This window comes from Notechis scutatus, chromosome 4 (assembly GCF_049901735.1).
Source record: "Notechis scutatus isolate UNSWTSFEM ecotype Mainland chromosome 4, rNotScu1.2, whole genome shotgun sequence".
In the NCBI taxonomy this organism is placed as follows: domain Eukaryota; kingdom Metazoa; phylum Chordata; class Lepidosauria; order Squamata; family Elapidae; genus Notechis; species Notechis scutatus.
The window spans coordinates 160,179,312-160,323,113 of NC_142012.1; the positions used below are offsets into that span (position 1 = coordinate 160,179,312).

The 143,802-nt window shown below is 42.3% G+C and overlaps 6 protein-coding genes across 6 annotated transcripts; all 6 read right to left on the reverse strand.

Annotated features, from left to right (window-relative positions):
* Positions 1-1,107: 1,107 nt before the first annotated feature.
* On the reverse strand, positions 1,108-15,262 carry LOC113422712 (fetuin-B-like). The gene is made up of 7 exons (XM_026683834.2): positions 14,997-15,262; positions 13,121-13,231; positions 12,038-12,125; positions 9,660-9,826; positions 6,907-7,020; positions 4,278-4,367; positions 1,108-2,818 (listed from the first exon to the last, which is right to left on the reverse strand). Exons 1-7 carry the CDS (start codon positions 15,201-15,203, stop codon positions 2,342-2,344), a joined length of 1,254 nt encoding a protein of 417 aa, XP_026539619.2. The 5' UTR covers positions 15,204-15,262; the 3' UTR covers positions 1,108-2,341.
* An 11,035-nt stretch (positions 15,263-26,297) lies between these two features.
* LOC148130979 (fetuin-B-like) lies at positions 26,298-33,403 on the reverse strand. Its single transcript, XM_087965426.1, has 7 exons — positions 33,135-33,403; positions 32,517-32,627; positions 31,003-31,090; positions 29,362-29,516; positions 28,757-28,870; positions 27,344-27,433; positions 26,298-26,811 (listed from the first exon to the last, which is right to left on the reverse strand). The coding sequence occupies exons 1-7, from the start codon at positions 33,339-33,341 to the stop codon at positions 26,800-26,802; spliced, it is 777 nt and encodes a 258-aa protein (XP_087821552.1). The 5' UTR covers positions 33,342-33,403; the 3' UTR covers positions 26,298-26,799.
* Positions 33,404-36,337: 2,934 nt separating this feature from the next.
* On the reverse strand, positions 36,338-44,853 carry LOC113422711 (fetuin-B-like). The gene is made up of 7 exons (XM_026683831.2): positions 44,604-44,853; positions 43,993-44,103; positions 42,479-42,566; positions 40,838-40,992; positions 40,233-40,346; positions 38,855-38,944; positions 36,338-36,807 (listed from the first exon to the last, which is right to left on the reverse strand). The coding sequence occupies exons 1-7, from the start codon at positions 44,808-44,810 to the stop codon at positions 36,475-36,477; spliced, it is 1,098 nt and encodes a 365-aa protein (XP_026539616.1). The 5' UTR covers positions 44,811-44,853; the 3' UTR covers positions 36,338-36,474.
* Positions 44,854-54,027: 9,174 nt separating this feature from the next.
* On the reverse strand, positions 54,028-64,252 carry LOC113427809 (fetuin-B-like). Its single transcript, XM_026690350.2, has 7 exons — positions 64,046-64,252; positions 62,326-62,436; positions 61,229-61,316; positions 59,761-59,927; positions 58,310-58,423; positions 55,031-55,120; positions 54,028-54,195 (listed from the first exon to the last, which is right to left on the reverse strand). The coding sequence occupies exons 1-7, from the start codon at positions 64,250-64,252 to the stop codon at positions 54,028-54,030; spliced, it is 945 nt and encodes a 314-aa protein (XP_026546135.2).
* A 25,041-nt stretch (positions 64,253-89,293) lies between these two features.
* Positions 89,294-100,636, reverse strand: LOC113429551 (fetuin-B-like). Its single transcript, XM_087965424.1, has 7 exons — positions 100,306-100,636; positions 99,143-99,250; positions 98,540-98,627; positions 94,846-95,012; positions 94,233-94,346; positions 90,479-90,568; positions 89,294-89,814 (listed from the first exon to the last, which is right to left on the reverse strand). Exons 1-7 carry the CDS (start codon positions 100,510-100,512, stop codon positions 89,503-89,505), a joined length of 1,086 nt encoding a protein of 361 aa, XP_087821550.1. The 5' UTR covers positions 100,513-100,636; the 3' UTR covers positions 89,294-89,502.
* Positions 100,637-103,096: 2,460 nt separating this feature from the next.
* On the reverse strand, positions 103,097-115,720 carry LOC113429553 (fetuin-B-like). The gene is made up of 7 exons (XM_087965419.1): positions 115,453-115,720; positions 110,108-110,218; positions 108,109-108,196; positions 106,554-106,726; positions 105,948-106,061; positions 104,288-104,377; positions 103,097-103,770 (listed from the first exon to the last, which is right to left on the reverse strand). The coding sequence occupies exons 1-7, from the start codon at positions 115,651-115,653 to the stop codon at positions 103,321-103,323; spliced, it is 1,227 nt and encodes a 408-aa protein (XP_087821545.1). The 5' UTR covers positions 115,654-115,720; the 3' UTR covers positions 103,097-103,320.
* Between the last annotated feature and the right edge of the window lie 28,082 nt (positions 115,721-143,802).

The window sequence follows — 143,802 nt, forward strand, 5'->3', positions numbered from 1 at the left end:
TAAGTGAACTGTTGTAAGTCAAGGACTACTGGTATACAGAATTCTGTGCTATTTGAACAAACCACGAGACAGTCCAAAGTATAAACTTGCTTTAGGCATCTGTTTTTTTCCATGTAAAATTGCCAATTATCTTGCCAATAATTGACAAAGTCACCGCCTTCTCTTAGAATTAAAGACCCACTTTTGGGCTTCCTGGTGGGACATTAGAGGAGGGGTGTCAAACTCGATTTCATTGAGGGCCGCATCAGGGTTGTGCTGGACCTCGGGGGGGGGGGCATGGTGGGTGTGGCCGGGGTGGGTGTGACCAGCTCGATGTCACTCATGTCATGGGCGCCTGTGGTGGCCCAAGCATTCTGCCAGTGAAAATGGGCTCCCAAGACAGTTTCCTGCAACCCTCTGCCAGTGAAAATGGAGCATGGGAGGACCAAACACGGCCCTCCTGAAGTCCATTTTTGCTGGCAGAGGCACCATGGGCCAATCCTTCGCTGTTTCCAGGGTGACCTCATGGGCCAGATCTAAGTACCCCACGGGCCGGATCCAGCCCATGGACCTTGAGTTTGACACCCCTGCATTTGAGGCAGAATCTGTACAATGGGTTGCACCATAATGATATTTCTTAGTCTTTAACTACTTGGGTTTTTGAACCATGATTTATGAAGTAGCCTGCTGTGTAAAGGTAAAGGTTCACCTTGCACATACGTGCTAGTCATTTCTGGCTCTAGGGGGTGGTGCTCATCTCCGTTACAAAGCCGAAGAGCCAGCGCTGTCCGAAGATGTCTCCGTGGTCATGTGGCCGGCATGACTAAATGCTGAAGGCACACAGAACGCTGTTACTTTCCCACCAAAGGGGTCCCTATTTTTCTACTTGCATTTTTACATGCTTTCGAACTGCTAGGTTGGCAGAAGCTGGGACAAGTAACAGGAGCTCACTCCGTTATGCGGCGCTAGGGATTTGAACCGCCGAACTGCTGACCTTTCTGATCGACAAGCTCAACGTCTTAATCACTGAGCCACCGCGTCCCTAGTACCCTGTATCCTGCTGTGTACATGCAACCAATTGCTTATTCAGTATCGCATGATTAAATAATCGACCACTTCCCACAATAATGGAATCCAGACAGTATTTTATTCATGAAAATTCTAACAACAATCTGCAATTCTCCTCATGTATAGATCTAGAGTAGTCATGTGCAACTGTTTATTGCTATGTTACATGATCACCAGTGAAAGAGAAATGACGTTGGCTGTAGAAACATAATTTACATCGAGTTTCCTTGATAAACATTTCAGTTTCAATGCATTTTTAAAATTTGTTTCATTTTTGCATGTGCACAGATGTTGCCCATTGATTGACCCATTTCATATAATGTAGCTCATATATTCACTTGAGTTTGAAATCGCCAAGACACAAAGCAGGGCAAAGAAAAATAATCTTTTTATTTGTTTCCCACCTTTATTATTTTTCACAAATAACTCAAGGCGATGAACCTATCCATTTTCCTCTTCCTATTTTTCCCCACAACAACAATCTTGTGAGGAGGTTTGGGGGGAGAGAGAGAGAGAAAGAGAGAGAGAGAGAGAAAGAGAGAGGAAGAGGGAGGGAGGGAGAGGGAGAGAATGAGAATGACTGACTCAAAATCACCCAGTTGGTTTTCAATTCTAGGTAGAACTAGAATTCACAATCTCCTGGAATGAGACATAAATATTTGGGAATAATAACTAGTATAAAATAAGGGAAGGAGTGGGAGGGAGGTTAGTTAGTGGCAAGACCTATGCAATTAAATCAAAATTCCTTTGTTATTTTCAAGTTAATTAAAACTTCTTTTTAGTATGCTACAAAACATTAAGCTAGCAAAAATGGAAACCAAGAGGCTTCTGCTTGCATGGGAAATATCAGCGTTCCAGCAAAACCAGACTCCAATCAAAAACTCTGAGACAGGCATTTCCTCAAAGTTTCTTTTTATTGGAAAAGTCAAACTGGCACATCTGGGAAAACCTGAATCTGAGAGTTCCAGGTTTTCCTTCAATAATTAAAAAAATACAAGTCCATCCCTTGCACCCATCATTCCATCACATGCCCCAATCACCATCCGTCCCAACTTGAGACATCCCTTAGACACTCTTCACCCAGGTGCAGGAATAACATGACCTTGACTGTAAAGAAGAATGCTATTATGTCTAACTACATACGCTCCATGAAATCCCCCCCTCCCAATTTCCCCAAGCGCAAGAATGTGGCAGCTTTGGAAGCTTCTGGTGCTAATATGGCTTCCAAAGCTGACAGGAAGATTTGATGAGATCCTGCTAGATTTCACCATTCAGTTTTTAGTGAAGTTTTGGCCTATGAGGGTGAAGGCAGTTGAAGGCCATTGATCTCTATCGCAAGGTCTCCCGGGCATGATGGTGATTCTGAAAACCCACTGGGGAAGGGAGGAATTGCTGGCCTGGTTGACTGTACTGACTGAGGACTGGCTTCAAACTGAGAAGTCAACCTGGATTTAGAGGTTGGTTTGGGCTCCTGGACTTCTGGTAAGGAATGTAGCGAAATATGCTTGCTTGAAGGAGGATAAATAACCACCCGCCCCAATATTTCGTTTTCGCCTGGTAGTATCTTAGTGACGTTAGCTGAGGGGTGAGGATAGTATGACTCCTGGTCTTCATGCTTATGTCCATGAAGTTTGTGGTGGTGCGGATGGGAGCGTTGATGATGGCGTCTGTTCTTTTCGTGGTGATTTCTGCGTCTTTCACCGTCGTCATGATGTTCCTCCTGCCCAGGTTCAGACCCAGACTGTGGAGTCTGTTCATCTGTAACTGGTGGCTAATAAGACAAAAGATATAGAAAATGGCTTAGGGAGTTATCTATATCGGGGCCCATAAATTGTGCTTACTTATTTTATGAAATATTCAAGACAGTTGGTGTTAATAACTTCTCAGGATTCAGCTGAGGTGAGATCTTTCCAACTGTATGCTCTCATGGTACCCTTAATTCAGAGGTGGTATTCAGCCAGTTCTGACAGGTTCTGGAGAACTGGTAGTGGAAATTTTGAGTAGTTCGGAGAACTGGTAAATACCACCTCTGGTTGACCCCATCCCCATCTATTCACTGCCTCCCAAGCAGGGGTGGGATTCTACCGGTTCGCACCTATGCGCTAGAACTGGTTGTTAACATTCTAAGCAGTTTGGAGAACCGGTTGTTAGAAGAAATTCCTGGCCTAATCCTGTAACGAAGGCAGGAAGGAAACATTCTGGTGTTGCTCACAGAAACTGCCTCTCCGTTAACCCTTATTACATTATTAGCAAGACTAGATTTCCTGTCTCAGGAACTTCTCTGGAGTTTTTTTTCCCCTCCTTTGCTAGTACTTTGCTTGTGTGGAGTGCCGATTCAAAATTACAATGGCACTGAAAAAAGTGACTTATGACCATTTTTCACTCTTATGACTGTTGCAGCATCCCCACAGTCATGAGAGGCCAGGCAAGGAGATGTGAGTGATATTGAGTTGGCCACGCCCAGCCAATAACATGACCACCAAGCCACGCCCACCAACTAAGTCACGCCCACAGAACCGGTTGTTAAAAAATTTGAATCCCACCCCTGCTCCCAAGTCCTAGCTGATCAGAGTGCCAGCTGATCGGCTGGGTCTTCTTTTGTTGCCCTGCACAGGAGAATGGAGCTGGAAAGCAGGTTAGTGGGGTGGGGAAGGAATGGGGAATTTGCAGTATATCCTTCCCCTGGAGTGGGGTGGAAATGGGAATTTTACAATATCCTTCCCCTGCCACGCCCACCAAGCCACGCCCACCAAGCCACACCACACCCACCAAGCCACACCACACCCACCAAGCCACGCCCACAGAATCAGTAGTAAAAAAAATTGAATACTACCTATGAACTTATTTATGCATTTTATATTTTTGAGGGGGGATGTTGTTCAGTTCTTTCTATTTCTATTTGTTTATTTCATTTCATTATTTTATTATTGTATCTTATTTAAGGAGTTATGAAACCACCTCACTTCAGAGGTTTTAGGTAGGAATCCAAAATTGAAATATAATCAAGAGCGTTACAGTAAAAACAACTAACAGTAACGTTGTTAAACCGATCTTCTTCTACCTGCTTAATCCAGCGAGGTCTTAACTAGGGATTTTTTAAAGCTATTATTTAACTGAGAAATCGATTGGTGTGTTGGGTAAAGTTCAGTCAGTGATTTTAAAAAGTAAACCATGTTTAACAAACGGAGAATGAATATTTTTTGCAGATGATAGCTGTCTGAGGAACTTACCAGGTGTGGGAAGAAATGGCATTTTACAGTGACAAATTTCCGATTTTCAATCCGACTGTTTACCACAGAGCCTTTGCATAGGCCTGCCTCCTAAAACAAAAGAGAAATTTTTCATCAAAAAATGAACAAACCAGAGGTGGTATTCAGCAGATTCTGACCAGTTCTGGAGAACCGGTAGCGGAAAGTTTGAGTAGTTTGGAGAACCGGCAAATCCCACCTCTGACTGGAGATTTTACAGTATCCTTCCCCAGCCACACCCACCAAGCCACGCCCACAGAACCAGTAGTAAAACAATTTGAATCTCACCACTGGAACAAACTCAAAAGGTTTAAGTTGTTCAGATGTTTTGAATATGCAGTAGGACAGCAATACATATTGTTCTTCAAATGTTCTGTATCCGTTACTGTCTATGGTCGGCATGCCATTTCTCCTCCTCAAAATACAGTATTTTTTGCACTATAAGACCAGTGGTGGGATTCAATTGTTTTTACTACCGGTTCTGTGGGCGTGGCAGGGGAAGGATACTGTAAAATCTCCAGTCAGAGGTGGGATTTGCTGGTTCTCTGAACTACTGAAAATTTCTGCTACCAGTTCTCCAGAACTGGTCAGAACCTGCTGAATACCACCTCTGTATAAGATGTTCCAGACCATAAGACGCACCTAGCTTTTGGGGAGGAAAACGAGGAAAAAAAAATCTGCCTCTGCCTCCCAGCAATTTGTCTCCTTGCAGCAAACAGCCTGGTCAGTTTCAGCACAGTGGCGCCTGGAACGGGGCGAAAATGGGATGGGCAAAGGCCAAAAATGGGGTGCGCAGAGGTGGCAATAGGTGGCGGCAGCGATTGGCGATCTCTGCAGCCTGTAACAGCTGATTGGTGATATTCCAGGAGACCGATCCAACCACCGATCAGTTGCTTGTGCTAAATCAGGCTGTGCTGAAACTGACCAGGCTGTTTGCTGTTCGCTTCAAGGAGGCAAATTGCTGGGAGGCAGAGACCGAAGGGTGGGGTTTGGCAGGTGGGTGGCGCTTCAGCAACATTAACTCTATAAGACGCACTGACATTTCCACCCACTTTTTTGGCGGGGAAAGTGCATCTTATAGTGCGAAAAATACAGTAACTGTTTTTGTGCTCCAGTTAGAGTGGATGAACCCGGCATGGCAACCCTAAATTTGTGTTGCTATGCTTGTTAGAAACAGAAATTCTTTCTTTTTCTAATTTCTTTTGCCTATAGAAACTGAGCTACATGCCTAGCATAGGGTTTTTCAGTGTGGAATAAAACTGATTCTTAATTTGAAGTGAAGGTACATTTTGTTACTACTCTTGTACTGCCAATGTACATTTCCTGTTCTGTGAGGCTATTCATCAGTTCCTCTCTACTTGTGAACATAGCACAATATTTTGGGAATGCCAAAGTATTCCGTTTCCTTTCAAAGTGGTCTGATCCAACTGTTCTAGGAGTGGTTGAATAGTTTTCCGGAAGACGGAAATATTTTCAGGTGGCACAGAAATGAAACCGTTATTTGAATTATTGTATTCTTATTGATATATAATTTTAGTTCTTGAAGAATTGCCCTGGCAAATTATAATTAACATTATGATTTATAAGTTGGCTTAAAGAATACCAAATGATACTGTATAGATGGAACAGCCTGCTTCCTTGAATCATATGTATTGCATCTCTAGAGATTATCATGCAATGGTTGGACAGCCAGGTTTCTAGAGATGGAATGGGACAATCCGCTATGACCAACTCATCGTGGCCATCTCGCCACAGCCGTTTCACTGCACTCTGCATACTCTGGCCATCTTGCTACGGGCATCTCACTGTGGCCAATTGCCATGTGATAACACACCACGTTCAACTTGCAATGGGACAACTCACGGCAGACAATTCCATGCGGGATAACACGATAACTGTCAATGGAAATAATGTCAAAGAAACAATGGCAGATAACCAGTATCATGTTGAGTTATCCCATGTGGAATTGTCTGCGGTGAGTTGTTCTTGCAGTGAGTTGTCCTGTGGTGAGTTGACAGCAGCAAGATGGCCATGGTGAGTTGGCTACAGCAAGTTGCTCTAGACCAGGGCTGTCAAACTCCCAGCCTGCGAGCTGGATGGTGTCACGTGCTGGCCGGTTTAGCAAAGGGGGAAAAATTCCCAATACGTCATGTGACACCACCATGATAAGGTGAGTTTGATACCTTTTTCTGGATCCTTGAAGGGATGATATGAGAATTCCTTTGCAAGGGGTTCTAACCTTATCATTGTCCATCTCTACCCAATCTAATTTTAGATTTAACAACTTCTACTTATTCTTTGTGGAATTATTTCTGTTTCTTCCATTTCTTTTCAAATAGATTAATTCCAGCTATGTTAATATCTACCTAACAGTTATCCTTCATGTAGAATGGTCGTACTCATACAATATGTTACATCCCAGGCTAACAGAAACTGGTTCCTTACTCACACAAGAAGTTATTTCAAATTAATATGCTTTAGCATGGCATAAGGCGATTACTTAACTCATGCAACCTATAGGATTAGAGGTGGCTTCTCCCAAATTATTCAATTGTTAGATCTGGAAAAGCAATGTACTGACAGACTTTGTACAAGATGTCTGAATACTCACTGCAGTATTGGGTGGGAGCAGAGGACACTTAGTGATGATGGACACCGGCTGGCTTTTGAGACAAGTGGTCTCCTGGATGGTGTACTCCACAAAGTTGGAAGGACCAATAACCCACTGTGAAAAAGTCACAGGTAGAAGTTAGAGCAGGTTCCATGAGAGTTATGGGAATCAAAGTCCAACCTGGCTAAGAGTTATGGGAATTAAAGTCCTACCGATCCATAGAGCATCAAACTGAAGACTGGCATGCTCCAAAAGATCAAGAAAGACATACTAAGTAATTTCAAAGACATCTCCTTTCACCTTGTTCCTCACCTGTATACATTTATACTTATTATCTTGTAAACAATTGGCAAATCAAATAAATAAATAAATAAATAAATAAATCTTGCCAAGTGAAAGCAATTAAGGATCTGAAGATCTGACTCTGCTGTTTGGCCTGGGGATCCAATAGTGGAATACAGGCAATCCTTGATGTACAACCACAATTGAGCCCAAAATTTGGGTTCCTAAGTGAGACAATGGTTAAGCGAATTTTGTCCTAGTTTTACAACTTTTTTTTGCCACAGTTGCTAAGTGAATCACTGTGTCAGACATCCAGAAATCCTTCGTTCCAAAACAGTAAGAGATTATGAGATTATGAGAACCGACATAATCTCAAAGTGCTTTATTAGAAACAAAACATTCTAGCATCGTCCGGTGGAATTTCAGTACTGGAATCCTACCAGCTCATCCCATAAAATTCCACCTACCTCCACCCCCTTTTCTACACCTCATTAATCACAGGAACCAATGATCTGCATTCTCAATTCTCTGCTACGCCACTCTCTGTGACCTTGAACTAATAACTCATAATAATTTTTTTTTTCCTAAGAACTATTCAATACATCACTTCCTTCTCCAGAACTCTATGGCAACAATGAATTCCAGAGTTGACACACTGCAGGGCTTGACAATGTTAAGTTAGTCACATAGTTATTAAGTGAATCTGGCTTCCTCGCTGAGTTTGCTTTTCAGAATGTCGCAAAGAGAGATCACATGACCTTTGGACACTGCAACTGTCATAAACACAAGTCAGTTGCCCAGTGTCCGAATTTTGATCAGGGGACCATGTGTCGGGTTCCATATTCGACTACGCCCACCAGTCATACAAGAATAAAAGACGCTAATCGGAGATCCCTTCCACCTGCGATGAAGTGGATGCGGAATGGGGATTCCCTAGGGCGATGCCTTGCACTGCTACCTGGGAGGCTGAATGGGAATTCCCACATGGCGTGGCTGGGGCGCTCCGCTGTAGTGCGGGGGGAGAGGGATTGATGCATCGGGTGTTACAGGGTGTTCAGGGAAGTAGAGGGGATCGGCGATAAGGAGAATGCAGGAGCGTTTGAGGCTATGGCATGGGAGTACAGCCTAAGTAGCTAATTAGCCATATTAGGAAACGTTGAATACATGGGTAATTAGAATAGGGTGGTCTAGAGGAGGTAGCTGCGATTAGATGGGTGGGGTTATGCTATGAAGAGAGCTGGAAGGCAAACGTCCCAGCGCTAACCTAGATTGGAATTCAAGCCATTATCACCAGATGGGATGTATGTTACTTGTACAAATAAACAACTGCCTACATCAGTATTTCTTGGTTTGTATCTCGGGAATACGAACATCTTGAAGACCAGCTGACACCATGGGGATGCTACAAAGGTCATAAGTGTGAAAAAGGGGTCATCAGTCACTTTTTTTTCAGTGCTGTTGTAACTTTGAACGGCCACTAAATGAACTGTTGTAAGATGAGGACTACACTGTACCACAGTGGAGAGGGCTACTTGACGAATTAGCTGACCTCATCTCCCCTGTGCATTCCTGCTCTCCCCACCCATCTTTTAATTCATATTATTGCCCTTTCCTCATTTTTTTTAAACAAATTTTATTAATTTTAAAGACAAACAAATCATCATTAACCATTACATACTTGAACCTTTTTCCATTATAAATTTTACAAGTCAAATAAAACCTTATTTTATACAATATAATTCTATTTTAAACCATTTCCATATGAGCATACAAATACCTCTTATCCAGTTTCTCTTTACTTCTCTTTACTCTTATTCAATTTCACTATTATTATTTCATCTATTTCTTTCTGACTTGGTTACCATTATTCTCATTCTATATTTCTGCAAGGTTTTATTAATTCTCCCAAAAACATAAACACACAACACACAAACATATAAAAAATCTTTTAGGAAAGTAACTTATTTATTTTTATTGTTTCGTTGCTTTGCTATTGTTATGTTTATATTTTTATTATTATTTTTTCTGTTTTACTGTTGTCAATTGGCTAGAGTAGTCCTACAGCAAGATGGGTGGCATATTCATTTGACAAATAAGCAAGCAAATGAATGACTTACTTCGCCAAAGATATTTTCTGAGAACTCTGAGAACTTTTGCAACTGTCTCCCATCCAAGTATCAGCTCAGCCTTACCCTTCTTAGCTAGTAGTTTTGGTAGTTTTCTGCCCAATAAATAGTATTGAAGAATACCTGTCCTTAGAATTGGGAATTATGACTGGTGGCTAGGTAGACTTGCTTACCAATAAAGCAGCATTTCCTAATCTGGTTTTCTTTGAAGTTTAGGCACTATTACCTCCACAACTCTTTTAGTTTTATTACCAACATATCTGAAGGATGACAGATTGGGAATTGCTACAAGAATTAATCTGTTCCATCCAAACCAAGGATGCAGCTTTGAAGTTTCAGTATTACCTGTGATCTGGCTTTGGTGACATTGAGGATGGTGAAATAATGAACATGGTTGCTTTCAGCATTGAATTTGGCCAGGCTCTCAGCTGCTGTTTCCCAAAATGTGGCTTCAGAAGGATCTCCAGAGGTTGGACAATCAGGGCAGATTTTTGCCATAGCAGCTGAAGAAACTATAGAGAATGATATAGCAAACATTTAGAACAGTGTTTCTAAAACCTTGGCAACTTTAAGGAGGGTGGATTTCAACTCCCAGTCAGCACTTATGTCTAGGAAATTGTGAGAGTTGAAGTTCACCTACCTTAAGGTTGCCAAGGTTTAGAAACACTGAATTAGAAGATTGGTCCAATATAGAATTGGATTTCAGCTCATATATTTAAATGAAAGCACAAATGGAAGTGCAGAGTGTCAAACTTGGAGCCATCTTTAAACATCTGCAGGGTTGCCACTAGGGATGGGCTTCAAAAATTTTAGCAACTGGTTCTCTGCCCGGTTGCTGGGTGGGCATGGCCATGGTGGGCGTGGCCTAATCGGCCTCCTGTACCATGGCAGGGAGACTGTTTTCGCTCTCCCTGGGCTCTGGAAGCTTTCCTCGAGCCTCCGGGAGGGCGAAAACAGCCTCCTCAGGCTCTAGAGGCCCTCTGGAGGCTGGAAATGGGCCCGTTTCCAGCCTTCTGGAGTTTCCAGGAGGCCCATTTTTTGCCGTCCCCAAGCCTCCACACAGGCCCTGCACTTATCTGGCATCCAAAATGGGCCACGTGGGGACTCCTGGGAGAGATGGGGTGGGGTGGGTGGGGCCAGCCAGGGGTGGGATTTGCCAGTTCACCGAACTGGTCATTTAAAAGCCATAAAATTAGCTATGGGTTCACCCAAACTGGGGCGAACTGTTAGCAGCCCACCTCTGGTTGCCACGGCGAAGCTGGATGGAGCTGTGGGAAAGGGAGGGGGGAGTAGCAATAACTGGGGGGATATATAGCCAAAATAACATTCTTTCTTCTGGGAACCAAGGACACACTCGCCAGCACCTGGAGGGGTGAGGATGGGAGATGTCCGGGATGGGGAGAGAGACCTGATTGGGGCATGTGATGGTTGTATGTAATGGGGGGTAGAATTTTGGAGTTTGAACTGGGTGGGGAAAACCCAGGGAATGTTAGAGTCGGGTTTTCACCAGCTGTGCCAATATGACATGCCTAATACATCTATACTTTGAGGACCCCTGCCTTGGAGTTTTGATTTTGTCTGGGCTGTTACTTGGAACCCTGACACAGAGAACTTGGATTTGATTGAAAATTTGAGCCTCTCAGTCTCTTGACCATGTTACTGTATGAGCTTATTGTCTGAATCAGAGGTGGGGACTGATGGACCCTTTATGACTTGTGGACTTCAATTCCCAGAATTCCTGAACCAGCATGGCTGGCTCAGGAATTCTGGGAATTGAAGTCCACAAGTCATGAAAGGAAGGGCCATAGTTCTCCACTCCTGGTCTAAATGGATGATCCAATCTACAGGTGCTTAGCAATTATTCCTCATACTTTCAAAATCTGTGTTTCTTCCTCAAACTTAGGTACATGTAATTGAAAAAATTATATCATACAAAGCCATCTTGGGGAAATTAGAATAAGATATATGAAAACAGGATAATGAACTACAACATGTTATAGTCAACCTGACTCTGGTTATATACAATAGGCCTTTATAGGCTGCCAAGTTGCACAGGGCTTCATGAATTGAACATAAAGTGTAATTTTGGCTTGAACAGAAGATTAAAAAAATCTGAACTCCATTCTTGGATTAATTACAAATATTTGTTTCATTGTTTGAATTTGAGAGAGAATTTCAGTTGCTATTCCCCGATTCATGGTTTAATTTAGGCATTAGAATTAGATGCAAAGAGATAACATATTTATTCTGTCAAGGATTTTTTTCTGTAGATGTGCAACAAATCTGTACTTTATAAAATTACTGCAATATCAGAACAACATGAAGATCATCACATTTTTTTTACTCTGATGGTAAATTTTGCACACCCAAAAATCTGAACAGAAATACACATGTATCAAAGTGCAAAGTGTACAAAATAAAAATGGACAACAATTCATTAGAATTTTAAAAAGTTGTGAGAAACTACACATGCAAAATGCATATGAGCCAGGTGAAAATTTATAGAAAATTAAATTGGGCCAAAGAGCACCTTTGGTTGAGAAGTCGGGCAAACTGAAATTCCAGATATCCTGAAGTCAGAAACAAAGTCTTAAAAATTTAACGTTTGCATCTACTTTTTAAAATACTATAGGAAAATTTGTAAAGCTGCAATTGACAGTTATACGTGCTTGGGTAGATTTTTCTTGCAAAAGTATAGGTAGGAAAATATGGAAAATACATACGTGGGCGTAAAACACAGTCATAACTGTATAGTTGTGAATGATTTGAATTCTTGTTGAAATGAATTATTACTTTGCATTGGCCATAGACCTGGAACAAGAAAAGATAGTTTGTGTTAGTGCCACCCATTTCTTTTACCAATCATTCCATGATACATAATCAAATGCTGTATCTTTTTCACACATTAGACTCAAGTTTACATTCCTTCCAAAATGAGGGGAGTCAAATTTTCTACATTTCTTGTTCTTCATATCCCTACAGTTCCTACATTTCTTCCTGCAATTTTGTCCAGCCCCATTTTTCTACTATGGATCGGAAGCAGCAGCTCACTGCAGGGAATCATTGTATATGTGCCCACATGCTAAGAGGAACCAATGGAAAGAGTAAAGAAGTGGTGAAGGATATTCCAAAGAGACATGTTTATTGTGATGCGATGACAACTCGAGAAAAATACTCCACTCCTCCACTCACAATAGAATTCCCTATGCCTCCAGGATTGAAATTCTGGGCCTGGACAATCTGGAACTGTGCTGCCTACAGTCCGATCTAAGCATAGTTCACGAAATTGTCTGCTATAACATCTTGCCTGTCAATGACTTCTTCAGCTTCAACCACAATAATACACACAGGCAAACAACCGATACAAACTCAAGGTAACCGCTCCAAATTCGATTGCAGAAAATACAACTTCAGCAACAGAGTGGTCAACACCTGGAACGCCTTACCCAGCTCCATTGTTACAACCTCAACCCCATTGTCACAGCTTCAATCTCAAACTGTCTACCATGGACCTTACCCCATTCCTAAGAGGTCCTTACAGTGGGCGTGCATAAATGCACCAGCGTGCCTACTGTCCCTGTCTTACTGTTCCCATTTATCTGTATTTACTTCCTTTGTTCTTGTTTATGTTCATACTTACACTTGTTATCTTGTACATGTTTGACAAACAAACAAATAAAACGAATAAAATAAAGTGGGTAGAGTGACACCCTCAACCTCCTTTGCAAACCAGTTCAAAACCCAGATTTGACTTCCTTCCAATCCCGGTTGGTAGTTTTTAAAAACTAAATAGATCTGTTACTTACTGTTTCATGCGCATCTCTAATTTTGCACTCTTTCCACAATTTTCTGCTCTTGACATGGCATTCAGTTTCTAATACATCCAAGGTGACATAGAAAAGAGAACCACCCATCCACTATGGATAAACAAAGAAAAACTTTTGAAAAGGGAAAACAATGTGTCAGTCGCCATAGGTATATTACCTGGAATTAAATTAACCTTCAAGTCACCATTTAGAAAAAGGCCCACTTTCACTCAGTGTCAGGAAACCAACCACCCTTCTGATGAATCCAGCAATGTCTGGTTAGAAGATGAGCAGGGATGGTCCATGGGATGTGCAGTCAGTCATCTGGCTCTGATTGTAACGGAGATTGATTTCTTCTTCTTCTTTAACTCCCATGTGGAAGAGTTGGGATCATAAACTAAGCTCCTGTAGGGGAAGCTTTAATCCTGCACAACTTGCACACAATCACCCAACTCCAAAATATACATTTATTTTATGAAACACCAAAAGAGATGTTTGGACATCATAAAAAATATCATTATCTTACTTTGTTTTAAAAAATTACAATCTGTAAGATGGTACATTAAAAAAATACCGTCAATCTTCATTTCAAAATATATGAAAGGGGAAGTTTCCAGAAAACTTTTAGAACTTTTATTTAGGTCAAGAAGAAAGGCCTTTCTTTTTTCCTTGGAACTGATAGCTGTCTGTTTACCACTTTTTAACTTTTTCCTATTAATGCTGGCTTGTTTGAATTGAATTTAGAACACCACATCACCATCGCTGCTGAGTATCTTTAAGTGATTAGGCAGGTCACTGATTCTGTACAAGTTGTGGGGATTGGAAGGAAGACACCGAAACATGTTGGAGCTTTGAATGCTGAAACATTTATGGAACAGAGTTGTCCATAGAATCATCAGGCGGTGTTCCAGTATTTGAAGAGTCCCATAAAGAAAAGGGGTCAACTTTATTTTCCATAGCACCAGAAGGCAAGAGAAGAAACCATGGATGGAAATTAATCAAGGAGAGAAGCAACCTAGAATTAAGGAGAAATTTCCTAACAGTGAAAATAATTAATCAGTGGAACAGTTTGCCTTCAGAAGTTGTAGATGCTCCATCACTGGAAGTTTTTAAGAATAGACTGGACAGCTACTTGTTTGAAATGGTATAGGGTCTCTTGCTTGAGTCGGGGGTTGGACTAGAAAACTTCTGAGGTCCCTTTCAACTCTATTCTGTAATTCTGTAACCATTTATTCCAAATTATTTACGCCTGGGGCAAAAGATTTATTTGAAACCTGGGGAATAGCCATTATAGCCACAACTGGTCACATCAGCTTTACTTGAACGATCTAGGGGAGGTACAACCCAGTGGTGGGATTCAATTTTTTTTACTGCCAGTTCTGTGGGCATGGCTTGGTGGGTGTGGCAGGGGAAGGATACTGTAAAATCTCCAGTCAGAGGTGGCATTGGCCGGTTCTTTGAACTATTCAAATTTTCTACTACTGGTTCTCCAGAACTGGTCAGAACCTGCTGAATACCACCACTGGTACAGCCCTGTCTCATTAAAGAAAAGAGGAAATAGTCAGGGATATTAAGATCTGTTATTGAAGATAGTTGATTCATTCAGTATTATGGTAACAATGCACAACAGAGGGTGTAGGACAAATAGTGGCTTCCCCTTCTCTCCATAGACTCAATTTATTAGATCCATCAAATCTAGTTTGGAAGAATCAGGATGACTAGCAGATAAAGGAAAGAATTGGTTGGCAATGAATGGCTGTCTGTTTTTGGTTTTTTTTTACCAGTGCAGATAGCCCTAGTTTAATATAACATCTTTAAAGATGGATGCTATCAAATTGTAGGAAAGAAAATAGTCAATAGAAGAGGGAGATTTTACCTGGAGTATTTCATGGACATCAAAAATGCGCTGGAGGCCAAGAACGTAGCCTTCTTTCCGATGTGCATTGAGTTTGTTTAGAGCCATTTCTGCAGCAACTTTTACCTGCAAAGAATTGCACATTGAGGGAAGAAAGTGAAAAGGTGGAGAAGGAACCACCGAGTGAAGCATCTGAATGCCGATGAAGAAGGAAATCAAAAGAGACATTTTGGAAATGTTTGAAGAATCAGAGAAGACATCAACTGGAGCCAAGCTGGGAGAACAAGGCTAGGAAAGATCTTTACGTTTCTTTATATACTTAAAATCAATAGCTAATATTTGTCTTTTCTATCTCACAGTGACCCTCACCTTTAAACTTCAGCATACACGTAATAAACACCAAGTCAAAGATTATAAGTCTTTGGGTGTGTGGCTCTCATGAAGCAACAACCAAGTTGTTGGATTTGAATCACTACACCAAAAAATTATGGCTGTCTTTGTTTTAAAAATAAAATGTTGGACCCAGTAGAGTTGATTCACCACTGGAACTAAAATACAGGTAGACTAAAATACAGGTAGTCCTCAACGTACATTCACAATTGAGCCTAAAATGCCTGTTACTAAGCGAGACAGTTGTTAAGTGAGTTTTTCCCCATTTTGCGACTTTTCTTGTCACAGTTGTTAAGCAAATCACTGTAGTTTTAAGTTAGTAACATAGTTGTTAAATGAATCTGGCTTCCTCATTGACTTTTGGTCACAAAAGGGGATCACTTGATCCTGGGACACTGCAAATGTCATAAATATGAGTCAATGGCCAAACATTTGAATTTTGATCACATGTCCACAAGGATGCTACAAAGGTTGTAACTGTGAAAAATGGTCATAAGTCACTTATTTCTGTGCTGGTGTCATTTTGAATGGTCACTAAATGAACTGCTGTAAGTTGAGGACTACCTGCAGTCTTTCTGGTTATCTTTATTTATTTTATATTTATATATCCAACATCTTAACCACCCATTTCCTTCACAGAGGAAAATCATGTTAGAACTGTGATCTTTCCCAGAATCCAGACGTTTTAAAAAGAAATGAAGGAGTCTTATTGCGGCTGCAAATGGGCAGAGACCAGACTAAATTCCACTCAGTTGCACTGGACGGGGCCAATGCATTTCTACCAACTGCTTTGATTGAGGTGGGAGAACATTCTCGGGATGACAAATGTCAGCGTTCCAACCAAACTCTGCATCCCAAATTCAGCACTCAGAGACAAAGTCCATCCAAGTAAGAATTTATTAGAGAAGACATATTGGCACCTCTGGGGAAAACCCAAATCTGAATTCCCGCATTTTCCCCTGCTATATTAAACCCACACCCAGCCAGGGGTGGGCTGCTTGGGGGTTCGCAGGGGTTCGGGAGAGCCCCTAGCTAAGATTCTGTGCAGTTTGGAGAACCCCCAAATCCCACTCCTGGCTGGCCACACCCACCCCGCCCTGCCTCTCCCAAGAGTCCCCACACAGCCTATTTTGGATGCGAGGTAAGTGCAGGGCATGTGGGGAGGCTCAGGGAGGGCGAAAAATGGGCCTCCCGGAAGTTTGAGAAGGCCGGAAATGGGCCCGTTTCCAGCTTCCAGAGAGCCTTCAGAGCCCTGGAGGACGTTTTCACTCTCCTGGAGGCTCAAGGAAAAATTCTGGAGCCTGGTGAGGGTAAAACTCCTCCCCCCGCCGTGGTGCAGGAGGCCTACTAGGCCACGCCCACCCAGCAACTGGGCAGAGAACGCTTTGCTAAAATTATTGAAGCCCACCCCTGCGCCCAGCTCCATTACTGATGACCCTCAAGTCACACTGTCCAATCCACCTCCATTCTGAACTCCTGCCAAGTCCAGTCATTCCCCTCCAAACTCCAGCGACTCGACCTTGAGCTTGGGTGAAAGAATGTTGTGGCAGCCATCCTCCCTTCTCACTTCACTCTCATTCCCACAGTTACCCACCCTCCCTTGTGACAGCCCCAAATCTGATTCAAAATGGATTCAGAGCTGACAGACAGGCAGACTGAAGCCCAGAGACCTTGTTTTTCGGTCCTTGGACTGGCCGTGCAAAATGGCCTCCCACAGGAAGTTTGATTTGATTTATTTGATTTGTCAATTGCTTACAAGATAATAGGTATAAGTATCAACATAGTTATGAATACATGAAATGGATACATATAAGAAAAATAAAAGAAACTATAGGACAGGGACAGTAGGCACGTTGGTGCGCTTATGCACGCCCCCTAGAGACCTCTTAGGAAAGGGGTAAGGTCAATAGTAGACAGTCTAAAGTTAACGTTTTTGGGGTTTGGGGAAGAAACCACAGAGTCAGGTAGAATATTTCAGACATTGACCACTATGTTCTGAAGTTGTATTTCCTGCTATCAAGTTTGGTGCGGTTAACCTTGAGTCTGTATCTATTGTGTGCTGTTGTATTGTTATGGTTGAAGCTGAAGTATTCATTGATAGGTAGGACATTGCAATGTATGATTTTATATACTATACTTAGATCGGACCAAAGGCGGTGTAGTTGTAGGTTTTCTAGGTGTAGAATTTTAAGTCTGGTGGCATATGGTATTCTGCAATGAGTAGAGGAGTGGAGAACTCTTCTTCTGAAATATTTCTGGACTTTCTCAACTATGTTAATATCAGATACGTAATATGGGTTCCAGACTGATGAGCTGAATTCGAGTATTGGTCTAGCAAAAGTTTTATATGCTCTAGTTGGTAGTGTGATATTACTGGAGAAAAAGCTACGCAGGATTAGATTAACAACTCTTAATGCCTTTTTGGCTATGCAGTTACAGTGGGCTCTAGCACTTAGATCATTAGAGATGAGTACTCCAAGGTCCATGACAGAGTTTGAATCATCAACAAGGTCTTGACTATTCAGCTTGTATTTTATTTTCTGATTTTTTATTGCCAGAATTAAGCCTTCATGGGAGGGCTCTTGTGACAATATTAGGCAACCAATGGTCAAGTGAGATCTTGGGTCTCCTTCACTGCATATATTCAAGAAAAATGTAGAGGATTTCTTTTTCTGGGATGCCATAAATGGCATTCCTGCACTAAGCCATGAGTTGGACCAGTAGTCTCAATCAGTGTTTTTCCACCTTGGTTGGATGTGTGGATTTCAATGCTCAGGATTCCCCAGCCAACATTCAAATCCTGGTCTAAATAGCTCCTTAGCACCTTGTAATATTGTCTACTTTGCTGTATTTTTACACATCTTATGAAAAGCAAAGAAATGATTGGATTTCTATGTATATGTCAAAAAACTATATGTCAAATAATAATCTACTCTCATAATTCACGTTCCATAGAATGTTGCTGTATTTCTATAGTACTCTCTGTCTCTGTCTCTGTCTCTGTCTCTGTCTCTGTCTCTGTCTATCTATCTATCTATCTATCTATCTATCTATCTATCTATCTATCTATCTATCTATCTATGTATGTATGTATGTATGTATGTATGTATGTATGTATGTATATGTATATGTATATGTATATGTATATGTATATTTGTATATGTATATATGTATATATGTATATGTATATTTGTTTTCATATATATATATATATATATATATATATATATATATGTTTTCTGAGGTTCTCATGGTATTTGTATGTGGATCTTTGGTTATTCGGGTTTTCTCCCGCGTAAGATTCAAAGTATCTAGGCAACGTTTCGGCGAGGTCCCACTCGCCATCTTCAGGCTGGTGCTTTCGGCTTAGTGCCAGTGCAAGCAGTGTGTGACCGGAGCTGCCATCTCTCTATATATACAAGTGGTGGGGGATGGTGTGCTGGGCTGGTTGGCTGTGCTGCAGCCTCTTGATTGTTTGATGGAGTTGATGTTGGTATAATGGGCTGTGTAATGGCCTTTTGTTGTAGAGATATCCTGGATCTTGTGCTGTCATCTCCTGGGTCGTTAGCCTCTTGTGTTTTAACGGCTTGGGTAATGGGTTGTGTGATGGGCTTGTGAGTTCTTTTGTTGTGGTATCCTGGGTCTTGCATTGTAATCTCCTGGGTCGTTTGTGTTTTGATCTCTTTTCGATTAGCCTCCTGTGTAGTAACAGCTTGGGTAATGGGTTGTGTGATGACCTTGTGAGATTTATTGCTGTGGTATCCTTGGTCTTGTGCTGTGATATCCTGGGTCATTTGCTGTGTTGTGACTTCTTGAGTTCTTGAGGTGTAATTTCTTGAGTTTTCTGATGTGATGTCCTGAGCGGGTGGCTGTGATGTAGCATTTTGGGTTTTTAATATGGCTTTGAGTTTGGGGTCTGGGTCTGTGTACGTTTGGCTTCGAGTTCGTGGTCGTGCCACATCTTCATGGTGGGGTCAGTTCGCTTCATGTATGGTTCAGAGGAGTTTGAAGTGGGTAGTGATGCAGCTGCAGTGCGGCTTCTGGTCTGTGGTCGTGTCTCATCTTCTGTGTGGGTGTGAGTCTGATTTTTACGTGGAAGTGTGGTGGTGGCATCTTGTGTGGCCCTCATGGGTGTGGGTCTGGTGTCATTTATCATGTTGGGTACTCGTCTGTTCATGAGGGCGGGTTTCCAAATGGCTGGTAAGCGGGAGGTGTCATCTCTTTTATTCATGCTGTGTGGGCGTTTTCTATCTCTATGGCTTCTCTGATTATTCTGCTGCTGTGGTGTTCAGTTTTGGCGATAGTTCTGGTATTTTTAAGGTCAATCTCATGTCCTGTGGCTTTGAGGTGTTGGACCAGGGAAGAGGTTGGTTCTTCTTTTTGATTGAGTTCTTATGTTCTTCAACGCGTGCACTTATTCTTCTGTTAGTTTGTCCAATGTATGTGGTGAGGCAGGCAGTGCAAGGGATTTCATATACTCCTTGGTTTTCTAACTCGATTTTGTCTTTAGGGTTTCTTAGGATGGTGGATATTTTTCTGTTTGTGCAGAATGCTGTTTTAATCTTGTGTTTTTGGAGGATCTTGCTGATTTTGTCTGTAGTGCCTTTTATATATGGGAGGAGGGCTTTGCCGTTCTCTTGTTCTCTGTCTTGGATTTTGGTTGGGGTTTCTTTTTGGATTAGGTGGGTGATCTTCTTTCTTTGAAATCCATTGGCTGTTAGTACGTTGGTGAGAGTGTTTAGTTCGGTTTTTAGGTGTTGTTCATCAGCTAAGCATTTTGTTCTGGAGATGAGTGTCTCAGCTACGGAATTGATCTGTGCTGGGTGGTGGTGTGAGTGCGTGTAGATAGCGGTTTGTATGTGTTTTCTTTTGGTAGATGGTGTGTCCTAGGGAGCCATTGGGTTTTTTGTATACCAAGACATCTAGGAAGGAAGTTGATTGTTAGCTTCTGTTTCCATGGTGAATTGTATTTTGGGGTGTAGGCTGTTGAGGTGTGTGAGGAAGTTGTTCAGTTTTTCTTTCCCGTGTGGCCAGATTATGAAGGTGTCATCTACGTATCTGAGCCAGAGTTTGGGTTTGTGATCATATTTTTCTAGAGCTTGTGTTTCAAAGTGTTCCATGTAGAGGTTTGCGATGACAGGTGAGAGGGGTGATCCCATGGGTGCTCCTTCTATTTGTTTGTATTTTTGTCCATTGTAGGTGAAGTATGTATTGGATAGACAGTGGTTGGTCAGATCTAGGATGTGCTTGGGGGGTTGTATTTGTTTTGGATGGCTGTCAAGGCTTCTTTTATTGGCACTTGGGTGAAGAGGGATATGACATCGAAGCTAACTAGTAGGTCGCTGGGTTGTAAGTTTTGTTTCTTTATGATCTCGATGAACTGGAATGAGTTTCTTACATGTGAGTTGATGGATTCTGCATAGGGCTGTAGTTGTTTGGCGAGAAATTTGGCTAGGTTTTGTAGAGGTGAGCCTATGGAGCTGACTATTGGTCTAAGTGGAGTTCCTTCTTTGTGTATCTTGGGGAGACCATAAAGCTTAGGGCATCTGGATGATTTCTCTCTGGGTATGATTCTTTGCTGGATTTCTTCACTGATGGGGGAGGCTTTTATTTTGGATCTGGTGGTTTTTTCTAGGTAGGTGGTGGGGTCTGTCTTTAGGGGTTTGTATGTGGGGTCTAGGAGTAGGTTGGTTAACTTGGTTTGGTAGTCAGATGTGTTCATAACCACTGTTGCGTTGCCCTTGTCTGCTGGTAGGATTATTATGCTGGTGTCTTCTTTCATGTTACGTAGTGCAGTTTGTTCTTCTTTGGATAAGTTGCTTTTGGGTGGTTTGCTAGTGCAGAGGATGTTGGTGATTTCGAGTCTGATTCTATTAGCCTCATCAGGGTTGGTTTGGTCAGGCTGGTTTCAACTCCGCATATGATGGTTTCTGTGGGGATGTGTTTGGGAGCAACAGCAAAGTTGAATCCTTTTGAAAGGACCTTGGTTTCGGCTTCGGTGAGGATCTTGTCTGAGATGTTGTGCACTGTTTGTTTCATGTGTGGCGGTGAGGGGGGGAGTTGGTTTCTGGCATTGTTGTAGTTTTCTGAGTTTGTTGGTGTGTGTGTCTGTCTTGAGGGTGGTCTGTGTTTCGGCTCTCCAGACAGCGAGTTGTTTGGATTTGTCCCAAAGTAGGGGTGAATCTTGTTGCTGAGTCTGAGGTGAAGTGTAAGAAGATCTTTGTTGATTTGGTCTAGGAGAAATCTTTTTGTGTGAAGTTCATTTCTAATTAGGGCCAATTCTGTTCTTTTTAGGATGCGTTTGGTGGCTGCTGTGTTGGTGTGGAATTTCAATTGGAAGCTTGTGGGAATTAAATTTTGATCTCGGCAGTTGCATAGGAATGCGAGGTCACATAAAATGGAAGCTCTTTGGACTTCAAGTTTTTCATAAGTCCTGGTCAGATGGTGGGTTTCCTCCCGTAGAGGTGCAATATTTGTTTTCTGAGGTTCGCGGGTATTTGTATGTGGATCTTTGGTTATTCGGGTTTTCTCCGCGTAAGATTCAAAGTATCTAGGCAACGTTCGGCGAGGTCCCACTCGCCATCTTCAGGCTGGTGCTTTCGGCTTAGTGCCAGTGCAAGCAGTGTGTGACCGGAGCTGCCATCTCTCTATATATACAAGTGGTGGGGATGGTGTGCTGGGCTGGTTGGCTGTGCTGCAGCCTCTTGATTGTTTGATGGAGTTGATGTTGGTATAATGGGCTGTGTAATGGCCTTTTGTTGTAGAGATATCCTGGATCTTGTGCTGTCATCTCCTGGGTCGTTAGCCTCTTGTGTTTTAACGGCTTGGGTAATGGGTTGTGTGATGGGCTTGTGAGTTCTTTTGTTGTGGTATCCTGGGTCTTGCATTGTAATCTCCTGGGTCGTTTGTGTTTTGATCTCTTTTGATTAGCCTCCTGTGTAGTAACAGCTTGGGTAATGGGTTGTGTGATGACCTTGTGAGATTTATTGCTGTGGTATCCTTGGTCTTGTGCTGTGATATCCTGGGTCATTTGCTGTGTTGTGACTTCTTGAGTTCTTGAGGTGTAATTTCTTGAGTTTTCTGATGTGATGTCCTGAGCGGGTGGCTGTGATGTAGCATTTTGGGTTTTTAATATGGCTTTGAGTTTGGGGTCTGGGTCTGTGTACGTTTGGCTTCGAGTTCGTGGTCGCCACATCTTCATGGTGGGGGTCAGTTCGCTTCATGTATGGTTCAGAGGAGTTTGAAGTGGGTAGTGATGCAGCTGCAGTGCGGCTTCTGGTCTGTGGTCGTGTCTCATCTTCTGTGTGGGTGTGAGTCTGATTTTACGTGGAAGTGTGGTGGTGGCATCTTGTGTGGCCCTCATGGGTGTGGGTCTGGTGTCATTTATCATGTTGGGTACTCGTCTGTTCATGAGGGCGGGTTTCCAAATGGCTGGTAAGCGGGAGGTGTCATCTCTTTTATTCATGCTGTGTGGGCGTTTTTCTATCTCTATGGCTTCTCTGATTATTCTGCTGCTGTGGTGTTCAGTTTTGGCGATAGTTCTGGTATTTTTAAGGTCAATCTCATGTCCTGTGGCTTTGAGGTGTTGGACCAGGGAAGAGGTTGGTTCTTCTTTTTGATTGAGTTCTTATGTTCTTCAACGCGTGCACTTATTCTTCTGTTAGTTTGTCCAATGTATGTGGTGAGGCAGGCAGTGCAAGGGATTTCATATACTCCTTGGTTTTCTAACTCGATTTTGTCTTTAGGGTTTCTTAGGATGGTGGATATTTTTCTGTTTGTGCAGAATGCTGTTTTAATCTTGTGTTTTGGAGGATCTTGCTGATTTTGTCTGTAGTGCCTTTTATATATGGGAGGAGGGCTTTGCCGTTCTCTTGTTCTCTGTCTTGGATTTTGGTTGGGGTTTCTTTTTGGATTAGGTGGGTGATCTTCTTTCTTTGAAATCCATTGGCTGTTAGTACGTTGGTGAGAGTGTTTAGTTCGGTTTTTAGGTGTTGTTCATCAGCTAAGCATTTTGTTCTGGAGATGAGTGTCTCAGCTACGGAATTGATCTGTGCTGGGTGGTGGTGTGAGAGTGCGTGTAGATAGCGGTTTGTATGTGTTTTCTTTTGGTAGATGGTGTGTCCTAGGGAGCCATTGGGTTTTTGTATACCAAGACATCTAGGAAGGAAGTTGATTGTTAGCTTCTGTTTCCATGGTGAATTGTATTTTTGGGGTGTAGGCTGTTGAGGTGTGTGAGGAAGTTGTTCAGTTTTTCTTTCCCGTGTGGCCAGATTATGAAGGTGTCATCTACGTATCTGAGCCAGAGTTTGGGTTTGTGATCATATTTTCTAGAGCTTGTGTTTCAAAGTGTTCCATGTAGAGGTTTGCGATGACAGGTGAGAGGGGTGATCCCATGGGTGCTCCTTCTATTTGTTTGTATTTTTGTCCATTGTAGGTGAAGTATGTATTGGATAGACAGTGGTTGGTCAGATCTAGGATGTGCTTGGGGGTTGTATTTGTTTTGGATGGCTGTCAAGGCTTCTTTTATTGGCACTTGGGTGAAGAGGATATGACATCGAAGCTAACTAGTAGGTCGCTGGGTTGTAAGTTTTGTTTCTTTATGATCTCGATGAACTGGAATGAGTTTCTTACATGTGAGTTGATGGATTCTGCATAGGGCTGTAGTTGTTTGGCGAGAAATTTGGCTAGGTTTTGTAGAGGTGAGCCTATGGAGCTGACTATTGGTCTAAGTGGAGTTCCTTCTTTGTGTATCTTGGGGAGACCATAAAGCTTAGGGCATCTGGATGATTTCTCTCTGGGTATGATTCTTTGCTGGATTTCTTCACTGATGGGGAGGCTTTTATTTTGGATCTGGTGGTTTTATTTTGGATCTGGCAGCTGCAGATTATTTTGGATCTGGCAGCTTTTATTTTGGATCTGGCAGCTGCATCACTACCCACTTCAAACTCCTCTGAACCATACATGAAGCGAACTGACCCCCACCATGAAGATGTGGCACGACCACGAACTCGAAGCCAAACGTACACAGACCCAGACCCCAAACTCAAAGCCATATTAAAAACCCAAAATGCTACATCACAGCCACCCGCTCAGGACATCACATCAGAAAACTCAAGAAATTACACCTCAAGAACTCAAGAAGTCACAACACAGCAAATGACCCAGGATATCACAGCACAAGACCAAGGATACCACAGCAATAAATCTCACAAGGTCATCACACAACCCATTACCCAAGCTGTTACTACACAGGAGGCTAATCGAAAAGAGATCAAAACACAAACGACCCAGGAGATTACAATGCAAGACCCAGGATACCACAACAAAAGAACTCACAAGCCCATCACACAACCCATTACCCAAGCCGTTAAAACACAAGAGGCTAACGACCCAGGAGATGACAGCACAAGATCCAGGATATCTCTACAACAAAAGGCCATTACACAGCCCATTATACCAACATCAACTCCATCAAACAATCAGAGGCTGCAGCACAGCCAACCAGCCCAGCACACCATCCCCCACCACTTGTATATATAGAGATGGCAGCTCCGGTCACACACTGCTTGCACTGGCACTAAGCGAAAGCACCAGCCTGAAGATGGCGAGTGGGACCTCGCCGGCGTTGCCTAGATACTTTGAATCTTACGTGGGAGAAAACCCGAATAACCAAAGATCACATATATATATATATATATATATATATATATATATATATATATATATATATATATATATGGATCTTTGGTTATTCGGAGTTTTCTCCAGCGTAAGATTGGAAGTATCTAGGCAATGTTTGATGAAGTCTCATTCATCATCTTCCGGCTTGTGTCTTCCTCTCTGTGCTTCTCAGAGTGATGTGAGCTTGCAGCTGCTTCTTCCTTTTAACTGCTAGTGGGGGTGAGTCACACCCCCACTAGCAGTTAAAAGGAAGAAGCAGCTGCAAGCTCACATCACTCTGAGAAGCACAGAGCGGAAGACACAAGCCTGAAGATGATGAATGAGACTTCATCAAAACATTGCCTAGATACTTCCAATCTTACGCGGAGAAAACCTGAATAACCAAAGATCCACATACAAATACCGCGAGAACCTCAGAAAACGATATATATTATTATATATATATTATATATATATATTATATTATTATATTAATATAAATATATATATATATATATATATATATATATATATCCTTCAGCTTTGTTCGGGTATTTTCCCACGTCATAGTAGTGGTGCTTTTAAAGTTGTAGCAACGTTTCAGCAGAATCTCATCTGCCATCATCAGGCTTTTGTATTGTGTTCGTCTGTCTCTTCGCTCACAGATGAACACAATACAAAAACCTGATGATGGCAGATGAGATTCTGCTGAAACGTTGCTACAACTTTAAAAGCACCTGGTGATCTTAATTTTCTGCTCCTTACAATGGGAAAAATACCTGGCATTCTCCCACGGTCTACTGCATAGTTTGTGCATTTGTTTCAAAAGGATAAATGGAAGGAAAAATCTGATTTTGAAATAATCACTACAAAGGTTGTCATGTTGCGTGGTTTCTTTTATTGAATGTTTTTGATATTTCCTTGAGCAGAAAAGTAGTTGCTATTGTTGTCATAAGAAGGAAGGAACGAAGGGAGGGTGGGAGTGAAGGAGAAACATTCCTGAATAAAGTTTTCAGTGTTGTACATTACTCTCTGTTTGGGAAGCTTCAGCCAGTGGTGGTGAAGGTAGTTGAAGACCAGGGATCTGTATTGCAACCTCACCTGGGCATGAAGCTGATTGTGAAAACCCTTTGGGGAAGGGAGGAATGGTTGGTTTGGTCAAACGAGAATTGGCTATCTCTTGTGGAGAAGCAAGACTAGGGCGAGAGCTTGGATTGGGCTCTTGCACTTCTGGCACAGCATGCTCCCTCGAAGGTTCATTGTTGACAACTGTTTCCTTCTGTTTTGTGGATGTTTCTGTGGCATTAACATGAAGATGGTGTAGCTCTTGGTGTTCAGACTGTGATTAGACAAAAGATACCAAAAAGTGGTTCAGGCAATTGACCATTATCTACATTATAGATTGTGTTAACTTATTTCATGAAATGTTCAAGACAGTTGATTCTGCTCTCTAGATGCAACAGAGGGAGACCTCTCCAGCTGTACTTCCTCACAGGTAGAACTTAATTATTGTCAGTCTTGCTAGGAGGATGGATAGGAAACATGTCCAATTCTACTTTGTGGTATGGATATATTAAAAAAAAATCTTGCAAATCTGAAGGTACAAATCACCCATCTCCTTTACAGCCCAAGAAACTAGGGGGGGTAACTTCTGAACTTCTTTCTCCATCCATTATGCAGCTGCTGGCTATCTGTCCTAGTGGTTAATGTGCAGAATTGCAGGGAAATTCTGCCCACAGTCTGGAGTTTGATGCTGACAGGGCTCAAGGTTGATTCAGCCTTCAATCTTTTGGAGGTCGGTAAAATGAGGACCCAGATTGTTGGGGGCAATATGCAAATAATGTTTACATTATAAAGAGAGTGCTATAAATAACTATGGGACAATATATAAGCCTTACATGCTATTGCCATTGCTCTCTTTGTGCCATCTCTTTTCACATACATTTACAATTACCTGTCAACTTCTTTCTCTACTTATTTGTGAGATGGATGTCATTCGATTGTTGCTAATGATTTCATTGTATTACTGTATTTTAAGTTTTATAAACTTCCAGAGGCTTTAGGCAGAATTTTAAGGTCAAAATATAATAAAGATCATTATTAAAATAATGGCATCTCATAAAAATCTTATAAGCAGATTTTCATCTGCCTGCTTAATCAAGTCAGGTCTTAAGTAGTGATTTATTGAGTTATTATTTAACTGAGAAATCTGTTGGTTTGCTGGGTAAAGTCCAGTCAATGTGTTTTAAAATATAAACTATGCTTAACAACACAGGAATAAATATTTTCTGCAGATGATAGCTGTCTTAGGAACTTACCAGATGTGGAAATAATTCGCAATTTGCAGTGACAATGTTGGGACCTTCATTCCAGGTGCCTATCATAGAGCTTTTGCATAGGCCTCTCACCTAGAACAAAGGAGAAAGTTTTCATCAACAAAATCCAAGAAATTTAACCTGCCATGATTTCTAATACGCAGTGGGATAGCACTGGATATGGTTGATCAGATGTTCTGTATCAAAAGACCTTCTCCATTTCTCCCGGTGGTTGACATGGCATTTCTCACCAGAATGACCATTTCTGTTGTCCCATTAAGAGGGGATGGAGCCTCCATGGGAAAGCTGAATTCTTCTGCTATGCTTTTTAGAATTTTAAAATCTTTCTTAGCATAGTAATCAAACCATTCTATGGATTTATTGAAATTGATTTTCTAGAATAGGAAATGCATTTTGGTGTTCCAGATATTAATTTTGGTATTTTAATAATTATATTGCTATAATGATATACTCTTTGATCATTGTAGAATTCTCCTGCAAAATTTTAGAAATTGATAATTAACTTTAGGGTTCATGGGTTTGGCTTGGAAAATAACGAATTACTATGTCTGAATTCAGATACAAACTAACTGAAACAGACTTTTTCCTTCACTTGTTAAGGGCTTATTTAAGGTTGGAGAGCCAATTTTTTGGGATGATAAGATTATTCCAGCTAGGAATAGAGTTTGTTTGGAGAAGAATACCACCAATGCCCATTCCAACACGACTCTAATCCTGCTCTCCATTTCTAGAAGGGTGACATATATCCTTCAGTTGAATGGTAAAAATAATGGTCTGAAAGTAGGTTTAAATATTAGCCTCTTTGGTGACTTCAATGTGCTTCATTATTTATTTGTTTATTAAATTTATATGCCGCCCATCTTAGTGTCCTGAGTGACTGTGATGGCTTACAATAGAATAAAAATATAGGAATAAAACATTAAACCTCCATTGCCCTCATATTTATTCTTTCTATGTTTAGATGGATTTATTATGGCTAATATGATCATTTGCCTCCAAGTTATTCTTCATTTGCTAACTTGCTAAACACATTGATGAATAAAAGAACTAAACAAGAAACTACTCAAGGAGAGAAGCAACCTAGAACTAAGGAGAAATTTTCTGACAATTAGAATAATTAATCAGTAAAATGACTTTTTCCAGAAATTATGGGTGCCGCACCACAGGAGGTTTTTAAGAAGAGTTTGGACAATCATTTGTCTGAAATAGTAATAGTTTCCTGCTTGAGCAGTGGGTTTGACTAGAAGACATCTTCCAAATCTGTTGTTCTGTTCTGTTCTGTTCTGTTCTGTTCTGTTCTGTTCTGATAAGAGCAGTGTAAAATTTGGTTCTTTAGAAGATATGTATTGAACCATGATTTCAATCTAGGTTTTATGCAAGATTGTGAATACTTACTGCAGTTTCAATAGGGAGGAGAGAGCATTGAGTGATGTCAGACACAGGTGGTATTTTAGGACAGGAAGTCTCCTGGATGGTGAATTCTATAGCGTACAAAATTCCATAAACCACCTATAGAAAGTCATAAACATTTAGAGTAGGTCACATTGTCTTCAGGAAATGGTCCCCATAATCTTGGGTGCCCTATCAATCTTTATTTACCTGAAGTCTTACAGAGTCCCCATAATTCTTAGCACTAGGAGAACTGATAGGATGTCAAATGTGGTTATCAAGAAGAGGACACAAATACATTCAGTAATCAAATTGAATGTAGTATTGTAGAAAGATCAGAGCCCCATCTATGTGGGAAATTGGAAGTTCCCAGGGAAGTCCTCTGGCAGAGTAACATTTTCTTTAACCTCAGATTTCTACAGACTTTGAGAATCTGTCTATTCACTTCCTTTGGCAATAATGTAGAAATCAATTGCCCTCTCTTGGAATTATTCCTATTATTTTTCATTTCTACATTTTGCAGAAACCCTGGGTTTCTGTAGCAGTCTCTATAAAAATCAAGGATACAGCGTCAACTTTCTTGCTCAAAAAATACTCCACCTCAACTTTACCTGTGAACTTGCTTTGGTGACCTCAAGAATGGCAAAATAACGATCGTGGTCATTTTCAGCATTGAATTTGGCTAGGCTTTTTCTTGCTATTTCCAGAAATCTGTCTTCAGAAGCACTTTGGCGAACTGGACAGCCAGGGCAGGCAGGACTGGAATCTTTGGGGGAGGGGGGGGAAAGTATTATTTAAAAAGTTGAGACAAGGCATTTGAAATATGAGCGTGTATGTTTAAATGACAAATGAAAGCTGAAAGCTTCTATCAGCTTGAAAATTAAGCATCTCTCACCAAGCTGTATTTAGTCAGGGTCACAGTTGTTTAGCAACCTTGACACAACAGTACAGATCCAGTGAAGCCTGTCTTTGGGAAGGGTACAGATCTAAAGGCAGGAACCAACAGAAGATAATATCTGTAGCATTGGACTGTGGAGTCCTTGGTGCTCTCTCAACTTGGTGGCTTCGCTTGTAAATGGTTTGTTACATAAGACTGTCTCTGCCTCCTTGTGCCAATCAGCATCAGGCCAGAATCTCCAAGAGCAATCTCAGTTCAGATTCTTTTTCCCTTCTGCTTAATTGTGTCTGATTCCTGGAGACTTCCTGGATAAGCCCTGGCAATTTTCTTGTTTTTCAGAAGTGGCTTCCCATTATCTCCTTCCTAGGGCTGAGAGAAAGTGACTGATCCAAGGCCACTATTGGCTTCATGGACAAGGTGGAACTAGAATTCTCATTTTCCCAGTTTCTAGCTGGATGATATAGCCACCCCAGAAACTGGCTATCCATCTGGAATACTTTTTTCTCTTATGATAGAATGAGATTCTGGAACATAATATCATTTGATAATGAATATGCCAAAACTGAAGTAACTTTTATTCTATGATCAATTAACACCTGATGAAGGAGATGCCTCTTTATCTAAAGTCGCAACAACTTCTAGTTTACACAATTCACTTTCTCGCTGACAGTCATGTTGGTAAAACTTGAATCAGGTATTAATTGCTAAGGTTCTCATGTACTGAATTGCAAATGAATCAAAGCAGGTTGTTTTGCAAAACAGACTGAGACATAATCAAATCAGCATTTTTAAAAAACCTAATTAAGAAACTAGAGTATGTAGTAGTTGCTTAGCAATTTCTGCTAATTTCTCAAAGTTCATGCTTCTTCCAAACATTTGTACTCATAAATTTATTATGGAAGGTCGATTTTAGAAAGTTACAATATGACACAAGAAAGAATAATCTATAGTGAGAAATAACTTGTCAAAGTTAATGTACTTTTCAACAACGGCCCTTGTTAAGTTTTAGAAAATAATATCTTATACTAAGAAAAAGGCTGGTAGAAAGTGCACACAGAAAAAAGTGTGCGAAAAATGCATAATTTTGCAACAAAAATATATAGAAAAGGAAATTGGGCCAAATCGTATTTGTGGTTGAGAAAGGGTTGAGGGTATTTGTGGTTGAGAATAAAATGAAATTACAGATGTAGCCTAAGATACCCACACGAATGAAACTGTAAAATTAAATTTTGGGGCTTCTGAATCTACTTTTTAAACTTCGTTGGGGATATCTGTAAAACTGCAATGGCAAGATATATATGCTTGGATAGATATTTTTGCAAATCTACATGCAGCAAACATGGAAAATACATACGAGGTCGTAAAATGCAGTCATTTCTGTACATGAACGAATCATTTGAATGTTTGTTCAATTTAATTATTACTTTGCATTGGCCAAAGACCTAAAACAAGAGAAAGTAGCTTGTATTAGTGCCACCCATTTCTTCTACCAATGATTCCTCTTACACGTAATCAAAAGGTGTATCTTTTCCACATCTTAGGCTCAGAACCACTTTCCTTCCATAATGTTTACTACATATCTACAGCACTTACATTTCTTCCTGTGCTTTTGTACAATCGTCTTTTTTTTTTTTTTTTTGCACTGCAAGAATGTATTAGGAGTTACTAGGAAATGCTCAGAGCCAGAAGACGTAATCTCTATGTCGCCTACGGTGACCTAAGCTTAGTATACAAAATTGTCTGCTACAACATCCTACTTGTCAACGACTACTTCAGCTTCAACCACAATAACACATGGGGAAACGATAGATACAAACTAAAAGTAGCTTCAAACTTGATTGCAGAAAATACAACTTCAGCAGCAGAGTGGTCTATGCCTGTGAACTCACTACCTGACTCTGTAGTTACATCCTCAAACCCCCAAAACTTTAATCTTAAACTGTCTACCATGGACCTCATTCCATTCCTAAGAGGTCTGTAAGGGGGTGTGCATAAACGCACCAGCATGCCTACCATTCCTGTCCTACTGTTCCCATTTATTCATACTCATTTATTATGTATATACTTATACCTGTTTATATGTTATGTTTATATGTTATGTTCATACTTATACTTATTTTCTCATACTTGTTTTATTTGACAAACAAATAAAATAAATAAAAAATAAAAACCTCAATTCCACCTGATCTATTTCTTGCGTTAGGCCAAACTTGAAAGGCCAAAGGCCAAAAGTACGCTCTCGAAAAATTAGTATTCTTTTAGGAGGCTTCAGAGAGATGGCAAAATGTCAGAAAAGGAGAAGAAGAATGCCCACGAGTCCTGAGATTAAAACCTTGAAGGTGATGTGAATGTTTTGTTTGACAAAGGACTGGGGAGGCGGGAGGGGGGCCACCCTTGGTACCAAAAGGGGGGTCATTAAGAAGCAGTCCAAGAACTGCTTCCTCTCCTTTCGGGGTGCAGGCATGGAAAAACCAGTTTAAGTTGCAGAATAAAATATTTTGGAGAACCTTTTGCAGGTGTAAGAGCTGTGGGGCAGCTGGACTGGCCTGCCAAGAGAAATTATGAGTTGTTTTTTGAGTTCCTGCAGTGAGTTGGCGTTGGACCCCTTCGTCTCCCTCCCTTTCCACGCTATGATTCATATGTACAATGCTATTGATTTGAAATGGCAACCAAGTGCAGGGAACTATCATGAACCCAAAGATGCCAAGGGAGAAGCAGTGAAAATGTTCTGAAATGAGATGTTTGTTGCCACATGGCAAATGGGTGAGTGACTCCCTCTGCCTCTTTTGCAAACAAGTTTCAAACCCAGATTTAACTTCTTTCCAAAACCTGCTGATAGTTCTTTAAATAAGGAGACACATTACTTACAGTCTCGTATGGTTCTCTAAACTCGCACTCTTTCCACAGTTTCTTACTCAAGACATGGCATTTGGTTTCCAACACATCCAGAATGAGGAAGAAAACAGAATCACCATCCTGCTACGGACAAAAGAAACTCTTGAAAAGGCAAGGCTTAAAGTGAATTACTTTCAGTACATTAGATGAAAATAAAGTAGCCTTCAAATAAAGCCAGGAGGTTTTACGCCAGACAGTTTGTTACATGCGGCAAAACATTAATTTTAATCCAAGCAAGGGTGAATATCTATTATCATGAAACCTGATCTCAAATGATTACCGTAGAATGTCTTGGACAGATATTACAGATATTAGGGTAGAAATGACCAGGGATAACGAGATCTCTCACAGAATATATATTAGTTGTTTGACTCAGTCCAATGGTAAAGCTGGACTGACTTCGAGTATGTCTTTTTATTAGGGCTACCAAATAAAATTAGGCTATTTCTCTTGGGTGCCATCAAGTGATTTTATAGATCCCCCCCCCCCCCCGCCCTGCTCAAATGCATTAGTGCTACCATGATTGGACACCAGAATGGCTGGTGCTAAATGCAAGGAAAGGAAAAAGGCAATAGAAGGGGGAGATCTTACCTGAGATATTTCATAGGCATCAAAAATGCGTTGCAGGCCAAAAATGTAACCTTCTGTCCGATATTTATTGTGTTTGTTGAGGGCCACTTCTGCAGCAGTCTTTACCTCCAAAGAGTTGCATGATGGGTGATGAAATTGAGTAAGTGGAACAGAAGCCACTGCATGAAACAGCTGTATCCCAATTAAGAATGAAATTAAAAGGGCCATTTTAGAAATTTTTGCAGAATCAGAGAAGAGAGCAACTACAACTAGAGAGCAAGGTTCTGACAGAGCTTTTATACTTTGAAATCAATAGCTAATATTTGTTCTTCTACTGCATGGTGTCCCTTACCTTTGAACTTCAATCTGTGAGGCAATGATTGTATAGTATTTAGCTTGGCAATGGAATGTTCATCTAAGGTTCATCTAATTTCATCTTATTTCATTCTTCAACAAAGTTACTAAATTAGTAGACCAGCAAAATAATGTGGACATAATATATTTAGATTTCAGCAAGGCATTCAACAAAGTAGACTACAACCTACTTCTTAGTTAACTTAGAAAAAAGTGGAATAGATAGTACCACCACTAGATGGACTCGCAACTGGCTGGCAAACCATACTCAACGAGTAGTCCTTAATGGGTCTAAGTCTGCATGGAGGGAAGTAAGCAGTGGGGTGCCACAAGGTTCTTCCATCTTAGGCCCAGTACTCTTCAATATCTTCCTTAACAACTTAGATGAGGGAATAGAAGGGGAACTTACCAAATTTGCAGATGATACTAAGCTGACAGGAATAGCAAACACCCAAGAAGATAGGCTCAAAATCAGAGGTGCTATTCAATCGGTTCGCACCTATTCGGGAGAACCGGTAGCGGTGATTTGGTGTGGGTCGCAGAACTGGTGGAGTCCAGTCATTCCCCTCCAAACTCCAGCGACTCGACCTTGAGCTTGGGTGAAAGAATGTTGTGGCAGCCATCCTCCCTTCTCACTTCACTCTCATTCCCACAGTTACCCACCCTCCCTTGTGACAGCCCCAAATCTGATTCAAAATGGATTCAGAGCTGACAGACAGGCAGACTGAAGCCCAGAGACCTTGTTTTTTGGTCATTGGACAGGCCCTGCAAAATGGCCTCCCACAGGAAGTTTGATTTGATTTATTTGATTTGTCAATCGCTTACAAGATAATAGGTATAAGAAAAATAAAAGAAACTATAGGACAAGGACAGTAGGCAGGTTGGTGCGCTTATGCACGCCCCCTGCAGACCTCTTAGGAAAGGGTTAAGGTCAATAGTAGACAGTCTAAAGTTAACGTTTTTGGGGTTCGGGGAAGAAACCACAGAGTCAGGTAGAATATTTCAGACATTGACCACTCTGTTCTGAAGTTGTATTTCCTGCTATCAAGTTTGGTGCGGTTAACCTTGAGTCTGTATCTATTGTGTGCTCTTGTATTGTTATGGTTGAAGCTGAAGTATTCATTGATAGGTAGGACATTGCAATGTATGATTTTATATACTATATTTAGATCGGACCGAAGGCAGCGTAGTTCTAGGTTTTCTAGGTGTAGAATTTTAAGTCTGGTGGCATAAGGTATTCTGCAATGAGTAGAGGAGTGGAGAACTCTTCTTGTGAAATATTTCTGGACTTTCTCAACTGTGTTAATATCAGATACGTAATATGGGTTCCAGACTGATGAGCTGAATTTGAGTATTGGTCTAGCAAATGTTTTGTATGCTCTAGTTGGTAGTGTGATATTACTGGAGAAAAAGCTACGCAGATTAGATTAACAACTCTTAATGCCTTTTTGGCTATGCAGTTACAGTGGGCTCTAGCACTTAGATCATTAGAGATGAGTACTCCAAGGTCCATGACAGAGTTTGAATCATCAACAAGGTCTTGACTATTCAGCTTGTATTTTATTTTCTGATTTTTTATTGCCAGAATTAAGTCTTCATGGGAGGGCTCTTGTGACAATATTAGGCAACCAATGGTCAAGTGAGATCTTGGGTCTCCTTCACTGCATATATTCAAGAAAAATGTAGAGGATTTCTTTTTCTGGGATGCCATAAATGGCATTCCTGCACTAAGCCATGAGTTGGACCAGTAGTCTCAATCAGTGTTTTTCCACCTTGGTTGGATGTGTGGATTTCAATGCTCAGGATTCCCCAGCCAACATTCAAATCCTGGTCTAAATAGCTCCTTAGCACCTTGTAATATTGTCTACTTTGCTGTATTTTTACACATCTTATGAAAAGCAAAGAAATTTCTATGTATATGTCAAAAAACTATATGTCAAATAATAATCTACTCTCATAATTCACGTTCCATAGAATGTGGCTGTATTTCTATAGTACTCTCTGTCTCTGTCTCTGTCTCTGTCTCTGTCTCTGTCTCTGTCTCTGTCTCTGTCTCTCTCTCTCTCTCTCTCTCTCTATATATATATATATATATGTGTGTGTGTGTGTGTGTGTGTGTGTGTGTGTGTGTGTGCGCGTGCGTATATATATATATATATATATATATATATATATATATATATATATATATATATATATATATATATATATACATACATACATACATACATACATACATACATACATACATATATATATATATATATATATATATATATATATATATATATATATTGGTGTGTGTGTGTTTTCTTAAGTTTTTGCGGGTACTTACATGTATGGTATTCAGCTTTGTTCGGGTATTTTCCCACGTCATTGTAGTTGTGCTTTTAAAGTTGTAGCAACATTTCGGCAGAGAATCTCATCTGCCATCATCAGGCTTCTGTATTGTGTCCATCTGTGAGTCAGGCCCCCACAGTTGTTTCAGTTTTAAATTTGGGGCAGCCTATTAATACCCGGGTACTTACCATGGGTACTTACATGTATGGTATTCAGCTTTGTTCGGGTATTTTCCCACATCATTGTAGTTGTGCTTTTAAAGCTGCCGAAACGTTGCTACAAGTTTAAAAGCACAACTACAATGACGTGGGAAAATACCCAAACAAAGCTGAATACCACACACACACGTGTGTGTGTGTGTGTGTGTGTGTGTGTGAAAATGTTGAAAACTGCTGGTGATCTTAATTTTCTGCTCCTTACAATGGGAAAAATACCTGGCATTCTCCCAGGGTCTTCTGCATAGTTTGTGCATTTGTTTCAAAAGAATAAATAGAAGGAAAAATCTGATTTTGAAATAATCACTACAAAGGTTGTCATGTTGCGTGGTTTCTTTTATTGAATATTTTTGATATTTCCTTGAACAGAAAAGTAGTTGCTGTTTTTGTCATAAGAAGGAAGGAACGAAGGGAGGGTGGGAGGGAAGGAGAAACATTCCTGAATAAAGTTTTCAGTGTTGTACATTACTCTCTGTTTGGGAAGCTTCAGCCAGTGGTGGTGAAGGTAGTTGAAGACCAGGGATCTGTATTGAAACCTCACCTGGGCATGAAGCTGATTGTGAAAACCCTTTGGGGAAGGGAGGAATGGTTGGTTTGGTCAAACGAGAATTGGCTATCTGTTGTGGAGAAGCAAGACTAGGGCGAGAGCTTGGATTGGGCTCCTGCACTTCTGGCACAGCATGCTCACTCGAAGGTTCATTGTTGACAACTGTTTCCTTCTGTTTTGTGGGTGTTTCTGTGGCATTAACATGAAGATGGTGTAGCTCTTGGTATTCAGACCCAGACTGTGATTAGACAAAAGATACCAAAAATGGTTCAGGCAATTGACCATTATCTACATTATAGATTGTGTTAACTTATTTCATGAAATGTTCAAGACAGTTGATTCTGCTCTCTAGATGCAACAGAGGGAGACCTCTCCAGCTGTACTTCCTCACAGGTAGAACTTAATTATTGTCAGTCTTGCTAGGAGGATGGATAGGAAACATGTCCAATTCTACTTTGTTGTATGGATATATTAAAAAAATATCTTGCAAATCTGAAGGTACAAATCACCCATCTCCTTTACAGCCCAAGAAACTAGGGAGGGTAACTTCTGAACTTCTTTCTCCATCCATTATGCAGCTGCTGGCTATCTGTCCTAGTGGTTAATGTGCAGAATTGCAGGGAAATTCTGCCCACAGTCTGGAATTTGATGCTGATAGGGCTTAAGGTTGATTCAGCCTTCAATCTTTTGGAGGTCGGTAAAATGAGGACCCAGATTGTTGGGGGCAATATGCAAATAATGTTTACATTATAAAGAGAGTGCTATAAAGCAGGGGTCCCCAACCACCAGTCCATGGATCACTTTGCACCGGGCCGCAAAGAAAATAAAAATAAAATAAAAATGGCGGCTTTCTTCGCCTTCGGTGAATGCTGCTGGGATCAGGGATCAAGGACACAAATGAAAGAAGGGGAGGGAGGAAGTAACCAAAGCCTGTCCTGCTCTCTGGCTCAGCGGCTTCGGTTTCCTCCCGCCTCGTTCCTCTCTCAGTCGCTCTCTCGCTCCTCCACCAGCCCAGGAAGAAACTGCTTCAAAGAAGCCCGCAGGGTGGCTTTTCCTGTCGGCGCAGCTCCCCCGAAGCGCCCGTTCACCCCCAGCCCGCCGCCAATCAATCCAGGTTCAATCCAGTGCTCCGTTCTGCCTGCCTGCCTGCCTTCGTTTGTTTCGGAGCAGCTTCGGCTGAGAATAATAACTATTCGCCTCTTTTACTCAGCCGAAGCTGCTCCGAAACAAACGAAGGCAGGCAGAACGGAGCACTGGATTGAACGGCAGCGGGCAGGGCGGGGGTGAACGGGCGCTTCGGAGGAGCTGCGCTCCGAAACCACCAGAAACGAAGGCAGGCAGGCAGAACGGAGCACTGGATTGAACCGTGGGTGGCGGGGTGGGGGTGAACGGGCGCTTCGGAAGAGCTGCGCTGACAGGAAAAGCCATCCTGCAGGCTACTTTGAAGCAGTTTCTTCCTGGGCTGGTGGAGGAGCGAGAGAGCGACTGAGAGAGGAACGAGGCAGACACCTGAGGGATGAGGCTGAGGGAGGGAGGGAGACACCTGAGGGATGGGGCTGATGAAGGCAGGGCCGAGAGGGGCTTCTCAGCCATCCTGCAGGGACTATCTGTCGCTCAGGGTTGCAATGAGGAGGCATTGGCGCTCCCTGAACTTGGTGATTTGCTGGCAGACGTTTTATTACCCGACTAGGTAACAACATCAGATGTTACCTAGTCAGATAATGAAACGTCTGCAAGCAAACCACCAAACTCGGACTCCCCCCCCCGGTCCTTGAAAAAGTGTTTCTGCGTGAAACTGGTCCCTGGCACAAAAAAGGTTGGGGACCACTGCTATAAAGAACTATGGGACAATATATAAGCCTTACATGCTATTGCCATTGCTCTCTTTGTGCCATCTCTTTCCACATACATTTACAATTACCTGTCAACTTCTTTCTCTGCTTATTTGTGAGATGGATGTCATTCGATTGTTGCTAATTATTTCATTGTATTACTGTATTTTAAATTTTATAAACTTCCAGAGGCTTTAGGCAGAATTTTAAGGTCAAAATATAATAAAGATCATTATTAAAATAATGGCATCTCATAAAAATCTTATAAGCAGATTTTCATCTGCCTGCTTAATCAAGTCAGGTCTTAAGTAGTGATTTATTGAGTTATTATTTAACTGAGAAATCTGTTGGTTTGCTGGGTGAAGTCCAGTCAATGTGTTTTAAAATATAAACTATGCTTAACAACACAGGAATACATATTTTCTGCAGATGATAGCTGTCTTAGGAACTTACCGGATGTGGAAAGAGTTCACAATTTGCAGTGACAATGTTGGCACCTACATTCCAGGTTTCTATCATAGAGCCTTTGCATAGGCCTCTCACCTAGAACAAAGGAGAAAGTTTTCATCAACAAAATCCAAGAAATTTAACCTGCCATGATTTCTAATATGCAGTGGGATAGCACTGGATATGGTTGATCAGATGTTCTGTATCAAAAGACCTTCTCCATTTCTCCCGGTGGTTGACATGCCATTTCTCACCAGAATGACCATTTCTGTTGTCCCATTAAGAGGGGATGGAGCCTCCATGGGAAAGCTGAATTCTTCTGCTATGCTTTTTAGAATTTTAAAATCTTTCTTAGCATAGTAATCAAACCATTCTATGGATTTATTGAAATTGATTTTCTAGAATAGGAAATGCATTTTGGTGTTCCAGATATTAATTTTGGTATTTTAGTAATTATATTGCTATAATGATATACTCTTTGATCGTTGTAGAATTCTCCTGCAAAATTTTAGAAATTGATAATTAACTTTAGGGTTCATGGGTTTGGCTTGGAAAATAACGAATTACTATGTCTGAATTCAGATACAAACTAACTGAAACAGACTTCTTCCTTCACTTGTTAAGTGCTTATTTAAGGTTGGAGAGCCAATTTTTTGGAATGATAAGATTATTCCAGCTAGGAACCGAGTTTGTTTGGAGCAGAATACCACCAATGCCCATTCCAACACGACTCTAATCCTGCTCTCCATTTCTAGAAGGGTGACATATATCCTTCAGTTGAATGGTAAAAATAATGGTCTGAAAGTAGGTTTAAATATTAGCCTCTTTGGTGACTTCAATGTGCTTCATTATTTATTTGTTTATTAAATTTATATGCCGCCCATCTTAGTGTCCTGAGTGACTGTGATGGCTTACAATAGAATAAAAATATAGGAATAAAACATTAAACCTCCATTGCCCTCATATTTATTCTTTCTATGTTTTGATAGATTTATTATAGCTAATATGAGCATTTGCCTCCCAGTTATTCTTCATTTGCTAACTTGCTAAACACATTGATGAATAAAAGAACTAAACAAGAAACTACTCAAGGAGAGAAGCAACCTAGAACTAAGGAGAAATTTCCTGACAATTAGAATAATTAATCAGTACAACATTTTTTTCCAGAAATTATGGGTGCTGCATCACAGGAGGTTTTTAAGAAGAGTTTGGACAATAATTTGTCTGAAATAGTAGTAGTTTCCTGCTTGAGCAGTGGACTAGAAGACATCTTCCAACTCTGTCGTTCTGTTCTGATAAGAGCAGTGTAAAATTTGGTTCTTTAGAAGATATGTATTGAACCACAATTTCAATCTAGGTTTTATGCAAGATTGTGAATACTTACTGCAGTTTCAATAGGGAGGAGAGAGCATTGAGTGATGTCAGACACAGGTGGTCTTTTAGGACAGGAGGTCTCCTGGATGGTGAATTCTATAGCGTGCAACATTCCATTAACCACCTATAGAAAGTCATAAACATTTAGAGTAGGTCACATTGTCTTCAGGAAATGGTCCCCATAATCTTGGGTGCCCTATCAATCTTTATTCACCTGAAGTCTTACAGAGTCCCCATAATTCTTAGCACTAGGAGGACTGATAGGATGTCAAATGTGGTTATCAAGAAGAGGACACAAATACATTCAGTAATCAAATTGAATGTAATATTGTAGAAAGATCAGAGTCCCATCTATGTGGGAAATTGGAAGTTCCCAGGGAAGTCCTCTGGCAGATTAACATTTTCTTTAACCTCAGATTTCTACAGACTTTGGGAATCTGTCTATTCACTTCCTTTGGCAATAATGTAGAAATCAATTGCCCTCTCTTGGAATTATTTCTATTATTTTTCATTTCTACATTTCGCAGAAACCCTGGGTTTCTGTAGCAGTCTCTATAAAAATCAAGGATACAGCGTCAACTTTCTTGCTCAAAAAATACTCCACCTCAACTTTACCTGTGAACTTGCTTTGGTGACCTCAAGAATGGCAAAATAACGATCGTGGTCATTTTCAGCATTGAATTTGGCTAGGCTTTTTCTTGCTATTTCCTGAAATCTGTCTTCAGAAGCACTTTGGCGAACTGGACAGCCAGGGCAGGGAGGACTGGAATCTTTGGGGGAGGGGGGGAAAGTATTATTTAAAAAGTTGAGACAAGGCATTTGAAATATGAGCGTGTATGTTTAAATGACAAATGAAAGCTGAAAGCTTCTATCAGCTTGAAAATTAAGCATCTCTCACCAAGCTATATTTAGTCAGGGTCACAGTTGTTTAGCAACCTTGACACAACAGTACAGAACCAGTGGAGCCTGTCTTTGGGAAGGGTACAGATCTGAAGGCAGGAACCAACAGAAGATAGTATCTGTAGCATTGGACTGTGGAGTCCTTGGTGCTCTCTCAACTTGGTGGCTTCGCTTGTAAATGGTTTGTTACATAAGACTGTCTCTGCCTCCTTGTGCCAATCAGCATCAGGCCAGAATCTCCAAGAGCAGCCTCAGTTCAGATTCTTTTTCCCTTCTGCTTAATTGTGTCTGATTCCTGGAGACTTCCTGGATAAGCCCTGGCAATTTCTTGTTTTTCAGAAGTGGCTTCCCATTATCTCCTTCCTAGGGCTGAGAGAAAGTGACTGATCCAAGGCCACTATTGGCTTCATGGACAAGGTGGAACTAGAATTCTCATTCTCCCAGTTTCTAGCTGGATGATATAGCCACCCCAGAAACTGGCTATCCATCTGGAATACTTTTTTCTCTTATGATAGAATGAGATTCTGGAACATAATATCATTTGATAATGAATATGCCAAAACTGAAGTAACTTTTATTCTATGATCAATTAACACCTGATGAAGGAGATGCCTCTTTATCTAAAGTCGCAACAACTTCTAGTTTACACAATTCACTTTCTCGCTGACAAAGTCATGTTGGTAAAACTTGAATCAGGTATTAATTGCTAAGGTTCTCATGTACTGAATTGCAAATGAATCAAAGCAGGTTGTTTTGCAAAACAGACTGAGACATAATCAAATCAGCATTTTTAAAAAACCTAATTAAGAAACTAGAGTATGTAGTAGTTGCTTAGCAATTTCTGCTAATTTCTCAAAGTTCATGCTTCTTCCAAACATTTGTACTCATAAATTTATTATGGAAGGTCGATTTTAGAAAGTTACAATATGACACAAGAAAGAATAATCTATAGTGAGAAATAACTTGTCAAAGTTAATGTACTTTTCAACAACGGCCCTTGTTAAGTTTTAGAAAATAATATCTTATACTAAGAAAAAGGCTGGTAGAAAGTGCACACAGAAAAAAGTGTGCGAAAAATGCATAATTTTGCAACAAAAATATATAGAAAAGGAAATTGGGCCAAATCGTATTTGTGGTTGAGAAAGGGTTGAGGGTATTTGTGGTTGAGAATAAAATGAAATTACAGATGTAGCCTAAGATACCCACACGAATGAAACTGTAAAATTAAATTTTGGGGCTTCTGAATCTACTTTTTAAACTTCGTTGGGGATATCTGTAAAACTGCAATGGCAAGATATATATGCTTGGATAGATATTTTTGCAAATCTACATGCAGCAAACATGGAAAATACATACGAGGTCGTAAAATGCAGTCATTTCTGTACATGAACGAATCATTTGAATGTTTGTTCAATTTAATTATTACTTTGCATTGGCCAAAGACCTAAAACAAGAGAAAGTAGCTTGTATTAGTGCCACCCATTTCTTCTACCAATGATTCCTCTTACACGTAATCAAAAGGTGTATCTTTTCCACATCTTAGGCTCAGAACCACTTTCCTTCCATAATGTTTACTACATATCTACAGCACTTACATTTCTTCCTGTGCTTTTGTACAATCGTCTTTTTTTTTTTTTTTTTGCACTGCAAGAATGTATTAGGAGTTACTAGGAAATGCTCAGAGCCAGAAGACGTAATCTCTATGTCGCCTACGGTGACCTAAGCTTAGTATACAAAATTGTCTGCTACAACGTCCTACTTGTCAACGACTACTTCAGCTTCAACCACAATAACACATGGGGAAACGATAGATACAAACTAAAAGTAGCTTCAAACTTGATTGCAGAAAATACAACTTCAGCAGCAGAGTGGTCTATGCCTGTGAACTCACTACCTGACTCTGTTGTTACATCCTCAAACTCCCAAAATTTTAATCTTAAACTGTCTACCATGGACCTCATTCCATTCCTAAGAGGTCTGTAAGGGGGTGTGCATAAACGCACCAGCATGCTTACCATTCCTGTCCTACTGTTCCCATTTATTCATACTCATTTATTATGTATATACTTATACCTGTTTATATGTTATGTTTATATGTTATGTTCATACTTATACTTATTTTCTCATACTTGTTTTATTTGACAAACAAATAAAATAAATAAAAAATAAAAACCTCAATTCCACCTGATCTATTCCTTGCTTTAGGCCAAACTTGAAATGCCAAAGGCCAAAAGTACGCTCTCGAAAAATTAGTATTCTTTTAGGAGGCTTCAGAGAGATGGCAAAATGTCAGAAAAGGAGAAGAAGAATGCCCACGAGTCCTGAGATTAAAACCTTGAAGGTGATGTGAATGTTTTGTTTGACAAAGGACTGGGGAGGCGGGAGGGGGGCCACCCTTGGTACCAAAAGGGGGGTCATTAAGAAGCAGTCCAAGAACTGCTTCCTCTCCTTTCGGGGTGCAGGCATGGAAAAACCAGTTTAAGTTGCAGAATAAAATATTTTGGAGAACCTTTTGCAGGTGTAAGAGCTGTGGGGCAGTGGGACTGGCCTGCCAAGAGAAATTATGAGTTGTTTTTTGAGTTCCTGCAGTGAGTTGGCGTTGGACCCCTTCGTCTCCCTCCCTTTCCACGCTATGATTCATATGTACAATGCTATTGATTTGAAATGGCAACCAAGTGCAGGGAACTATCATGAACCCAAAGATGCCAAGGGAGAAGCAGTGAAAATGTTCTGAAATGAGATGTTTGTTGCCACATGGCAAATGGGTGAGTGACTCCCTCTGCCTCTTTTGCAAACAAGTTTCAAACCCAGATTTAACTTCTTTCCAAAACCTGCTGATAGTTCTTTAAATAAGGAGACACATTACTTACAGTCTCGTATGGTTTTCTAAACTCGCACTCTTTCCACAGTTTCTTACTCAAGACATGGCATTTGGTTTCCAACACATCCAGAATGAGGAAGAAAACAGAATCACCATCCTGCTACGGACAAAAGAAACTCTTGAAAAGGCAAGGCTTAAAGTGAATTACTTTCAGTACATTAGATGAAAATAAAGTAGCCTTCAAATAAAGCCAGGAGGTTTTACGCCAGACAGTTTGTTACATGCGGCAAAACATTAATTTTAATCCAAGCAAGGGTGAATATCTATTATCATGAAACCTGATCTCAAATGATTACCGTAGAATGTCTTGGACAGATATTACAGATATTAGGGTAGAAATGACCAGGGATAACGAGATCTCTCACAGAATATATATTAGTTGTTTGACTCAGTCCAATGGTAAAGCTGGACTGACTTCGAGTATGTCTTTTTATTAGGGCTACCAAATAAAATTAGGCTATTTCTCTTGGGTGCCATCAAGTGATTTTATAGATCCCCCCTCCCCCGCTCACATGCATTAGTGCTACCATGATTGGACACCAGAATGGCTGGTGCTAAATGCAAGGAAAGGAAAAAGGCAATAGAAGGGGGAGATCTTACCTGAGATATTTCATAGGCATCAAAAATGCGTTGCAGGCCAAAAATGTAACCTTCCGTCCGATATTTATTGTGTTTGTTGAGGGCTACTTCTGCAGCAGTCTTTACCTCCAAAGAGTTGCATGATGGGTGAAGAAACTGAGTAAGTGGAACAGAAGCCACTGCATGAAACAGCTGTATCCCAATTAAGAATGAAATTAAAAGGGCCATTTTAGAAATTTTTGCAGAATCAGAGAAGAGAGCAACTACAACTAGAGAGCAAGGTTCTGACAGAGCTTTTATACTTTGGAATCAATAGCTAATATTTGTTCTTCTACTGCATGGTGTTCCTTACCTTTGAACTTCAATCTGTGAGGCAATGATTGTATAGTATTTAGCTTGGCAATGGAATGTTCATCTAAGGTTCATCTAATTTCATCTTATTTCATTCTTCAACAAAGTTACTCAATTAGTAGACCAGCAAAATAATGTGGACATAATATATTTAGATTTCAGCAAGGCATTCGACAAAGTAGACTACAACCTACTTCTTAGTAACCTAGAAAAAAGTGGAATAGATAGTACCACCACTAGATGGACTCGCAACTGGCTGGCAAACCGTACTCAACGAGTAGTCCTTAACGGGTCTAAGTCTACATGGAGGGAAGTAAGCAGTGGAGTGCCACAAGGTTCTTCCATCTTAGGCCCAGTACTCTTCAATATCTTCATTAACGACTTAGATGAGGGAATAGAAGGGGAACTTACCAAATTTGCAGATGATACTAAGCTGACAGGAATAGCAAACACCCAAGAAGATAGGCTCAAAATCAGAGGTGCTATTCAACCGGTTCGCACCTATTCGGGAGAACCGGTAGCGGTGATTTGGTGTGGGTTGCAGAACTGGTGGTGACCTCTGGCTGGCCACACCCCCGAACCGGGTCGCCCCGTCACCTGGTTGCCCGCTTGTCCCAGTTGCTCTCCTAGCTTTCCATACCACGTGGTGGCCATGGGGCAGCTCGGGTGGATGTGTGCATGTGCAGCAGCCCCAGGACATCTGCCTGCCTGCCCACCCTCCCGGAGCACATTTTCTTCCTTCTCCCGGCGGCGGACGCATCTCTTCCAGCCCAGGCCAGCCCGGCCCGGCCAGCAAGCAGGTGGGTGGGCGGATATCCCAGGGCTTCTCTCCCCCCTTGTCGCCAAAGCCTGCAGCAGTAGGCCCTCGGCCAGCTTAGCTGGGAGCCACCATTCCCAGGTTTAGCGGCTGGTCCTGCCCCTCACCCTCCCCGCTCTTGCCTGGCCTGAGAAGGCAAGGGCAACAGCAGGGGATAGCGAAGTGGCTGGGTCCCTATCTTCCCCTCTCTCCCCCCCACTCTCTGTGTCTATGTGTGTGTGCCGGTCGTGAGTTGAGGAGAAGGGTCACCTGAAGGGACTGGCTGAACAAGGATCACCAGCTGTGCTGGAAGCATCTCATCGATTTCCATTTAACATCGCCGTTGCCTCCAGCTCCAGCCATGCAGAGGCAGACGCAAGTTTGAGCTTGCCATTCCCACCTACCCACCCCCGTCCGCGTGTGTTGACCCTATCCCCCCAATGAGGGAGAAGACTGCGTTTTTGCTTCAGCCCCATTGCAGAATTTCGTTTCCACCGCCTCCTTGGCGGCAGCTGATCGTGGGACCTCTATCTCCTCAAGTGCCAGCCTCGGTGTTACTCACTGAAAGTGGGGGGGAAAAACACACACACAGAGCTGAACCAGCAGCAGAGTAGTAGCAGCTGCGGTGGTTTCACCCCGCCCCCAGCCATCAGCCACCCCGAGCTAAAGAAGCTGGCTGAATCGGGGGAGTCGACCAGCTGAGCATGCAAAACAAGGCACCTCAGACTGCCCACAGTTCTCCTTCCTCCTCTCCCTCATCCTCTTTGAGGGGCTTCCACCCACCACTCTTGCTCTGTGCATGGGTTTGGCTGCTGCCTTCACCTCAGTGATTCCATTCAGCACTCACCCCCTCTCAGCCCTCCACCCTCCCCACACCTGCTCAATCCTCCACCCCACCTCAAGTCATGAAAGAGATGAGCGAAGGAAAAGGAGGTGGGACTGATGCTGCAGAAGACGCCACCCGCGAAGGCAGAAAAAGGCCTGGGAAGAATGGAAAGAGCTTTCGCGCACACTCTCTTCTGAGCCTTACCGCCCGCAAATCCCCCCTCCTCACCTCTTCTCCTTCCCCCAGCCCTGCCAGTGTAGTCTGCAAATCCCCCCACCTCCACTCCATGCTGCAAATCTCGACAGCAGCATATTGCAAAGCTCAACCTCTCTCTCTCTCCCTCCCCCATCACCCCGCCACACCGAACGCCATCGCTCGCCATGCTCCAGCAGAAAGCAAGTCAATGCAGCTTTCCTCCTTCTTCAGGTTGGGGGGGGGGACCTTCCACTCAGGTGGTTCGTGCCCTGTGGAAGCTCCTCTGTTCACCGCCGTCCCTTGAAAGTAGCAAAGAGCGCTTGGCCCAGCTGCGGCTTAGAGAGAGAGAGAGAGAGGGAGAGAGAGACTGACACAGTGAGAGAGAGAGACAGAGAGAGAGAGAGAGAGAGAGAGTAGGGAAGAGAGAGGGGAAGATAATGAGAGGGCCAGAGAGAGAGTGAGACAGAGATACATGGGGGAGATACCCATAGAGAGAGAGACACAGAGAGGGTGGGAGGAGAGAAAGAGAGAAAGAGAGAGAAAAAGAGAGGGAAAGAGAAAAAGGGAATGAGAGAGGAAGGGAGAGAGACAAGAAAGAAAAGAAAGAAAAAGAGAAAGACAGAAAAAGAGAAAGGAATCAAAAGGAAGAAAAGGGATAGACAAAGAAAGGGACAGATGGAAGGAAGGGACAAAGAAAGAAAAAGAAAGAAAGAGAGGGAGGGAGGAGACTATGAATGAGATATATGGATGGGTAGATAAATACATGGAAGGAGGGAGGGAGGGAGAGAGAGAAAAAAAAAGGAGAGGAAGGAAAGACGCAAACCCTGGCTTCAGAAGACTCTTTCAAGCACACAGCAATCTAGGGCTGGCCTGCAAGGGATCTTGGGGATCATCTAGTCCAAACACCTCCTCCAGCAGGATATCCTTACAGAATCATAGAATAGCGGAGTTAGAAGTAAGTGTGTGTGTGTGTGTGTGTGTGTGTGTGTCTGTCTGTCTGTCTGTCAAAACTCCAAAACAGGTCAAGTAGCTCTGGGGAGATCAGTCATAAATTAGAACACCTGCTAAGCAACCGGCCATGAAGCAAGGACCACTTGTATTTGGTTTGCTGGTTGCCTTGCCACGCCTACCCACATGGCCACAAAGACATGCCCACCCAGTCACATGGCCACAAACCCATGCCCTTCTGGTCATGTGACCAAGCCATGTCCACACAGTCACATGACCACCAAGCCACACCCACAAATTAAGCCATGCTCACAACCGGTAGTAAAAAAATTTGAATACCACCACTGCTCAAGATCCAGATGGATCTTGACAGACTCGACAACTGGGCCATATCTAACAAAATGAAATTCAATGTAGAGAAAAGTAAAGTCCTACACTTAGGCAAGAAAAACCAAAAGTACACATATAGACTGGGTGAAACCAGGCTCAACAGCAGTAACTGTGAGCCAGCAGTGTGCATCAGCAGCCAAAAAAGCTAATGCAATCCTAAATTGTATTAACAGAGGTCAAGATCAAGGGAAGTACTAATACCACTCTATAAAGCCTTAGTAAGACCACACCTAGAGCACTGCATCCAGTTTTGTTCACCACATTATGAAAAAGATGTTGAGACTCTAGAAAAAGTACAAAGAAGAGCAACCAGGATGATTAGGGGACTGGAGGCTAAAACATACAACGAACGGTTGCAGGAACTGGGCTTGGCTAGTCTAGTATAGAGAAGGACCAGGGGAGACATGATAGTGGTCTTCCAATATTTGAGGGGCTGCCAAAAGGAGGAAGGGGTCAAGCTATTTTCTAAAGTTCCTGTAGGCCAGAATAATGGATGAAACTGAACAAAGAGAGATTTAACTTGGAAATAAGGAGAAACTTTCTGACAGTGAGAACAATCAACCAATGGAACAGCTTGCCCTCGGAAGTTGTGGGAGCGCCATCACTTGAGACTTTCAAGAAGAGATTGGACTGCCATTTGTCAGAAATGGTGTAGGGTCTCCTGCTTGAGCAGGGGGTTGGACTAGATGACCTTCAAGATCCCTTCCAACTCTGATTATCTGTTAAATCTGTTAATGTTTTTGGATTTAAATGCGTTTCACTGCAGAAAAAGACCTCCCTCTCTTCAATTCTTCTGTAAAAGTAGACATTCATATACCTAAATGGATGTATTTTGATTTAATCAATATTCTTTTTAATTTAAATGTATTGACTGCCTTACTCAAGTGGACTCTGGATGAGGTTCCCAGGCTGGCCATAAATACTAGCAAAATATGGAAAGAGCTGAAGTATGCTTATAAATTATAGGTATGACCAGCACATATTTTTGATACTGTGCATATTATTAGCAATAAAATGGCATTGTGGTTGATCAGAAAATGGCTTATATGTTCACTGCAAAATGCCTGAGACTATGAGTGTGGCCAATCAGAAGACATCCATAGATTTGAAGGCATATTAGACATGTGTATTTCTCACTTCTCAATACCCAAATTCTGTATTTTCCAGATAACTAGCTTATCATGAACTAGAACAGTAGTTTGTGGTTCTGAATTGAGAGGCAATGGATGACTTTTGTTCTGCCATGATATCTCAGTTCAATCTATATTCAATGGAATTTGTCTCCGGTGCATAAGCTCACAGTATATATACAAGCAATAAGTGATAAATCATGATCCTAATCATAATACAACCATCATCATTTGGTGTGCTGTATGAGCGCACCCACTTGTATATTATTGCCATCTTTGGTCTTTGGAGAATGTCAAATTCTGCAAGGAGGAAGGTGTCTTGTATATGTTGTTTACCTTAAGTTATTTGTAAAAGTAATAAAGGAAATAAATAATTTTCTTCACACCAACTGTCCCTTTCCTTAGTAGCCATGCCATCTCAAAAGGTGATTTGAGTTTAGGAAAGCTTGAGAGCCTGAAAACAATGGTCCCATTTCCTTAACTGAAAGGTGTGAAATCTGGGAGTCCATGGAAATCCACTGAAGCACACTGCGTACAACGACATCCCTTTCAGTTTTTCTGCACTTTTCTAATTTTGACCTTCTTCTATTTGGCCATGGTGGCTCAGTGGCTAAGAATATGAACTTGTTGATCAGAAAGGTCAGCAATTCAGTAATTTGAATCCCTAGCACCGCATAATGGAGTGAGCTCCCATTACTTGTCCCAGCTTCTGCCAACGTAGCAGTTCGAAAGCATGTAAAAAATGCAAGTAGAAAAATAGGGACCACTTTGGTGGGAAGGTAACAGCTTTCTGTGTGCCTCCGGCGTTCAGTCATGCCGACCACATGACCACAGAGACATCTTCAGATAGCGCTGGCTCTTCAGCTTTGTAATGGAGATAAGCACTTCCCCCTAGAGCCGGAAACAACTAGCATGTATGTGCAAGGGGAACGTTTACCTTTACCTATTTGGACAGGGAAAATTGGGAATGTTAAACCTCTTGCAGGAAAGAGACAAAAACGAATATGTCTTAATTGCACTGGGAGGAAGAAATCTACCCATTGTCAAATATAAAATGGCAGATTTATAGTTGTTTCCTAACAATATGTGGGACCTTGTCTTATGGGGATATCGATTGCAAAGGGATTCAGTCCATGTTCCTACATCAGCTTCTCTAGAAAGTAGCTTGGCAACTTCAAGTTGTCTGATTCAAAGTTCTGATGGCTGATTGCACCTATTTGCAGCATCCCATGGTCATGTGACCATGACATATGTTTGTTATTGGAAAGCAACATTAACTCTGGTTTCTGCCAAAAGAGGTTCATAGTAAATAATGAGTTTATTCATGATTGTGGTGCTCGTTTAATAACTGTGGCAAAAAAGGTAATAAAATCAGGCACAGTCATGTGATAACCAGCTTAATGACTGTCAGGAATTACAGTTGTAATTATGGGTCAATAATAGTGCTATCTATAATTGATCCTGCCTACCAGCAAGGTGACAGTGCCGACGCCTCGAATGCCCCCTTGCTGCCTCTTAGTGTCCCCCTGCCGGCCCCCTTGCCTCTTAGAGCCCCCCCTAAGGCATCCCACTGCCCCCCAGCAGGCGGTACCGCCCACTTTGGGAACCACCGCTTTAGACCAATCACTCTATCTCAGCCTAACTTATCTCACAGAGATGTTTAGGGAAAAATAGGAGGAGGAAGAAGTATTGTGTGTGTTCACAATCTTGAGTTATTTATAAAAGTTATTAAGGTGGGATTAAAAAAAATCAAATATATAGAATTGTTCTGTCTCACCTGTATCCACAGGTGAGAATCCAAAGTTCAAATATTCAAGCAAACAAAAGCAGACCCAAAAGAGTTAACTGCTTCTGTTTTCACAGTCCTTGGTAGTCTTCCTGGAATCCGTCTGGCAAGTCTGAACTGTCCATAAATCACGACGACGCAGCCATACGCAATTCTTTCACACCAAAATACACTTTGCTTCAAGCGGGGGAGGGGCGTTAACACGCTCCTTATATATCCCCTGAAGGGGTGTGTCAGTCTCTTTAATTAATCCTTGGCTTGACGTCTCTTTTCTAATTGTGATTGATGTCTCAATCTTCTCCTAGTCCTAGCATTAAGCCAGCATCCGGCAGTTTCATCATAACTTGAAGACTCTGGCACACTTTCCTGATTAACAGTTAACACCTGAGGTGCAATCAGGGAGGGAGTTCCAGAAGAGGAAGACGCCTCTGAAACTTCTAGTAAATCAGGCTCATCTCTCAGAGTCAACTCCTCCTCCTCCTCCTCCAGACTCCTCTCAACGTCGCTCAATAATGCAGGCTCGAATCTCAATGCCAGATCTTCTTCATCACTCGAGCCTACATCTGCTGACGGACCAGGTTCAAACCTCGGAGGCACAACATAGAATAATATAAACTTTCTATAGATGACAGCTGTTTATCAGATGTGGGAAGAAATAACATATTACAGTGATAAATCTTTTTATTTTTATTTGACTGTTTACCACGGAGACTCTGCAAATGCTTGTCTCCTAGAGCAAAAGAGAAACTTTTAGCATAAGCAATAGCAGTTAGACTCACATTCCACTTTACAGGGCTTTACAGCCCTCTCTAAGCGGATTACAGAGTCAGCCTATTGCGCCCAACAATCTGAGTCTTCATTTTACTGACCTCAGAAGGATGGAAGGCTGAGTCAACCTTGAGCTGGTCAGAGCATTTCATTTAAAAACAAAACAAAATATGTAACCTGCTTGGATTTTCCAATATGAAATGAGAGAGCAATATAAATGGTTCTTCAGATCTTCTATATTGAAAGGATTTCTGTATTTCTCCCTGTGATTGGTGTGTTGTTTCTCCTTCTCCAAAGGAGGTCTCAGATTCTGTACTAGCTGGGGAAGGAGTACACCGAAATATTGTCAGCGTTCCAGCAAACCTCCATTCCAATCAGTAACTCCGAGACAAACATATCTGAAAAGTACCTTTATTAGAATAGCACCTGGCACATTTGTGGAATCCCGAATCTGAAAGGTTCCAGACTTCCCACAATTCCCAAACTGCAAATCCACCCCCCCCCCTTGGCCATCATCACATCACATGGCCCAATCACGATCCATCCAAAAGTAAGATCCTGCACCATACTAAATGACCTTGAACTAACAAAAGAATTTTATTTTGCCTACTTAGAGCTACTTAATTGAAATCACCACCCCTCCCACTCTCTCAGGTTACATGGCAGTGTGGAATAAGGACAAATATATTGGAGCTTTGAATGCTGACACATCTAGGGAGCACGAATGTTTATACAACCACCAGTTGCTCAAAATGATTTACACCTGGGGCAAAATATTTATTTTGTACTTGGTGAATCTCCATTATAACCACAACTAGTTGTATTAGATTAACTAGAAAGTCTATGCAGGTACAGAATAAAGGATCGGGTAAAATGTGCTACGGGGGAAAATGAGATAAAAGTGCAGAAAACGTGTGGAGGAGACTGATCTTTCTCAAATTATCCACTTCTTCACTTCGTATAAAAATAGATATCTCAGTGAATGGCAGAGCTCAATGGGCTCGCCTATGTTTAATCAAGATGTGCACGAAATGCTTGGCCTTAAGAACCACCTCTCCTATATTGCCGGTCTGTGCTAGTCATTCAGCTTGCTATCTTGTTGGTGGGTGACCAGCACTGACAGGATAGAAACTGATGTTGTGAGTCAGAAAATGTCTGATACTCTGGCCTTGTTGGCTGGAGTAAGATTGAGAGTGTGGCTAGTGAGAAAATGGCTGATATGTTTGCTATAAAGTGATGAACATGGCTAGTAATGAAAGGATCTTATGGGTGTCATTAGTCAACAAATGTCTCATATTATGGATATTGTTAGCTGCAAAATGTCTGGGATTGTGGGTGTTAGTAATCAGAAAATGGCTGATTCTGTGGGTGTCATTTGCTATAAAATAGCTGCCCTTTGAGGTGTGGCTGATTGCTAAGCATTTATTGATGACAAGGAAATTGGGAAAATGTCAACCTTTCTGCATAACCAAAGTTCAAATCTGCAACATAATACTTAATGGAGAGTGTTTGTGGCATAGTTAGGGTCTCCTTCACTGCATGTATTCAAGTAGAATTTAGAATATTCTTTTTCTGGGATGCATTAAAGGGGATTTCCACACCAACACGTGAATTACTCAGTATTTTTACAATCTTGGTAATACTACGATGTGTGGATCTCAATGTTGAAATTCCCCAGCCATTATGCAAACTCTGGTCTAAATAGTCACAATTTTGTAATGTTTTTTGCTTGCTGCTGCTGTATTTTTTTTTAGACAAATACAGAGATGGTTCAATGTGCAGCTTGAAAATAGAGGTATGTATCATATGAGGAGTATAGAAATGTCTGGATTTCTATATATCAACTACTCGTCAATTTCAAAGAACATTTTCCCAAGCTCTAAGTCTGAAACACCCAGGGAAAAATCATGTGTCCACAACCACCTTATATACTCTTATTTATTGTTTTTGAAATATTCAAAACTACTTAATTTTTCTGCTCCTTACAACAGGAAAAATGCCTGTCATTGACACAGGATTCTATGCATGGGCTGTGTCTCTGCTTCAAAAGTGAAAATGAAAAAAAAAAACCTGTGATTTCTGAAATAACCACTGCAAAGATAGTTTCTTTTATTGAATATTTTTAATATTTCCTTGAGCAGAAAAGTAGTTGCTGTTCTTTGTAATTTCTGATGAGGGAGGGAAGGAAGGGAGAGAGGGAGGGAGAGAGAGAGATGGAGGGAGGGGGAGATTTCCTCTGAATTAAGCTTTCAGTATTATACATCACTTTGTTCAAGCGGATTAGTCTTTGGAGGGGAGGGGAGTTGAAGGCCATAGACATTTATTGCAACATCTCCTGGGCATTTAGATGATCCTGAAAACCCTTTGGGGAAGGGAGGAAGAATTTGCATGACTTGCCTGACAGAGTAAGGAGACTGGCGTTTCTAATAAGACAAAAGATAGAGAAAAGTTGCTTAGGTGGTTGACCATATCTGGATTATAGATTTACTTATTTCAGAAAATGTTCAAGGCAACTGGTGTTCATAACTTCTGCTCTCTGGATGCAACAAGGGTAGACCTTTCCAACGACACATCTTCATAGGGAGGATCTTAATTATTGTGAGTTTTACTAGGCGGATGGACGGGAAACATGTCCAGATGAGCTAATTTTATTTTGCTCTAAGACTACATTAAGATGAAATATGCTAATCTGAAAATACATAATCTCCCAAATCTCCTTTACAGTTCGAGAAACTAGGGAGGGTCCCTTGTAAACCTTTTTCTCCATCCATTATGCAGCTGCTGATTATCTGAGTATTCTTTAAGAAGCATTTCTTTGCTCCATCTCCCAAGGTCTTTTCCATATAACTTTATAATTATCTATGAATGTCTTTCTCTGTATATTTAATTGGGTGAGGGCATGTTGTTCAATTTCATTTCATTTCATTTCATTTCATTACTGTATTTTAAGAGTTATAAGCTGCCTCACTCCAGGGGCTTTAGACAGAATTGTAAATTGTAATATAATAAAGATCATTAATAATAGTAACTCACAACAAACTTAATTAATAATAGTAACTTAGAACAAACTGAGCAGAATTTTGTCTACTTCATTAATTAAAACATGTCTTAACCAATGATTTAATGAGTTATTATTTGACTAAAAAAATCTGTTGGTTTGTTGGAGGAAGCCCGGTCAATACGTTTTAAAATGTAAACTATGCTCAACAGCCCAGGAATGAATATTTTCTGCAGATCATAGCTGTCTGAGGAACTTACCGGACGCAAGAAGAAATCACATTTTACTTTGACAGTTTCCTGAAATTTCATCCCTTTGTTTATCACAGAGCCTTTGCATAGGCCTCTCTCCTACAGCAAAAGAGAAAGTTTTCATCAACAAAAATCCAGAAATTTAATCTACCAAAATTTCGAATATGCAGTTGGATAGCAGTCGATGTGATTGTTCAGATGTTCTGTATCAAAGAGAATTCTCCATCCCCCCTCCCCCCCGTGATTGGCATGTCAATTCTCCTCAAAATGATGGCTTCTTTGGTCCCATTACAGTGGATGGAGGCTCCATTGGGAAAGCCGAATTCTTGCACTATGCTTCTTAGAATTTTAAATTCTTTCTTTTCAATCATTCTATGGATTTCCTGAAGCAGATTTTCCAGAATAGGAAATGCATTTTGGTGTTCCAGATATGAATGTTGGTATTATAATGATTATATTCCTATATACTCTGATCGTTGAAGAATTCTCCTGCAAATTTTGGAAACTGATAACTAATTTTATGCTTCATGTTGGCTTGGAAAATAATAAATTACTAAGCTTGAATTGAGTTACAAACTAACTGGAATGGCCTTCTTCCTTCAGTTGTTAAGTGAGGCCCATCATTTGAAATTGGACAGCCAGTTTTCCAAGATGGTAGGAAGATTCCAGCTACGGATGTTTGGTTTAGAGTAGAAGACTACCAAATTCTATGCCTCCTCTCTATTTCTAGAAGTGGACATTTTAGATTATGTCCTCAGGTTGAATAATAAAAGCGTGAAAGTAGATTTACATGTTAACCTTTTCTGCTGCTTTGGGGTGGGATGATTACTATGCATTCACTTATTTATTAAATTTACATTCTGCCCATCTCAGTGACCTGAGTAAATCTTGCATGCTTAAAACAGAATAAAAACATAAGTATAAAACTTTGAAAACTGTAAAATCAAAATCAGCAGCAATGAAATAAAAGTTAAACAGTAATAGTATGCGGTTTTGCCTCTCCCTCAGTCAACCACCGTTGGTCATTACTTATTACATCTATTTGTTTTTATTTTTATTCTCCCTCCCCAAGTTTTATTAGATTTTTATTTTAAAATCAACATCAATGTCACTACATGAACAATATTGTCCCTGGGCATAATTCATTTGAATACCAACATCAATAATGATATTCATAATGGTTATTACATTAACCAAGCTTATACAATCCTAATATTAATATATATGGTTTTTTAAAGTAGTTATTCAATATTATATTCCATTTTAATGCTAGTGATGTTATAAGCATACCTGTACATAATAATATTATCTTTCAACCTTTCTATTTGTTTTTAGATTGATTTATTATAGCTTATATTAGCTTCTGTCTCTCAGTTGTTCTTCATTTATAAAGATGGCTTCATTCAGAATGCTAAACTCAGGAATGTCAGATTCCAATTAATGTACCCATCACAAACCGAACTCCGAGGCATTCCATTTCCTCAAAGAACAAGTTCATTGAGATACATCATCTTAACACAAAGTGGTAGAAACCCAACTCCTGTGTTCACTTAAGAATTTATGTCCAAACTCATGAGCTTTTTCCTTTCTTATGCTTTTGCTTCCCCTGGTACTTTAACATCATAGCGACTACAACTGTTGTGCAGAGAGAGAGAGAGAGAGAAACTATGAAGGTGCAGAAGGCAAATGTTGGTCGAGAGAGAGAGAAAGGGTATTGAGTTGGAGAGCTGAAGGAGAAGCCAGTGGTGCATAAAGGAGGTAAAGCTGCATATAAATGGTTCTGTGGAGCCTAACAGCCTTACAAGATTTTTAAAGATGCAGACTAGCTACAGCCATCCAGCCCCATGTAATTGTCTCCTCACCCCAAAAACTCGGAAGGATGGAGAGATTGAGAAGCAATAAGATAGAAAACACAAACAATTGAACCCCAAGTAGCCCCACATGGGTGTTGGGAGGAGAGGGACAGAAAAATATAGGATCAAATGTAGCTTGAAGGAAAATTTAGCCCTGGGTAAAGAAATAGGATTTCCAGTTCCTGAAGGAGAAAGTCAGAGAAAGAACTGTGTTACCTTTAGTACTGTGTTATCTACCCAAGAAAGGTAGATGGTTAAGAAATCAATGGAACAGGGAAATTTGTAACCTGGTTGAGTATCGTAAATAATATCTATATAAGATACCATACTTTGTGATATAGTACAGTGAAACCTCGTGTTGAGACCGTAATGCATTCCAGGACTATGGTTGAAACCAGGGGTGGGATTCTACCAGTTGGGACAGGTTCTATGGAACCGGTTGTTATGATTCTGCACAGTTCGGAGAACCGGCAAATTGTGTCCTTGACTGGCCCCGCCCCTCTCTGCCCAGTCAGTCCTTATCGCATATGCACAACATTGCGCGCATGCCCGACATTACTGACTATATTCTTCCCCTTCATTCCTTAAGATATTTTTCGCCCTCCTGACGATCAGCTGTTCCTATGATCAGCTGTGCTGGGATTCCCTTCACTTACTTACTGCTTCACCCAGGAGGCTTCCCTGAGGCCCAGGAAGGCAAAAAATGGAGGGGGGCTAGCATTGGTGCCAAAAAAAGGTGAGCCACACCCACCCAGTCACATGGCCACACCCAACTAGCCATGCCCACAGAACTGGTTGTTACAAAATTTGAATCCCACCCCTGGTTGCAACCCAATTTGGTTGTGACTGGAAACACGACCATCTGCACATGCACGGACCAAAAAAAAAAAAAAAAAATGGCACCAAAGGGAAAATTGCCACGGCAGAGAAAATTGCCTCAGCGATTTTTGGGTTTGCTTAGTCGCCACCCAAAGATCTGTTTGTGACCAGAAGCAAAAATTCTGGTCATCGCCTGATTTGGTCGCAAACAGAAGCGTTCACGACCCGAGGTTCCACTGTATAATATTAATAGGTATATGAATTTGCATAAAGTACACTTAATATATTAGGGATATATTGTTTGTGTGATAAATCTACCTCTTGTTTATATGAGAAAATAAACATTTAGCCTTTAACAATGCAATGGCCAAACTAATAACCTATAGCATGACATAATGGGTACCTTGATTTATACAGCAAACGAATATAATTTCTGTGTTGCCACAGATTATCCAATCCCATTTTTGGCAAAATTTAAATGTATAAATGTAGTCATTGTGTCCAGCAGATGTTAATGAATAAAGAACATAATTCTCTATGAGCAGCTGGTTCTTGAGAATGAATGCATTGAGCCATGATGTCAGATTAGGTTTTATGCAATGTTGTGAATACTTACTGCAGTTTCAGTTGGGAGGAGAGGGCATTGAGTGATGTCAGACACAGGTGGACTTTTGCGACAGGACGTCTCCTGGATGGTATATTCCACATAGTAGGAAGGACCAACAACCCACTGTAGAAAGTCATAAACAGTTAGAGTGGGTCATAGTCTCTGTAGGATGTGCCTCATAATTTAGGTGCCATGCCAATCTTTATCAGCTTGATGCCCTCCAGAATAGTCCCCATAATTCTCAGCACTAGGTCCTGCAGGATTGGTAGGATTGTCAAGTGTCCTTACTAACAAAAGGATATTAAAATTCAGTAATCAAATAGAACGTAACATAGTCCAAAGGTCAGAGATCCATCCATATGGGATGCTTCTGAGAAGCCCTCTGGCAGATAAAATTTAAAATCATCTTTACATCAGATTCCTGCAGACTTTGTGAATCTGTCTATGCATTTTCTTTGGCAAGAATGTAGACATAAATTAATCACCATCAAAAAATCATCCAAAAAAAAAAATAAATAAAGCACAACAAAGAATGTTCTTTCTGTGCCAACCCAGAAAGCTCAAACGGCCCAAAGAGCTGCTGAAACAGTTCTACAGAGGAGTTATTGAGCCTATCATCTGTACCTCTATAACTGTCTGGTTTGATTCTGCAACCCAACAGGACAGACACAGACTTCAGAGGATAATTAGGACTGCAGAAAAAACAATTACTACCCACCTGACTTCAATTGAGGACTGTATACTGCATGAGTCAAAAAGAGGGCTGTGAAAATATTTACAGACCCCTCACATCCCGGACATAAACTGTTTCAACTCCTTCCCTCAAAACGATGCTATAGAGCACTGCACACCAGAACAACTAGACACAAGAACAGTTTTTTCCCAAAAGCCATCACTCTGCTAAACAAATAATTCCCTCAACACTGTTCAACTATTTACAAAGTGTACACAACTATTACTGTTAATCTTCTCATCACTCCTTATCACCCATCCCCTCCCACTTGTGATTGTAGGACTATAACTTTGTTGTTTGTATCCTTACGATTTATATCGACTTTTTCCTAGTATGATTTGATTGTTGATTGTACCCTATGACTATCATTAAGTGTTGTACGTTATGATTCTTGATTCTTAATGAATGTACCTTTTCTTTATGTATACTGAGAGTATTTACACCAAGACAAATTCCTTGTATGTCCAATCACACTTGGCCAATAAAGTATTCTATTCTATTCTATTCTATTCTATTCTATTCTATTCTATTCTATTCTATTCTATTCTATTCTATTCTATTCTATTCTATTCTATTCTATTCTATTCTATTCTATTCTAATTATCCTCTTCTAGGATTATTTCTATTATCATTTTTAATTTCTACATTTGACATATGTAGCAATTCCCATACAAATCAAAGCTACAGCATCAGGTTTTTTCTCAAAAGTACTCCTCTTCAACTTTACCTGAAACTTTGCTTTGGTGACACTGACAAGGCCAAAATAATGATAGTGGTTATTTTCAGCATTGAATTTGGCCAGGGTCTCTTTTGCGATCTCCTGAAAACTGTCTTCAGAAGGATTTCCATGCCGTGGACAGTCGGAGCAAAGACGCGTAATAACAGAACCAGAAACTTTAATAAAGCAAAGAAGTATTATTTAAAGTGGTGGAGACGATACATTTGAATTTGAGCTTGTACATTTAAATGAAGAAAAATACAGAAACCTTGGCTCAGTCTGAAAACAAACCATCTCTCTCAAACCTATATCTAATCAGGGTCATAGCTGTTTAGCAACCTGACCCAACAGTCAACAGCATTGAACCAGGGAAGCCTGGTTTTAGAGGTCAGAAGGGGTTAACCCCTCTCCCCTATGCTGATAGTCACAAATGCATCATGAGCAGAATATGTCATTTGGGCCTATGAGGAACAAAAATCTGAATTCTAGTTTTTAAATTTTATAGTGAATTTTATAGTGAATTCGTTTTATAGCAATTCAAAAGTTTGCTCAGAAATGTAGGCATTAATATTGTGTAACAGATCAGTATAGTAGTGGTTTTAATCATTCAGTCATCTTCAACTCTTAGCGACTTTATTGGCAAGTGCTCTCAATGCTATCCTGTCAAACAAAGAGCAATATACTTATACAGTATATATAAGAAAAATGCACTCAGGAAAAAAACCTGTGTAAAAATGCATAAACCTGCAACAACAATATTTACAGTAGAAGGACTAGGGATGACATGACAGCAGTGTTCCAATATCTAAGAGGTTGCCACAAAGAAGAGGGAGTCAAGCTATTCTCCAAAAGCACCTGAAGATAGGACAAGAAGCAAAGGATGGGAACTAATCAAGGAGAGAAGCAACTTAGAACTAGGGAGAAATTTCCTGTCAGAACAATTAATCAGTGGAACAACTTCAGAGGTTGTGAATGCTCCAACACTGGAAGTTTTTAAGAAGAGATTAGATAACCATTCATCTAAAATGATGTAGGGTTTCCTGCCTAAGCAGGGGGTTGGACTAGAAGACCTCCAAGGTCCCTTCCAACTCTGCTATTCTATTCTATTCTATTCTATTCTATTCTATTCTATTCTATTCTATTCTATTCTATTCTATTCTATGCTATGCTATGCTATGCTATGCTATGCTATGCTATGCTATGCTATGCTATGCTATGCTATGCTATACTATGCTATGCTATTTTAAAAGGAAATTGGCCCAAACAGCAGCTGTGGTTGAGAAACAGAGGAAAATGAAACTACAGATGTATTCTTAAGATACCCTGAAGAATGAAACAAGGCTTTAAAATACAATTTTGGAGCTTTTGCATCTATTTGATTTCTGTAGGGAAATCAGTAAACTGTGATTGGGAGATATATGTGCTTGGATCAATATTTCTTGTAAATCTACATACAGCAAACATGGAAGATACATACAAGAGCGTAAACTGCAGCTATGTCTGTACACGAATGAACTCTTTGACTTCCCATTGTACTGAATTACTGCTTTGCATTGGCCATAGAACTGGAACAAGAGAAAGTAGTTAGTGTTAATGCCACCCAATTATTTCCCCAATGGTGAAGACACCTGAAGTTGAGAACTTGAAGGACATGTGGATGGTTTGTTTGACAAAGGACTGGGCAGTGGGGGAGAGGGAAGGACCAACTTCAATACCAACAATGGATTCACTTAGAAGATAGCCGAGAACTGCTTCCTCTCCTTCCAGGGTGCAGACATGGAAGAACCAATGTCAGGCTCTACATCTTACCAGAATCTTGAAGCCGGAGCTGTGAATCCCCGATATCTGTGAATCCCTGATCTGCACCTCAAGTCTGGTTTACGTTGCAGGAGGGAGATTCAGACTAAATATTTAGAGAACCTTCCCATGTGTAAGAGCCACTGGGACAGCCAAGAGAAATTGTGAGATCTCTCTGTCCCTAAATAGGTTTACCACCAGATGCTCTGAGAGCCCTTGGTCAGGAAGGCTTTCCTTTGAGTTCCTGCAGTGAGAAGAGGTTGGATCCATTCATCTCCCTCCCTTCCAATGCTATGCAGGGGTGGGATTCAATTTTTTAAACAACTGGTTCTGTGGGCATGGCTTGGTAGTCATGTGATGGGGTGGGTGTGGCCATGTGTCTGGCAAACCAAATACAAGTGGTCTTCACTTAATGGCCAGTTGCTTAGCAAGTGTTCTACTCTAACTCTGAACTGTGCAGAATCATAACAAATGGTTTGCCTGAACTGGTCTGAACTGGTAGAATCCCACCTCTTATGCTATGTTTCATGAGTACAATGCCATTGAATTGAAATAGCACTTCAGTGCAGGGAATTATCACCAGCACAGACATGCCAAGGAACCAATGGCAAGATGGGAGAAGTGGTGAGGACTATTCTGAAGAGAGAGATCTGTTGCAACAGGGCAAGTGAGTAGAGTAACTCCTTCCACCTCCTTTGCAAACCAGTTCAAAACCCAGATTTTACTTCCTTCCCAACTCCATCAATAATTATTTAAGTAAATAGATCGATTACTTACTGTTCCCTGTTCACTTCTAAACTTGCATTCTTTCCACTTTTTCCCGCTCTGGATGTGGCATTCGGTTTCTAACACATCCAAGATGAGGTAGAAAAGAGAATCGCCATTTTTCTATGGACAAAGAAAAACTCCTGAAAAGGCGAGTCAGGGTGTCGATCACCTTAAACACATTAGATGGAAATAAGTCAACATTCAAATCACCATTAGGAAAAAAAAAAAAGACAGGAGGTCAGTTGATTTTTTTTTCACTTGATGCTCAAGAAGCCAACTGTGCTCTCGGCTGAGTCCAGCAGCTTCCTCGAAAAGGCAAGGGGTCCAAGTAATTGTAATTATTTACTTATTCAATCTATTTGGCATCCATCTTGCTTTTCAATTAATGCAGGCGTTATGATCCAAGACTAATGACTTTTTAAAAATCTGTTTAGCAATTTGTGCCCATGGCAAAATGTTTTGTAGCTCTGGTAAGATGCTGCAATGCTGCCGCTTAATCTTTGATGAAGGGGAAGAGAATTTCTAGACCTCAGGGTGAATCTCCCAGTATTTCAGTGTTACAACGGATAGCAACTACTACATCCAGAACAAACTGGTTACTTTGGTGTGTGCAAAGGGCAGGTCGTATAATGTAGATATACCTTGGTCCTTTCAAGCTTTTTCTCTTCATTGTCCCTTGTTTAAATTTCCCTCTCTGAATTTAGAACACCAATCACATCTTTGAGAATCTTTAAATGCTACGTATATAGGCTGCAGGCCCTGTGCAGTTGGAGAGTTTGACAGAAAAGAACTATATAGCGTGTTGGAACTTTATATGCAAAGACATTTAGAGAGGCTCAGTATCCAGAGTCATGGTTTACTCCGGATGGTTTGCCACATGGTGCAAAACAGTTATTTTAATCCTAGTAATAGGTGAGTATCCATTATCACCAAACCTGATCTCAAAGAATTAACTTAGAAAGGCATTGCCTGTCCCATTAAAAAAAAAAAAAGGGTGGGGTGACCGGTGATATCAAGATCTGCCACAAAATGTTCACTAGTTGCTTCACTCTATTTAGTAACAGAATAGAATAACAGAAAAATAGAGTTGAAAGGGATCTTGAAGGTCTTCTAATCCAACCCCATGCTCAGCAGGAAACCCTATACCATTTCAGACAAATGGTTCTCCAATCTCTTCTTAAAAACATCCAATGTTGGAGCATTCCCAACTTCTGGAGGCAAGTCATTCCAGTGGTTAATTGTTCCAACTATCAGGAAATTTCTTCTTAGTTCTAGGTTTGATTTCTCCTTGATTAGTTTCCATCCATTGCTTCTTCTCCTGCTCTCAGGTGCTTTGGAGAATAGCTTGACTCCCTCTTGTTTCTGGCAGCCCCTGAGATATTGGAACATGGCTATCATGTCACCCCTCGTCTCTTCTCTTCATTAGACTAGACATACCCAGTTCCTGCAACCGTTCTTCATATGTTTTAGCCTCCAGTCATCTTTGTTGCTCCTCTTTCAGTACTGTGGTAAAACTGGCCCTGCTTCTAGGATATATGACAAACAATAGCTTCCCACTGACTCTCATTTTATTAGCGCTACCAAATCTTGGTTATATCTCTTGGGTGGCATCAAGTGATTTTTGCAGGTTACCCTGCCTAGATACAGAAGTGCTTCGATGATTTGGCGGCAGAATGGCTGGTGTTGAATGGAAGGAAAGGAAAAAGTGAGCAGAAGGAGGAGATCTTACCTGGGGTAGTTCATGGACATCAAAAATACGCTGGAGGCCAAGAAAGTAGCCTTGTTTCCGATTTGAATTGATTTTGTTAAGGGCTGCTTCTGCAGCAGCCTTTACCACCAAAGAATTGCATGATGGGTAAACGAAGGAAGGAGCTGTCGAGGCAGCCAACGTATGAACTATCTGTATCCCAATTAAGAATGAAATAAAAAGAACCATTTTGGAAATTTTTGCAGAATCAGAGAGGGCAGAAACTGAAACTATGCTGAGAAGAGCCAAGTTCTGAAAGAGCCTTGCCCATGTCTCTCTATATATATACTTTGAAATCAATAGCTAATATTTATTCTTATGCTGGACCACACCTTTCCACTTCATCCTGTGATTTAAAGCAGGGGTGTCCAACTGGCTGAGGAATTCTGGGAGTTGAAGTCCACAAGTCTTAAAGTTGCCAAGGTTGGACACCCCTGATTTAAAGTGTACATCTTGGCTGGGGAATTTTCATCTGTGGTCATATTCTTGGATTCAAATCAGTTTCACTGCAGAAAGAAAGAACCTTTCCCTCTTTCTTTGGAAAAGTTCAAGAATGCTTAAAAGTTATGAGTATCGCTAATGTATAATAATTTATACTGTGTGTTAGATCTGGAGGTGTGGGCGCAAGAACGGAGACGAGGCATCGAATAGTGACTCCAACTCTTTATTAGTGACTTCAGAACAGAGCAAAATACTTGGGCAGCAGCAGCTCCTTTTATAGAGCTGGCTGCTGTCACAATGTCCAATGGTTTAAGTTTGCCGCGCTGGGAGCGTCCAATCAGCGGCGACCCGCTGTCAGCCAATCAGATTAGTCAGAGACGACCAATCACGACCTGCTAAAACCGCGGGCCAATCAGAAGTGCAGGATTACGAGCCTGCTGTGGAAGTAAAACTATTAGGGTTTAAACTAACGTGTTTTCTTAGTTCGTAACACTGTGAGTATTGTTTATGGTAAAAAAGCTTTGTGGGTGTGGCTGATCAGAAAATGGCTCATATGTTCACTGCAAAATGTCTGACAATGTGGGTGTGTTTTAGTCACAAGACATGCACCGATGTGAAGACTAACTTGGGGGTTAGTTGTCTATTTTCCTAGAGTACTAGCTCATTATAAATTAGTAGTATGTAGTTGTAGTACAGAACTGCTGAGAGGCATTGCAGAACTCTGGGCCTGCCATTATTTCTCAACTCAGTTTATATCACAGGTTGTTGTTTAAATTTAGGGTGAAATCTAGGGGGAGGGGTGATTGTCTCTCTGTGAGTGTGTATGTATGTTTTATTTGTAATTTCCTTTAACAATCATACATATTTTTGGGAACTTCCGGTTTGTCGGCTTCGCGAGCGGCAGGGATTCGCGAAGCTGCGTGATCCTTGCTGCGCTAGCCGTTTTTGGTGCTCCGATCCGGACGGGTCTGGAGCTAGGCTGCCCTGCAGGGGCAGCTGAAGATAGGGGGGATCCGGAGAGGGGTTTGGGGGTGTTGCAGACCCCCTCCCCGGCCGGCAGAACCCCCTTTTCCCAAGACGGTGCAGAGGCGGTCCGCAATGGCTGCCACAAAGAAGCTGGCAGCCGGGTAAGAATGCGCAGGAGGAAGTGGAGAAAGTTTTTGAAAAGAGAAAGTTTTTCTTGGTTCCCAGGACTCTAAGACATATTTAACAAAATTCCTGAAAATTATGACTTTCTGAATGATACCTTCTAGAAGAGGAAAAAAGCGGCAGTTTGGTGGTGCTGAAAGGAAAGTTTACTCTCCTTCCCGACGGAATTAATAAGTGGATATTGAGAAACCTGTTTTTTTCAGGTAAAACTAGCTTTATGGGATAAGTCGGAAGGGAGAGACAAAAATATATTCATCTGGTTTGATTTTGTTGGAGGAGATGCCTTAAGGATTTGAAGACAGAAATATAACTCCAATAAGGCTTCAAAATACAGATTTGGACTTTCTTTTTTCTTTTGTCTGATACTACCCCTGGAAGAGAAAGGGAGAATTTTGTCTTGGCTTGGATTGATTGAGGATTGTGGATTTTGGGATTGTTTTACTTTTTTTTTTTTTGAAATATCTTGGTTGGTGTAAGAAGAAAGAGGGAAAAAAGAAAAGAAAAGAAAAGATCTATAATGGCTTTTTCTTTTGAGGAACTGAGGGAAGAATATGAGCAAACAAAAGCAGCCGGTAAAGATGGTATGGAAAAAGCCTTCCTATTTTTAGAAATGGCGCTGGTTAACTATCAACAAACAATACAACAGATGGAGGCAGAAGAACAACAAGAAGAAGAAGATGAAGACACCATCTTTAATGAATTCCAAAATTTAACTAAGAAAGAAGGAAGAAAGAAAGCGAGGAAAATGAAGGACTTAAGATCTAAAAAAACATTTAAGAAAGAGAAAAATAAGATGCAAAATAAATATAATGATAGTAAACAAAAGAAAATGGGAACACAACAGAGAAGGGATGCTAGCAAGGCAGAGGCTAGAAGAAGGGGGGTAGGAAGATTTGGTGGGGGAAGAAAGAAAGGGGAAAGGCGGAGAAAAGCCACAAAGTTTTGAAATTAGATGGGAAAAGAGGAATTTTTTTTAGGGACAAAGGGTAAAGTACAATTTCCTTAAAAAAGATTTTGCAAGGTACATAAGATGGTATTGTAACATCTGTATTAGAAATAGAAAATTAGAATGGCTTAAGAGTTAATAAGAAATTAAAATGTTGAAATGTTTAACAATGATTGATTTTAAAATGTAATAAAATATTAAAAGGAAAGGCAATGGGAATGTTATAAGATTTAATATTTAGATTTATTATTTAACTATGTATTTAATCATTTTGGATTTATTACTCTGTTTTTATTGTTATTAAAAGAAAAAAAGTAGTAGATAGAATGTACCAAGCAGAATCAGATTGGCTATTAGGTGTTATTTTAAATGTTAATCTAATTAATTTAGGGGGAGGATAGAAAGGCATCATACTCTGATTAGTGATTTCAGGAGAAATTCTTTTTTTTATTATAAGGAATGAGATAGAGGGATAATAAAGAATGGGCAAAAGATACAAATATAATGATTTAAATTAAGATGGATTAAATAAGATAGAATTATGAAGAGTGAAATGTGTGGAGAAGTTTATATAGAAGATATAGAATGGTAAACAAAATAGGTAATGATATGTAAGATGAGCATGAATATAATTGAAGCCCATATAAAGAGAGGTACTTGGGGCCAAGTTACTTTCCTAAAAGATTTTTTATATGTTTGTTTGTTGTGTGTTTATGTTTTTGAGAGTATTAATAAAACCTTGTAGAAATACAGAATGAGAATAATGGTAATCAAGTCAGAAAGAAATAGATGAAATAATAATAGTGAAACTGAATAAGAGTAAAGAGAAGTAAAGAGAAATTGGATAAGAGGTATTTTTATGCTCATATGGAAATGGCTTAAAATAGAATTGTATTGTATAAAATAAGGTTTTATCTGACTTGTAAAATTTATAATGGAAAAAGGTTCAAATATGTAATGGTTGATGATGATTTGTTTGTCTTTGAAATTAATAAAATTTGCTTAAAAAACAAAAACAAAAACAAAAACAATCATACATATTTTTTGGTCAGTGTATTGGTGTATTGACTGGTCAATATACTTTTTACACAATGCTAACATTAATAATACAATTAAATATACATAATCTTTGTCTTCTAACCTTAATATGCACATTGTAATTATAATAAATTCTTTTATATATCAGTATAAATAATACTATTTTCCCAATTTGTACTCATTTCCTCCCCACGTTTGTTTGGGTTTTTCCACATTCACATTGTTGTCTTTAAACAATACCATTTTCTCTTTATGATTCTTTATTACTTTCTCCATAAATATGTTTAAACATCAATAACATTTCTTCATACAATGTGTTTGCTGTCCCCTGCTGAATCACTAATATTTTGATATTTTAAATTTTACTCAATGCCCCAACATAATTCCAATATCTCAATAATTATATCTCTAAATCCCCTGAATTTCTAGTCCTTGAGAGCTATAAGTTTCAATATATTTTTACATATGTTTAACCATAATAATACATTTAAATATACCTAATCAAAGTCTTCCAGCACCTAGCCTTAATATATTTGTGGTTATAATAAATTCTATTATATGTCAATATGTGTACTACTATTTTACCAATTTATAATTTCTATTAGTTTTTAATACAGTCACCGTATTGCAAGATAAATATTTTATCTCTATCCATCATCTCTTAGCTTTTTTAGAATTTCATCATTTATTGACTTTTTGATTTTTTTTTATATTTCTCTTTTGGAATCTTATGTTTCTTTCTAACATTTTTGCACAGACTGAATGTTCCCTCTGCCTTACCCCTTGTCTCCGTCTGCTGCATCATTTGAATATTCATAACCCTTCCATTACTTTGGGGAGATCGTCCTTTCCCCCCCTCTGGTCTATTGTAAACTCTTAAAAGGGACGTGGTAGCTCAGTGGCTAAGGAGCTGAGCTTGTCAATCAGAAAAGTCAGCAGTTCAGTGGTTTGAATCCCTAGAACCACATAAGGGAGTGAGCTCCCATTACTTGTCCCAGCTTCTGCCAATCTAGCAGTTGGAAGGCAAGTAAAAATGCAAGTAGAAAAATAGGATGCCTTTAGTGGGAAGGTAACAGACTTCTGTGCACCTTCGGCATTTAGTCATGCTGGCCACATGACCACAGAGATATCTTCGGATAGCGCTGGCTCTTCGGCTTAGTAATGGAGATGAACACCACCCCCTAGAGCTAGAAACGACTAGCGATGGGAATGTGTGAGGGAAACCTTTACCTTTACCTATTGTAAACTCTTTAAGAATTATCTATTTGATTCTTAGTACATATTGTTACTGTCTCATCTGTGATTTTGTCTTCTTGTAACTTATTTTGATTTGTCTCCTTCACCACTCCTTCTAATTTCTCATCTGTCTTCTGAATATTATATTCATCTTTTGGGAAAGTGACAAACATTTACTTTTAATTAGGTGAAAACCATGGGAACCTCCAGAGTCAGTTTTGACCAGGCCTGTGCCAATAAAGCTATTATTTGAGGAATCTACCTGCCTCAGAGTTTTGCTTTATATGGATCTATTACTTGGAACCCTGACACTGACTCTGTAAACTGCTTAGAGAGGGCTGAACAAGCACTGTGAAGCAGTATATAAGTCTAAGTGCTATTGCTATTGCTATCTAGTTGCCTGTTCTGAAAGTAATTTTAGATTTAACCTCTTCTGATGATTCATTGTGGAATTATTACTGTTCCTTCCATTTCTTTTCAAAAAGATTTATTTGAGCTATATTAATAAAATAGTGTAGTTGTTCATCATTTAAAATGGCTTGGTTCAGAGGTGGTATTCAACAGGTTCTGACCAGTTCTAGAGAACCGGTAGTGGAAATTTTGAGTAGCTCAGAATATCACATCTGACTGGTCCCATCCCCATCTATTCTCTGCCTCCTGAGTCCCAGTTGATTGGCTGGGTCTTCTTTTGTTGCCCTACACAGGAGAACGGAGCTGGAAATCAGGTTAGTGCGGTGGGGAGGGAATGGGATTTTGCAGTAACCTTCCCCCTGGAGTGGGGAGGGAATAGAGATTTTACTGTATCCTTTTCTTGGAATGGGGTGGGAATGGAGATTTTACAGTATCCTTCCCCTGCCATGCCCACCAAGCCACACCCACAGAACCAGTAGTAAAAAAAAAATTGAATCCCACAACTGGCTTGGTTCCTACAGCTTATTAAATTCTAAACCTAGGCTAACAAAGACCAATTCCTTATACTTATAGAAGAAGTTATTCCAAACTATTGTGCTTTATTGTGGCATAATGTGATGGCTTGGTTTACATGACTATAAGATAAGAACTGGCTTTGCTCAAACTATTCAATTCCATTTTAGTTGGTTCTTGAGAAACATGTATTAGAAGATAATTCTTTATTGGCCAGGTGTGATTGGACACACAAGAAATTTGTCTTGGTGCAAATGCTATCAGTATAGACTTAAATGACACCCTAAGACGATAAGATGCCTGAATACTCAATGCAATATTGGAGCAGAGGACACTTAGTGATGACAGACATCAACTGGATTTTGGGAGAAGGGGTCTTTTTGATAGAGATAAAGTTCAAAGGACCAACAATCCACTGTGAAAAAGTCATAGCTGAGTTACAGAAGACCTCATTGTCTGCAGGATGTGACCTTTAGTCAACCTGGCTAAGAGTTTCTGGGAATCAAAATCCAGTTAATCAAGATAACACCTTAAGTAACCATATGATATTCTAAAGAACCACTTCTAGGAGAGTACTTTATTGTTATAAGCACGCAGATTGAAATATCCATATTTGTTTTAGGGAGGGAATTAGTAAAAGATAAACTCCTAACCTTAAGCAATTAACATTTTATGTATGTATGTATGTATGTATGTATGTATGTATTAATTTTTGTCAATTGCTTAAAAGATAATAGGTATAAGTAAAAACATAGTTATGAATACATGGATACACATAAGAAAAATAAAAAATAAAAAAAACAATAGGACAGGGATGGTAGGCACGTTGGTGCGCTTATGCATGCCCCCTACAGACCTCTTAGGAAAGGGGTGAGGTCAATAGTAGACAGTCTAAGGTTAAAGTTTTTGGGGTTTGGGGAAAAAACCACAGAGTCAGGTAGAGTATTCCAGACATTGACCACTCTGTTGCTGAAGTCGTATTTCCTGCAATCAAGTTTGGTGCGATTAACCTTGAGTTTGTATCTATTGTTTGCTCTAGTGTTGTTATGATTGAAACTGAAGTATTCATTGACAGGTAGGACATTGCAATGTATAATTTTATATACTATACTTAGATCGGACTGAAGGTGGCATAGTTCTAAGTTTTCTAGGTCTAGAATTTCGAATCTGGTGGCATAAGGTATTCTGCAATGAGTAGAGGAGTGGAGAACTCTTCTTGTGAAATATTTCTGGACTTTCTCAACTGTGTTAATATCAGATACGTAATATGGGTTCCAGACTGATGAACTGTATTCGAGTATTGGTCTAGCAAATGTTTTGTATTCTCTAGTTAGTAGTGTGATATTACCAGAAGAAAAGCTACGTAAGATTAAGTTAACAACTCTTAATGCCTTTTTGGCTATGTAGTTACAGTGGGTTCTAGCACTTAGATCATTAGAGATGAGTACTCCAAGATGCTTGACAGAGTTTTGGTCATCAATAAGGTCTTGACTAATCAGCCTGTATTTTATTTTCTGATTTATTTTTTTTGCCAATATATAGGCCAGAGCATTTATTTGTTGAGATTTGAAGTTGCCATTTGTTTGACCATTCTGATACATAGTCGAGGTCTTTTTGAAGGGTAGCAGTATTGTCTGTGGTGTTGAATAGCTTTACATCATCAGCGAAGAGAACGCAGTTGCTCTTGATATGATCACAGAGGTCATTTATGTAGAGTATGAAAAGAGTTGGTCCTAGAACACTGCCTTGGGGGACACCACTGTTGACAGGTACAGAATTTGATAGGATGCTGCCAATTTTGACTAGTTTTAGGAGTAGTTTGTCGTGTACCACTGAATCAAAGGCTTTACAGAAGTCTATGCAGATTGTGTCTATTGCTTTGCCCAAGTTGTGTAGTCTATATGTTTTTGCAGTGTAAGAGTTGCAGATTATATGATAGTTTTTTCCTGAAACCAAATTGTTTCTTAGAGAGTAGGTAGTTTGTTTCTAAGTGGAGGACGATGGATTGGTTAACAATTGATTCCATGTCTTTACATTTTAGACAAAGCTTTAAAATTTACACTCGGGGTCTTAAAGTCTGGGAGGTAAAAATGATATTTTAGATGGGGGTATTCTTACAATCAGGAAAGTGTGGCTATGAATCTTATCTTTTTGGACTGTTGGCTATCTAACGGATACATCCATGTAGGTTCATTGACAAGAAGATGGGAATAGTTTGCTATTGCTTGTATATAATTTTTTTAAAAAATTCATTTTCAAAATGAAAAAAGAAATCAGAATCAGATCAATGAGTGAACCAATGGTTCTCTATCAGTGTGGTTTTGCTGAAAACTGGAAGTAAATTGCATTTTTGGCACAAAGCCACTGTAAAACATGATCACATTGGCAACTCTAAAACATGCATAGGAATCAGCTACATACAGTCCATATCGACATGTTAGCTCCTAATAAATCCTTTGAAGTTTTTGAAGTTTGGCTCAAGGTGCATGATTTAATAAGGGCAACTGCTGGAATCCTGACAAACATGACCACAGGATGCTGCAAATGGCTGTAAAAGTGGACTGGTTGACAAGTGCGTAAATTTTGGTTACATGACCTGGGGGAGGGGAAATGACCATCGGAAGTCTCCAGCCTAACTTCAAAAGGTCATAATGACTAGCAATAGGTTGAGGACTGATTTAATAATAAAGCAGAACTTAACATAATCAAAAGGTCTGAATCTCATCCAAATGGATGGATGGATGGATGGATGGAATGAAGAAAGGAAGAAAGGAAGGAAGGTGACATATGCAAGATGTTTTCAACTGTTTTATTGTTTTCTGAAAGAAGGCATTCTGTGCAGCTGCTCAATAACCCTCGTGAGGATCCTATAATATTCTGAAAGGCTGAAGCAAATGGACGAGGTTCTGAGGAATACACACACTTTTTTGAAAAACATACCTGGGATTCCAAAATTTTGGAGTGAATTCATTTGAGCCTTACATGCCGTTATGAAAGTAATGGGATTTTGGACCCTGGCAGAGCTGAGAAGAAGTCGTTGTGCAGTAGAGAGCAGATATCCAGAACTGCAAACAGCAAGAAATAGTGAGACTGAAACCTGAGAGGTTATATAAAGGAGACTAACCAAACCTGGTTTGTTTGTTTGTTTGTTTGTTTGTTTGTTTGTTTGTTTAAAAAAAGAGAATATTTGTAGCTCTGGATTCAACTGTGGAATTCTTGGTGCTCTCTGAGCTTGGCTTGTTTTCTTACAGATGTTTCATTACCCAGCTTGGTTACATCGTAGGGTTTCAGTGAACAACCATTGAAAGAAGGTCATAAAATCAGACAGAGTCATGTGATGATTGTCATGAATTCTAGCTGTAATTGCAGGCTCAATTACAGCCATAAATCAAGGACTACCTGTAATCAGGACAGCATCATTTGTTAAGATAGCATCAGTAAACTAAAAAGATAATCAAACATAGTGCAGCAGCTACCTATAAAATCATTGGCGAATGAAAACAAAAGGTCAGATTGATGGATTTTTTTTGGAGGGAGGGTTTTTTTGTAGGAATCTGAAGAAGTCTACTATTAAATTCTTTTAAGCACCGTAGAATTGTGTCAAATATTGGCGTTTTAGGTTAATTACACAACTCCACCTTATGGTTAAGATACTGAATATGTACAGTATCTTGGAGCAAAAAACCTCCAAGAATGTTCTTCAGCATATATTGTTGCCTGTTTTGTCAGTTATTTGAACTAAAAGTTAAACCTTATCAAAATCACCAGCATTGTGTGAAAAGCCCCCTCCTAGAAGAATGAAACATTTTGAGGAATATTAAAAAGGCAGAATATTATATTTCCCTAAATGAGAAATGGGGAAACATGTTTTTCTAGAGGCAGAAAGCAGACTCACTCTTAATAGCACCCCACAGCAGATATTTTATGCCTATTAAGAAAAACTGGGCCAGCTTATCTACAAAACAAAAGACCTTCAGCTCCAGGATGATGGGATTAAGAAGAATAGGACATGATCCTTCAGGACATAATAGGATTAGCCCACTACCATTTAGGAGAAGACACAGAGCTCACTACATTGCACAATCTCCTAAGGGTATTTCAGTCATTGCATCATCTCAGAGCAGTCCAAACTTCAACCAAACTCAGGAGCTCAGACAAATTCCTAGGATTTTACTTTACCTATAGAGCCAGCGATGACCCCTTCATAACCCCTACATGGCCCCACGGGAGTCTGACAACAGCCAATAGAATACATGTTCTTGCACAGGAATAGGAAGATCAAGTGCAAATCCCAAGAGAAGGTATAAAAACTCACCACTCTCAACTCCATGCAGTCAGCTGCACCAGATCCATGTGCATGGTGGTTCTGTTCATCATTAAACCATCTTTCCAATCACCCTCCATGTTTCTAGCCTCTTTCTCCCTGCCTGGAACGGAACCAGATGGATATTTCTTCCAACAATTGGGCTTATGTAACAGTGCAGAATTAACTCTCTGGATTCCAAACCACAAGACATGATGATGTGGCTGATTTGAATGGCTTTCAATGGGCTTGGCTGCTGGTAGCACTTAGACTGGTTTTGACCAAGCCCAGCAAGGCTCTTGGGTAAGAGCAAGGACGTTTTTCAGGACCTTTAATAGTGTTCAGAAAGCCTCCAAGCTAAGGTAAAACACTGGAAGTTTTAAAGAAGAGATTGGACAATCATTTGTCTTATATTATTTTGTATTATATATTATATTATATTAAAATATTTTTTCTTATATGTATCCATGTATTCATAACTATGTTTTTACTTATACCTATTATCTTGTAAACAATTGAGGAAAATAAATAAATAAAAATAAAAATAAAGAAAATAAAAATAAAGAAATGGTATAGGGTTTCCTGCTTGAAGTGGGGGTTGGATTAGAAGACCTCCTTTCCAGCTCGGTGTCTCTGTTTTTCTGTTTAGGTAGCTCTCCTTCAAGATGGGGTAAGAGTAAGAATTCCCATTCCTGATGTCTATCCATGAGCAGGGGTGGGATTCAAATTTTTAATAACCGGTTCTGTGGGCATGGCTTAAGTGGTAGGTGTTGTGAACTAAAGAAATGTATTTAATAAAGAATCATTTGCATAGCAGGATTGTAATCCTGCACTTCCTATTGGGCCATATAATGGCAAGTTATGATTGGTTCATTCCGAGCAATCTGATTGGCTGTTGGCGGGCCGCACCAAGATTCAAACGCTATAACGCTATCCATTGGTTATCCGGATAGCAGCTTACTCTATAAAAGAGTGACTGCTAGCCGGGGTTTTTGTCTCTGTTATGCTTGTGAATAAAGAGCTGAAGTTCACGGTTTACAGTCTGGTCTCCGTTCATTAAACCCATGCCTCAAACTTAACACTGGCGACGAGGATGGGATACGGAGACAAAAGAGCTGACTAAACCCTACAGAGCACCAACCGAAGCACGTGGCTGAGAGCGCATCTACATCGGCAGGATGCCAGGTGGCGCTATACCACCTGCTCCTTTTGACCGGGAAAAGGAAGACTGGGAGTCGTATATGGATCGGTTTCAAATGTTTCTAGAAACCAACAATTTGAAAGATGCTACACCCGGAAAGAAGCGGGCGGTGTTCTTGACCCATTGTGGACTGGCCGTTTTAAGATGGCGAAAGCGCTTGCGAAACCGGCTGAGGTGAAATCAATGGATTGGGACAACCTCGAACCTATCCTACGGGCTCACTATGCCCCGCCGTACCAACGTTGGTCCGGAGACACGAATTTTATCAACGGGATCAGCGGAAGGGTGAAAGTATTGCAGACTTCATCGCTGACCTTAGAAACCTGGGAGGCCTCTGTGGTTTTTCAGACCTAGAAGAAGCTATGCGAGACCGCATAGTTCTGGGATTAGATGACCACACAGTACAGAGCAAGATCATGGCAAAAGGGGACATCGGTCTTGCAGATGCCATTGCAGACGCTACTGCAGCAGAGGCAACCAAGAAGTCGGCCGCTCGAATGCGCCGCACCAACGCACCGCTCCGTCAATTCGCCCGTGAAGCCTCGCCTCAACTAGAAAGACACTCAGCAACAGCACACCATGAGGACCTCGAGTCCCAGTCCGAGAGTGATGAAGAAGAGGTTAACAGACTTCGGGCGAACGAGATCAACAAACTCTAAAATTTCAGCGCCCATGTGCGGGTTGTGGGGGAAACCACCCGCGATCCGGTTGCAAATTCCTCGACGCAATCTGCCATTCCTGTGGGAAGAGAGGCCACATCGCACGAGAGGGAATCCAACACAAACAGAAAGGAGAACAACCTCCACCAAACCACAGGGAACCTCCCTGCAAATCGGGATCATTTGAATAACCAATGGAACAACCATGCCTACATCAGCAAAACATCTGCTCTTCCAGCAAGGCGAGAAGAGGCACACCAGACTATTATTATCGGCCACGCTTCGTCATTAGACAAACAAAAGATCCGAGTGAAAGTTGCCATCGAGAACCAACCTTGCCTGATGGAAGTCGACTCTGGATCGTCCCTCTCAATGGTTTCCTGGAAGACCCTTAAACAGATGATCCCTGCCATCCATCGTCAAGACCTCAGGACACAGAAAATCATCCTCAGAGATTACCAAGGGAACATGATCCCAGTCGTCGGAGTGAGTCAAGTCCAAGTATCTTTTAAAAATCGTGCCGTGTCACTCCCATTAACTATTGTCAATGGTGACCGGCCCAGTTTACTAGGCCTACAATGGTTCGCCCCACTCGGGATCGAGGTGGCCGGCATTCACTGGGCCAGAAGCGACGATTGGGAAGAGAGCATCGTCCAGGAATTCCACGACGTGTTTTCGGACAACTTAGGCAAGTACAAGGGGACCCCTATATCCTTTAGCCTCAATCCAGAAGTAGCCCCTATCCGCCTTAAGCCTCGTCGGGTGCCGTTCTCCCTTAAACTCAAGATTGACGAGCAACTTGATAAGTTAATAGCCCAAGGGGTGTTGGAGCCTATTGACCATGCCCGTTGGGAAACCCCAATTGTAACCCCCATCAAACCGGATGGATCGATTAGAATTTGTGGAGACTACCGCGCCACCCTGAACCACGCACTCCAACAGAGCGCTTATCCGGTGCCGGTGGTTCAACATCTTCTCCACTCCCTGGGCGGCGGGAAGATCTTCGCAAAGTTGGACTTAGCGCAAGCGTATCAACAACTACTCGTTGATGCGGAAACCGCAGAGGCACAGACTATCATTACACACCGAGGTGCCTTTAAATGCAACAGACTCCAGTTCGGAGTAAGTGTAGCCCCTGGGATATTTCAGAGTCTAATGGAGAGACTTTTACAGGGAATAAAAGGGGTTGTACCATACTTCGATGACGTTTTAATTGCTGCCCCAAATAGAGAAGAGCTTGAAAGGCGTCTCAGATTGGTTTTACATAGATTTAAGGATGCTGGTCTAAAGGTTAAAAAAAATAAATGTCAACTGTGCACTGAAAGGGTAGAGTTTCTCGGATACCTCCTCAATAAACAAGGTATTCACCCTACCGAAAACAAACTCAGGGCAATCAAGAACGCCCCAAGACCTAAAAATAAGACTGATCTCCAGGCTTTCCTGGGACTCATTAATTTTTACAACATCTTCTTGTCCCAGAAGGCGACCGTAGCTGAGCCCCTACATAGACTTCTCGACAAGAAAGCCACCTAGGTCTGGGGACATCGAGAAGAATGCTCTTTTCAAAAAGTGAAAGACTTATTAACATCCGATGCTGTTCTAATGCAGTACAACGAGACTTTGCCATTAAATATTACGTGTGACGCATCACCATTTGGGGTTGGAGCCATTTTGAGTCACGTGTTACCAAACGGGCATGAAGCTCCCATTGCGTACTTTTTGCGGACATTATCGAAGGCTGAACGGAACTATAGCCAACTTGACAAAGAGGCTCTTGCTATTGTATCGGCCGTGAAGTGATTTCACGAATATGTTTACGGGTGGCCCTTTACTCTAATTACAGACCACAAGCCTTTACTTGGCATTTTAGCAGGTGATAAACCAACCCCGCATATATTATCGCCTAGAATGACTCGCTGGTCAGAATTCCTAGCAGCCTACAACTATGTACTGCTGCATCGCCCGGGGAAAGCCATTCCCCACGCTGACGCTTTGAGCCGTTTCCCACTTCTGGAAACCATCAGCGACCCAGCTCCAACCCTCACTACGCTGCAAATTGAAACCCTCAACTCGCCACCACTAATGGCAAGAGATATCACTGCCGGCACAAAACGAGACTATATCCTCGCAAAAGTTCTCAGTTGGGTCGAACGCGGGTGGCCAGTCGAAGAAACCCCCGCCACTTTTGCACCGTTCAAACACCGGCAAACGGAACTATTTTCCCAGAAGGGCTGCATCCTATGGGGAGATAGAGTCGTCGTGCCAGAGAGACTACAGCGACTCATGTTGCAAACCCTGCACGAAGGACATCCGGGCATCGTCCGCATGAAGGCTCTCGCTCGGCTACGCCTGGTGGCCAGGCATCAATAAACAAATTGAAGCCTGGGTAACCACGTGTAGAAACTGCCAAGAGGTCAGCAACGCCCCACCGAGAGCAATTCCCACCGAATGTGAAACTCCTCGAGGCCCGTGGTCCCGCATCCACATTGATTTCGCGGGACCCACTAAAGGACACACCTTTCTTCTAACCGTGGATGCTTACTCCAACTGGCTCGAAATCCACAAGATGAAAAGCACGACTACTGACTCCGTTATTAAAAACTAGATAGATTATTTGCAACACACGGTTTTCCGGACGTTCTAGTTTCTGACAATGGACCCCAGTTCACGGCCCTCACCTTCGAACAATACCTGGTGGACCGGGGCATCCGCCATGCCTTAACTTCGCCGGCTCACCCTGCAGCAAACGGTAGGGCGGAACGGATGGTCCAATTCGTTAAAAAGACACTACAAAAAATGGATCCTGGGGACATCGACACTAGATTGAACAAAATACTCTTACTACAGCACATTACACCCCACAGCGTCACCAACAAGACTCCAGCTGAACTTTTAATGGGGCGGAAGCTTCGCTCCCACCTCGACCGATTACACCCGTCTTATTCGCCAGAGAAACCTTGTGGATCCAGTGGAACGTATCGCCAATTCAAGGTAGGCGACTTGGTCTATGCCAAAAACCTTTCTGGCGAACCGTTGTAGGTCCCAGCGACCGTAGTCTACCTCACTGGCCCTAGATCTTACCGCCTTAAAACGACAGACGGCAAGATATGGAAACGCCACATAGATCAACTTCGATCTCATTTACAACACAATATCCGCGACCCCCCGGACTTCCAAACTCAAGGGGGAGGGAATACCAAGAGGGACGAAGGCCGTATAGACAACGACATAATCGAGGACAGACGGCTGCTAAACCAAATACTCGCGCCACCTGAAGAAGGTCCGGGATTGGGGGCATCCTCTCCGCAGAGGAACACCATAGTGGAGTTGTGAATCAATAAAAGTTACTAGCATAAATGCAAATCAGGGTTTGGAAACCTGCACACCTGATTGGCCCTTATACAACAACTAGGGATTGGTCCATAAGTAGTCCCTGATTGGCCACTATTTTGACACTTCTCATTGGTTATAAGTTTGAACTTGTTGCACATGTCATTGGGTAATAAGGTAGCAGATAACCCTATAAAAGGGTTGCTGTTGCCCATAGCCTCTCTGTTCTGTTCTGTTATTATTATTAAAGAGTTGAAGTCACTGTCAGATGCCTGGTCTCCATTATTCCCCAAACTTAACACTGGCGACGAAGGTGGGATACGGAGACCGAAGAGCTGACTGAGTTACAGAGCAACCAACAGAGCATGTGGTCGAACACACACCATCAACGGCAACATGGCCAGCGGTGCCGCACCACCCGCTCCATTCAACCCAGAAACCGAAGACTGGGAGTCATACATGGATCGGTTCCAGATGTTTCTGGAGACCAACAATTTGAAAGATGCAACAACCGGCAAAAAAAGAGCTATCTTTCTAACTCACTGCGGGCATACCATGTTTAAAATGGCAAAATCACTTGCCAAGCCAGCCGAGGTAAAAGAGATGGACTGGGATGTCCTCGAGCCTTTACTATGGGCTCACTACGCGCCCACCGTGCCAACCTTAGTCAGAAGACACGAATATTACCAGAGGGACCAACGGAAGGGCGAAAGCCTTGCCAATTAACATTGCGGACCTCCGCAACCTTGGAGGCCTCTGCGGATTTGCCGACTTAGAAGAAGCCCTCCGGGACCGCCTGGTTCTGGGCTTAGAAGACGGCACGATCCAGAGCAAAATTATGGCTAAGGGGGACATCAGCCTCACCGATGCCCTTAAAGAAGCCTCGGCAGCGGAGGCGACCAAGAAGTCGGCAGCCCAAATGCGCCGCACCAACGCACCGCTACGTCAACTCGCCAATGATACCTCGCCTCGCTCAGAGAGACACCCGGTATCGACTCACCACGAAGACCTAGAATCCCCATCAGAAAGCGATGAGGAAGAGGTCAACCGACTCCGAATGGAACGAGACCAGTTCACACAACCCTCATCCCGACCGTGTGCAGGATGTGGGGCGAATCACCCACGATCCAGCTGCAAATTCCTCGACGCACTCTGCCGCAATTGCGGGAGACGAGGTCACATTGCAAAGGTTTGCAGAAGCAAACAAAACTCCAAACCCTGACAGGCTGAATGCCAATCTTCAGGATTCTTCGGCACACACCGAGAAAAACTGAACCACCAATGGGGAAACTACTCCTACAGAAACAAGCCGTCCACCACTTCCACCAGGCATGAAGAAACCAGGTGGGAAGAGACCCACCAAACAATCACCATAGGCCACGCTACATCCCTTGATGCCGGGAAAATCCGAGTAAAGGTCGCCATTGAAAACAAACCTTGCGTGATGGAGGTAGACTCGGGATCTTCCCTCTCGATGGTGTCGTGGAAAACGCCCAACAGCTCATTCCAACGATTCGCCGCCAAGACCTTAACCTCAAAGGGTTATACTCAAAGATTATCAGGGCAACCGAATTCCGCCGCCGAGTCCCGCAGATTCCAGATCTCTTTCAAGGACCGTGCACGTCGCTCTACCACTGACTGTCGTGGACCGCAACAGGCCTAGTCTTTTAGGCCTTCAATGGTTCAGGCCGCCGGAATCACTGTAGCCGGAGTCCACCGAGCCGAGAGCAGCGATTGGGAGGAGGCACTCGTGCAAGAATTCCAAGACGTTTTCGCGAACGGACTAGGCAAGTACAAGGGGACCCCGATCTCGTTTAACTTGAACCCTGAGATAGCACCCATCCGCCTTAAGCCGCGTTGGGTGCCATTTGCCTTGAAGCCTAAAATCGACGAACAACTCGATAAGCTAATAGCGCAGGGCGTGCTGGAACCCACCGACCACGCCCGCTGGGAAACCCCTATAGTGACGCCTATCAAGCCTGATGGGTCACTAAGAATTTGCGGAGACTACCGGGCCACCTTAAACCACGCACTACAGCAAAGTGCATATCCAGTGCCGGTAGTGCAACACTTGCTCCATTCCCTGGGTGGCGGGAAAGTTTTCGCTAAACTAGATCTAGCCCAGGCGTATCAGCAATTGCCTGTAGATCCGACCACGGCAGAGGCGCAAACTATCGTAATGCATAGGGCGCATTTAAATGCAACCGGCTCCAGTTCGGGGTAAGCGTTGCCCCCGGAATCTTTCAGAGCTTAATGGAAAGGTTGTTACAAGGGATCAGAGGGTCGTACCATATTTCGATGATGTACTCATCGCCGCCCTAACAAAGACATCCTAGAAAAACGACTCAGAGAGGTTTTACGAAGATTCCAAAACGCAGGCCTCAGAGTTAAAAAAGATAAATGCCAGTTATGTACCGAAAAATAGAATATTTGGGATACCTCCTGGACAGCCAAGGAATCCATCCCACCGAAGACAAATTAAGAGCGATTAAAAAGGCCCCCACTCCAAGGAACAAGGCAGACCTACAGGCGTTCCTTGGACTTATCAATTTCTATAATGTCTTTTTTCCCACAAAGCAACGGTAGCAGAACCATTGCATAGACTATTAGACAAAAAAGCAACGTGGGTTTGGGGACAACGGGAACAATATGCTTTCCAACAAGTAAAGAAATTGCTAACTTCTGATTCTGTACTTATGCAGTACAATGAGACTCTTCCGCTCACTATCATGTGTGACGATCACCTTTTGGGGTTGGGGCAATTCTGGCCCACGTATTACCAAATGGAGCGGAAGCCCCCATCGCTTTTTTTTCGTGAACCTTAGCTAAAGCTGAAAGAAATTATAGTCAGCTGGACAAAGAAGCTTTAGCTATTGTGGCTGCAGTTAAAAGATTTCATGAATATGTTTATGGCCGTGCGTTTACGATAATTACTGATCATAAACCGCTACTGGGGATCATTGCGGGTAATAAACCAACCCCGTATATATTGTCCCCCAGAATGACCCGTTGGTCTGAATTCTTGGCGGCCTACAACTACACCTTGCAACATCGCCCGGGGAAATCAATTCTCCACACTGATGCATTGAGCAGAACACCGCTCCCAGACTCTGTTGTAGATCCAGCCCCAACCATCTCAACACTACAGATCGAAGCTCTACATGCACCACTCTTGACGGCTAGAGACATTGCCTTTGAAACGAAACGTGACCCAGTTCTGCAACACATCCTACGCTGGGTTGAACGGGGGTGGCCGATGGACCAAATAGCACCGGAATGGGCGCCTTTCAAAACCCGCCAAACCGAACTGTTTTCCCAAAAAGGCTGTATCTTGTGGGGCGATCGAGTCGTAATCCCTGGCAAATTGCAACAAACTGTTTTGGCGGTATTGCATGAAGGACATCCGGGTATCGTGCGGATGAAAGCACTCGCACGCAGCTACGCTTGGTGGCCGGGAATTGACAAAAGAATCGAGGCCTGGGTCGCCACTTGTCAACGTTGCCAGGACGTCAGCATCGCCCCGCCTAAAGCAAGCCCAACCGAATGGGAAACTCCGAGGGGACCTTGGTCCCGTATTCATATTGACTTTGCGGGGCCTACCAAAGGACACACTTTCCTTATTACTGTCGACGCCTATTCAAACTGGCTCGAGATCCATCGAATGAACACAACTACAACGGACTCAGTTATCAATAAATTAAACAGACTATTTGCCACACACGGGTTTCCGGACGTGTTGGTCTCGGACAACGGCCCACAGTTTACTGCATTACCCTTTGAACAATATCTTGCTGATCGGGGCATCCGCCATGCGCTAACCTCGCCCACGCACCCTGCGGCGAATGGACGTGCAGAACGCATGGTACAATTTGTAAAAAAGACCCTTCACAAAATGGAATTTGGCAACATCGACGAGAAAATCAATCGAATTCTCTTGTTGCAGCACATCACGCCCCACAGCGTGACCAACAAAACGCCCGCTGAACTTCTCATGGGGCGGAAACTACGATCGCACCTTGACTGGCTCCACCCCGCATTCGCACCGGAAAAGCCCTTCGGCTCCAGCAGCAAATGCCGGGAATTTAAGGTAGGCGATTTAACCTTTGCCAAAAACTTTTCCGGCGACCCGTTATGGATACCCGCAACTGTTACCCACCTTACCGGGCCTAGATCTTACCGCCTGCTAACGGACGATGGGAGGGTGTGGAAACGCCACATAGACCAACTACGATCGAGATTACCACCCAGCACCCATGACTCCCCGGGTTCACCAACTCAAGGGGGAGGAAATATCGAGGAAATTGACTTTGATATGACAAATAGCAGGCCAACGGAAACCCTACGGCCCAGCGAAACACCGGAACTTGAAACGGGGAGGGAGTTGAATTTTTCAGGGAACTTTAATACGGGGGAAACCGAACTGCAAAACCCCGAAGAAACACGGAGTAGCAGAGACAACCACAGTGGAAGCAGCACGGAATCACCCTGCAGCGAAACTGAATTTAATAAAGATCATCCAAACGCTCCACCGAACCGGACCTTAGACCAAAACCGTGGAGCCACGAAATCATCCAGACAGACCAAACGGCCTGTCTATCTTGAGGATTTTATTACAGCTTCCCTCAAACGGAACCCAAGGGGGAGGGGTGTTGTGAATCAATAAAAGTTACTAGCATAAATGCAAATCAGGGTTTGGAAACCTGCACACCTGATTGGCCCTTATACAACAACTAGGGATTGGTCCATAAGTAGTCCCTGATTGGCCACTATTTTGACACTTCTCATTGGTTATAAGTTTGAACTTGTTGCACATGTCATTGGGTAATAAGGTAGCAGATAACCCTATAAAAGGGTTGCTGTTGCCCATAGCCTCTCTGTTCTGTTCTGTTATTATTATTAAAGAGTTGAAGTCACTGTCAGATGCCTGGTCTCCATTATTCCCCAAACTTAACAGTGGAAACATGTCCGCCCGATCCAGGAGTGGACTTAAGGGACCCTGATAGTATCGAAAACAGCACCGCGGAATCAACCCCGTGCGAAGACGAGCCTTGCGTTCCACCGGAACCGAACTTTAAACAAAAAACGGTGGAACAGCGAAAATCAAATAGGCAGGTAAAACGACCTGCATACCTGCGTGATTACGTCACCACGGCCGTCAAACGGAACCCGGGGGGAGGGGTGTTGTGAACTAAAGAAATGTATTTAATAAAGATTCATTTGCATAGCAGGATCGTAATCCTGCACTTCCGATTGGGCCATATAATGGCAAGTTATGATTGGTTCATTCCGAGCAATCTGATTGGCTATTGGCGGGCCGCGCCAAGATTCAAACGCTATAACGCTATCCATTGGTTATCCGGATAGCAGCTTACTCTATAAAAAGAGTGACTGCTAGCCGGGGGTTTTTTGTCTCTGTTATGCTTGTGAATAAAGAGCTGAAGTTCACGGTTTACAGTCTGGTCTCCGTTCATTAAACCCATGCCTCAAACTTAACAGTAGGCGTGGCTTGGTGGTCATGTGACTGGGTAGACATGGCTTGGTGGTCATGTTATTGGCTGGGTGTGGCCAACTCAATATCACTCACATCGAGGCATGCATCTCCTCGCCTGGCCTCTCTTGGCTGTGGGGAAGCTGCAACAGTCGTAAGTGTGAAAAATGGTCATGTCACTTTTTTCAGTGCCATTGTAACTTTGAATGGTCACTTCACACAAGCAAAGTACCAGGAAAAGGAGGGGAAAAAAACTCCAGAGAAGTTCCTGAGACAGGAAGTCTAGTCCTGCCAAGAATGTAATAAGGGTTAACGGAGAGGCAGTTTCTGTAAGCAACACCAGAATGTTTCCTTCCTGCCTTCCTTACAGAATTAGGCCAGTAATTTCTTCTAACAACCGGTTCTCTGAACTGCTTAGAATGTTAACAACCGGTTCTAGCAAAAAGGTGCGAACTGGTAGAATCCCACCCCTGATCCATGAGAAAATAAGGGCTGCTTCTAGTCAAACTGGAGACCAGTGAGAAGTCTTCCTTCAACATGAGCTCAAAGTAGCCTTCTATATTTCTATCCATTTGCAATCTAAATGAAAGACAACATGAACATCCATAAGAGGGCATTTCAAAAGGAAAGTAGCTCAGTGAAGACACCAGCCGAGTTCATTCAAAGCCCTTTAGCACTTGCATTTATTATACAGGTTATCCTCAATTTACAACTAGTCACTCAGCAACTGTTCAAAGTTATGACAGACCCTGCAAAAGGTGTTTATGCTGGGGGAGCTTAGGCTAGCTTTATTCAAGAAAAGAAAACCAAGAGTTTTGCTAGCATTATTTTTTGCTCAGAAAAAGACAGGCACTTGTGGTGTTGTGTTACATGGCCCAGCAGTGGAACAGCCTGTCTTACCTCTCTTCTCTGACTGCCTGAGCTCTGGAGATCTTTGAAAGGTAAGTGAATAATGGGTGATAAGAGGTGTGGAGGAGGCGCAAAAGGCTGAGGGGACCTCAGGGAGTGGGAAGTGGAGGATGGGGTATCTCAGGGGTGGAAGGACGTCTTTGGAAAACCGAGATAGGTAGGCTTGTGTCTGCAACAGCCTTCCACCCCCAGGCATCTCCCACATTCTTGCTACACTTAATGACATGCACATTTGCTTAACAAATATATTGAGAGACCAAGGATGGGGAATCATTAAGCGAAGCAATTCATTTAACAGTTATCCCAACTCTCAGCTGTAATGGACAGGCTCCAATATAGCATAGCATTTAAACTTATATAGACTTACAGCCCTCTCTAAGTGGTTTACAGAGCCAGCATATTGCCCCCAACAATCTGGCTCCTCATTTGACCGACCTCGGAACGATGGAAGGCTGAGTCAACCTTCAGTGTGGTGAGATTCAAATTGCCAAATTGTAGTCAGCCGGCAGTCAGCAGAAGTAGCCTGCAGTACTGCGTTCTAACCATTTGGAAATTACTTGTATGATTCACAATGTGGCATGGAGAATACAAAGTTATATGGGTTTGAGAAATTATATCTGTTATATATAACTATATATGTTTCTTGGGTGACTAATTCCTATGCAAAGGGTTCCAACCCTATCATTTGTATGCTTCCTATCCATCTCTACAAGATGGAAATACAGATAATATCTTCTTGCTTGCCCTAAACATAATTTTAGATTTAACCTCATTACTAATTTTTCCATTTCTTTTCAAGCAGATTTATTATAGCTATATTAGTAATAAAAGGGGATGCAGTGGCTTGGTGGATAAGACGCTGAGCTTGTCGATCAGAAGGTCTGCAGTTCAGCAGTTCGAACTACTAGTGCCACATAACGGAGTGAGCTCCCATTACTTGTCCCAGCTTCTGCCAACCTAGCAGTTCGAACACACGTAAAAAAAATACAAGTAGAAAAATAGGGAGCACTTTGGTGGGAAGGTAACAGCGTTCCGTGCACCTTCAGCGTTTAGTCATGCTGACCACATGACCACAGAGACGTCTTCGGACAGCGCTGGCTCTTCGGCTTTGTAACGGAGATGAGCACCGCCCACTAGAGCTGGAAACAACTAGCACATATATGAGAGGGGAACCTTTTACCTTTTTATTAGTAATAAAGTTACTTTTCCTTTAGAATGGCTGGGTTCATACAATATGTTAAATGCTAAACCTAAATTAACAAAAATCCAATCTTGTACTCACGTAAGAAGTTATTCCACAGTGCTTTATTGTGACACATGCTGTGAAAAAGTCATGGACCAGTTACAGTAGGCCCTGTTCTCTGCAGTGGATGTGAACCTTCGTCAACCCAGCTAAGAGTTCTGGGAATCAAAGTCCAACTGGTCTAGGGAACGCCTTAAATAATCATAAAGTAATCTTATTATAGTATGAAACAATTTGAAATATCACTGTTTATTTTGAGGAGGAAGTCAGCTGAAGTTTATAAACACAAAGCATTTGTTTAATGACATGGAAAGTCCTCCTTTGCAAACAGCTCCCTTCTTCCTCCTTTCCTGTTGAAGGCCTTGGATACGTATTGCAATGTCTCCTGGGCACTGAGCTGATTCTTGAAAACTCAAGGGGATTTACTTCCCAAGAGTTACACGATGGGTAAACAAACCAAAGAGATGGAGAAGTAGCTACAGCATCAAGTATATGTATCCCTATTAAGAAGGAAATTAAAGGGACCATTTTGGAAATGTTTGCAGAATCAGAGAAAGCAAGTCAAGCTCTGCAGGTTCTGACAGAGCTATGTATACTTTGATATCAATAGCTGATATTTATTCTTCTAGTGCATGTTGGCCCTCGCCTTTAAACTTCAACCTGTGAGGCAATGATTAGAAATGTATATCTTGGCAGGGGAATTTTCACCTCTGGTCACATCCTTGTAGAATAGCCTTTTTCTAGATTGTGTAATCCAGTTGTGATCATTAATGGAGCCCCATCCTGCATTGGTACAGGGGATCAGATAAAGTAGATTATGCTGAGGAATAAAATGGGGGAGGAACCAATTGAGCCCCATCCTGCCCTGTGGATAAGTGGGGAGGGAACCAATTTTGCTCTCACCCCTTAAAAGCAGACATTCATATTGATTTTATAGATAAATGAGCTCACTTAATCAAATATTGAATGTGAATCAAACAACCAATCCATGACTACCTTTTGCACACTTCCAGATCACCAACTGAAAGCCCATTCTTTAGAGAAGCATTTTATTTCTCTATGATCTTTCATTTCGGAGTGGTTCGTTTCAGGATGAGGTTCTGAGGAAATTACACCTTTTTTTAGAAATATACCGGGACCCTAAAATTTTGGAATGAATTCACCTGATTCTCATGTGCCATTGTGAGAATAATGGGAGGATGGACAATAGCAGAGCTGAGAAGAAGTCTTTATGCAGTTGAGTCCAGAGAACTAGAACTTCAAGCAGCAGGAACCATGGGGACTGAAATCTGGAAGGTTATATAAAGGAGACTGGCCAAGTCCAGTTGTTTCAATGAACAAGAATGTTTGTTGCTCAGGATTGAACTTGATGCTTTCTAAGGTTGGCAGTAAACTTGCAGATGTTTCATAACTCAATTAGGTTACCTAGTTGGGTAATGAAATGTCTGCAAGAAAACAAGCAAGATTAGAGAGCACCAAGGATCCCTCATTTCAACCCTGAGCTACAAATATTCTCAATTCTCTACACTCAACTATTGGCAAGGTCACAGGACGCCCGCTTTGCTTCATATACTAAAATTATTACTGTGCAGTCTGAATAGTTTGGCAATAAGAGAAAAAGAATATTGGATGGCTGGGATGCAGGATAATTTTAGTTCTCTTACTTCTGTTTCCAGTGTTTTCAGTTTTATTGTGTGTGTTTTCCCCTCCTCATAGAAAGAAGAGGTTATAAGTACCCATCATCCACAATACCTTCTTTTTCTATTTGTGCATTGTGGTTGCATTAAATCAGAGTAGGGAATGACTGTGAGAATAATGGGAAGACGGACCATAGCAATGTGACCTAAGTCACATTATGACTTGCTTAATTATGGCTCAATGTGTTGAATTTAGAGACCATATTTCATATTTTAGTGTGCTAAGAAAGCTGACTCTCCATGTCTATCCGTCTGTCTCTCTTTTTCTCTCTTCCAATTCCATAATTATAGAAATATAACAGAATGTGTTGGGTCCGGCGCAGGAAGGAAAGCTCGGAGTCAGTGACAAGTTCAGCTCTTTATTGTGCTCCAGTTACATGCTTGGCTGTAAGGAAAAAACCTGCGCCTTTTTATTCTCAAGCCGCGGCGGCCGCGACCAATGACATCGTTTCGACTCTCCCGCTCTTGGCTTGTCCAATCGCGGGAGATTCTTAACGGGCCAATCGGTGAGGCTCGCTCGGCCAATCCGGTCACCGCGCGCTTTAGCCAATCACGGCGCGGGGTTTACAAGAATGCTAATTAACTGTACAGAACACCATGTATGAATAACAATTTGGCTTTCACTGCTATGTTGAACTTAATCCAAAGAGCACATGAAAAAGGAGCTTTATTGCCAAGATTTATTTATTTTCATATCTAAAAGATTTTCTAATACGCTCACACACATCAATCCTGTCTATGCCCACATTTCCAGATTCTTATTGGTAATGAAAGAGCTCTAGAATGACTTTCCTTCCTTTCCTCTCCTGCTCATCCAGAGGGTTTTGCTCTGTTTCCTGTGAATTTAGGTTTCAGTTTTGTACATCATTCTTTGTTTAGGAGGTTTCAGGTTGTGGCCGTGAAGGCAGTTCAAGGCCCTGGACTTGTACTTGAATGTCTCCTGGGCATTCAACTGAAAACCGGCTGGGGAAGGGAAAAATGGCTGGCTTGGCTAGCTTGGCCAAAAGAGAATGGGCTTTCTCTTCTGGAGAAGCAAATGTGGGACTAGAGGTTGGACTGGGATCCTGCACTTCTGGTACGGCTTGCTTGCTCCAAGGGTAGATCACCTGCCCCACTGTTTCCTTCTGCTTTGGAGGCTCCTGGGGCTCAGATGTGGATTGCGGAGTATGTTCATCTGTAACTGGCGGCTAATAAGACAAAAGATACAGAAAAGTGGGTTAGGGCAGGGGTCCCCAACCCCTGTGGCAGGCCAGAAACCGGCCTGTGCAAACAAGCAAAGCTCCATCCACAGGATGCAGGCAGCACGCAAAACTATACCACCTCCAGTCCGCGGAAAAACCTCTCTTCAGCCTGCATCCCTGATGCCCAAAAGGTTGAGGACCACTGGCTTAGGGGGTTGACCACATGGGGATTATACATTGTGCTTACTTGTTTTGTGAAAGGCAGCTGTGTTCACATCGTCCCACTGTACTATCTTACAGGAAGATTTTAATTACTGTCAGCCTTACCAGGTAAATCCAACCAGGTGAGCTAATTCTACTTTATTTCCTTATTTCTAAGGCTACATCAACAGAATTAAAAGAATACCAAGTTCTTTCCCACATACCATGACAGGTACCTATGAACTTGTTTGTGTACTTATTCAATTGTGGAGTATGGGGGAATGTTGTTCAATTGTTTCTATTTCATTTAATAACAAAGATCATTATTAAAAGTAATTTACAATACCCTTCTGCAGCAGATCTTACTCTATCTGCTTAATTTAGCCAGTCAATGAGTTTTAAATAGTAAATTGTTCTGCAAGCCAGGAATGAATGTTTCCTGCAGATGATAGGTGACTGAGGAACTTACCGGACGTGGGAAGAAATGGCATTCTACAGTGACATATTTCTTTTTCTCTCTCACACTGTTTGCCACAGAGCCTTTGCATAGACCTCTTTCCTAGAGCAAAAGAGAAAATGTTCATCAACAAAAACAAAACAAAACAAAATTAACCTGTTCAGGTATTTCTACAATACTGTGGGACAGCAATGTAAAATGTTCTTTGGGTATCCTATATCAAAAGGCCTTTTCCTAAGGAATACGACAGAGAAGGGAAGCCGGTAAGGCAGAGGTTAGAAGAAGGGGGGGTAGAAAGGTTTGTTGGGAGAAGAAAGAAAGGGAAAAGGTGGAGAAAAGCTACAATGTTTTGAAATTAAATGGAAAAAAGAAATTTTTTATGGATAATGGATAAAGTATAATTTAAAAAAAAAAAAGATTTTGCAAGGTACATAAGATGAGATGGTAGTATTGTAATGGTTTAAGAGTTGATAAGAGATTAAAATGTTAAAATGTTTAAAAATGATTGGCTTTAAAATTTAATAATAGGGGAGGTTTAGAATACTGTTTTAATTAAAGAGTTTAATAAGATTATGGTATTGATGTTATTATAAAATTTTTATTATAGTATCTTTTTTAATATTTGGATTTATTGTCTAATTATGTACTTAATTATTTTGGATGTATTAGTTAGATAGAATGTACCAAGCAAAATCGGATTGGGTATTGGATATTATTTTAAAGATTAATTTGACTAACTTAGGGGGAGATAGAAAGGCATCATACTCTGATTAATGATTTCAGGAGAAACTTATTTTCTTCTTTTTTATAAGGAATGAGACAAAGGAGGATAAAAATGGACAAAAGATACAAATATAATGATTCAAACTAAGATGATTAATTAAGATAGAATTAAGAAGGGTGAAATATGTGGAGAAGTTAATATAGAAGGCTTAGAATGGTAAATAAAATAAGTAATGATATGTAAGATGAGCATGAATATAATTGAAGTCCATGAAGAGAGAGACACCTGGGTCCAAGTTACTTTCCAAAAAGATTTTTTTATGTTTTGTGTGTTGTGTGTATATGTTTTTTTGGGGGAGAATTAGTAAAAACTTGTAGAAATATAGAATGAGAATACTGGTAACTAAGTCAGAAAGAAATAGATGAAATAATAATAATGATATTGAATAAGAGTAAAGAGAAGTAAAGAGAAATTGAATAAGAGGTTTTGGTATGTTATATGGAAATGGTTTAAAACAGAATCATAATTTATCTGACTTGTTAAATTTACAATGAAAAAAGGTTTAAACATGTAATGAATAATGATAATTTGTGTGTTTTAAAAATTAATAAAACTTGTTTAAAAAAAAAAAAAAAGGCCTTTTCCTTAGTCTCTATGGTTGGCATGTCATTTCTTTTCCTCAAAATGGCCACTTAAAGTGGGTGAAGCCCCTATGGCAAAGCAGAATCTGGAGCTATGCTTATTAGAAGCTTAAAATCTTTCCTTTTCTCATTCATTTTGCTTGTACAATCTGGGCTAGACACCTCACATAGAATTTTTCAAGGTGATGCAATTGTTAAAGCAGTATAAAACTGAAGAGTATTTTGAAAAAAAGAAATAGATTGTATTACTTTTCTTATGAAAAGATATTAATCCTTCCTTTTCCTGTGCCATGATGTGATTCATCAGTTTTCTTTATTTTTATGTCTTTTATTTATCCAGATTCGGCACTGCAACAACTCCAGACTGACTCTGGTTGGCTCATAATATAAGAAAACAAGATGAAGAAAATAAAATATATAATAAAGATGAACTAGATAGGAAATACAGCCAATATATAGAGAAAGAAATACATACAGAAACACAAACAGTGACTGCCTAGAAAGCTTCCCAGATCGGAAGGGGCACAACCATCACCCCAGATGAATCTGTTCAGAAGACCTTTTAGTCATGGTTGCCAGTAGTTGTGATTCCAAGAGGGTTCCTAGATTTCATGAGGTTCTTCAGTAGTGAAGAACAGTCCCGTCCAAGAGTTAAGAATGGAAAATCTCCAGTGCTTGGTTGCCCAACAACCACAACCAGTCAGTTTTGGTAGGATTTAGCTGGAGTCAGTTTTTTTTCCATCCTGGCTCGCATTACCTCAGGCACCTCAGCAACTTTGCTTGGCTGGCCTGGGATTGAAAGTTACATTTGGGTGTATATTTATGTATGTACCGGTACTTCTTTATTAAATTTAGAAACCACCCATCTGCTTCACAAATGGACTCTGGGAAGCATGCTGTTGAAACTGGACCACAAAATGACTGAAAACCTCATCCAGCAATTCCATGTAGATGTTGAACAAGAGTGTTTCTATATGCATGTGTAAAACTGGAAACAGAGTGTTCTAGGGAAGACCAGAATATTCTGTTTTCCTTTCAGATCTCAGTGATCCAACCATTTTATGGATATTTTCTAGAAGCATATCTTCTAGAATAGGAAATGCATTTTGGTGTTCCAGATCAGAATGTTATTATTTTGATGATTATATTCCTATAGGTGTTTACTTTTTGATCATTGGAGACATCTCCTGTAAACGTTTGGAAACTTATTTATTTATTTTATTTATTTATTTGATTTGTCAATTGCTTACAAAATAATAGGTATAAGTATATACATAGTTATGAATACATGAAATGGGTACATATAAGAAAAATAAAAGACACAATAGGACAGGGACGGTAGGCACGTTGGTGCGCTTATGCATACCCCCTACAGACCTCTTAGGAAAGTGGTGAGGTCAATAGTAGACAGTCTAAGGTTAAAGTTTTTGGGGTTTGGGGAAGAAACTACAGAGTCAGGTAGAGTATTCCAAACATTGACCACTCTGTTGCTGAAGTCGTATTTCCTGCAATCAAGTTTGGTGTGGTTAACCTTGAGTTTGTATCTATTGTGTGCTCTTGTGTTGTTATGGTTGAAGCTGAAGTATTCATTGACAGGTAGGACATTGCAATGTATGATTTTATATACCATACTTAGATCAGATCGAAGACAGCGTAATTCAAGGTTTTCTAGGTCTAGAATTTCAAGTCTGGTGGCATAAGGTATTCTACAACGAGGAGAGGAGTGGAGAACTCTTCTTGTGAAATATTTCTGGACTTTCTCAACTGTGCTAATATCAGATACGTAATGTGGGTTCCAGACTGATGAGCTGTATTCGAGTATTGGTCTAGCAAATGTTTTGTATGCTCTAGTTAGTAGTGTGATATTACCAGAGAAAAAGCTACGTAGGATTAGGTTAACAACTCTTAATGCCTTTTTGGCTATGTAGTTACAGTGGGCTCTAGCACTTAGATCATTAGAGATGAGTACTCCAAGGTCCTTTACAGAGCTTGGATCATCAACAAGATCTTGACTATTCAGCTTGTATTTTATTTTCTGATTTTTTTTGCCAATATGTAAGACAGAGCATTTATTTGTTGAGATTTGAAGTTGCCATTTGTTTGACCATTCTGATACATAGTCAAGATCTTTTTGAAGGGTAGCAGTATTGTCTGTGGTATTGAACAGCTTTACATCATCAGCGAAAACTGAATTAATCTTATGGTCAATAGGTTGGGTTGGGAAATTTAAAACAAAATGATACAAACTAAGTGGAATAGCATTCCTCTTGAGTTGTTAAAGATTGCACAGACAATGAATAAAAAGAACATGATATGAGCAGTTGAAAAGTTGGTTCTTGAGAAAGAAGGCATTGAGCCATAATGGCAAGATAGGTTTTATGCAAGATGCGTGAATACTTACTGCAGTTTCAACTGGGAGGAGGGGGCACTGAGTGATGTCAGACACAGGTGGACTTTTGCGACAGGAAGTCTCGTGGATGGTGTATTCCACAAAGTAGGAAGGACCAACGACCCACTGTAAAAAGTCATAGACAAGGAGTTGGAGTGGGCCACATTGTCTATAGGAAGTTCCCCCTCCTAATCTTAGGTGTCCTCCCAATCTTTATTAACCTGAGGCCCTCCAGTAGAGTCTCCATAATTCTCAGCACTAGGCCCTGGAGAACTGGTAGGACATTGTCAAAGGTTCCTATAAATAACAATATTTATATTCAGTAATCAACAGAATCTCACATTGTCCGAAGGTGATATTCCATCCATGAGAGAAATTAGATACTCCTTGGAAGGCCTCGGATAGATAAAAACTAAAATCAACTTTACATCAGATTCCTGCAGACCTTGGGAATCTGGCTCTGCACTTTCTTTGGTGATAATGCAGGTTAGTCACCCTCTTCTGGGATTATTTCCATTTATTATTTTTAATTTCTGAGGTTAGCCTATATCCTGTAACAGTCTTCATATGAATCAAAGACACAGCATCAACTTTCTTGCTGAAAAATGCTCCATTTCAACTTTACCTGTAACCTGGCTTTGGTGACTTTCTCAAGGTGAAAATAATGATTATGTTCATTTTCAGCATTGAATTTGGCCAGTGTCTCCCATGCTGTCTGCTGAAAATTGGCTTCAGAAGGATCTCCAGGCGTGGGACAGTCAGGGCAAATATGCACAATAGCTGAACTGGAAACTTTAGAAAAGCGTTATTTTTTTTAAAAAAAAATTTAAACTTTTTATTCTAGAAAAAAAACATTTATTTGACATACATTTAAAACAGACATAGATAGATAGATAGATAGATAGATAGATAGATAGATAGATAGATAGATAGATAGATAGATATAGATAGATAGATAGATAGATAGATAGATAGATAGATAGATAGATAGATAGATAGATAGATGATGATAGATAGATAGATAGATAGATAGATAGATAGATAGATAGATAGATAGATAGATATAGATATAGATATAGATATAGATACACACACACACACATACACACACACACACATATGCATTTTACAGCGTATATTAAGCAATGGTTAATTTTTTTTCTTTATCTTTATCATTGACGTGATCTGCCTTGTTACAATAACTCCTTCGTTCTTTTAATATTTTAATTTCTCTATATAGTTTATAATTAAATGCACGTCTTCTGTCATTTCCATAACTTATCCAAATATCAAATATTACCTTTTCTTTAACCAATCATACCAAATGTTCCATATTTCATAATAGTCACTATCTTGTTTATTTTTTAACAATTTGGTTAGGCTATCCATCTCAGCACATTCATGTATTTTTTAAATTCCCATATCCTCTGAAGGAATGAAAGACAGTTTCCAGTTTTGTGCGTAGGTTATTCTGGCCGCAGTTATGATGTGCAAAATTAAATATTGATATTTTTTCTCCCTGTTTAAATCTATCATACTTAGCAAAAAGGTTTCGGGTTCAAGTTTTAAATTTTGTTTTGTTTAAAATCCAATTTCTAATATTTTTTCAAAACTTCTGAGCACATGGGCAAGTCCACCACATGTGAAAATATGTTCCTTGTGCGTAGTTACATTTCTAACAGTTGGGTGTTACCCACTTATCTAATTCAATACTATGACCCACGTTTTTAGCCCAAATTATCATAGATTCTGTGACTATTTCTTCTTTTAATTTGTAATCCAAAAGATATTTATATGTTTTACTAATTGTTTTCTTTTCCTCTTCTAATCATATTTTATCTAATTCTTGTGGGATCATATTAAAGCCAAATTGTTCTCTATCTTTTTTATAGTGGGTTTGTATTTGTGCAAAGGGCCACCATGCTATCTCCTTTCCTTGAATTTGTATTTGGTTCCTATTTTTAAGCTCTCCAGTATCATATAGTAAATCTTTATACCTGACAATATTTTCATCATCCAATAGATTTGGATATGTGACTGCTTCCAATGTAGATAGCCACAATGGAACCTTTGGCTAGTGTTTTTTTTAATCTTTCCCCAGATATTGAACGACACATTTCTTTGGAAATATGAATGTTGATTAGATTTTCCATCCCACATGAAGGCGTGCCAGCCAAGTTGGAGATCAAAACCTTCTAATACTAATAACTTTCTATTTTCTAATTTAACCCAATCCTTAAGCCAGTTTACTATAGCAGCATCATAATATAATTCAAAATCTGGAAGGCCAAATCCTCCTTTTTTCTTGGCATCCTGTAATAATTTATATTTCACTCTGGGTTTTTTCCTCTGCCATATAAATTTAGATATACATTTGTTTAATTCTACAAAAATATTCTTTTCCAACTTGACTGGCGCTGTCTGAAACAGGAACAACAGTTTTGGCAAAATATTCATGTTTACTATCGAAATACGTCCCAATAGCGATAACTGCAATTTGGTCCAATTATCTAAATCTTTAACTATTTGCGTTATTAACTTATCATAGTTATATTTTTTAATCCACGAACATCTAGCAGTCAACCAGATCCCTAAATATTTTACTTTATTTACCACCTGCATGCCAAATTTATTTGCTAGTTCTTCCTTCTGCTGCTTTGTACAGTTTTTTGTTAACACTTTTGTTTTTTCTTTGTTAATTTTTAACCCTGCCACCTTTCCATATTCTTCTATTTCTCTTAGTGGTATAGGGCTTGTTTCTAAGGGTTCTTCTAATATAAATGCCATGTCATCAGCGAATGCCTGGAGTTTATATTCCTCTTTTTTAATTTTTAGTCCTCTAATCTCTTGATTTTGCCTAATTTTTGCTAAGAGAGTCTCTTCTGCCAATATATACAGTAGAGGAGCTAGGGGGCAGCCTTGTCTTACTCCTTTATTTATCTTTATGGTATCTGTATTTTCTCCATTTATTAATATTTTTGCGGTTTGCATGTTATAAATTGTCTCAATAAATCCTATAAAACTTTCACCAGATTTCATGCCTATCAGTTGTTTAATAAGGAAGTTCCAATTCAGGTTGTCAAAAGCCTTCTGGGCGTCTAAAACATCAGTGCCATTGTCTTGGTTGAGTATACTTCATAATATTCTAATATATCCATAATGGTTCTTGTATTTGTTTTTATTTGCCTATGGGGGAGGAAGCCCTTCTGATCAGTGTGGATAATTCTACTTAATACTCTCTTTAATCTTTCTGCCAATATTGTAGCCATTATTTTGTCATCTACATTTAAAAGTGATATTGGTCTATAGTTTTGAATTTTTTGTTCTTTATAAATAAGCGTAATATATGCTTCCAACCATGATTTAGGCATGTTAGCATTCTCCAGGGCTTCATTGTACAAGTCCAACAATATCTCCTCTATTCTTTCCTGGAATTCCTTATAGAATTCCGAAGGAATTCCATCTGGGCCAGGGGTCTTATTTGCTTTTTGTGTTCCAATTGCCTTCCTAATTTCTTCTATAGATATTTTATTATTCAAATTTTGTTTCTCTTCATCATCAACAAAATAGAAAAGCGTTATTTAATAAGATGAGGCAAGACATTTGAATTTGAACTTGTACATTTAAATGAACTGAAATACAGAAAGCTTGGATCAGCTTGAAAATTAAGCCTCCTTCTACCAATCAGCATCAGACTTGAATCCCCCCAAACAAACTCAATTTGGATGACTGAAGTTTCTGCTGCGCAAAAATCTAACTGGAGAACATGATTGTTGACTCTGGGCTATGGATGTGTCTCATTGGAGAATATGAATTATGATACACCCAAGGGGTGGGAGGGGAAACTAGGGTCAAGGTTGACAATAAATGATGTGTCTCAGAGTCAGCTACACCCAGGCAATGCCAGACATGTTAACTCCCAATAAATCCTTTGAAGTTTTGGAAGTTTGGCTTGAGACTCATGATTTAATTGGGGTAACTGCCAAAATCCTGACATTTGGCCAGTGTCTCTGATGCTGTCTCCTGAAAAGTGGCTTCAGAAGGATCTCCAGGCACTGGGCAATCGGGGCTAAGATCCACAATAGCTGAACTAGAAACTTTAGAAAAGCAAAGAAGTGTTTTATTTAATAAAGTGAGACAAGACATTTGAATTTGAGCTTGCGCATTTAAATGGTCCGAAATACGGAAAGCTTGGATCAGCTTGAAATTTAAGCTCCTCTATCAAATCTGTATCTGATCAGGATCATAGTTATTTAGCAATTGGGAGGCATCTGTGCTTGGATAGACACTTCTTGCAAACCTACATGGGAAATACATACCTGGTTGTAAAATACACTCATAATTGCGCAAGTGCCAATCGTCTGAATGCCTGTTGAAGTTAATTATTACTTTGCACTGGCCATACACCTGGAACAAGAGATGATAGTTTGTTAGTGCTGCCTATTTTTTTTTTACATGTTATGCGATCAAACATGGTAGGTTTCCCCCACACATATACCTTAGACTCAAGTTTATTTTCCTTCCAAAACAAGGAAAATCAAACTTTCCATGCTGTGGGACAGTGGAATTGTTCTGCTAAGAGAAATTAGATCTTTCTGTCCCAGAATAGGTTTACCAGATGGTTTGAGAGCCCTGTGTCACGAAGGCTTTCTGCTTAGTTCCTTTAGTGAGCGGAGGTTGGATCCATTTGTCTCCCACCCTTCCAATGCAGGGATTCGTGTGTACAATGCCATTGATTTGAAATGGCAATTCAGTACAGAGAATTATTGTGAACATAGACATGTCAAGGAGTCAGTGACAAAATGAGAGAAATGGTGAAGGCTATTCTGAAGAGACTGGCTTGTTTATCAGTTCAAACCCCAGATTTGATTTCCTTCCAAACCCCATTGGTCGTTCTTTAAATGAGTAGATTGCTTACTTACTGTCTCATAAAAACTTCTAATCTTGCATTCTTTCCACGATTTCCTGCTCAGGACGTGGCATTCGGTTTCTAACACATCCAAAACGAGGTAGAAAAGAGTATTTCCATCCTGTTATGGACAAGCAAAGGAAAACACTTGAAAGGGCAAAGCAGGATGTCCATCGTCTTAAGCAGGTTAACCAACTCTCACTTGATCTCAAGAAACCATCCGCCCTCTCAGATAAATCCAGCAGCTTCCACTGTATCCAACTACATTGATTTCAACTATATGCCCCACATCTCGCTTTCCAATAAGCCTCGTTGTGATGGTCTTTTGATGCAAGGCTATTTTTAAAACCTGCTTAATAACATTGTGCACATGCCAACAAGTTTTGCAGCTCTGGTGTGATGCTGCCGGGCTGCCACTTACTCTTTGATGAAAGGGAAGAGAACGTGTAGACCTCAGGATGAATCTCCTGATATTTAATGGATAGAGCCCTTCACGGTGTCTGTGGAATTGGTTACTCTGGGGAACCTAGGACAGGTTCAGTTAATCACTTCTGACTTTTTTCTGTTTATTCCCCCTTGTTTAAATTTCCCTCTCTGAATTTAGAACACCAATTCCCCATTTCTCTGAGAATCTTTAAATGATATATCGATCACAGACCCTGTTCATTTGGAGAGTTGGAGACAGAAAAAGACTGAAGCATGTTGGAACTTTTTATAACAAATTCAAAAGGCACCAGTGTCCTCAGAATCATGGTTTGCTTTAAAAGGTTTGCCATAGGTAGCAAAATATTTATTTTAATCCTAGCAAAGAGTGATTTATCCATTATCATGAAACTGGATCTCAATGGATTAACTCAGAAGGTCTTGGACAGATATTACCCAGTCCCATTTAACCAAAACCAAGAGTGGGAATGACCAGAGGCATCAAGATCTGCCACCAAACACACTTACTTCATTCAGTGAAGCATTAGGTTTATGAAATCTAGGCTAGCAGAATCTGGGTGCCCTGTAGATTCAAGAGTAGCACGATAGCTGCCTGTATCTCTTGGATGCTATCAAGTGATTTTATAGCTTCTATTTTCCTGTCCTGATACATCAGTGCCACCACGATTCAACATCAGAATGGTTGGCGCTGAGTGGAAGAAAAAGAAAGTCAGTAGAAGGAAGAGATCTTACCTCAGGTATTTCTTCGGCATTAAAAATACGTTGGACTCTAAAAACGTAGCCTTCGCTCCGATGTGCATTGAGTTCATTAATGGCCGCTTCCGCAGCATCCTTTACGTTTGAAGAGTTGCACGGTGTGTAAAGAAACTGATGAGGTGAAGAGGTAGCCAACGCATCAAGTATCTGTATCCCTATTAAGAATGAAATTAAAAGGATCATTTTGGAAATGTTTTCAGAATCAGAGAAGACAACAACTCAAGCTATGTTAAGAGAGAAAGGATCTGACAGACGTTTGTCGATCTATATATAGTTTGAAATTAACCGCTGATATTTATTCTTCTAGTGCATGGCAGTCCTCACCTTTAAACTTCAACTTATGAGGCAATGATTAGAAGTGTATATCTTGGCAGGGGAATTTTCACCTATGGTCATGTCCTTGTAGAATAGCATTTTTCTAGTCTTGTGTAATTCGGTCGTGATCATTAATAGAGTCCCATCCTGCATTGGCACAGAGGATCAGATAAAGTAGATTTTGCTGAAGAATAAAATGGGAAGTGAAACCAATTTTGCTCCAACCCTATTGAAAAGATTGGAGCATATACACAGTGCATATACAGAGTGTGTCTGGCTCAACTTTTGATTCTCTGCTGAGCTGGGAGCTGAGCCTACTGCAGAGATAAAAACTTCTAGGCAAACTACCAACCTTAGCCTAGTAAAGTAATTACTTGAGAAATGCAAAATGCATTTATCTGATTGCTGTAATTTAGAATGTGTTTTTTCCGGCAACTTAATGTGAGAAACAAAGCTTTGGGCTAAAATGTATTTCTTTCCCATCCATCTAAGGTCCCTGTGTTTGCAGAAGCACTGAGAAAATTTCATGAGCTTTGCATGATGTGAAATAATCTTTCTATAGCAATGATGATTTTGCAAGCTGTGTAATCTATACAAGTTCAATAAAAATTTTTTTTGCATGCATGCCTGCTTTTCTCTCTCTGCCTTGCTGTTTATTTATTTAATTTATTTATTTTATTTTGTCAAGCAATTTCAGATAACAGGTATAAGTATAAGCATGGTTATGAATACATGAAATGGATACATATAAGAAAAAAAGAAACAATAGGACAGGGACGGTAGGCACGTTGGTGCGCTTATGCACTAAAAGGTTGCCCAGTTTTTGCTTTCTGATCAGAGAAATAAAACTGATTATCAGTAGCCTCATGTTCAGAGTTTCATTGGACTAATCAGATTCTGAGCTGCACTCAAAAAACCTTACACTATGAAACAGCGATCCACAATCTTTGTGGCTTGGTGACCTGGCTGGGTGGGAGAGGGGAACCAGGCCACATAAGTGGCAGGCTGATGCGCATGTGCACACAGCTCAACTTGTGCGAGCAGTGGGCTGGCAGGCACACACCCCAGTTTCAAAAAACAACAACAGCCTGGTACTAGGCTGTGGCCCAGGAGTTGGGGACCCGACCCCTGCTATAAAAGATTACAACATATAACAATCATTGATACAATAATCATTGGCCTCATTAGAGATGACAATGAGTCTGCATATAGCTGGGATGTTGAACTACTGGCCCTATGGTACAGCCGGCTGAAAGAAATGGTGGGAAATTTGTTCTGTCAGATGTTCAATTTTCTCTAATGTAGCCTTACAGTGAAGAAGAATAAGCCGATGTGGTCATATTTCCTTTCAGGCCTTCTTGGGAGGCTGACCTTGATGATGTCTTTGTTCTCCTGCCTTTTGCTTCTGATTTCTCTATTTTCCCAGCTTAGCAGCACATCATCAACCAGTACTGTGCAGTTAGTGGCATTGGACCTGAACTGGGGAGAGTCACTGGTTTCCTTTGGGCCTGGCATCCTTCCTTAACACACCTCCATTGCAACATGGTTGTCGTGAGAAACTGCTTTGGGCTTGGGATGGGTTGGCTACAGATTTTATTTGTCCCAACTGCTTTGATTGAGCTAGGAGAACATTCTTGGGAGGAGAACATTCTTGAGCTAGGAGAACATCCAGGCAGACTGAAGCCCAAGCCTTTGGGTCATGGTGATGGCCCTTGAAAATGTCCTCCTATGAGAAGTTCCATAGATTCCATGGAGGTGTTTGCAGGATTGCACATATGTTTTCCTTTTCTTATATATTCTTATATTCTTATTCTATGAGGTCCTGTAGAGTGATATATGGTCAATGGGTGAATGAGTGAATGAAATTGCATTGGTGCGGAAGATCCAAAGTTTAAATCTATAACTCTTCATAGAGGGAGGGAGGGGGGTCTTATGATGGTCTTTAGGCACATGAAAAGATTGTCTTCTGTTGGCAACAAAGATCTATAAATGCAACAGAATTTGTCGGGCTTTGTGTATGATCCCTTTAAAATGCACAAAATGTCACAAAAGGGCTTTACATGTTTTGCAAGAATGTTTGAACAGCCTATCAGTTATGCCAATTACAATGTTTGCTGCCACTCATTCCCTTACATCATTATACTTCCATGGAAAAACGAAAAGCTTTGCTTTGGAAAAGCGCCACAGGGTTTTCCGGAACAATTCCAGTTTTAGTGTGTTTCCTGGAATTGTTTTCCGGAACAATTCCAGTTTTAGTGTGAGTTCAGTTTCAAAAAGAAATACTGATTCTGACCACTCTCTTTCCCTCTCTCTTCCTCTCCCCGCCTCCCTCCTCCCCCCCCCTCTCTAATCCAATTCCATAATTACAGAAATATAGGAGAATGCATGACTAATAATTTGGCTGTCATTTATATATCTACTTTAAACCAAAGAGCACAGGAATTAAGGGAGCTTAATTGCCAGTATTTATTTACTTCAATATTAGAAGGATTCTCTAATATGCTCACCTAAATCAATACTGTCTACATCCACATTTCCAGATACTTTTTGGTAATGAAAGAGCTTTAGAATGTTTTCCCTCCCTTCCTTTTCCTGCTCATCCAGAGAGTTTTGCTATGTTTCCTCTGAATTAAGCTATCAGCGTTGTACATTCCTGTTTGTTTAGGAGGTTTCAACCTATGGCCGGGAAGGCAGTTCAAGGCCAGGGATTACTACTAAAGTATCTCCTGGACATCGGTCTGATTGTGAAAACTCTCTGGGGAAAGGAGAAATGGCTGGCCCATTTGGCTTGGATGAGTGAGGCCCGGCTTCCTGTTCTGGAGAAGCAAGAGTGGAGCCAGAGGTTGGGTTGGGCTCTCGCACTTCCTGTAATGAATGTTTGCTCAAAGGAGGATGGACGATCACCTTGCCCACTAATTTCTTTTGATTTAATTGTATCTCTTGGATTTCAGCTGTGGGGTGAGGCTGGTGTGGCTCCTGCTGTTTCTGATGTTTGTGGTGGGGGGAACCAGAGTGGTGGTGATGGTGTCCACTCTCTTCATGGTGATCTCCGTGTCTTTCACGACCATCATGATGCTCCTCCTGCGCAGACTTGGATTGTGGAGTCTGTTCACCTGTAACTGGTGGCTAATAGGACAAAAGATACAGAAAAGTGACTGAGGGGGATGATCGGATTTGGACTACAGATTGTGCTTACATATTTTGTGAAATGTTTGAGACAATTGGAGTTCGTAACTTCTGCTCTCTGGGATGCAGAATTGGGCAACCAGAAAAGAACTCAGAGAGTACCAAGGGCTCCCCAAGATCTTTCCCACATAAAATGACAATTACCTATGAACTTGTTTGTGTACTGATTTAATTGGTATGTGTGTGTGTGTTATTCAATTGTTTCTATTTCATCTCATTTCTTTATTTGTATGTTATTTTAAGAGTTATAAGCTGACTCATTCCAGAAGCTTTAGGCCGAATCTAAAATCAAAATATAACAAAGAGAATTATTAAAAGTAATTAATTAACAATACTCTTCTGCAGCAGATTTTACTCTATCTGCTTCATCCAGCCAGTCAATGAATTTTAAAAATAAATTGTTCCATCACGCAGGAACAAAAGTTTTCTACAGATGATAGGTGACTGAGGAACTTACCGGACGTGGGAAGAAATGGCATTCTACAGTGATATATTTCTTTTTATCTTCCTCACTGTTTACCACAGAGCCTTTGCATAGACCTCTTTCCTAGAGCAAAAGAGAAAATTTTCATCAACAAAAACAAAATGAAACAAATTAACCTGCTCAGGTATTTCTACCATGCTGTGGGACAGCAGTGTAAAATGTTCTTTGGGTATCCTATATCAAAAGGCCTTTTCCTTAGTCTCTATGGTTGGCATGTCATTTCTTTTCCTCAAAATGGCCACTTAAAGTGGATGAAGCCCCTATGGCAAAGCAGAATCTGGAGCTCTGCTTATTAGAAACTTAAAATCTTTTTTTTTCTCATTCATTTTGCTTGTACAATCTGGGTTAGATGCCAGACATAGGATTTTTCAAGGTGATGCAATTGCTAAAGCGGTATAAAACTGAGGAGTATTTTGGAAAAAAATAGATTGTATGCCTTTTCTTACTAAAGGATATTACTCCTGTGCCATGATGTGATTCATCAGTTTTCTTTATTTTTATGTCATTTATTTATCCAGATTCGGCACTGCAACAACTCCAGACCGACTCTGGTTGGCTCATAATATAAGAAAACAAGATGAAGAAAATAAAATATATAATAAAGATGAACTAGAAAGGAAATACAGCCAATACATATAGAAAGAAATACATACAGAAACACAAACACAGACCACATAAACCCTGTGAGGTGACAAGGTTGTGAGTGACTGCCTAGAAAGCTTCCAAGATCGGAAGGGGCACAACCATCACCCCAGATGAATCTGTTCAGAAGACCTTTTAGTCATGGTTGCCAGTAGTTGTGATTCCAAGAGGGTTCCTAGATTTCATGAGGTTCTTCAGTAGTGAAGAACAGTCCCGTCCAAGAGTTAAGAATGGAAAATCTCCAGTGCTTGGTTGCCCAACAACCACAACCAGTCAGTTTTGGTAGGACTTAGCTGGAGTCAGTTTTTTTTCCATCCTGGCTCGCATTACCTCAGGCATCTCAGCAACTTTGCTTGGCTGGCCTGGGATTGAAAGTTACAGTTGGGTGTATATTTATGTATGTACCGGTACTTCTTTATTAAATTTAGAAACCACCCATCTGCTTCACAAATGGACTCTGGGAAGCATGCTGTTGAAACTGGACCACAAAATGACTGAAAACCTCATCCAGCAATTCCATGTAGATGTTGAACAAGAGTGTTTCTATATGCATGTGTAAAACTGGAAACAGAGTGTTCTAGGGAAGACCAGAATATTCTGTTTTCCTTTCAGATCTCAGTGATCCAACCATTTTATGGATATTTTCTAGAAGCATATCTTCTAGAATAGGAAATGCATTTTGGTGTTCCAGATCAGAATGTTATTATTTTGATGATTATATTCCTATAGGTATTTACTTTTTGATCATTGGAGACATCTCCTGCAAACGTTTGGAAACTGAATTAATCTTAGGGTCAATAGGTTGGGTTGGGAAATTTAAAACAAAATGATGCAAACTAAGTGGAATAGCATTCCTCTTGAGTTGTTAAAGATTGCACAGACAATGAATAAAAAGAACATGATATGAGTAGTTGAAAAGTTGGTTCTTGAGAAAGAAGGCATTGAGCTATAATGGCAAGATAGGTTTTATGCAAGATGGGTGAATACTTACTGCAGTTTCAACTGGGAGGAGGGGGCACTGAGTGATGTCAGACACAGGTGGACTTTTGCGACAGGAAGTCTCGTGGATGGTGTATTCCACAAAGTAGGAAGGACCAACGACCCACTGTAAAAAGTCATAGACAAGGAGTTGGAGTGGGCCACATTGTCTATAGGAAGTTCCCCCTCCTAATCTTAGGTGTCCTCCCAATCTTTATTAACCTGAGGCCCTCCAGTAGAGTCTCCATAATTCTCAGCACTAAGCCCTGGAGAACTGGTAGGACATTGTCAAAGGTTCCTATAAATAACAATATTTATATTCAGTAATCAACAGAATCTCACATTGTCCGAAGGTGATATTCCATCCATGAGAGAAATTAGATACTCCTTGGAAGGCCTCGGATAGATAAAAACTAAAATCAGCTTTACATCAGATTCCTGCAGACCTTGGGAATCTGGCTCTGCACTTTCTTTGGAGATAATGCAGGTTAGTCACCCTCTTCTGGGATTATTTCCATTTGTTATTTTTAATTTCTGAGGTTTGCCTATATCCTGTAGCAGTCTTTATACAAATCAAAGATACAGCATCAACTTTCTTGCTTTAACATTTCAACTTTACCCGTGAACTTAAGTTTGCTTTGGTGACTTTCTCAAGGCGAAAATAATGATTATGTTCATTTTCAGCATTGAATTTGGCCAGTGTCTCCCATGCTGTCTGCTGAAAATTGGCTTCAGAAGGATCTCCAGGCGTGGGACAGTGAGGGCAAATACGCAGAATAACCAAACTGCAAACTTTAGAAAAGCGTTATTTAATAAGATAAGGCAAGCAAGACATTTGAATTTGAGCTTGTACATTTAAATGAACTGAAATACAGAAAACTTGGATCAGCTTGAAAATTAAGTCTCCTTCTACCAATCAGGATCAGACTTGAATCCACCCTCCCCAAAATCAATTTAGATCCCCCCCGCTTCTGTTTAATTGTATCTGATTCCTTGAGGCTGTCTGGATAAGCCTTAATTTTCTTGGCATGGTTTTTCAGAAGTGGCTTTCTATTACCATCTTCCTAGGGCTGAGAGAAAGTGGCTGGCCCAAGGTCATTGCTGGCTTTTTGCCCAAGGTCGGACTATAATTCACAGTCACCCAGTTTTTAGCCTGATGCCTTAACCCAGGGGTGTCAAAGTCAAGGCCTGCAGGCCGCATCCGGACCATGGGGTGATCAGGTTGGGCCTGCAGGGACGGCCTGGAAATAGCAAAGGACCCTCCTGCAGTGCCTCTGCCAGAGAAAATGGAGCTGGAGAGGGGGGGCAGAGGGCTGCAGGAGGCCATTATGGCCAAAAGTGATACATGGGGGGCACATGCCCCCTCCCCCAGCTCTGTTTTCTCTGGCTGAGACACTGCAGGAGGGTCCTTTGCTATTTCCAGGCCGTCCCTGCAGCCAAAACAAAAGGAGAAATGTTTCTTCTTTTGCATTTGAGCCTGCAAGAAGGGACTGGAAAGGAGAAAGGGAAAGAGGAAAGGGAAAGAAAAACAAGGGAAGGTGAGAAGAGAGCAAGGAAGGAGAAATAAGGAAAGAGGGAAAATAAGAAGAAAGAAAAAGGAAGAGGGAAGGAAAAAGAAGAAAAGGAAGGAAAGAAGGAAGGAAGGAGATAATAATGAGAGGGAGGGAGGGTCTCAGGAAAGTCCTCCCTTAGAACTTGGCCACCATAGGTGCCCCCCGACACAAATGATGTCCGTCTGCCCCCCCCACACCATGGCCATGCCCCCTCCCAGCCATGCCGCCACCGCGACCCTCCAAGGTCAAACACAGCTCTGATGTCCTCAATGAAATCGAGTTTTTACACTACACTAAACTGGCTGTCAACCTGGAGTTCTTTTTCTTTTATGGTGGAATCGGATTTGACAATGTAGCAACATCTATCGAACGATTCTACCAGGTCCAAATAACTTTTATTTAAACCGCGCCATTGTAACTTTGAATGGTCACTAAACATGTTGTAAGTTGAGGACTACCTGTATAGATGTAGCAAAAATACTTTGAAAAATGAAACAAGGCTTCAGTTTTGGGTTTTTAAAAATTTCTGTGAGGAAAGCTGCAAAACGGCAATTGGGAGGTGTGTATGCTGGGATATTTTTCTTGCAAATCTACATGCAGGCGAACATGGAAAATACATACTTGGACGTAAGTCACATTGACAACTGATCAAGCGCGAATGATTCGAATTCCTGTCGAAGTGAATTATTATTTTGCATTGCCCATAGACCTGAAACAAGAAAAGGTAATTTGTGTTAGGGCCACCTATTTCTTTTAACAATCATTCCATCATACATAATCAAAGCTGTATCTTTTCCACAATTTTGGCTCCAGTTTACTTTCTTTCCAAAATGAAAAAAATAAAAAATTTCTACATTTCTTGTTTTCTATATCTCTACACTTCCTAAATTTCTTCCTGTGACTTACAACCCCACCGATTTTTTTGAGCTGCAGAATGTATTGGGAGTTAATACAAAGCGCTCCTTTGTGCAGCTGAGGTCAGGGGTGTCAAACTCAATTTCATTGAGGGCTGCATCAGGGTTGTGTTTGACCTTAGCGAGCTGGGGTGGCCGTGGCTAGGGTGGACATGGCCAGCTCGATGTCACTCGTGTCGGGGCACCTGTGGTGGCCTGAGTGCTCTGCCAGTGAAAACGCTGCAACGGCTTCCTGCAAGCCTCTGCCAAGTGAAAATGGAGCTCGCAGCCCTCCCGAGCTCTGTTTTTTTTGGTCAGAGGCACTGTGGGCTGGTCCTTTGGCTGTTTCCAGGCCATCCCCGCAGGTCAGATCTAAGCATCTTGCAGGCCGGATCCGCCCTCCGGGCCTTGATTGACACCCTTGGTTTAGGTGACCTGATCCAGCAGACATGATATGAATTCCTCCTGATCTACTTCCAGCCTTAAAATCCTACAGAGGGGAAGCCCTGGAAAAAACCTGAAAAATTGGGGGGAGGTCAAAGGCAAGTGTCAACAAGAAGGCAAGTGTGACAGCAAGAATATTACCAATAACACTAGCAATAGCATTTAGACTTATTTACTGCTTCACAGTACTTCAGAGCCCTCTCTAAGCAGTTTACAGAGTCAGCCTATTGCCTCTGAACAATCTGGGTCTTCATTTTACCGACCTTGGAAGGATGGAAGGCTGAGTCAACCTTGAGCTGGTCAGAATCAAACTGTTGGCAGTCGGCAGAATTAGCCTGCAATACTGCATTCTAACCACTGTGCCATCACGGCCCCTATATTATCGGGGAACTTTTATCATATCTTTAGGAGGATTCGGAGAAAATGGGAAAGGGAAGAATGCTCAAAGACTGAAATGAAGGAGATGTGAATATTTTGTTTACAATGGACTGGAGGGGAGGGGGCAAGGACCACCTTTGGTACCAAAAAGGAGATGACTTAGAAGAAGGACAAGAATTGCTTCTTTTTGTCCACGCTACAGGACATGGAAGAACTGTTTTAAATTTCAGGAGGGCAAATTCTGATTGAATATTAGTGCAATGTTAGTACCACTTGATAATGCTTTGTTAAGACCACACTTGGAATACCCCATCCAGTTTTGGTCACGACAATATAAAAAAGATGCTGAGACTCTAGAAAGAGTGCAGAGAAGAGCAACAAAGCGGATCAGGGGACTGGAGGCTAAAACATATAGAGTATGGTTGCAGGAACTGGGTATGTCTAGTTTAATGAAAAGAAGGTGACATGATAGCAGTCTTCCAATGTGTGAGGGGCTGCCACAAGGAAAAAAAGGGTCTCCAAAACACCTGAGGGCAGGACAAGCAGTAATAGGTGGAAGATCATTAAACAGGGATCCAATCTAAAACTAAGGAGAACTTTCCTGATGTTGAGAATCATTAATCAGTGGAATGGCTTGTCTGCAGGAGTTATGGGTGCTCCATCATTGGAGGTTTTTAAAAAGAGATTGGACAGCTATTGGTCCAGAATGGTATGGGTCTCCTGCTTGAGCAGGGGGTTGCAGTAGAAGACCTCCAAGGTCCCTTCCATGCTGTTATTCCGTTATTAGGAAACCTTTCCCAGGTGCAAAAGCCGCGAGACAACCTGTTCAAAAGTCTGATGTGACTAGTGATTTCCTTCTAATCCACGTGGGTGGTTCTTTTAACTGAAATAGATCAGTTACTTACTGTCTCGTGCATTTGTCTAAACTTGCATTCTTTCCACGGTTTCCTAGTCAGGACATAGCAGGCCGTTTCTAACACATCCATGGTGAGGTAGAAAAGAGAACCACCACGCGGCTATGGACAAACAAAGAAAAAAGTCTTGAAATGACAAGATAGGTGTCCATCACCTTTCTTTTTTTAACAAAAGTTGTATTTGTACATTTTTATTTAACATACATGAGTGCTTAATATAGTGTATTGTCTGGATCAATTTACTTACACATAATTTCAAAAATAGTAACAATATTTACTTGTAAATAGTGGTACTCTTCCAACTTCTAATTTTTACCTTTGCTGTCTAAACATTTGTAAAGCAAATCCCATGTTAAAAAATATCCTGTATCTTCTTTATCCTTTATCTTTAATGTTAGCCTATCCACTTCTGCACAATCTAATATTTGTTAAATTATGCTTTCATCTGTAGGGATTTCCTCGTATTTTCAATACTGTGCAAATACAATTCTTGCTGCTGTTAACGCATGTAATATTAAATATACAACCCCTTTATCATATTTTTCTGGTAGTATACCTAACATCACCTTAAAGCACATTGCATGGAAATAAATGAACCTTCAAATGAACCGTCAGAAAAAGTTAGGAGCAGGGGTGGGATTCTACAGGTTCGCACCTATTCACTAGAACTGGTTGTTAACATTCTAAGCAGTCCGGAGAACTGGTTGTTAGAATAAATTACTGGCCTAGTCCTGTAAGGAAGGCAGGAAGGAAACATTCTGGTGTTGCTTACAGAAACTGCCTCTCCATTAACCCTTATTACATTCTTGGCAGGACTAGACTTCCTGTCTCTGGAACTTCTCTGGAGTTTTTTTTCCCTTCTTTGCTGGTACTTTGCTTGTGTGGAGTGACCATTCAAAGTTACAATGGCACTGAAAAAAGTGACTTAGGACCATTTTTCACACTTACGACTGTTGCAGCGTCCCCACAGTCATGAGAGGGCAGGCGAGGAGATGCGTGCCTCGATGTGAGTGATATTGAGTTGGCCATACCCGTCCAATAACATGACCACCAAGCCACACCCACTACCTAAGCCACACCCACAGAACTGGTGGTGAAAAATTTGAATCCCACCCCTGGTTAGGAGGTCAACCTGGTTACGTGATGTCAAGAAACCGAGTAATGGAAGCGCAGCGGCCTTGTGATGCTAGAGTCCTTTTGGGCTCCTGTGCCAAAAATTGTGTGCGTGCTGGCACTCATGCGCTCACATGCCAGCACCAAAACAATATGTGCCCCCCCACTTCCCCTGCGCATGCACACGCAACCCCCTCCCCACCGCCCTTGCCCCCTTATCTGCACTGAGCCTCACAGCTGATTTTTGGCTGGTTTGAGGCCTTTTTAAAAGGCCTCAAGCCAGCCAAAAATTAGTTGTGAGATGTGCGCATGCGCAGTGAGGAAAGTTTGCCTGCGGCTCGCATGCTGGCACAAATGGCTCTGCATGCCACCTGTGGCACGCATGCCATACGTTTGCCATCATGGTGCTAGACTGATGTCTTTTCTCTATGCTTGGCAATATAATTAGTCCTCAACTTATGACCACCATTCGGACCAAAATTTCCATTGCTAAGCAAAGTGGTTATTAAGTGAGTTAATGCTCAGTTTTATTATCTTTTTTTTTGCCACTGTTGTTAAGTGAATCAGTGCAGTTGTTAAGGGAATCATGCCATCCCTAAGTGAATCCGGCTTCCCCCGTTGACTTCCCCCAGGGAAGCCAGATTCAACTATTGACCGCATGATTCCCTTAACAACTGCAGTGATTCACTTAACAACTGTGGCAAGAAAAAGGTCATAAACTTAGAACTTAGAATCACTTTATTGTCACTTGGAATGTACTCTAATTGGCATACATTAAAATGAAATTTCATTGCATACCAGGGCTGGGATGCTACCAGTTCTGCCCAGCTCTATAGAACCTGTAGCTCTGAAGAGCAGCAGACACCGAACCAGTTCTGTGTCTGCTGCTGTTTGGCCCACCTGCCCGCCCGGGCTCTTACCTGTCCTTTATTTCCTGCTTTTTTCAACCTCAGCTGCTTTGCGCGGCACAGCTGAGGTTGAAAAAGCAGGGGAAAAGTAGCTTTCCAAACGCTGCACACCTGCGCGCAGCGCTTTTCAGCTGTCCGGGCGGCACAGCTTAAGATTTTTTTACACTTGCGCACAGTGTGTGTCTGGCGCGTGTGCAAACATAGTCACCGAAGTGGTAGTAACACCGGTTGAATCCCACCCCTGTTACATACAGCTCTCAGAGAGTCTCCACCAGTGGTGGGATTCCAAATTGCACGCTACCAGCTCTGCACGCACTTTGTTAAAACGCTCTTACTGATGATGAGAGAGAAAGTCTGGAGACCACTGGATGAATCTCCCAGGTTTTTTAAAATGTTGCAATGGATAAAGATTCCTTCTCTGCATCTGTGGAAACTGGTTACTTTGGGGAGTATGAGACAGATTGTATAATATAGTCACCTTGGTCCTTCATCACTTTTTTTACATTTTTCTCTTAATTCTTTCTTGTTTAAATTTCCCTCTCTGAATTTAGAACACCAATTCCATACTTGTGTGAGCATTTTTTTAATGATCTATTGGCCACAGGTCCTGCATAGTTGGGAGTTGGGCAGAAAAAGACTAAATCATGTTGGAACTTTGTACAGGTCATCCTTCACTTACAACAGTTCATTTAGGGACTGCTCAAAGTTATAACGACACTGAAAATAATGACTTATCACCATTTTTCATACTTACAACCATTGCAGCATCCCCATGGTCATGTGATCAAAGTTCAGAGGCTTGGCAACTGACTCATGTTTATGATGGTTGTAGTGTTCCCGGGTTCATGTGGTCACCTTTATGCAACCTTCTGGCAAGCGAAGTCAATGGGAAAGCCAGATTACTTAATGACTGTGTTGGTAACTTAACAACTGCAGTGACTCACTTAACAACTGAGGCAAGAAAGTTCGTAAAACGGGGCAAAACTCACTTACCAAATGTCTCGCTTAGCAACAGAAATTTGGAGGCTCGTTTGCGGTCGTAAATCGAGGGCCACTTATATGCCAAGACATTTAGAGGGTGCATGTTGCAAAATATTTATTTTAATCCTAATAATACAGGTGAAACTCGAAAAAAATAGAATTTTGTGCAAAAGTTCATTTATTTCAGTAATGCAACTTAAAAGGTGAAACTAATATACGAGATAGACTCATTACATGCAAAGCAAGATAGTTCAAACCATGATGTGTCATAATTGAGATGATTATGGCTTACAGCTCATGAAAACCCCAAATCCACAATCTCAGAAAATTAGAATATTGTGAAAAGGTGCAATATTCTAGGCTCAAAGTGTCCCACTCTAATCAGCTAATTAAGCCATAACACCTGCAAAGGGTTCCTGAGCCCTTAAATGGTCTCTCAGTCTGGTTCAGTAGGAAGCACAATCATGGGAAAGACTGCTGAACTGACAGTTGTGCAGAAAACCATCACTGACACCCTCCATAAGGAGGAAAAGCCTCAAAAGGTAATTGCAAAAGAAGTTGGATGTTCCCAAAGTGCTGTATCAAAGCACATTAATAGAAAGTTCTGTGGAAGGGAAAAGTGTGGAAGAAAAAGGTGCACAAGCAGCAGGGATGACCGCAGCCTGGAGAGGAATGTCAGGAAAAGGCCATTCAAAAGTGTTGGGGACTTTCACAAGGAGTGGACTGAGGCTGAAGTCAGTGCATCAAGAGCCACCACACACAGACGGATCCTGGACATGGGCTTCAAATGTCGTATTCCTCTTGTCAAGCTGCCCCTGAACAACAAACAATGTCAGAAGCATCTTACCTGGGCTAAAGAAAACAAAGCTGGTCTGTTGCTCAGTGGTCCAAAGTCCTCTTTTCTGTTGAGAGCAACTTTTGCATCTCATTTGGAAACCAAGGACCCAGAGTCTGGAAGAAGAATGGAGAGGCACACACTGCAAGATGCTTGAAGTCCAGTGTGAAGTTTCCACAGTCTGTGTTGATTTGGGGAGCCATGCCATCTGCTGGTGTTGGTCCACTGTGCTTCATTAAGTCCAGGGTCAACACAGCTGTCTACCAGGAGATTTTGGAGCACTTTGTGCTTCCTTCTGCAGACAAGCTTTATGGGGATGCTGACTTCATTTTTCAGCAGGACTTGGCACCTGCCCACACTGCCAAAAGCACCAAAACCTGGTTCAATGACCATGGGATTACTGTGCTTGATTGGTCAGCAAACTCGCCTGACCTGAACCCCCGTAGAGAATCTATGGGGTATTGCCAAGAGAAAGATGAGAGACATAAGACCGAACAATGCAGAAGAACTGAAGGCCGCTATTGAAGCATCCTGGTCTTCCATAACACCTTAGCAGTGCCACAGGCTGATAGCTTCCATGCCATGCCGCATTGAGGCAGTAATTGCTGCAAAAGGGGCCCAAACCAAGTACTGAGTACATATGCATGCTTATACTTTTCAGAGGTCCGATATTGTTCTATGTACAATCCTTGTTTTATTGATTGCATGTAATATTCTAATTTTCTGAGATTGTGGATTTGGGGTTTTCATGAGCTGTAAGCCATAATCATTTCAATTATGACAAATCACAGCTTGAACTATCTTGCTTTGAATGTAATGAGTCTATCTCATATATTAGTTTCACCTTTGAAGTTGCATTACTAAAATAAATGAACTTTTGCACGATATTCTAATTTTTCGAGTTTCACCTGTAGGTGAGCATCTATTGTCACCAAACTTGATCTCCAAAGATTAGCAGACAGTCTGGGACAGGCATTATTCTGTCCCCTAAAAATAAAAATATAATTAAAAAAGTGAATGGCCAGGGTTTTTCAAGAACTGTCAGCAAATAGTTGCCCCTAAAGTTGTTTCCTTAGTATGCAGGAGAAACTGTGTCTTCCCCTACTCTCCTTACCTTTATTTTATTAGGATTAGGCTAGCAGAATTCTGGATGACCAATAGATTCAAGGATAGCTTGACAGCTTCCTCTTATCTTCTGGGCACTATCAAAAGTTTTTGTTAGATTTCTTTCCTGCCCAGATACATTAGTGCTACCATGTCCCAAAGGTGCTTTTTTCAAGAGCTGGTTTTTCTTCAAAGATGTTTCGCTTCTCATCTAAGGATGAGTGAGACATAGTGCTACCATGATTCAGCAACAGAATGGCTGGTGCTGACGGGAAAGGAAAAAGAAGGAGGAGGAGGAGGAGAAAGAAGAGGAGGAGAAAAAGAAGAAGAAGAGGAAGAAGAAGGAGGAGGAGGAGGAGGAGGAGGAGGAAGTCAGTAGAAGGGGTAGATCTTACCTGGGGTATTTCACGGGCATCAAAAATGCGCTGGAGACCAAGAATGTAGCCTTCTGTCCGATCGGTATTGAGTTTGTCAAGGGCCACTTCTGCAGCGGCCTTTACCACCATAGAATTGCATGATGGGTAAATAAAAGGGGATGAGGAAGCTTCCAAGTGAAGCATCTGTATCCCAATCAAGAAGGAAATTAAAAGAGACATTTTGGAAATTTGTGCGGAATCAGAGAAGACGGCAACAGGAGCAATGCTAAGAGAGCAAGGCTCTGACAGAACTATATATACACTTTGAAACCAATAGCTAATATTTGTTGTTCTACTGTATGATCACCCTCACCTATAAACTTCAACCCCGATTCAGTTATTGGAAGTATATACTTTGGCAGGGTAATTCTGACCTAGAATTATGGTCATGTCCTTTAAACCAAGTTCACTGCAGAAAGAACTATGTCTTCCTTCCTTCCCTCCCTCCCTCAAGACCCAGTGGACTCATCATTAAAACTAGGCTGGCTGTATGTAATAGCGCAATATTGAAAGAGCTGATGGGTGTTTTAAAAATTATGGGTATGACCAGAATATAATCTAATCTGTGGGTATTGTGAATGGCAATGACATTGTGGTTGTGGCTGGTCAGCAAATGGCTGGCATGTTCACTGCAAAATGGCTGAGATTGTGAGTGTTGCTAAATCATGAAATGATACTATGAGTACATTGTATGGATTATGTGTGTTACACAATGGCTAACACTGAGGATGTGATTGATTACAAGACATCCGTTGATGAGAAGGCAAATTGGGAATGTATCTTTATTTCCCTGAGTTCTTTATTGTCCCAGATTACTAGCTCATCATGAACTAGCAGAGTGCATCAGGCATTGAACTGTGGAGAGCCAAAGGGCAAGTCTGCCTTTCTGTTGTTTCTCAATTTAGCCTATATCACAGGGTTGTAGTTTAAACTTAAGGTAAAATTTAGGAGGGGGTCTCACAGAGAGTCATGAAATCTCAGAGGAAAAGTATAGGATATAAATGCATCATCATGCTTGATGACAAACAAGGCCTCCAATGTTGTTTTATGTAGTTCTCAGCTTACAAATATAATTGAGACTAGAATTATGGTCATACGTCTTTGCAGTCATTAAGCAGGTCACCATGTGACCAGATCTGATTTTATGTCCTTTTTTACACTGGTAATTAAGCACATGCATCAGTCATTAAGCAAATCCACTATACCCAATGGGTATTTTTGCCACAAACCAGAAGCAAAATAGAATTTGGGGGAAAAAATAAACCTTCAAAAATTGCATGCCCATGACTGCAAACAGCCATAAAGTTTGAAATTGGGTCGTAGGTACTGTCAGCTTGAAGCTGGCCTGATTGAGCTGTGAAGATCTGAAGTCTCAAAATGGCTTCAGTCAGGCCAGCATCAGGGTTGACAAGTACCTTTTATGGACAGGCATCCTAATTTTGAACAGTTGCTAAGCGACTGATCACAAATTGAGTTTTACCTGTAGTCACCAATAGATGGCAGCGGTGAGATGTAAGATGCTGTGACATGTCCTTTAGCAGCTGTTCTGTCACTTCAGTTGAGAAGTTTCTGTAAGAAAGTATTTATTGCTAAGTCCCAAAGGTGTTCAAAAGGCAACTGGATTTCCTTGTTTTTTTGCCTTCAAAATGCCTCCCTTCTTATCCAAGAAGCTTCTTAAATTCTCTCAGAAGCTTCTGGGGTGAGAAGCGAAATATTTTCAAGAAAAAAAACAAGAAAGTCCAGTTGTCTTTTGAACAGCACCTTTGGGGCAACTGTGACCTGGATGATTGATGATCTCCATAGACATTTTGTTGCTAAGGCTTGTGGAGCCTGCAGTGAGTTCTTATCAGTATTCAGAAAGCTGACAAAACATGGTCTCCATGGAATAGCACCACAAAGCTTCAATTGTGAAGAAAAAAAAATCTAGGCTTTGGCAGAACTTTTTGGCACAGCTGTTCGGGACACAGCTGGAGATACTGATAGGGATTTCCTGGAATCTGGCACCAATGTCAGGTCACAGTGCCATGCTGCAACATTCAAAACTTTGAAAAAAGGCAAAGTTTGTCAGCCCAGGGAGAAAATTTTGCAACAACACAAAAATACAATTGTGAAGTTGAGTCTCCCCTTCTCACCACATCTGCCATACACACCAGATGGGACAAGGTCACTTCCACCGTTCTCCAAAATTTGTGAGCATCTATCTGTTGGTCTCTAATGGAGAAATGGAAGAGATAAAAAGCTTTCATGCTAGCTTTAAGAAGTTTGTCCATCACTAGAGAAGTAGTACAGCAAGTGTACATAGTAAATGCAGTCCCAAAGGTGCTTTTTCAAGAGGCAGCTGGACTTTCTGTTTTTTCTTTGAAGACATTTCGCTTCTCATCCAAGAAACTTCTTCAGCTCTCAAACCACAAAGTCCAGTTGCCTCTTGAAAAAGCGCCTTTGGGACAACCATGATCTGGATGACTGAGAATCTCCATCGACATTTAACAATAGTAAATGCAGGGAACCAAATAGCTCAGTTCAAGGATTATTTTCCTGTTTTATATATTAAATCATCCCTAATTAAACTACAATTATGGGACTGGAGAAACTACCTTGCATTCAATACTCCCTCAATTGGTTTTCACAGAATGTGAACCCCAATGGATTCTGTTCTTCATCAGATTCCTGGACAGCACCAACTTCTCTCTGACTTTTTCCTCAGATCCAGGACAAACTGACTGGCTCAAGGTTGAGTCAGCCTTCCATCCTTCCAAGGTCGGTAAAATGCTGACTCTATAAAACCACTTAGAGAGGGCTGTAAAGCACTATGAACCAGTATACAGGTAGCCCTCAGCTTCCAACCTCAACTGACCCCAACATTTCTGTTGTGAAGTGAAACATTTGTTAAGTGAATTTTTCTCCATTTTATGACCTTTCTTGGAAGAGTTGTGATGTGAATCACTGCAGTTGTTAAGTTGGGGACATGGTTGTGAAATGACTCTGGCTTCCCCTTTGACTTTGCTTGTCAGAAGATCACAGAAGGTAATCCCAGGACACTGTGACTGTCATAAAATATGAGTCAGTTGCTAAGAGTTTGAATTTTGATCATGTGACCATGAGAATGACGCAATGGTCGTAAGTGAGAAAAATCATCATAGGTCCTTTTTTTCAGTGCTGTTGTAACTTCAAACGGTCACTTAGTGAACTGCTGTAAGTCAAGGACGACCTGTATAAATCTAAGTGCTATTGCTAAATTGACTAAAATAATCTCCTCTGTCTCCCCTTTGACCTGGTATGACAAAGAAACCCCCCCATACTAGCACCTCTTACAATACTAGACAACACAGTATCAACAGTAGAGACCTTCACATTTCTAGGGTCTACTATATCACATAACCTAAAATGGACCCTTAACATCAAAAATGTCATCAAAAAAGCACAACAAAGAATGTTCTTTCTGCGACAACTCAGAAAGCTCAAACTACCCAAGGAGCTGCTGATCCAGTTCTACAGAGGAATTATTGAGACTATCATCTGCACCTCTATAACTGTCTGGTTTGGTTCTGCAACCCAACAGGACAGACACAGACTTCAGAGGATAATTAGGACTGCAGAAAAAACAATTACTACCAACCTGCCTTCCATCAAGGACCTGTATACTGCACGAGTCAAAAAGAGGGCTGTGAAAATATTTACAGACCCCTCACATCCTGGACATAAACTGTTTCAACTCCTTCTCTCAAAAATGCTATAGAGCACTGCACATCAGAACAACTAGACACAAGGACAGTTTTTCCCCAAACGCCACCACTCTGCTAAACAAATAATTCCCTCAACATTGTCCAACTATTACAAAGTCTGCACTACTATTACTGTTAATCTTCTCATCACTCCTTATCACCCATCCCCTCCTACTTGTGACTGTATGACTGTAACTTTGTCACTTGTATCCTTACGATTTATATTGACTGTTTCCTAGTATGATTGCTTGTTGTACCCTGTGACTATCATTAAGTGTTATACTTATGATTCTTGACGAATTTATCTTTTCTTTTATGTATACTGAGAGTATTTGCACCAAGACAAATTTCTTGTGTGTCCAACCACACTTGGCCAATAAAGAATTCTATTCTATTCTCCTCCTGTTTGAGTGGATTGTCATCAAATCTTGATGTCAGTCATTCAGTCGTGTCCCACTCTTGGCCACTCTCTGGACCAGCCCCTCTGTCTTGCGTCACCTCCTTCAGATCCACTATATCCAGTGTTATCTCTTATATTTTCCAGTTGGCAAGCAAATATTAGGGTGGCCCCTTCTCCTTTTTCCACTGACCACTACCAGCACAATTGCCTTTTCAAGAGAGCTCATGACATGACCAAAGTATGAAGTCCTTTGGTAATCTTGGCTGCAAGTAACATTTTTGGTGAGGTTTGGTCTAGGACTTTTTTGTTTGTCCCAATGGTGCTTCTTCAGTCCTCTCTCTTCAGTGCTCTCTCTTCAGTTCTCGAGAACTGAAGAAGCTTCTTGGATAAGAAGTGAAACATCTTCAAAGAAAAACCAGAAAATCCAGTTGAGGGTGAAAGTAGGCAAACTTAATAAATAAAAGTAAAAGTAAGTTGCCCCCTTAACTTTAGATCATGGGAATTCCAGGTATAATAAAAAAAACCTTCCCTCCGCATTTTGTTTTCGCTATCTTTCTACTTCAGTTTTCTCAAAGGAAAAAAAAATACAGCTACAAACTTTGGCCCTATTCTTGTGGATGGCTTATACTGATGGTGAATGTGTCAAAGGCCCCATTTCCTGGCTATATTGTTAACGGGCAAACATCTTGCTCCCATTTATATTTAATCTGGATGTTTTTAGTGTTTTTATTGCTTTAAAATATATTTAATATTTTAATTGTAATTTTTAAAAATTGTAAGCTGCCCGGAGTCATTGACTAAGATGAGCAGTTATACAAAATTGAATAATAATAATAAAAAATGTTCCCAGCCCAGAAAATTATATTACTGATTCATGATAAGCTCCATCAAATCACCTGATGGCTTGTAATTATGTACACTGCTTAGGACATATCCAGGCAATCACTATCAGCATGGGTCATCTAGCTCTTCTGAGGTTCGGGAACAGATAATACCATACCGATGTTCTCCACTGTGTTGTTTTTTTTTGGCTATTATCCCCAAACAGTATTTATCTTTTTGCCCAAGGCAGCTTAACCTTTGATTGGCTGCATGACTTGCCACATCTTTTCCCCTACATTGATTGTTCTGTACAAAGAATTAACATACTTGCAAACCCCGCGCTGCGATTGGCTAAAGCGCGGCAACCGGATTGGTCGGGCAAGCCGCCCGGATTGGTCCGTTAGAATCTCCCGCTATTGGTCGAGCCAAGAGCGGGAGATTCGAAACGATGTCATTGGCGCGGACCGCCGCGGCTTGGAAATAAAAGCCGGGTTTTTCCTTCTTTTCCCCAAAAAGCATGTACTGGAGCACAATACAGAGCTGAACTTTGTCACTGACTCCGAGCCTCCTTCCTGCGCCGGACACGACACTGGCGACGAAGGTGGGATTCAAGAAGGAACCACCAAACACGTGTCCGGAGGAAGACAAAGACCAACACGATGGCCGGCCTCACTCCGCCCGCACAATTCAACCCGACTGCCGAGGACTGGGAATCGTACGCTGATCGTTTCCAGATGTACCTCGAGAGTAACAACTTGAAGGATGCCAACGGAAACAAGAAAAGGGCTGTTTTCCTGACACACTGCGGGCCCGCAGTGTTCAAAATGGCGAAAGCCCTCGCCAAACCCGCCACGTAAAGACGATGGACTGGGCCGACCTTGCGCCATTGCTAAAAACCACTACGCTCCTACCGTGCCCATCCTCATCCGACGAGACGAATTCTACCGGCGGAATCAGCGGCAGGACGAGAGCATAAATGACTTCATAGCCGCTCTAAGGGACCTCGGGGTTTGTGCGAATTCCATGAACTGGACGACGTCCTCCGAGACCGCGTGGTCCTAGGTCTCCGGGACCAGGCACTGAAAAGCCGTCTAATGGCAAGGGGGACATCAGTCTCGATGTCGCCCTGGCAGAAGCGTCCGCCGCCGAAGCCACCAAGAAATCGGCAGCTCGACTCACGGAAAGCGGAGAACGGGGACCGCACCGACAACCCCGAGGCTAACCACCGAGAAACCGCCACACACCATGGCGACCTGGACTCCGCCTCGGACACCCCAGACGAAGGAGAAGAAGAAGACGTCCCATCGGCTCCAGACACGGCGAGACCAACGAGGTCGTAAGTCGGGGACCCAGTGTGCGGGTGCGGGGGCAACCACTACCGAGCAGACTGCCGTTTTTCGACGCGACCTGTCGGAATTGCAACAAGAGGGGCCACATCGCCCGAGTCTGCCGGCTTCGGAAAAATTACAGCCCCGACGCCAAGAGCCGAGCAACCGGCGGCGAGACAACACCTCCCCAGGCACCGAGAGCACCAACCCGACACTCGTTGGAATAGGGACAGCCGGGGCCGACGAAGCGGGGAGACCAACAGAGGGAGGAAACCCACCAGACACTCACAATTGGCCACGCCGAGACCAACGATACCCGTAAGGTCTACGTGGAAGTAAGCATCGAGGGCGAACTTTGCCGCATGGAGGTGGACTCCGGGTCCTACCTTTCCATGATCGCCTGGGAAGAAATCAAGCGACTAGTACCAAATCTCCACAAGGCTGAGCTAGAGAACCAAAGATTGATAGTCAAAGACTACCAAGGGAACCGCATCCCGTCATCGGGACCGGACAGTTCAACGTAGCCTTCAAGGACCGCACCGCAAAACTTCCCATCACAATAGTGGACCGGAACCGACCAAGCCTCCTGGGACTCCAATGGTTCGCACCATTGGGCATCGGGGTCACCGGGATAAACCGCACTGAGGAAACCGACTGGGAACAGCAGCTGGCTAAGGACTTCCAGGAAGTATTCGACGGCACCTTAGGCAAGTACCGGGGACCCCCTATCTCTTTCAGTTTAGACCCAAACGTCAACCCCATCCGCCTAAAGCCGAGGCGGGTGCCTTTCGCGCTGGGGGAAAATAGACGAGCAGCTTGACAAGCTCGTCAAACAGGGGGTTCTGCAGCCAATTGATCACGCCCGGTGGGAGACCCCAATAGTCACCCCAGTTAAGCCAGACGGGTCAATAAGGATTTGTGGGGACTATAAGGCCACCCTCAACTGCGCCCTGCAACAAAGCGCATACCCCGTCCCAGTCGTGCAACATCTACTTCACTCACTGGGGGGCAAAGTCTTCGGCTCGACCTGGCACAAGCCTATCAGCAGCTGCCGGTCGATGACGAAACCGCCGAAGCACAGACTATTGTTACCCACCGGGGGCGTTTCGTTGTAACCGACTCCAGTTTGGAGTCAGCGTGGCCCGGGATTTTTCAAAGCCTCATGGAGAGACTCCTACAAGGAATAAAAGGGGTGGTCCCTTACTTCGATGACGTACTAGTATCAGCAACCAACCGGGAAGAACTAGAGGGTCGCCTAAGGGAAGTACTAGAGAAATTCAAAGGGGCGGTTTAAAAGTGAAAAGGGAAAAATGCCAACTTTACACAGAGAAAGTCGAGTTTCTGGGATACCTCCTAGACCGACATGGCATCCACCCGACCAGGGACAAAGTAAAAGCCATCAAGGAAGCCCGACCCCAAAAACAAGACAGAGTTACAGGCATTTCTGGGACTACTCAATTTTTATAACGTGTTCTTACCCCAAAAGGCAACCGCGCGGAGCCCTTGCATAGGCTACTGGATAAAACAACAAAATGGTCCTGGGGGACGCGTGAGGAAACCGCATTCAGGAAAACAAAAGACCTGCTAACCTCGGACGCCGTCCTCATACAATACAACGAGACTCTACCCCTTACCGTCACATGCGACGCCTCACCTTTGGCGCCGGTGCCGTCCTCAGCCATACCCTAACGGACGGAAAAGAAGCACCCATTGCATTTTCTCAAGAACACTTAGCAAGCCAGAAAGAAACTACAGCCAACTAGACAAGGAAGCCCTTGCCATCGTCGCAGCCGTAAAGAAATTCCACGGTATCTTTACGGCCGTCGATTCACAATTATCACAGATCACAAACCGTTGCTAGGAATCCTGGCGGGAAACAGGGCCACACCGAACATCATATCCCCCAGGATGACAAGGTGGTCCGAATTCCTCGCCGCTTACGACTACCGGCTCATACACCGCCCGGTAAGACAATCACCCATGCAGACGCACTAAGCCGTTCACCATTACCCGACCTCGACGACGACCCAGCACCCACGACGACCACCCTCAGCATAGAGGCGCTACCCGATCTGCCCATAACCGCGTCAGACATTGCCCGAGAAACAAATAAAGACAAACGTCTGGCGCAGGTATTGCACTGGGTAGAGAAAGGGTGGCCGGAAAAAGACAACGACGAATCATTCAAACCCTTCAGAAACAGGCAAACCGAACTATCGCTACAGAGAGGTTGTTTGTTATGGGGGACAGGGTGGTCGTACCAGAGAAGTTGCGAGGGAAAGTGTTAAAACTTCTGCATGACGGGCACCCAGGCATCGTACGAACAAAAGCCTTGGCCAGAAGTTACGCGTGGTGGCCAGGCATAGACAAAGAAATTGAAGGGTGGGTGGCCAGGTGTTCACGCTGCCAAGAAACCAGACCAAATCCCCTGCCGCGCCAATATTAGAATGGGAGACCCCCAGGGGACCATGGTCTAGAGTACATATAGATTTTGCCGGTCCCACAAGGGGCACACATTCCTCATCACGGTGGACGCTTACTCCAATTGGCTGGAGGTAAGCGACATGAAAACCACCACAACTGAAGCCGTCACCAGGGTACTAAATAAACTGTTCGTGACCCACGGCCTTCCTGATGTCATCGTGTCGGACAACGGGCCCCAATTCACCTCGCTGGAATTCGAAAAATTCCTAGCAGAAAAGGGCATACGACACGCCTTGACAGCGACGGCTCATCCGGCGGCCAACGGTAGGGCAGAACGGATGGTCCAATTCACAAAGAAAACCATCCAGAAAATCGAGCACGGGAATATACAGGAAAAAATAAATAAACTGCTTCTAATACAACATATAACCCCTAACACGACAACAAACAAAAGCCCGGCAGAATTACTGATGGGGAGGAAACTAAGGTCCCCACTTGACAGACTGCACCCCACATACAACCCGGAGAAGCCCCGGACTCATCAAGCAAACACCGGGCATTTAAACCAGGCGATGCAGTCACGCAAAAAACCTTACCGGAGACCCACTATGGGTACCGGCAACTATAACCCAAATAACAGGTCCCCATTCATACAGACTACAAACAACGGACGGACAAGCATGGAAACGCCACATAGATCAGTTAAGATCTCGAATAAAAACACAACCGACACGCAAGCAAACACAGACAACCCCATTAACACTAACCAAGGGGGAGGGAAAATACAGGGGACCAAGAAAGAATAGAACACAACCAACTATACTCACCAGATATCAGCCAACTCGAAGCCGCACCAAGGAAAAGCAGCCAAGCCAGCTCGACCAGCCCGGAAAGACCAAGCGGGAGCGGCAAAAGCCGCAGCTCGACCAACCCGGGTAGACCGGGAGGGAGCTGCAGCAGCAGGCCCACACTCCAGACGATTCCATCAAATAGACTGAGAGCAACAAAAACCCCGACCGAACAGGCCGGAACCAGGAAACAACTGACCTGCGCAGGTCCAGTAGACAAACACGGAGCCCCGCCTACTTACGGGACTACGTTGCGTAGGAACGAACCAAGAGGGGAGGGGTGTTCTGTACAAAGAATTAACATACTTGCAAACCCCGCGCTGCGATTGGCTAAAGCGCGCGGCAACCGGATTGGTCGGGCAAGCCGCCCGGATTGGTCCGTTAAGAATCTCCCGCTCTTGGCTCGACCAATAGCGGGAGATTCGAAACGATGTCATTGGCCGCGGACCGCCGCGGCTTGGAAATAAAAGCCGGGGTTTTTCCTTCTTTTCCCCAAAAAGCATGTACTGGAGCACAATACAGAGCTGAACTTTGTCACTGACTCCGAGCCTCCTTCCTGCGCCGGACACGACACTGATTGTTGCCCAAAGCCAGGGGTCTCCAAACTTGGCAACTTTAAGATTTGTGGACTTCAACTCCCACAATTCCTCAGCTAGTAGTCAAGCTGGCTAGGCAGTTCTGTGAGTTGAAGTCCACAAGTCTTAAAGTTGCCAAGTTTGGAGAGACCTGCCCTAAGCAGCCATTTCTTCCTGGGTTGCTTCTCTCCTCCCTTTTCTCTGTGAGCATATATTTGAAGTATAGTGGAGATGGGGAGAAGGGAAGAGGAGAAGGAGGGTTTTGGGGGGGCAGGAAGGGGAGGAGACAAGGGTGGGGGAGAAAAGGGTCAGAAGTTAAGGAGAGAGGATAACTATCCTTGGGAGAGAGTAGGGAATAGGAAGGGCTGCCTGGGGCAAAAATGAGGCCTAATGGGATGGGATAGCAGAGGCCTCTGTGAGGCCAAGCCTGAGGGAAATAAGGGGATGGGATAGCAGAGGCCTCTGTGGGCCGAACCTGAGGGAAATAAGGGGATGGGATAGCAGAGGCCTCTGTGGGCTGAACCTGAGGGAAATAAGGGGATGGGATAGCAGAGGCCTCTGTGGGCCAAGCCTGAGGGAAATAAGGGGATGGGATAGCAGAGGCCTCTGTGGGCCGAACCTGAGGGAAATAAGGGGATGGGATAGCAGAGGCCTCTGTGGGCTGAACCTGAGGGAAATAAGGGGATGGGATAGCAGAGGCCTCTGTGAGCCGAACCTGAGGGAAATAAGGGGATGGGATAGCAGAGGCCTCTGTGGGCCAAGCCTGAGGGAAGTAAGGGGATGGGATAGCAGAGGCCTCTGTGGGCCGAACCTGAGGGAAATAAGGGGATGGGATAGCAGAGGCCTCTGTGGGCCGAACCTGAGGGAAATAAGGGGATGGGATAGCAGAGGCCTCTGTGGGCCGAACCTGAGGGAAATAAGGGGATGGGATAGCAGAGGCCTCTGTGGGCCAAGCCTGAGGGAAGTAAGGGGATGGGATAGCAGAGGCCTCTGTGGGCCGAACCTGAGGGAAATAAGGGGATGGGATAGCAGAGGCCTCTGTGGGCCGAACCTGAGGGAAATAAGGGGATGGGATAGCAGAGGCCTCTGTGGGCCGAACCTGAGGGAAATAAGGGGATGGGATAGCAGAGGCCTCTGTGGGCCAAGCCTGAGGGAAGTAAGGGGATGGGATAGCAGAGGCTTCTGTGGGCCAAGCCTGAGGGAAATAAGGGGATTGGATAGCAGAGGCCTCTGTGGGCCAAGCCTGAGGGAAGTAAGGGGATGGGATAGCAGAGGCTTCTGTGGGCCAAGCCTGAGGGAAATAAGGGGATGGGATAGCAGAGGCTTCTGTGGGCCAAGCCTGAGGGAAATAAGGGGATTGGATAGCAGAAGCTTCTGTCGGCCAAGCCTGAGGGAAGTAAGGGGATGGGATAGCAGAGGCCTCTGTGGGCCAAGCCTGAGGGAAGTAAGGGGATGGGATAGCAGAGGCTTCTGTGGGCCAAGCCTGAGGGAAGTAAGGGGATGGGATAGCAGAAGCTTCTGTCGGCCAAGCCTGAGGGAAGTAAGGGGATGGGATAGCAGAGGCCTCTGTGGGCCGAACCTGAGGGAAGTAAGGGGATGGGATAGCAGAGGCCTCTGTGGGCCAAGCCTGAGGGAAGTAAGGGGATGGGATAGCAGAGGCTTCTGTGGGCCGAGCCTGAGGGAAGTAAGGGGATGGGATAGCAGAGGCCTCTGTGGGCCGAGCCTGAGGGAAGTAAGGGGATGGGATAGCAGAGGCTTCTGTGGGCCAAGCCTGAGGGAAGTAAAGGGATGGGATAGCAGAAGCTTCTGTCGGCCAAGCCTGAGGGAAGTAAGGGGATGGGATAGCAGAGGCTTCTGTGGGCCGAGCCTGAGGGAAGTAAGGGGATGGGATAGCAGAGGCCTCTGTGGGCTGAACCTGAGGGAAATAAGGGGATGGGATAGCAGAGGCCTCTGTGGGCCAAGCCTGAGGGAAATAAGGGGATGGGATAGCAGAGGCCTCTGTGGGCCGAACCTGAGGGAAATAAGGGGATGGGATAGCAGAGGCCTCTGTGGGCTGAACCTGAGGGAAATAAGGGGATGGGATAGCAGAGGCCTCTGTGAGCCGAACCTGAGGGAAATAAGGGGATGGGATAGCAGAGGCCTCTGTGGGGCCAAGCCTGAGGGAAGTAAGGGATGGGATAGCAGAGGCTTCTGTGGGGCAAACCTGAGGGAAATAAGGGATGGGATAGCAGAGGCCTCTGTGGGCCGAAGGCTGAGGGAAATAAGGGGATAGGATAGCAGAGGCCTCTGTGGGCGAACCTGAGGGAAATAAGGGATAGGATAGCAGAGGCCTCTGTGGGGCAAGCCTGAGGGAAATAAGGGGATGGGATAGCAGAGGCTTCTGTGGGCAAGCCTGAGGGAAATAAGGGATTGGATAGCAGAGGCCTCTGTGGGGCCAAGCCTGAGGGAAATAAGGGCATGGGATAGCAGAGGCTTCTGTGGGGCAAGGCTGAGGGAAATAAGGGCATAGGATAGCAGAGGCTTCTGTGGGGCAAGGCTGAGGGAAATAAGGGCATAGGATAGCAGAGGCTTCTGTGGGGCAAGGCTGAGGGAAATAAGGGCATAGGATAGCAGAGGCTTCTGTGGGGCAAGGCTGAGGGAAATAAGGGCATAGGATAGCAGAGGCTTCTGTGGGGCAAGGCTGAGGGAAATAAGGGCATAGGATAGCAGAGGCTTCTGTGGGGCAAGGCTGAGGGAAATAAGGGCATAGGATAGCAGAGGCTTCTGTGGGGCAAGGCTGAGGGAAATAAGGGCATAGGATAGCAGAGGCTTCTGTGGGGCAAGGCTGAGGGAAATAAGGGCATAGGATAGCAGAGGCTTCTGGGGCAAGGCTGAGGGAAATAAGGGCATAGGATAGCAGAGGCTTCTGTGGGGCAAGGCTGAGGGAAATAAGGGCATAGGATAGCAGAGGCTTCTGTGGGGCAAGGCTGAGGGAAATAAGGGGATGGGATAGCAGAAGCTTCTGTCGGCCAAGCCTGAGGGAAGTAAGGGGATGGGATAGCAGAGGCCTCTGTGGGCCAAGCCTGAGGGAAGTAAGGGGATGGGATAGCAGAGGTCTCTGTGGGCCAAGCCTGAGGGAAGTAAGGGGATGGGATAGCAGAGGCCTCTGTGGGCCAAGCCTGAGGGAAATAAGGGGATGGGATAGCAGAAGCTTCTGTGGGCCAAGCCTGAGGGAAGTAAGGGGATGGGATAGCAGAGGCCTCTGTGGGCCAAGCCTGAGGGAAATAAGGGGATGGGATAGCAGAAGCTTCTGTGGGCCAAGCCTGAGGGAAGTAAGGGGATTGGATAGCAGAGGCTTCTGTGGGCCGAACCTGAGGGAAATAAGGGGATGGGATAGCAGAGGCCTCTGTGGGCCAAGCCTGAGGGAAATAAGGGGATGGGATAACAGAGCCGAACCTGAGGGAAATAAGGGGATTGGATAGCAGAGGCTTCTGTGGGCCGAACCTGAGGGAAATAAGGGGATGGGATAGCAGAGGCCTCTGTGGGCCAAGCCTGAGGGAAATAAGGGATGGGATAGCAGAGGCTTCTGTGGGCCGAACCTGAGGGAAATAAGGGGATGGGATAGCAGAGGCCTCTGTGGGCCGAACCTGAGGGAAATAAGGGGATGGGATAGCAGAGGCTTCTGTGGGCCAAGCCTGAGGGAAATAAGGGGATGGGATAGCAGAGGCCTCTGTGGGCCAAGTCTGAGGGAAATAAGGGGATGGGATAGCAGAGGCCTCTGTGGGCCAAGCCTGAGGGAAGTAAGGGGATGGGATAGCAGAGGCCTCTTTGCACAAACGATCAACAATGATGTCCACGTCATAGGGTCTGGCAGGTTTTCTGCCCAAAAGAAGCAAACTCATTCAAAGCTGTCAAAGCGTTACTGTCCTCTGACAGTGTTTTAGTTCAGTTTGACTGAGCTTCCAATTACTCTTGTGTGTGATGCGTCTCCCTTTGGCATTGGCGCAGTCCTTAGCCACAGACTACCTAGTGGTCAAGAGGTACCTATCGCTTATTTCTCACAGACATTGTTGAGCACAGAGAGAAATTACAACCAGTTAGACAGAGAGGCCCTCGCTGTCATAGCTGCCATAAAAAAATTCCGTGAATTTCTCTTTGAACATCTTTTTGAAGTAATAACCGACCACAAACCTTTATTAGGACTTTTAGCATGTAACCGGCAAATCCCTGCCATCCTTTCTCCTCGCATGACTCGTTGGTCCCTATTCTTAGCAGCCTATTCCTATACTTTAACCTATCAAGGCGGCAAACTGCTAAGTAACGCTGATGCATTGAGTCGCTGCCCTCTTCCAGTCCAAGTCGAAGACCCCGCGACAACATCAACGGTCCTCTTGATTGAAGACAACCGGTTGCTTATTACAGCACATGACATCGTAATGATAGAGAGAAAACTGCTTTCATCTGCCCCTTAGGGTTCCTATGAATTCAATCAGATGCCTCAAGGATTATCAGGGGTCCCGGCAACCTTTCAGAGACTCATGGAGAGGACAGTGGGAGACATGAACTTGATAGAGGTGTTAGAGTATCTAGTTCATATCATCATCTTTGGTGAGACTCTTGAACAACATGAGGAGCGCTTGGAGAAGATTCTGACGAGACTCTATGAAGAAGGATTGAAGCTATCGTTAGAGAAATGTCAATGCTACCAACCATCTGTCACATACCTTGGTCATGTTATCTCTGCTGAAGGGATATCCACTGACCCCACGAAACTTGAGGCTGTCACTTCCTGGCCCAGACACCAAAATATGGCTGAACTGAGATCATTTCTAGGGTTTTGCTCATATTATTGGAGGTTTGTCGAAGGGTTTGCAAAGATAGCTTGTCCCCACAATGATCTGTTGAAGAATGAGGAAGCAGAGGATGTGTCTGACCGTTCGGGTCATCTTCATCAGAATAAAGGACCCAGGAAGTCTCGGGAGTCAATTCAGTCAGAGTGGGCCAAGTAGTGTGAGCAAGCCTTCAACCAACTGAAAAGGAGACTCACAAATGCTCCTGTCTTGGTCTACGCAGACCCAAACTGGCCATATGAACTACATGTTGATGCTAGTCGGTATGGTCTTGGGGGAGTACTATATCAGGAACATGATGAACACTTGAGGCCTGTTTCATACATCAGCTGAAAAGAACTACCCACAAGCTGGAGTTCGTGGCACTTAAGTGGGCAGTGGTAGATAAGTTAAAAGATTACCTGTATGGAGTGGAGTTTGAGGTTAAGACGGATAACAGCCTTCTCACATACCTGCTGATGACAGCCAAACTTGATGCTACTGGATGGCTAGCTGCCCTCTCTGGGTTCAAGTTCAACCTGAGGTACTGGCCAGGTGTGAGGAACAGGGATGGAGATGCCCTATCGAGGAGACCTCACGGTCCTGATGCACATGCTGGAGAATGGATCCAATTGACTCCTGATGGTATTCAAGCCCTGTACCAAGGGGTCAGGCAACGAGTTCGAAGAGCAGCTGGGGCAGGAGCAGTAGGAGCAGGGGTGGGATTCTACCGGTTCTATCCAGTAGAATAGTGTTAACTTTCTAAGCAGTTCGGAGAACCGGTAGTTAGAAGCAATCTCCTTTTGTTTTTTTCCACCCTTATTACATTCCTGCCAGAACGCCTAGACTTCCTGTCCCTGGAGCTTTGAGGCTTGGCTTTCTTAAAGGGGAAGGGTTGTTTTAAGGTTTTTACACTGCTGTTGAGAGGAAATACTTCCCTGGACAATCAGCACTTTGAAGAAATATAATTGAATAATGAAGCAAAGCTTTTAGTGACAGGGAACCAAGATGAGTGACATTCAGCAAGGCTTCTTGGCTAGCTAGGAAGACTGACATTCAAATGTGAGTTTACATACCCTTTCTGAGTTTTGGTCTAAAACTGGTTTTTGGTGAAAGTTAATTCTGTGCTTGGTGACGTTTAATCCTCTGTTTATTGATGGGATAAATTTCCCTATTCAGCTTTAACAAGGAACAGCTACTGTTGTGATTTAATTATTTGTATTGTGTTTGAATTTTTTCCTGCCTCATGGTTTCTTTTTCTATCAGGGGAGGGGGTCTTCCTCACTGCTTTAGTACTATCTGGCACTGTCCTTTTGTGGTATACTTCAAGAGGCAGGATGCAAGCTTGGCACTGATTTTTTTTAACTGCCTTTCTGGGGGGCATGTGATCTTTCCTTAAATCTGGATGATTTCCTTAGGATATCTTGTGAGATGAGTGAGACCAGGTTTAAGTGGTGCAAATGGATCTAAGGATTGCTTTTCCTGGGTGTGCTTTTTCTGGAGAGCTTAAATGACCTCTCTGCTAAAGGGTTTCACTTTATGAGCAAGAGTTGGCTGCTTGATAGTTATCACTGCATTTTAACTATTTTCATTCCTCAAGGTGCTCTGGCACCCTGCCTGATTTGTAACTCTGGCTTGCAGGTATTTTTAATCTAATGATTGGTATTTAGGACAGCTTTTTGCAAGCAAAGAAACTTTTTGTATTTTGTACAGGTAATCCTTGACTTACAACAGTTCATTTAGTGACCATTCAAAGTTACATGGCACAGAAAAAAGTGACTTATGACTATTTTTCACACTTATGACCTTTGCAGCATCCCCACTCATGAGAGGCCAGGCGAGGAGAAGTTCCCCTTGACATGAGTGATGTTGAGTTGGCCATGCCCACCCAGTCACAGGACGACCAAGCCATACCCACCAACTAAGCCATGCTTACAGAACCGGTTGTTAAAAAAACTGAATCCCACCCTTGAGTAGGAGTCACTACTACGAGTGTTCCTGAGCTGTACTGTAACCCCGTTCAAGTTAGAAGAGAAGGTATGTGTCAGCCTCAAGATATCTTCACCCCTAACTATCAAGATATCTTCACCCCAACTATTGCTTATTTGTTGCTATGCTCTTTTTCTCTCTTTCGGCTGTCATGAAACGGTGGGAGGGGGGAATCTTGTAGGGGAAGAAGGCAGGAGGTGTTTTGCATTCCTTTGCTGGGTTAAGAAAGGGAGGGGGGATTCTTTGTTTTAACTTTCCATTTCTTCGCTAGCCTCTGTCCTTTTTTCTGCGCAGCTGCGAACTTTATCAAAATATGTCAAGGTCACTGACAGTAGCCTCATCATCACCTGGAGATGACCACATGATCCTATTCAGAAGTTTTAATTGGAAGAATCATTTGATCTTTGGAGGGGGGAGCAATTCTATCCCTTTGTATATGCATTTTACCCGCCAATATCTCAGTTTCGGAATTGATTCTGTTGCTACCATTCAATTTCCAGTAAAAGAATAATTCTGCTCTACACCATGGAGTCTGAGTATTTCTTTCTTGGGATTTAGAAGGAGCACAGTCTGACATTATTCCGAAACTCAGACATCAACCCACCCGGAGAAAACAGCAACTTTTCTTCCGAGGGGGTTTCATCTCATGTCGTCTCCAGCCAGCGATGAAGAGGACCAGGGAGCTGTGGGGGGGCAGCCGTTGTTGCTACCAGAGATGCTGGCTGCTGACTTACTGGCCGACCTGACTCTGGAAGAAACCCCAGCTGAGATGCCCAGATGGTCGTTGGGGGTTGGTTGAAGAGATCGGGACGACCCCCCTCCTCCCAGAATCACTGTAAGACGAAGGGGTGCGAAGGAACGGCTGTAGCAGGAGGGGGAGGAGATTGAATGCAAGCTGGATCAAGGCGGCAGATTCCTTATGGATGTTTCTGAAAAGCCCGGCACGGCTCCAAGGTATGAGGGGAAGAGGGAGCGAAGTCAGCCCGGGAAGTCGAGCTACCCCCACCCCCTAGCCCAGCCTACGCCGGCGCAGCCACCCGCAGCCGCCTGGGGAGCCCCAGCAATAGGTGTGCTTCCTGGAAGACGCCCCCTGCCTCCCTTAGATGTGAAATTTGGAGGAAATCCCAGAGACTTGGGGTTTTTCCTGGTACAAGTGGGAAGCTATATGGCAGAATTTGAAAGGGAGTTCAATTCTGAAGCAGCCAAAGTGAGATGTGTTACCAGGACCCTGGAAGGGATGGCAGCAGACTGGGTGGTGACTTTGTTCAATGATAACTCCCCCAACTGCGAAACCTCGATGTTTTCATGACTGCATTGAGGAGAAGATTTGAGGACCCCCTGGCAGAGAGAAGGGCTAGAATCAAAATGAAAACCTTAACCCAAGGGGGAGATCGGTTGCAGATTACACCCAGGAGTTCAGGCAGTTGGTCTCCTGTCTCCGAGGCTGGCCCCAAGAGGCCCTGGTGGAAACCTACAAAGACGGCTTAAATGAAGATGTATACCACATGTGCATCTCCGGAGGGACCCACGTGATTTGCAGTCGTGGTACTTGCTGGCGGAAGAGGTGGATATTGATCTGGCTCGAAGCAGACGCAGAGGAGGCCCCGGCTGGAGAAAACTACTCCCCCACATCTCCAAGAGACCTCCACTCCCCAAAGAGGAGGGATGGCGGCAAGGGCCAAGACCACAGCCTGCTTCCATTGCGGGAAGGGGGCCACTGGATGGCGGAGTGCCGAGTCAAGTTGGTCCCACCGAAGACGCAGGGTCCAGGGAGGAAGCCCGAAAAACCCCAACCAAGCCCCGCGAGACCGGACTGAAGGCGAGGAGGTTGTAGAGATCGCCCTTCCGGCGGGAGAGGAGCTGGGACCTCCAACCCTACTCGGCGAGAACGAGACCGATTCGGAGGATGACGCCTCGGTAAGTCCTACCCAGGGCCCATGACCATGCCAATAAAGTTAAGGGAGCCTACATCGGGGACCGAGGGAGAGATGTTGGCCTTGTTGGACTCGGGGTGCACGAGGTATGTAATTAACATGAAAGTAGTTAAAAATATGGGCATCGGACTGAGAACTTTAAGAACGCCCATAGCTTTCTGTCAATTGGACAGATCTGTGGCGGGAGGTTGCCCGGCGAGCTTTATAACGGAACCCTTAGAGATGACCATGGGAACTCACCGCGAGATCTTATGCTTTATTGTGGCCCCTGGGATGGAACAGCCTTTAATATTGGGATTACCTTGGCTTCGGAAGTGGAACCCCCAGGTGAACTGGAGAGAGGGGTGGATACGCATCCGCACCGATCGGCCACCGGAAGGGGAGGAGCCCCACCCTCGGGAGGGGGAGGAGAAGTCCCATCCGAAGCTCCAAGTTCCGGCCGAGGCAGCTTCCGCAGGTGTCGAACGAGCGGATGGGGAGGAGAAAATCCCGAAGGAGTACTGGGACTTAAGAGAAGTGTTTAGCGAAGAGGCCTCTGACGAGCTCCCTCCCCATCGATCAACCGATTGCAGCATTGAATTTCTACCGGGGGTAACGCTCCCGAAACCGAAGCTGTATTCGATGACACCGGGGGAGCTGGAAGAACTGAGAGCGTTCATCGACAAGAACCTGAAACGTGGTTTCATCACGCCTGCCAGACCTCGAGTGGCGGCCCCCGTAATGTTCCGCGAGAAGAAAGATGGCTCAAAACGTCTGGTGGTGGACTACCGAAATTTAAACGCTGTGTCGGTGGAGAACGTGTACCCCCTCCCCCTGATGAAGGACATGCTAGCCCACCTGGCGAAGGGGAAGATTTTCACAAAGTTGGACTTGAGGGAGGCATACTACAGGATCCGAATTAAGAAAGGTGACGAGTGGAAGACTGCGTTCAACTGCCCGATGGGTTGTTTCCAGTTCAACGTTCTTCCTTTCGGCCTACAGGGGGCGCCCGCTGTTTTCATGCAAATGATAAATCAAGTGCTTCACGAACATCTATACAAGGGGGTTCTGGTCTACCTTGATGATATTCTCATCTACACGGAGAATAAAGACGAACATGTGAAACTGGTACACTCAGTGTTGCACAAGCTGAGGGCAGCCAAACTGTACGCCAAACTGTCCAAGTGTGAGTTCCATCAAAAAAAAATCGACTACTTGGGATATCGTATCTCTCCCGAGGGCATCGAGATGGATCCAGAGAAAGTGCGAGCTGTATTGGATTGGGCCCCCCCGAGAACCCGGAAGCAACTTCAAAGTTTTCTTGGGTTTGCCAACTTCTATCGGCAATTCATCCCGTCTTTTGCAAAAATAGCCATGCCCATCACCAACCTCCTGAAGACAAAGGGGGAAGCGAAACCAAAACCAGCCAACCGTTGAACTGGTCCATGGAATGCCAAGCCGCATTCGAAAAGCTTAAAAGACTTTTCGCTGAAGAACCAGTATTGAAACACCCCGACATGGACGCCCCTTTCGTGATCCAAGCTGATGCAAGCGATGTGGCGGTGGGGGCGGTCTTACTTCAATTAAATGAGAAGGGGACACTACAGCCGTGCGCTTATACCTCCCGTAAATTGACTGACACTGAAAGGAGATGGGCCGTCTGGGAGAAGGAAGCGTTTGCAGTCCGTTGGGCTCTACTAGCCTGGAGACATTTTTTGGAAGGAGCGAAACATCCATTTGAGGTATGGACAGACCATAAAAATCTGGAAGCTTTAAAGACTCCTCGAAAGCTATCTCCTAAGCAGGTTAGGTGGGCTCAGTTTTTCAAGTGATTCAATTTCTTGTTGAAGTATATCCCAGGGGGAAAAATTTTTATGGCGGATGCTTTGTCTAGAATGCCTCAATACAACAGTATCCGAAAAGAAGTGGTAAGACCAATCGTGTCCACTACACAGTTGGCTGCTCCCGTAGTTACCAGAGCACAAAAAAGGGACCAGGAGAGAGATCTGTCCACTGACCTGATGGAACGATTTAAGGAGGCTTTGAAAACAGATGAGTGGTTCCTAGCAAATGCGAATAATTGCACCGTTCGAGATGGTCTAGCCTGGATAGGTGCAAAATTGTATGTACCTCAAATCCTGAGAAGCCAAGTTTTACAACAAACTCATGATTCTAAAGCGGCTGGTCATTTTGGGTTTGTGAAGACTCTACATTTGGTGAAACGGCAGTTCTGGTGGTCTTCGCTGAAAAAGGACATTGAGACTTATGTGGCGAGCTGTCCAGTTTGTGCTTCAGCAAAAAGGCCTCCGGGTAAACCACCAGGTTTGTTGCAGAATGTGGCCAGGCCAACTGCTCCTTGGAAGGAAATTTCCATGGACTTTATAGTAGATCTACCCGAGAGTGTTGGACACACTGTCATTTGGGTAGTGTCTGATTTGTTCCCCAAACAAGCCCATTTCATCCCTTGCTCCAAGATTCCTTCAGTGAAATCATTGGCCAGAATGTTCATTATACATGTCTACAGGTTGCACGGCGTTCCTGAGCGTGTAGTTTCTGATCGGGGGGTCCAATTTACCTTGAACTTTTGGAGGGAATTCTTGAAGTTGATAGGCTCCACCCAGAGCTTAAGCTCCACCCATCACCCCCAAACTAATGGGGCCTGTGAGAGGACAAACGGGGTGTTAGAACAATACCTCAGATGTTATATAAACTATCAGCAAGACAATTGGGTGGACTTACTGCCTTTGCGGAGGTGGCATATAATAACTCTGTACACAGTAGTACGGGTTTACTCCTTTCAAAGTAGCCACGGGACAAGATTTTGTGCCCATACCTGAACTGCCTCGAGAAAAACCCAATGTCCAATCGTTGGACGACTGGATATCTAAACTTCAACTAAATTGGCCGGTCGCTCGCAAAGCTCTGGACGAGGCACACCAATCTCATAAGAAATTTGCTGACAGAAAGCGAGCCCCACAGATGTTGTATAAGGTGGGCGATAAAGTTTTCCTCTCGACCAAATACTTGCAGACTACCCAGAAATCGAAGAAGTTGGGTCCTAAGTATGTGGGACCTTTTCCCATTGAGAGGATTGTAAATCCGGTGACTGTTCCCACTGACTTTACCAAAGACTCTTCGTCGTATTCATCCAGTTTTCCACGTCAGTTTGTTGAAATCAGAACATACCAGTACCTTGCGACCGACCCAGTCTGATCCCCCCGTACCCCTGTTGATCGAGGGGGAACAACATTTCAAGATTAAAGAAATTCTAGACTCTAGGAAATGGAGGGGTCGTGTCCAATATCTTGTAGCGTGGAAACATTTTCCTCCTTCCTATGCTGAATGGGTTAATGAGAAAGACATTAGGGCCCCTGAACTGCTTAAGGAATTTTATGCCAAATATCCTGATAAACCATAGAAATGTATGCCAATGTTAATATATAATTGTTTTTTCTTACAGGGACTAATGTCCTTCTTCTAGGGGGTCCGAATGTCAGCCTCAAGATATCTTCACCCCTAACTATCAAGATATCTTCACCCCAACTATTGCTTATTTGTTACTATGCTCTTTTTCTCTCTTTCGGCTGTCATGAAACGGTGGGAGGGGGGAATCTTGGAGGGGAAGAAGGCAGGAGGTGTTTTGCATTCCTTTGCTGGATTAAGAAAGGGGGGGAATTCTTTGTTTTAACTTTCCATTTCTTCGCTAGCCTCTGTCCTTTTTTCTGCGCAGCTGCGAACTTTATCAAAATATGTCAAGGACACTGACAGTAGCCTCATCATCACCTGGAGATGACCATATGATCCTATTCAGAAGTTTTAATTGGAAGAATCATTTGATCTTTGGAGGGGGGGGAGCAATTCTATCCCTTTGTATATGCATTTTACCCGCCAATATCTCAGTTTTGGAATTGATTCTGTTGCTACCATTCAATTTCCAGTAAAAGAATAATTCTGCTCTACACCATGGAGTCTGAGTATTTCTTTCTTGGGATTTAGAAGGAGCACAGTCTGACATTATGCCTGTTTTGACTAAGAAAGATTTAAAAAGGGATCAGGCAGAAGACCCTCTTTATGGCCTGTCTTTGAGTGCCCTGAGAAATGGTCAGTGAGAGGCCCTGCTAACTGACTCCCTGAGAGAGGCTCAGTTGTTGCATAAAGAGTGGGACTGGTTCCAGCTCCGGGGAGGTATGGTTTATTGGAGGGGCCCTTTGGATGGGCCTGAGGAAAAGTGGCAGCTGTTAATCCCAGAAAAACAGAGAAGTGTACTGTTTGTGCTGCACAGTGAGCATGGGCATCTGGGGCCTGAGAGGACCTTTAAGTTAATGAGAGATCGGTTCTACTGGCCTTGTATGAAGAAAGAAGTTGAGGACTATTGTAAATCCTGCCTGTGTTGTATCCAGTGAAAGATCCTACCCTCTAGGGCTGCATCGATGGTCACCTACAAAGTTATGGACCCATGGATCTAGTTTGTGTTGATTTCTTGTGTCTACAAATGGACAGGGGAATGTATTGGTTGTGACTAATAATTTCACTCGCTATGCACAGGCCTTCCCAACAAAAGATCAGCATGCCACCACAGTAGCCAAGGTACTTGTAGAAATGTTTTTTGTACACTATGGGCTATCTCAGCACATACATTCCAACCAAGGCAAAGATTTTGAGAGCAAACTTGTTTAACAACTGCTGGATATACTGGGCATTCAGAAGTCGTGCACCGCTCCCTACCATCCCCAAGGAGACCCACAGCCTGAGAGGTTCAATCGTACTCTTCTTGACATGTTAGGGACACTAACTGCAGAAAAGAAGCAACACTGGATACAACATATTTTTAGCATTGTACATGTATATAACAGCACGGAAAATGATGCTACTGAGTACTCTCCATACTGACTGATGTTTGGGAGGGAGGCTCGGCTGCCAGTAGATATAGTGTTTGGCATCCCTGTGGATGAAACCTCACTCACTCACACCGCAACTACATGGACCGGTTGAGGAGGAATCTGAAGGTGGCATATGAGAAGGCTCAAACCTTTTCAGAGGCCTGAAGACAGAGAAACAAGAGGAACTATGACCTGAAAGTAAGAATTCAAGATTTGCAATCTGGTGATTGGGTATTATTGCAAAATCTGGGCATTCCTGGGAAGCATAAACTGGCGGATCTATGGAGCTCTCAGCCATATGTTATCAGTGAGAAGTTACTTAGGAGTTTAGGGCCTCTGAAAGTCTGGCACCAAAATCATCTATTGCCTCTGAATGAAAATCTCAGCCTTCTGATCCACAGGAGATTGAACCCTGTTTAATAAGGAGGAGACCAGTGACTCAAGCAAAGCTTGCTCCATCCACAGAAAGGGAAGAGAAGGATAGTGATGTGGAAGAGAGCTTGTATGAACTGGTTGTGGTCACCGGCGTACATTGTGACAGCCAACCCCTCATTGGGCTCTGAGATGGGTCTCGAGTAGCTCAGGCCAGATGCCCCTGAGTTTGTACCTCAAGCTCTGGAACAGGGAGAATTTCTTGGAGAACCTGAGTGGAAGGTGGGTGAACATTCTGAGCAGCCACCAGAACTGGAGAGCGTATCGCCAACTCTAGAGGTTCCTGGACTGGAGGAACCTCTGGGGAAAGACTCAATCCTCATACATGCCTTACAACAGCCAGAACTAGAGAATGGGCCTCCAGCCCTGGAGATTTTGGGTGCAAGAAATCTCAAGAGGATAGTTCATTTGTTGCAACTGAGCCCAAAGAACAGAGACTAAAATGAGTGATACATCCCCTTAGAAGACTGACATATGACTCTGGGCCAGAACACAGATGAGGCAGTATTCACTGCTAGACAAAATCCTGATCACCTGGACACCCCAGACCCTCATGTAATCACTTCACCCTCTTTGCGGGACCAAATAATTTTGGGTGGAGGGAGTGTGTAGCAAGTGGGGGGCGGGGTTGAAGGGAAGAGGAGGAGGAGGGGTTTTTTTTGGCAGGAAGAAGAGGAGACAGGGAGAGGGGCAGGGAAGAAAAGGGTCAGAAGTTAAGGAGAGAGGATAACTACCCTTGGGAGGGAGTGAAGGGAATGGGAAGGGCTGCCTGGGGGAAAATGAGGCTAAGGGGATAGGATAGCAGAGGCTTCTGTGGGGCAAGGCTGAGGGAAATAAGGGCATAGGATAGCAGAGGTTTCTGTGGGCCAAGCCTAAGGGAGAGAAGGGAATAGGATAGGCTTCTGTGAGGCAAGCTTGAGGAAAATAAGGGGATAGGATAGGAGAGATATCCTTGAGGCAAGCCTGAGGAAGAGAAGAGTTTGAGTGAAAGGAGACAAGGAGAGGGAACAACAAAGGGGCCGTGGAAGGAGAGCCCAGCAGGCAGTTCGAGAGTGAACAGAGAGAAATAAAAAGAAGGTCCAACCAGCCACCTGAATACAACCCCATCACGTGACCCTGGCAAGTAAAGGTGCCTGAGAGATGGACCAGTGTGGACCAGCAGTCATACCAAGAGGGCAAGAAGAACCCGGACTCCAGAGGCTTTTTCGGGGGTAGCACTACACAAGGTAAAGGCAAATGTTTCCCTTTTCCAATAATTTTGGATTCTAGGGGCCCTATCTCCGCTTCTTGGCTGAGAGAGCCAGCATTGTCCCAAGACACTTTCCTTGGTCATGTGGCCAACATGACCACATGCCAGGGTGCACGGAGTGCTATTATAATTATATATATTTTGCAATTTCAAAATTTTAAATAACCTATTAAAATCTAGGGGTTGATTTAGCAGTGACTTGATTATTTCTTAGTGGAGGTCTTGGTTGTTTGTTTGCAGACCTTTCATTACCCAACTAGATAACATCAGCAGTGTGAGGGAGTTTGGGGTTTGCTTTCTGTTTATACGCAGTAGTCTCTGTAAAAGCTCCTTCTACACTCAGCCCTTTCTGAACATCAGGTAGCTGTTCAGTTTGTCCACACAGTATGTGAAGGTTGCTCCTCTTCCTCTCTCACTAAATGCATTATTTCCTCTTGTTATAATTTCTCCCTTCCATATCGAATAGAATAGAATAAGAGAGTTGGAAGGGACCTTGGAGATCTTCTAGTCCAACCCCCTGCTTATAGGCAGGAAACCTAATTGCATCACACTCCTAAACAAACATCTGCCAGAGGATTGATAGAGAAAATCTTCTGACAAGTATACCAATTACGAATGACAGCAAATATGCATGTCCTAGGATAATGATGAGAGATTGAATCTGTGTCAATCACTGGGATCAGAGATTTACTCTTCCGAGCTTTTGGATTCATGCTGGAATCCATCTTCAGGGAATTTCTCTCTACTGAAATAGGTGCTTTGGGTTCTTCTATGAGTCATGTTTTTTTTTAAATTTTAAAAGAAAACTTTATTAGAGATTAAAAAAGAAAAACACTATATACATCAAATACAACTTTACGTTGTAGACAAAATCTATATATACAAATATACAAATAAATAAACATATAAAACATATGCTTCTAATTAACTAAGATGGTGTGCTTTTTTCTTGGTAATGATTTTACTACTATTCATTTCTTATTTGGTAAATATTCTTAATTTAACTACTCCATTCGTCCAAAACATATCCTTTAATTTCCTGGTTTTTTCTCTTTAATCCACTTACCATTTATCCCAAGCTGTAATATATCTTGAGTCTTCCTTATTCCTAAATTTTTGTGTAAGTCCATTTCAGCGCAGTCAAGTATTTTCTGAGTAATCAAATTATTTGTTGGCATTTGTTCGCCCTTCCAACATTGTGCCAACGCAATTCTTGCCACTGTGATTATATGGAGAATTAAATATTTCATTTCATTTGCATAGTCCCCTTTTAATATTCCCAACAAAAATATTTCAGGTTTGAATTCTAATTGAATACCTGTAATTTATTTTATCCACAGTCTAATTTTTTTCCAATTTTTTTACTTTTTAGGCAGAGCCATCAAGTGTGGAAGAAGGTGCCCCTTGTTTGCTTACATTTCTAACACATCGGACTCGTGTTTGGATAAACGTTAGCTAACCTTGAGGGTGACAGATACCACCAGCAACACATTTTATATTGATATTCTTTATAGATCGCCGATTTTGTTATTTTGTAATTTTGATTCCAAATTTTTTCCCAATCTTCCAAATTAATATTGTGCCCTACATGCCTTTCCCATGCAATCATTGGGCCTTTAACTATTTCTTCTGCCATTTCATATTCTAACAGGTAGTTTGAGATTAATTTTTCATCTGTTCCCTCCAATATTTTATCTAATTGATTCGGTTTTTTTCTCAATTCCAAACTCTTCATATGAGTCGTGTTTATATGGTGGCTTTCTATTGGCTGATTGGCATGTTGATGGCTGGTGATTGGCTGTCGTTTCTTGTGCTGCCAAGCCCTTTGCTCCTAAGTATTTGATAAACTGATAGTAATTCAGCACTCCTGTTAACAGACAAGGGGCCCAAAGGTGTTTTTTCAAGAGGCAACTGGACTTTCTGGTCTTTCAATTGAGAAGTTGGAGCTGTGTTTTTTGCAGGATGTTTTCTGCCCTCTGTCCCTTCCCTGTTGAGCACAGGCGAAGGCTGTGTGGGATGAGTCTGTGCTATTTGCATCTCAAACTTAAGTGCACATGGTTCCTGGAGTCTGCAATTTTTCTGAAAATTCGTTCATATTCCCTCATATTTGAAGGCTGTTCATCCCAAACTGCATCTTGAGAGAGTTATCTCTCTCTCTTTCTGTCTCTCTGTGCGTGTGTGTGTGTGTGTGTGTGGGTATAAAATGTGTATATACAGGTGAAACTCAAAAAATTAGAATATTGTTCAAAAGTTCATTTATTTCAGTAATGCAACTTAAAAGGTGAAACTAATATATGAGATAGAGTCATTACATGCAAAGCAAGATAGTTCAAGCTGTCATTTGTCATAATTGAGATGATTATGGCTTACAGTTCATGAAAACCCCAAATGCATAATCTCAGAAAATTAGAATATTGTGAAAAGGTGCAATATTCTAGGCTCAAAGTGTCCCACTCTAATCAGCTAATTAAGCCATAACACCTGCAAAGGGTTCCTGAGCCTTTAAATGGTCTCTCAGTCTGGTTCAGTAGGAAGCACAATCATGGGAAAGACTGCTGACCTGACAGTTGTGCAGAAAACCATCATTGACACCCTCCATAAGGAGGAAAAGCCTCAAAAGGTAATTGCAAAAGAAGTTGGATGTTCTCAAAGTGCTGTACCAAAGCACATTAATAGAAAGTTATGTGGAAGGGAAAAGTGTGGAAGAAAAAGGTGCACAAGCAGCAGGGATAACCTCAGCCTGGAGAGGATTGTCAGGAAAGGGCCATTCAAAAGTGTTGGGGACTTTCACAAAGAGTGGACTGAGGCTGGAGTCAGTGCATCAAGAGCCACCACACACAGACGGATCCTGGACATGGGCTTCAAATGTCGTATTCCTCTTGTCAAGCTGCCCCTGAACAGCAAACAACGTCAGAAGCATCTTACCTGGGCTAAAGAAA

What these genes read in the sequence shown, in the direction of transcription:
- LOC113422712 (XM_026683834.2), bottom strand. Translation starts at nt 15,203, where the DNA reads ATGTCTCTTTTGATTTCCTTCTTCATCGGCATTCAGATGCTTCACTCG. An exon ending in TTAGAGATGCGCATGAAACA is followed by an intron (nt 12,126 to 13,120) that starts GTAAGTAACAGA and finishes TTCTTGTTCCAG; the next exon opens with GTCTATGGCCAATGCAAAGT. An exon ending in TGCTCCCACCCAATACTGCA is followed by an intron (nt 4,368 to 6,906) that starts GTGAGTATTCAG and finishes CTTTTGTTTTAG; the next exon opens with GAGGCAGGCCTATGCAAAGG.
- LOC148130979 (XM_087965426.1), bottom strand. Translation starts at nt 33,341, where the DNA reads ATGGCCCTTTTAATTTCATTCTTAATTGGGATACAGCTGTTTCATGCA. An exon ending in TTAGAGAACCATACGAGACT is followed by an intron (nt 31,091 to 32,516) that starts GTAAGTAATGTG and finishes CTCTTGTTTTAG; the next exon opens with GTCTTTGGCCAATGCAAAGT. An exon ending in TGACTGCATTTTACGACCTC is followed by an intron (nt 29,517 to 31,002) that starts GTATGTATTTTC and finishes CCTCCCCCAAAG; the next exon opens with ATTCCAGTCCTGCCTGCCCT.
- LOC113422711 (XM_026683831.2), bottom strand. Translation starts at nt 44,810, where the DNA reads ATGGCCCTTTTAATTTCATTCTTAATTGGGATACAGCTGTTTCATGCA. An exon ending in TCACCAAAGCAAGTTCACAG is followed by an intron (nt 40,347 to 40,837) that starts GTAAAGTTGAGG and finishes GACTTTCTATAG; the next exon opens with GTGGTTAATGGAATGTTGCA. An exon ending in GTGAACTCTTTCCACATCCG is followed by an intron (nt 36,808 to 38,854) that starts GTAAGTTCCTAA and finishes GTCTAATCACAG; the next exon opens with TCTGGGTCTGAATACCAAGA.
- LOC113427809 (XM_026690350.2), bottom strand. Translation starts at nt 64,252, where the DNA reads ATGGTTCTTTTTATTTCATTCTTAATTGGGATACAGATAGTTCATACG. An exon ending in ATGTCCATGAACTACCCCAG is followed by an intron (nt 62,437 to 64,045) that starts GTAAGATCTCCT and finishes CTTTGTCCATAG; the next exon opens with AAAAATGGCGATTCTCTTTT. An exon ending in TTAGAAGTGAACAGGGAACA is followed by an intron (nt 61,317 to 62,325) that starts GTAAGTAATCGA and finishes CTCTTGTTCCAG; the next exon opens with TTCTATGGCCAATGCAAAGC.
- LOC113429551 (XM_087965424.1), bottom strand. Translation starts at nt 100,512, where the DNA reads ATGATCCTTTTAATTTCATTCTTAATAGGGATACAGATACTTGATGCG. An exon ending in TGAGTGTATTTTACAACCAG is followed by an intron (nt 95,013 to 98,539) that starts GTATGTATTTCC and finishes GCTTTTCTAAAG; the next exon opens with TTTCCAGTTCAGCTATTGTG. An exon ending in GCCATTTCTTCCCACGTCCG is followed by an intron (nt 89,815 to 90,478) that starts GTAAGTTCCTCA and finishes TTGTCTTATTAG; the next exon opens with CCGCCAGTTACAGATGAACA.
- LOC113429553 (XM_087965419.1), bottom strand. Translation starts at nt 115,653, where the DNA reads ATGTCTCTTTTAATTTCCTTCTTGATTGGGATACAGATGCTTCACTTG. An exon ending in ATGCCCGTGAAATACCCCAG is followed by an intron (nt 110,219 to 115,452) that starts GTAAGATCTACC and finishes GTTTGTCCATAG; the next exon opens with CCGCGTGGTGGTTCTCTTTT. An exon ending in TCCTCCCAGTTGAAACTGCA is followed by an intron (nt 104,378 to 105,947) that starts GTAAGTATTCAC and finishes CTTTTGCTCTAG; the next exon opens with GAAAGAGGTCTATGCAAAGG.